Source organism: Henckelia pumila, chromosome 4 (genome assembly GCF_033568475.1).
Source record: "Henckelia pumila isolate YLH828 chromosome 4, ASM3356847v2, whole genome shotgun sequence".
In the NCBI taxonomy this organism is placed as follows: Eukaryota; Viridiplantae; Streptophyta; class Magnoliopsida; order Lamiales; family Gesneriaceae; genus Henckelia; species Henckelia pumila.
In genome coordinates, this window is record NC_133123.1 from 1431466 (window position 1) to 1553361 (window position 121896).

The 121896-nt window shown below is 36.8% G+C and overlaps 14 protein-coding genes and 2 pseudogenes across 17 annotated transcripts; 11 read left to right on the forward strand and 5 right to left on the reverse strand.

Moving 5' to 3' along the window:
- Nucleotides 1-28206: 28206 nt before the first annotated feature.
- On the forward strand, nt 28207-29918 carry LOC140865990 (protein MOTHER of FT and TFL1-like). The gene is made up of 4 exons (XM_073270842.1): nt 28207-28556; nt 28664-28725; nt 28864-28904; nt 29505-29918. Exons 1-4 carry the CDS (start codon nt 28347-28349, stop codon nt 29708-29710), a joined length of 519 nt encoding a protein of 172 aa, XP_073126943.1. The 5' UTR covers nt 28207-28346; the 3' UTR covers nt 29711-29918.
- A 1692-nt stretch (nt 29919-31610) lies between these two features.
- Nucleotides 31611-35375, forward strand: LOC140862971 (uncharacterized). Its single transcript, XM_073266015.1, has 5 exons — nt 31611-31941; nt 32384-33722; nt 33917-34186; nt 34576-34731; nt 34900-35375. The coding sequence occupies exons 1-5, from the start codon at nt 31934-31936 to the stop codon at nt 35017-35019; spliced, it is 1893 nt and encodes a 630-aa protein (XP_073122116.1). The 5' UTR covers nt 31611-31933; the 3' UTR covers nt 35020-35375.
- A 2517-nt stretch (nt 35376-37892) lies between these two features.
- Nucleotides 37893-39514, forward strand: LOC140863630 (uncharacterized). The gene has a single exon (XM_073267193.1). The coding sequence runs from the start codon at nt 38138-38140 to the stop codon at nt 39338-39340; it is 1203 nt and encodes a 400-aa protein (XP_073123294.1). The 5' UTR covers nt 37893-38137; the 3' UTR covers nt 39341-39514.
- Nucleotides 39515-39706: 192 nt separating this feature from the next.
- On the reverse strand, nt 39707-42655 carry LOC140863629 (uncharacterized). 2 transcript variants are annotated; one of them, XM_073267192.1, is made up of 2 exons: nt 42563-42655; nt 39707-42337 (listed from the first exon to the last, which is right to left on the reverse strand). In XM_073267192.1, the coding sequence occupies exon 2, from the start codon at nt 42299-42301 to the stop codon at nt 39962-39964; it is 2340 nt and encodes a 779-aa protein (XP_073123293.1). In that variant the 5' UTR covers nt 42302-42337; nt 42563-42655; the 3' UTR covers nt 39707-39961. The 2 variants fall into 2 exon arrangements, with proteins under 2 accessions (XP_073123293.1, XP_073123292.1); XM_073267191.1 differs by lacking the exon at nt 42563-42655 and adding an exon at nt 42474-42562.
- Nucleotides 42656-47050: 4395 nt separating this feature from the next.
- LOC140865488 (myb family transcription factor EFM-like) lies at nt 47051-49266 on the forward strand. The gene is made up of 4 exons (XM_073270150.1): nt 47051-47282; nt 47618-48199; nt 48439-48515; nt 48666-49266. The coding sequence occupies exons 1-4, from the start codon at nt 47108-47110 to the stop codon at nt 49140-49142; spliced, it is 1311 nt and encodes a 436-aa protein (XP_073126251.1). The 5' UTR covers nt 47051-47107; the 3' UTR covers nt 49143-49266.
- A 3127-nt stretch (nt 49267-52393) lies between these two features.
- LOC140867772 (G-type lectin S-receptor-like serine/threonine-protein kinase At1g11300) lies at nt 52394-62302 on the forward strand. Its single transcript, XM_073272832.1, has 14 exons — nt 52394-53801; nt 53892-53999; nt 54089-54291; nt 54378-54940; nt 55024-55174; nt 55275-55580; nt 59411-59506; nt 59611-60184; nt 60452-60559; nt 60632-60822; nt 60898-61108; nt 61265-61499; nt 61622-61772; nt 61860-62302. The coding sequence occupies exons 1-14, from the start codon at nt 52517-52519 to the stop codon at nt 62175-62177; spliced, it is 4500 nt and encodes a 1499-aa protein (XP_073128933.1). The 5' UTR covers nt 52394-52516; the 3' UTR covers nt 62178-62302.
- A 114-nt stretch (nt 62303-62416) lies between these two features.
- On the reverse strand, nt 62417-65142 carry LOC140865487 (coniferyl alcohol acyltransferase-like). Its single transcript, XM_073270149.1, has 2 exons — nt 64644-65142; nt 62417-63547 (listed from the first exon to the last, which is right to left on the reverse strand). The coding sequence occupies exons 1-2, from the start codon at nt 65055-65057 to the stop codon at nt 62552-62554; spliced, it is 1410 nt and encodes a 469-aa protein (XP_073126250.1). The 5' UTR covers nt 65058-65142; the 3' UTR covers nt 62417-62551.
- Nucleotides 65143-66551: 1409 nt separating this feature from the next.
- Nucleotides 66552-73191, reverse strand: LOC140865489 (scarecrow-like protein 21; annotated as a pseudogene).
- Nucleotides 73192-82378: 9187 nt separating this feature from the next.
- On the forward strand, nt 82379-85860 carry LOC140865486 (G-type lectin S-receptor-like serine/threonine-protein kinase At4g27290). The gene is made up of 7 exons (XM_073270147.1): nt 82379-83895; nt 84005-84148; nt 84249-84367; nt 84458-84668; nt 84763-85000; nt 85079-85229; nt 85343-85860. The coding sequence occupies exons 1-7, from the start codon at nt 82638-82640 to the stop codon at nt 85652-85654; spliced, it is 2433 nt and encodes an 810-aa protein (XP_073126248.1). The 5' UTR covers nt 82379-82637; the 3' UTR covers nt 85655-85860.
- Nucleotides 85861-86772: 912 nt separating this feature from the next.
- Nucleotides 86773-88197, forward strand: LOC140864383 (U-box domain-containing protein 8). The gene has a single exon (XM_073268537.1). The coding sequence runs from the start codon at nt 86918-86920 to the stop codon at nt 88019-88021; it is 1104 nt and encodes a 367-aa protein (XP_073124638.1). The 5' UTR covers nt 86773-86917; the 3' UTR covers nt 88022-88197.
- A 4831-nt stretch (nt 88198-93028) lies between these two features.
- Nucleotides 93029-96000, reverse strand: LOC140865367 (uncharacterized). The gene is made up of 7 exons (XM_073269981.1): nt 95536-96000; nt 94728-95328; nt 94496-94609; nt 94265-94330; nt 94100-94165; nt 93950-94003; nt 93029-93639 (listed from the first exon to the last, which is right to left on the reverse strand). The coding sequence occupies exons 1-7, from the start codon at nt 95814-95816 to the stop codon at nt 93505-93507; spliced, it is 1317 nt and encodes a 438-aa protein (XP_073126082.1). The 5' UTR covers nt 95817-96000; the 3' UTR covers nt 93029-93504.
- Nucleotides 96001-101634: 5634 nt separating this feature from the next.
- Nucleotides 101635-103508, forward strand: LOC140866226 (DAG protein, chloroplastic-like). Of its 3 annotated transcripts, none has more exons than XM_073271164.1 (5): nt 101635-102003; nt 102661-102758; nt 102881-102946; nt 103052-103236; nt 103316-103508. In XM_073271164.1, exons 1-4 carry the CDS (start codon nt 101651-101653, stop codon nt 103207-103209), a joined length of 675 nt encoding a protein of 224 aa, XP_073127265.1. In that variant the 5' UTR covers nt 101635-101650; the 3' UTR covers nt 103210-103236; nt 103316-103508. The 3 variants fall into 3 exon arrangements, with proteins under 3 accessions (XP_073127265.1, XP_073127266.1, XP_073127264.1); XM_073271165.1 differs by having other exon boundaries at nt 103416-103508; XM_073271163.1 differs by having other exon boundaries at nt 103052-103508.
- A 2847-nt stretch (nt 103509-106355) lies between these two features.
- LOC140867040 (uncharacterized) lies at nt 106356-107510 on the forward strand. The gene is made up of 2 exons (XM_073272109.1): nt 106356-107153; nt 107254-107510. Exons 1-2 carry the CDS (start codon nt 106724-106726, stop codon nt 107310-107312), a joined length of 489 nt encoding a protein of 162 aa, XP_073128210.1. The 5' UTR covers nt 106356-106723; the 3' UTR covers nt 107313-107510.
- Nucleotides 107511-108934: 1424 nt separating this feature from the next.
- Nucleotides 108935-111924, reverse strand: LOC140865030 (protein HEAT-STRESS-ASSOCIATED 32). Its single transcript, XM_073269518.1, has 6 exons — nt 111868-111924; nt 111573-111724; nt 110855-111046; nt 110561-110771; nt 109425-109648; nt 108935-109342 (listed from the first exon to the last, which is right to left on the reverse strand). Exons 2-6 carry the CDS (start codon nt 111693-111695, stop codon nt 109232-109234), a joined length of 861 nt encoding a protein of 286 aa, XP_073125619.1. The 5' UTR covers nt 111696-111724; nt 111868-111924; the 3' UTR covers nt 108935-109231.
- Nucleotides 111925-112632: 708 nt separating this feature from the next.
- LOC140867823 (protein DESIGUAL 2-like) lies at nt 112633-113410 on the forward strand. Its single transcript, XM_073272878.1, has 3 exons — nt 112633-112741; nt 112831-113036; nt 113141-113410. Exons 1-3 carry the CDS (start codon nt 112643-112645, stop codon nt 113373-113375), a joined length of 540 nt encoding a protein of 179 aa, XP_073128979.1. The 5' UTR covers nt 112633-112642; the 3' UTR covers nt 113376-113410.
- Nucleotides 113411-119654: 6244 nt separating this feature from the next.
- Nucleotides 119655-120431, forward strand: LOC140867783 (protein DESIGUAL 2-like; annotated as a pseudogene).
- Nucleotides 120432-121896: the final 1465 nt, after the last annotated feature.

A 121896-nucleotide genomic window follows, 5' to 3' on the forward strand; every position in this document is an offset into this window, starting at 1 on the left:
ATCAGAGGTGTTGTCGCAAGATGTTAGCAACATCTAGCTTATGACACCTTAAATCAGAACCAATAGTAGTAACAGTAGACAGTATGTTCCTTACCTCGAAAAATCTCACCATGTTCTGAGCTCCATAGCTCTCAACATTAATGTTATGCTCCTCTAGAAACTCTCGATCAACATAATTCTCTCAGCGATCAGCAATCTCCTTGGTGTAAAAAGCAGATGAATAGGATGAGTTTACCTGGTATTCTTCGCCTAAGGTGTTGTCTAGGGTGTCGGCAACACCTTCCTCAGCACCTTCCTCTTCTTCTTCAGAGTCATCAGAATCTGACTCTTCTTCCAACTCTTTCTCAGCATCTGAATCTTCACTCGAATCAGAGCTGGAATTCTTAGAAGTTTGTGGGCGGTTGTCAACAAATTCTGCGAGCATCTCCTCGTCTGGTTCATCTTCAGATTTTGGGAAGGGAGCAGTAGCAGTGGATGTAGGCTTCTTGTCTTTAGACTTTTTCATTTTAGCCATGAACTGGGCTATTGACATTTCTTCTTCATCGAACAGAACAGGAGGAACAGTAGATGTCTCCTCAACAGTAGGTACAGATGCAGGTGCATCTGTCTCAACAACAGTAGCAGCAACAAGTGGAGTTCCTGATTCAGTAGACTCACTCTCAGAGGAATCACTTGATGATTTACTTTTAGCGGCAAAAGAAATCGGAATAGCTTCTCCAGACGGTTCCTGGGTACTTGAATTCCCCCTTTTTTGGCGTACAAGCTTGAAGTCTTCATCAGAGCTCTCATCCCCAGAGGTGAATTCAGTGTCCACCAGAGATGGTCTTGATGGTTGTCCTTTTCCACAGAATCGTTTGGAGGCAGTGTAATCTGGGTTGTATCCAGCTTGTCTCTTGGATCGGCGAGTTAAGGGTTTCGTGGGAAACACCTTATTCACCACGCTCATGTCTGGTAAATTCTCTACATCGATGGCATTGCCAGGCTCTCCTGGAGCGATGGAGTCCAGAGGCACAGGTTCCTCGGCAACAGGAATGATTGCTTGCTCAACCACAGGGTGTGGTGATGTAGGTGCCGTGACACCTTCTGCAGCATCTTCCGTATATCACATCTCAGAACGAATATCATGTGAATCAAAACCTTTTCCTGCCATTAGAATGTGAAAGAGTGAACAGAGAAAAAATTTTAGACAATGGAAAAACAGGGAGTACAGAGGATACAATGGTGCGAAACAAAGCAAGGAGATAATATCTTTCCTTAAACAGATAAGTACACAAATATATACGGCACCAAATCTTTTCATATTCTAACTCGGATTCTGAATAGGCCCCAACGGTAACAAAATCTCCAACGGTAACTGTAACACCTAGAATTTCTAAAACGTAAATCCGCATGCATAATTAGGAGAAATTAATTTTAAAATAAGGGTTAAATGAATTTATGTGTTATTATGTGATTTATATGCATGATTTAAGTTATTTTAGCATTTAACCCAAAATTAGTGATTTTTGTGATTTATGGAAATTAATTGTTTTGATCGCATAGACGGAACCGTGGACGGACGAGATACCAAAATATTTAGCCAAAAATATTTTATGAGTTTATGAGCCTTAAAAATAATATTTTAAGATATTTTGTCAAGAAAATTTTAGTATTTAATTATATATTTATTTAAGGATTTATTTTTAGCCAAAATAAATCATTTTAATGACTTTTATTAATATTTAAAAATTTCCTAATTTTATATTTCGGGATTTTTGGTTGTGTTATCAGATTATTATTATTTAGTAAGGATTTTAAATATTTAGTTAGATATGATTTTATTTCTAAATTATTAATATCCTATTTTAATTCTAATTATCAAAATTTTAAAAAGAAAACCTAAACCTACCCTACCACAAATTCTTTTAGCCGACAACTCCCTCTTCTTCCACCCTCCTTCACGCCTCCATCTTCATTCTGGAAAAAAAAAAACCCCATAGCGGATTATTCAAGCTTCATTCTTTAAAGGTTTTTGGTCCGTTCGTCGTCCCGGAGCCACGTAAACGCATCAACCTTCGTCTATAAATTGAAAAGGCATGTTTAACTCCTTTCTTTAACACCATATAAGCTATTATGCATGAATGAGATTTTTTGTTTCAGAATTTATTAGCCATGGTTCGAATTTATTGCAAGTATGAATGAATTGTTGCATGTTTTGGTGAATTCATGATCATAACTCGTTTTTGTGCCTTGCATGGTTCGGTCCAGAGGCTAGGGCTCGAGTCAGTGGTGGGCTAGGGTCCTAGGAAGCCAGTCATGGTCGGGATATGGGGCTGGAATGGGCTGTAGCCGTGGCATTCAAGATCTGGTGCACAGATTGCGCAGGTTTAGAGTTCCGGGAAAAAGAGTTCGTTCTCTTCACTCCGGCCACGGTTTGATGTGAGGTTTGTTGTGTTAGAAACCCCTACGTGTTTACTAAGTCTAGGAATTAATTTCACAGTGATTGATGGTCGGAGAAAGCGGCACGATCGAAAACCCCGGCGCTGCTCAGGTCTGCGCGCGAGTCCAGGATAGGCGGACTTGCAGCGGTTCGTTCTCCTTCGTTAGGACTCCGTTTTGGCTGGTTTTTGGCCTTTTGGAAACGTCTTGAAGTTCTCTAGGTGTATATGGTGGAGCTGCGGCCTTTGGGTGGCCGGAGCTGTCCGGCAGTTGGCCACAAAACTTGCTGCTCGCGCGGGTTAGGAAAGGGGAAAGGGGGGATCGGGTTTGGGGTTTGTTGGGTGCTGGGTCGGGTCAGAGGGTCTGGGTCGGGTCAGTAGGGTCTAGGGTCGGGTCAAGTGAGTCCGGGTCTGGGTTAGGTGGACCGGGCTCGGGTATTTTAAATTTTTAATTAATTAAGAGATTAATTGATTTTGGGCTTTTAAAATTAATTAGCCTCCAAATAATTTTCTTTGGGTTTTTAAATTATTTTTAAGTTAACCCAATAATTTTATGGGCTCGTGGGCCCATAGGAATTTTTGGGCCAGTCAGGGAATTTTTGGGCCAGGCTAGAGTTTTATTGGGCTTGTTTAAGTTAATGGGCTTAGATATTTTCTTTAGGCCCATTTAAGTTGAATGAAATATTTGGGCTTAAATGTAAGATTAATGGGCCTAGATGAGTGATCAGCAGTCTGGACCAACCCATGAAAAATAAATAAGTCCGGAATATATATTTAATTATTTTATGCATGAAATTCATATTTTTAGTATGAGTATATTTATTATGAAAAATAAATTAAATATATATTACGGACAAATTTTCAGTGCATGCATCCATGAAATTTATTATGAATATTATTATGTAAATGATGAGCAATAAAATATTTTGTGGAAATTGAAGTATGTGTGACATAGGGGTGGTTTTCCACCATATGATTCGGTAGTTTTACTACCATAGGGGTGGTTATCCACCATATGATTCGGTAGTTTACTACCATAGGAGGTGATTTATCACCGCCATCGTACGTTGGTTTATGAGACTGATCAGTCGACACATGAGCGTCACACTTATGGATAGGACCATCTACAGGTTTTTAAATGTATTGCTCAATTATGTTATATATGATTAAGGAAGTTATGATATATGTAAGATTTATGATTCAGCATTTATGTTATGAAAATATTTCCATGCATGCTCATGTACAGGTATATGTATTAGTATTTATGTGATGCATTATTTTTAACCTTTTTATAAAGGATTAGACATGTTGAGCCCCTAGGCTCACTACGCTTATATGGTGCAGGTGAGCATGATGAATTTGATGTAGCTCCTACCGGTGGTGAGGACGTATGAGATCACGGAGCAGTGGACCCCGTGACCGTCGCAGTTTTAGTTTATGATGATTGAATATTGAAAACATGTTTTATTTTAGTATTATTCCGCATATTATATTTTTCAGTACCATTATTTATGATTTTAAATGATGCATGAAATATTTTTAAGAATTTATTTATTTAATATTTTCTTTAGATTATTTAATATTTAGCATTTTATTTTATATACATATATGTATGGGCATGTATGTATAATAGTATTATTTAAAAAAAAAAAAAAGTTTTTCCGCATTTATTAGTAGTAGGCGTTTCATTTGGTATCAGAGCGCGGTCCTTGGAGGGTGTCCTACTGCTATGTGAAGCTCAGAAATCCTACTATCGGTTTGTAAGTTTTAAATTGTTTTCTTATGATTTATAAGGAGCATATGTAATGATTTAAGATTTTCATGTTAGAAAAGTTTTAGAACCCTTAAGTTATGCATTGCGATTTACGTAAAGAAATATGTGGTGGTGCAGAATGCCTCCGAGACAGATGAATAGGCGAGGGGGACCTCCACCTCCACCTCCACCTCCGCAGAATCCGCTTGCAGCATTGGAGCAGGCCAATGCGAATATGATGGCTGGGATTACTGCTCTGTTGGAGCAGCAGGCGGCACGTCCTAGGCTCACCCATGATGAGGATGTTGCCGAGCGGTTCCAGAAGAAGGGACCTAAGGAGTTTGTCGGCACCACTGATCCACTCATTGCTGAGGGGTGGATTCGATCACTGGAGTCCATATTTGACTACATGGGGATCACTGATGCTGACAGGGTGAAGTGTGCAGTGTATATGATGAGAGGTGATGCAGCCTCTTGGTGGGAAGATGCCGTTCGAGGTGTGAATCTACCTACATTGACTTGGATAGAGTTCAGACGCATGTTCTATGCCAAGTATTTCACTGAGGATGTGCGCAGTCGCATGATCCGGGAGTTTATGAGTCTCCGCCAGGGAGACAAGTCTGTGGTGGATTACATCACCCAATTCGAGAGAGGGTGTCGTTTCGTGCCTCTTATTGCTGACAGTGCGCCGGATAAGTTGAGGCAATTTGTGGATGGTTTGCGGGCTGACATCAAACATGACGTTCGCATGTTGGATGTCACTACTTATGAGGCGGCAGTTAGCAGAGCATTACGTTCTGAGGAAGGGAGGCGAGAGATGCAGCGAGAGCAGCAGAGTAAGAGGCAGTTTCAGCCAGGGTATCAGAGGGCGACTTCGCAGCCTCCTGCGAAGAAGCCGTATACTGGGCCGTCTAAGGGCCCGAATCAGCAGGGGCAGCAGCAGAGGCCTCAGGGGCGTCAGCTACAGCAGCAGCAGAGGGGCGGGGCCTCTAATACTGGAGGAGTTCCGATCTGCCCACAGTGTCAGAAGCCGCACACCGGGAAGTGTCTAGTGGGGTCCAATGTATGCTATGTTTGCAAGGAGCCAGGGCATGTTTCATATAACTGCCCGAAGAGGAAGAACACCACTGGGCGGGTGTTCGTCATGCAGGCTGAGGAGTCAGACCCAGATACCTCCTTAATCATCGGTATTTCTTAAACTTCTTCTTTTAATAAATTTTTTTTTTGGAATTTACTTCATGATTTTAAATTACATGAATTATCTATTTGTTTGGTTAGAGTAGGATGCTCATTTTATTCGTGTTTTATTAAGAGAAATAATTTTGTAACTTGTATTGGGAGAAAAGTAAGTTTAGTATGCGATTATTGGGATTTTCTGCGTCCAGGGAGAATTCTAGTGGGAGGAAATTCCACGTTTGCGTTGCTAGATTCAGGAGCCACGCATTCGTTTATTTCCCTAGGGTATATCAGGCGGGTAGGCATCAAGCCTGAGGTTGCTGTTACAGGTTACGATGTCACTATGCCGTCTGGTCAGATTCTTACTACCACCAGCGTCTGTAGAGATTTGGAGATGGAGTTACAGGGACATACTATCAGAGCAGATTTTGTGGTTTTACCGTTGACTGGATTCGATCTGATTTTGGGTATGGATTGGTTGTCTGTCAACGGAGCAGTGATTGATTTTCGGCAGAGGACAATGGCAGTGAAACCAGTGGTAGGCGACCATTTTGTGTTCTATGCATCTCCGAGCAGTGAGACCTCGCCTGTTATCTTTTTTACACGTGCGAGGAAGTTATTGAGACATGGTTACCAGGGGTTTCTCGCCAGTGTAGTCACTTCATCAGAACCACCTAGCAGATCATTGTCAGATATAGAGGTGGCTTGTGACTTTTCAGATGTCTTTCCGAAGGACGTTTCGGGAGTCCCACCAGCTAGAGAGGTGGAGTTCAGTATTGATCTGTTACCAGGTACTGTGCCTATCTCTAAGGCACCGTATCGACTTGCTCCTACTGAGATGAAAGAGTTGAAGGAGCAGATTCAAGAGTTGTTGGAGAAGGGCTTTATTCGTCCTAGCTTTTCTCCTTGGAGAGCTCCAATGTTGTTTGTGAAGAAAAAGGATGGTAGCATGAGACTTTGTATCGATTACCGAGAGCTCAACAGGGTCACTGTGAAGGACAAGTATCCACTTCCGAGGATTAAGGATTTGTTCGATCAGTTGCAGGGAGCTTCGGTTTTCTCCAAGATCGATTTGCGATCTGGCTATCATCAGTTGATGATTGAGATCTTGACAGAGACTCATCTCCGTATTCCATTCACCCCGGAAGTACGAAGATGTATAGAGATTTGCAGTCATTGTATTGGTGGCCCGGCATGAAGAGAGATATTGGCCGATTTGTATCAGAGTGCTTGACTTGTCAGCAGGTCAAGGCAGAGCATCAGCGTCCTGCAGGGTTACTTAAGCCTCTACCCATTCCGGAGTGGAAGTGGGAGAACATCACGATGGACTTTGTAGTTGGCCTTCCGAGGAGTACTAGAGGATGTATATGAAACGACCCTAACTCTATAATAAATAAATATGCGGAAATTTTTTTTTTTTTTTTTTTTTTATACTTACTAAATAAAATATGTACATATATGCCCATACATATATGCACAGAATAAAAATATTTAAAATGAATAAACAATTAAATACTTAAATAAAAATACATTCTTAAAAATATAATAAATATCTGAGTCAAACATTAATTAAAAATATACTGCATAAGTAAATAAAAGTTTGCATGCACTGAAAATATTAAATAAATATTCTAGACCCTCAATCACTGAAAATAATAAAAATGTATCATGCTGACAAAAATATTAACATGCATAGCGACTCAGAATATTTCACGGTCACGGGGCCACTGCATGCATGCTCATACGTCCTCGCCTCCGGTGGGTACAATGTCATCCTCAGCGTACTCACCTGCACCATACCAGTGTAGTGAGCCTAGAGGCCCAACATGCTAACATAACAAGGGTTTAAAATAATTTAAACCAATTTAATACTAATACATACATATACATGAATGAGCATGCTTAAGAATTACATAACATAACTTACTTAAATAAACATAATACATAACATAATACATAACAATATTGAGCAATTTATTTTCTAACATAGCATGGTTGTATCCGTAGTGTAACCTTAAATCATACATTAAATACTGATCAGCGTGGAAACCTACGTACGTGGCCGGTGACGAATCACCTCTTAAATTGGCAGTAAACTGCCCTTCAATCATATGGGGACGAATCCCCCTTAAATTGTCACACTACTTCAACTTCCAACATAAAATATTTTTATTGCTCAACTTAAACATTAAATCATGCATAAAATATTATTTCATGAATGCATGTACTTGAATAAAATGTGTGTCCATCATATATATTTAATTTAATTTCTTATTAACATATAAATATTAAAATAACTCAAATGCATAAAAATAATTAAATATATAATCAGGACACATGCAAATTTTCTCATGGATGGTCCTGGACTGCTGGCCCTACACACAAGCCCATTAACTTAAAACTGGCCCATTAACATACTTAAGCCCATTAACTTAACTTTAAGCCCAAATAATTATTCTAAGCCCAATTAAATTAATAAAGCCCATTAAAATTACACTAAGCCCAATAACACTTAAACTGGCCCATTGGGCCCAAAAACCCAAAGACTGGCCCATTAACTTTTATGGGCCCAAAAGCCCATAAAATAAATGGACTAACTTAATTAAAATTTTAAAAGTCAAAATAAAATTATTTGGGAGTCCAAATAATTTTATTTCAATTTAATTGGCCCAAAAACCCATTAATTCATAAAATGTTTTAAAAATAAAAAGACTCGAGCCCGGCCCACCAAACCCAGACCCAGACCAACTTAACCCGACCCACTAACCTACTGACCCGACTCGGACCTAGGAACCCGACCCAGACCCAGCCTAAAACCCTAACCCGAACCCCTTACCTCTTCTCGGCTGCGGCCGTGAGCAGCAGCCACTCCATGGCTGCTGCCGGCCTGCTCCGGCCGCCCCTGGCCGGAGCGCCGCCGCCCAGACGTAGCCCACGTCTGGGCGGTCCGAACCTGACCCTAGCCCCGGCCCCATGCAGCCCCTAGCACTGAACCCGAAGGCCCTTCCCCCGAACCCTAATCTGCGCGTCCATGGAGCCCGACTGCAACCTATCGATTTCTAGGCTCTTTTGGCTTGATTCGACCGAGCCAATTGAGCCTAGGTTCACCCTAGACACTCTAGGGACCCTAACCAGCAGTCATCCAAGCCATGGTTAGCCAAAAACGTGAACATGCTTAAGAAATCAAAGAGTAATGCGCATACAACCAACAAACCCATTTTTTTCTGAAAATTCTTTAAAGTTTTGATGCATACACCATACGCACACTATAATAACTGAGATGGTACAAAAATTGAAGAAGGAATCATGCCTTTCACCGATGAAATTGATTTAGCACGCACGTAGGACGTTTCCGGGACGACGGGCGATGACGACAAGCTTTAAACCTTCGAAACGAGCTATGGAGTCACCTTGGATTGAGGAAGAAGATGAAGATGGAGAATGGAGGTGAGGGAGGCGGCTACTAGGGTGAAGGATCGGTTGGTTTGGGGGTAGACTAGGTTAAAGTTTTAAATAAAAATAGGTTTTAGGATTATAATTTAGGTAGATAATATCTTAATAACTAATTAGGAGATAATAGCATAATTAAAAAAATTTCCTAAGTTTTAAAAATTTAGATAACTTAAATAATAATAACACAAATCCCGAAATTATAATTTAAGGGAATTTTAAAAGTGCTAAAAAGTCAATATTTTGGCTAATTTTGAATAAAATGGACTCCTAAAATTAAATAAAATTAAATACTTAAAATTTTGGGATAATAAAACTCAAAATAATATTTTAAGGCTCTAAAAAGGCTCATAAAATAATTTGGGTGAAAAGTTGTCATCTCGTCCGTCCACGGTCTCGTCTACGCGATCAAATAATTAAAATACTAAAAATCATAAAAATCACTAATTATGGGTTAAATGCTTAAAAATAAATTAAACCATGCACAAATAATTCACATAATTATTTAACCCATAAATCATAAATTTAAATAATTAAATATCCTAATTATGCAGGCAGATTTACGTATTTAAAAATACCGGGTGTTACAATTCTCCCCCCCTTAAATTGAATTTCGTCCTCGAAATTAAAGTACTTACCCGAACAACTCCGGGTAGCGAGTCCTCATGTCTGCCTCGGTCTCCCAAGTAGCTTCCTCCTCTGAGTGATTCAGCCACTGGACTCTGACCATCGGTATGACCCGCGTCCTAAGCCTCCGCTCCTCCCTAGCCAGGATCCGTACTGGTCTCTCCTCATACACTAGATCTGGTGGCAACTGTAAGGGCTCGAAATCCAACACATGCGACGGGTTGGAGACATATCTCCGAAGCATGGATACATGGAAAACGTTGTGCACTGCCGCTAGCCCTGGAGGTAGAGCTAAACGATAGGCCAACGTGCCAACTCGCTCCAAGATCTCGAATGGCCCTATATATCTCGGATTAAGCTTGCCTCTCCGCCCAAAACGCGCTACTCCCTTCATAGGTGACACCTTCAAGAATACGTGATCACCTACCGCGAACTCCAAATCGCGTCGTCTGGCATCCGCATAACTCTTCTGCCGACTCTGCGCTGTCCTCATCCTGTCTCGAATCTGCGTCACGATGTCAGCTGTCTGCTGCACAATCTCCGGACCCAACAAAATCCGCTCACCAACCTCATCCCAATGCACCGGAGATCTGCATCTCCTCCCATAAAGTGCTGCATATGGAGCCATACCTATAGACGACTGAAAGCTGTTGTTATAGGTAAACTCCACCAATGGCAGTCTAGTCTCCCAAGAGCCCCGAAAATCAATGACACAAGCTCTCAGAAGATCCTCGAGAACCTGGATCACTCTCTCAGACTGACCATCTGTCTGGGGATGAAATGCTGTACTGAACAGAAGCCTAGTCCCCATAGCCGTGTGCAGACTCTTCCAAAACGCAGATGTGAATCTCGGATCTCTGTCTGACACAATAGACACTGGTATGCCATGCAGTCTAACAATCTCTCTAATGTAAAGCTCTGCATACTGTGTCAAAGTATAGTTAGTCCTCACCGGCAAGAAATGAGCTGACTTGGTGAGTCTATCCACAATCACCCAAATCGCTGTACACCCTCTGGCACTCCTCGGTAAGCCAACTACAAAGTCCATCGTAATATTCTCCCATTTCCATTCCGGAATAGGGAGAGGTCTAAGAAGTCCTGCTGGACGCTGATGCTCTGCTTTGACTTGCTGACAAGTCAAGCACTCTGACACCACTCTCCCGATGTCACTCTTCATACCGGGCCACCAATACAATAACTGTAAGTCTCGGTACATCTTCGTACTTCCGGGGTGAATGGAGTACGGAGATGCATGAGCCTCTGCTAGAATCTCGGCTCTCAACTGATCAACGTTCGGTACCCACATCCTCCCACGGTACTGAACGATGCCATCCTCCACTGTATACAAGAGATTACCTCTGGCCTCATCTCTCTGTCTCCATCGCTGTAGCTCCTCATCAGTGGACTGTCCCTCTCTAATCCGATCTCTCAACACTGGCTGCACCGTCAACACTGACAAACTCGGTGCATGGCCCCTCGGATAGCACTCCAAACCAAATCTCTGAATCTCGGTCTGTAGTGGTAACTGTGCAGTCAAACATGATACCACTGACGACTTTCGACTCAAAGCATCTGCCACTACATTAGCCTTACCCGGATGGTAGCTAATGTCACAGTCGTAGTCCTTAACAAGCTCAAGCCATCTGCGCTGCCTCATGTTCAACTCCTTCTGGGTGAAGAAGTACTTGAGGCTCTTGTGATCGGTGAAAATCTTGCACTTCTCGCCGTAAAGATAGTGCCTCCAGATTTTCAACGCAAAAACCACTGCTGCAAGCTCCAAATCATGCGTCGGATAGTTCTGCTCATGAATCTTCAACTGTCGCGACGCATATGCGATAACTCTGCCACTCTGCATAAGTACTGCGCCCAACCCAAGCTTGGACGCGTCGGTGTACACCACTAACTCCTCATGTGGCACTGTCATAGCTAACACCGGTGCTGTAGTGAGTGCTTCCTTCAGCTGATCGAAGCTCCTCTGACAGTCTGAACTCCAGATAAACTTCGCATTCTTCTTGGTCAAGGAAGTCAAGGGTACTGCAATAGAGGAAAAACCCTTGATGAACTTCCTATAATACCCCGCCAAACCCAAGAAACTGCGAATCTCTGAAGCATTCTTCGGAACACCCCAATTCTGCACTGCCTCCACCTTAGACTGATCGACTGCAACTCCATCTCTCGAAATAATGTGGCCAAGAAATGCCACCTGTTCAAGCCAAAACTCGCACTTGCTGAACTTGGCATACAACCGATGCTCCCTCAAAGTCTGCAATGCGGTCTGAAGGTGCTGTCTATGCTCCTCGATGCTCCTAGAATAGATCAAAATATCATCAATAAAGACTATGATGAACTGATCCAGATATGGCTGAAAGACTCGGTTCATGAGATCCATGAAAACCGCTGGAGCATTGGTCAACCCAAATGGCATCACTAAGAACTCGTAATGCCCATATCGTGTCCGGAAAGCAGTCTTGGACACATCTGCATCCCTAACACGCAACTGATGGTAACCAGATCGCAGATCGATCTTGGAGAACACTGAAGCTCCCTGCAACTGGTCAAACAAGTCCTCTATCCTCGGCAGTGGATACTTGTTCTTCACTGTGACTCTGTTAAGCTCTCGGTAATCGATGCACAGTCTCATACTGCCATCCTTCTTCTTCACAAACAACACCGGAGCTCCCCAAGGAGAAAAGCTAGGTCGAACGAAGCCTTTCTCTAACAACTCCTGTATCTGCTCCTTCAACTCTTTCATCTCGGTAGGAGCAAGCCTGTACGGTGCCTTAGAGATAGGCACGGTGTCTGGCACTAATTCAATACTGAACTCCACCTCTCTCACTGGTGGAATTCCTGTCACATCCTCCGGAAAGACATCCGGAAAGTCACGAACCACCTCTAACTCTGATAATGATCTGCTAGATGGCTCTGAAGTCGTGACAATACTCGCTAGAAACCCCTGGCAACCCCGTCTCAACAACTTCCTCGCCTGAATATAGGATATCACCTGAGGAATATCACTGCTCTGAGATGCATAAAAAGTGAACGGGTCGCCCCCTGTAGGTCTCACTGACACTGATCTCCGACGAAAATCAATCGAAGCTCCATTGACTGTCAACCAGTCCATACCCAAAATAAGATCAAAACCACTCAAAGGCAAGACTACTACATCTGCTCGAATGGAGTGTCCCTGCAGCTCTAACTCCAGTCCTCGAATAACCTTCGAGGTAGACATAATCTGCCCTGACGGCATAGTAACATCATACCCGCTGTCACTACTCTCAGGTGTGATGCCTACCCGCCTGATAAACTCCAGGGAGATAAACGAATGCGTAGCCCCTGAATCTAGCAACGCAAACGTGGAGTTGCCTCCAACTAGAATTCTCCCTGCACGCAGAAAATTCCCAACAGTTTCATACCACTTCTAATTTTTTCCAAACGAGTCACTACAAGTTCTTAATTCTAATCACAAGTAAAACATGCTTCCTATTCTAACATGCAGTTAAATGACCCAAATAACAAGAATTTCAAATTAAATACTAAATCTTTAACCAAAGGAGAATTTATGAAAATACTAGGGATAGGATGTACCGGTGATCAAGGAGGTGTCTGGATCGACTTCCTCAGCCTGCATCACGAACACCCTACCAGCGGTGTTCTTCTTCCTGGGGCAGTTAGCAATCTGATGCCCCGGCTCTCTGCAGTGGAAGCAAACTCCTGCTCCCAATAGGCAAGGTCCCGAATGCATCTTCTGGCACTTCGGGCAAGTGGGATGAGCTATGGCATTAGGGGCCCCGCCCCTCTGCTGCTGCTGCGGCCTCTGCTGCTGTGGCCTCTGCTGCTGATTCGGGCCCTTAGCCGGCCCTGTATACTGCTTCTTCGCAGGTGGCTGCGAAGATGGTCGCTGATATCCTGTCTGTACAAACTGCCTCTTGCCCTGCTGCTCTCTCTGGATCGCTCTCCGACCCTCCTCAGAACGCAAGGCCCTGCTGACTGCAGACTCATATGTAAACACGTCTGCCATGCGCACGTCATGCCTGATCTCAGCCTTCAGGCCCTCAACAAACTGTCGCAGCTTCTCCTGCGGACTATCAGCAATCATGGGCACAAAACGACAGCCCCTCTCAAACTGGCTTATGTACTCCACCACAGATCTGTCCCCCTGACGGAGACTCATGAACTCCCGGATCATGCGACTGCGCACATCCTCAGTGAAATATTTGGCGTAGAAGATACGCCTGAACTCAGCCCATGTCAGAGTCGGTAGATGGACTCCTCTAACTGCACCCTCCCACCATGAGGCTGCATCGCCTCGCATCATGTATGTAGCACAGCTCACCCTGTCGGCGTCTGTGATCCCCATATAGTCAAAGATGGACTCCAAAGATCGAATCCATCCCTCAGCCACCAACGGATCGGTGGTCCCCAAGAACTCCTTAGGCCCCTTCTTCTGGAACCTCTCGGCGACGTCCTCCTCGTGGGATAGTCTGGGACGTGCAGCCTGCTGCTCCAACAGAGCAGTAATCCCCGCCATCATCGTAGCACTGGCCTGCTCCAATGCTGTCATAGGGTTCTGCGGAGGTGGCGGTGGAGGTGGAGGTGGAGGTCCCCCACGTCTATTCACTGGTCTGGGAGGCATTCTGCACCACCACATATTTATTTACGTAAATCGCCATGCATAACTAAGTGTTTTGAAATTTATACTAACTTAAATTCTAGAAATTAAATCATGCTACAAACATTTAAAACTTACAGACCGGTAGCGTGGATTTCTGAGCTCGCATAGCAGTGAGGGCCCCTCCGAGGACCGTGCTCTGATACCAACTGAAACGACCCTAACTCTATAATAAATAAATATGCGGAATTTTTTTTTTTTTTTTTTTTTATACTTACTAAATAAAATATGTACATATATGCCCATACATATATGCACAGAATAAAAATATTTAAAATGAATAAACAATTAAATACTTAAATAAAAATACATTCTTAAAAATATAATAAATATCTGAGTCAAACATTAATTAAAAATATACTGCATAAGTAAATAAAAGTTTGCATGCACTGAAAATATTAAATAAATATTCTAGACCCTCAATCACTGAAAATAATAAAAATGTATCATGCTGACAAAAATATTAACATGCATAGCGACTCAGAATATTTCACGGTCACGGGGCCACTGCATGCATGCTCATACGTCCTCGCCTCCGGTGGGTACAATGTCATCCTCAGCGTACTCACCTGCACCATACCAGTGTAGTGAGCCTAGAGGCCCAACATGCTAACATAACAAGGGTTTAAAATAATTTAAACCAATTTAATACTAATACATACATATACATGAATGAGCATGCTTAAGAATTACATAACATAACTTACTTAAATAAACATAATACATAACATAATACATAACAATATTGAGCAATTTATTTTCTAACATAGCATGGTTGTATCCGTAGTGTAACCTTAAATCATACATTAAATACTGATCAGCGTGGAAACCTACGTACGTGGCCGGTGACGAATCACCTCTTAAATTGGCAGTAAACTGCCCTTCAATCATATGGGGACGAATCCCCCTTAAATTGTCACACTACTTCAACTTCCAACATAAAATATTTTTATTGCTCAACTTAAACATTAAATCATGCATAAAATATTATTTCATGAATGCATGTACTTGAATAAAATGTGTGTCCATATATATTTAATTTAATTTCTTATTAACATATAAATATTAAAATAACTCAAATGCATAAAAATAATTAAATATATAATCAGGACACATGCAAATTTTCTCATGGATGGTCCTGGACTGCTGGCCCTACACACAAGCCCATTAACTTAAAACTGGCCCATTAACATACTTAAGCCCATTAACTTAACTTTAAGCCCAAATAATTATTCTAAGCCCAATTAAATTAATAAAGCCCATTAAAATTACACTAAGCCCAATAACACTTAAACTGGCCCATTGGGCCCAAAAACCCAAAGACTGGCCCATTAACTTTTATGGGCCCAAAAGCCCATAAAATAAATGGACTAACTTAATTAAAATTTTAAAAGTCAAAATAAAATTATTTGGGAGTCCAAATAATTTTATTTCAATTTAATTGGCCCAAAAACCCATTAATTCATAAAATGTTTTAAAAATAAAAAGACTCGAGCCCGGCCCACCAAACCCGGACCCAGACCAACTTAACCCGACCCACTAACCTACTGACCCGACCCGGACCTAGGAACCCGACCCAGACCCAGCCTAAAACCCTAACCCGAACCCCTTACCTCTTCTCGGCTGCGGCCGTGAGCAGCAGCCACTCCATGGCTGCTGCCGGCCTGCTCCGGCCGCCCCTGGCCGGAGCGCCGCCGCCCAGACGTAGCCCACGTCTGGGCGGTCCGAACCTGACCCTAGCCCCGGCCCCATGCAGCCCCTAGCACTGAACCCGAAGGCCCTTCCCCCGAACCCTAATCTGCGCGTCCATGGAGCCCGACTGCAACCTATCGATTTCTAGGCTCTTTTGGCTTGATTCGACCGAGCCAATTGAGCCTAGGTTCACCCTAGACACTCTAGGGACCCTAACCAGCAGTCATCCAAGCCATGGTTAGCCAAAAACGTGAACATGCTTAAGAAATCAAAGAGTAATGCGCATACAACCAACAAACCCATTTTTTTCTGAAAATTCTTTAAAGTTTTGATGCATACACCATACGCACACTATAATAACTGAGATGGTACGAAAATTGAAGAAGGAATCATGCCTTTCACCGATGAAATTGATTTAGCACGCACGTAGGACGTTTCCGGGACGACGGGCGATGACGACAAGCTTTAAACCTTCGAAACGAGCTATGGAGTCACCTTGGATTGAGGAAGAAGATGAAGATGGAGAATGGAGGTGAGGGAGGCGGCTACTAGGGTGAAGGATCGGTTGGTTTGGGGGTAGACTAGGTTAAAGTTTTAAATAAAAATAGGTTTTAGGATTATAATTTAGGTAGATAATATCTTAATAACTAATTAGGAGATAATAGCATAATTAAAAAAATTTCCTAAGTTTTAAAAATTTAGATAACTTAAATAATAATAACACAAATCCCGAAATTATAATTTAAGGGAATTTTAAAAGTGCTAAAAAGTCAATATTTTGGCTAATTTTGAATAAAATGGACTCCTAAAATTAAATAAAATTAAATACTTAAAATTTTGGGATAATAAAACTCAAAATAATATTTTAAGGCTCTAAAAAGGCTCATAAAATAATTTGGGTGAAAAGTTGTCATCTCGTCCGTCCACGGTCTCGTCTACGCGATCAAATAATTAAAATACTAAAAATCATAAAAATCACTAATTATGGGTTAAATGCTTAAAAATAAATTAAACCATGCACAAATAATTCACATAATTATTTAACCCATAAATCATAAATTTAAATAATTAAATATCCTAATTATGCAGGCAGATTTACGTATTTAAAAATACCGGGTGTTACAGTATAGCTATTTGGGTGATCGTGGATAGACTCACCAAGTCAGCTCATTTCTTGCCGGTGAGGACTACTTACTCATTGACGCAGTATGCAGAGCTTTACATTAAGGAGATTGTTAGACTGCATGGCATACCAGTGTCGATTGTATCGGACAGAGATCCGAGATTTACGTCTGCATTCTGGAAGAGTTTGCACACAGCTTTGGAGACTCGGCTATTATTCAGTACAGCGTTCCATCCCCAGACAGATGGTCAGTCGGAGAGGGTGATTCAGATTCTTGAGGATCTACTGAGAGCTTGTGTCATTGATTTTTAGGGCTCTTGGGAGACTAGACTGCCATTAGTGGAGTTTACCTATAACAACAGTTTTCAGTCGTCTATAGGTATGGCTCCTTATGCAGCTCTCTACGGGAGAAGATGTAGATCGCCAGTGCATTGGGATGAGGTTGGCGAGAGGATTTTATTTGGTCCCGAGATTGTACAGCAGACTGCCGATGTTGTGACACAGATACGGGATCGTATGAGAACAGCTCAGAGTCGTCAGAAGAGTTATGCTGATACTCGACGAAGAGATCTTGGGTTTGTAGTAGGTGATCATGTGTTTCTGAAAGTATCACCTATGAAAGGGGTGATGAGATTTGGTCGCAGAGGCAAGTTGAATCCGAGATATATTGGGCCATTTGAGATCTTGGAGAGAGTTGGCACTTTGACATACCGTTTAGCACTACCGCCAGGGCTTGCAGCAGTGCACAACGTTTTCCATGTATCCATGCTTCGGAGATACATCTCTAATCCGACGCATGTGTTGGATCACGAGCCTTTGCAGTTAGCACCAGATCTAGCATTTGAGGAGAGGCCTGTTCGTATCTTAACCAGAGAGGAGCGGAGATTGAGGACGCGGGTCATACCGATGGTCAAAGTCCAGTGGCAGAATCATTCCGAGGAGGAAGCCACTTGGGAGACCGAGGCAGACATGAGGACTCGCTACCCGGAGTTATTCGAGTAAACACTTTAATTTCGAGGACGAAATTCAATTTAAGGGGGGAGAATTGTAACACCTAGAATTTCTAAAACGTAAATCCGCATGCATAATTAGGAGAAATTAATTTTAAAATAAGGGTTAAATGAATTTATGTGTTATTATGTGATTTATATGCATGATTTAAGTTATTTTAGCATTTAACCCAAAATTAGTGATTTTCGTGATTTATGGAAATTAATTGTTTTGATCGCATAGACGGAACCGTGGACGGACGAGATACCAAAATATTTAGCCAAAAATATTTTATGAGTTTATGAGCCTTAAAAATAATATTTTAAGATATTTTGTCAAGAAAATTTTAGTATTTAATTATATATTTATTTAAGGATTTATTTTTAGCCAAAATAAGTCATTTTAATGACTTTTATTAATATTTAAAAATTTCCTAATTTTATATTTCGGGATTTTTGGTTGTGTTATCAGATTATTATTATTTAGTAAGGATTTTAAATATTTATTTAGATATGATTTTATTTCTAAATTATTAATATCCTATTTTAATTCTAATTATCAAAATTTTAAAAAGAAAACCTAAACCTACCCTACCACAAATTCTTTTAGCCGACAACTCCCTCTTCTTCCACCCTCCTTCACGCCTCCATCTTAATTCTGGAAAAAAAAAAAACCCCATAGCGGATTATTCAAGCTTCATTCTTTAAAGGTTTTTGGTCCGTTCGTCGTCCCGGAGCCACGTAAACGCATCAACCTTCGTCTATAAATTGAAAAGGCATGTTTAACTCCTTTCTTTAACACCATATAAGCTATTATGCATGAATGAGATTTTTTGTTTCAGAATTTATTAGCCATGGTTCGAATTTATTGCAAGTATGAATGAATTGTTGCATGTTTTGGTGAATTCATGATCATAACTCGTTTTTGTGCCTTGCATGGTTCGGTCCAGAGGCTAGGGCTCGAGTCAGTGGTGGGCTAGGGTCCTAGGAAGCCAGTCATGGTCGGGATATGGGGCTGGAATGGGCTGTAGCCGTGGCATTCAAGATCTGGTGCACAGATTGCGCAGGTTTAGAGTTCCGGGAAAAAGAGTTCGTTCTCTTCACTCCGGCCACGGTTTGATGTGAGGTTTGTTGTGTTAGAAACCCCTACGTGTTTACTAAGTCTAGGAATTAATTTCACAGTGATTGATGGTCGGAGAAAGCGGCACAATCGAAAACCCCGGCGCTGCTCAGGTCTGCGCGCGAGTCCAGGATAGGCGGACTTGCAGCGGTTCGTTCTCCTTCGTTAGGACTCCGTTTTGGCTGGTTTTTGGCTTTTTGGAAACGTCTTGAAGTTCTCTAGGTGTATATGGTGGAGCTGCGGCCTTTGGGTGGCCGGAGCTGTCCGGCAGTTGGCCACAAAACTTGCTGCTCGCACGGGTTAGGAAAGGGGAAAGGGGGGGATCGGGTTTGGGGTTTGTTGGGTGCTGGGTCGGGTCTGAGGGTCTGGGTCGGGTCAGTAGGGTCTAGGGTCGGGTCAAGTGAGTCCGGGTCTGGGTTAGGTGGACCGGGCTCGGGTATTTTAAATTTTTAATTAATTAAGAGATTAATTGATTTTGGGCTTTTAAAATTAATTAGAAAATTATTTGGGCCTCCAAATAATTTTATTTGGGTTTTTAAATTATTTTTAAGTTAACCCAATAATTTTATGGGCTCGTGGGCCCATAGGAATTTTTGGGCCAGGCTAGAGTTTTATTGGGCTTGTTTAAGTTAATGGGCTTAGATATTTTCTTTAGGTCCATTTAAGTTGAATGAAATATTTGGGCTTAAATGTAAGATTAATGGGCCTAGATGAGTGATCAGCAGTCTGGACCAACCCATGAAAAATAAATAAGTCCGGAATATATATTTAATTATTTTATGCATGAAATTCATATTTTTAGTATGAGTATATTTATTATGAAAAATAAATTAAATATATATTACGGACAAATTTTCAGTGCATGCATCCACGAAATTTATTATGAATATTATTATGTAAATGATGAGCAATAAAATATTTTGTGGAAATTGAAGTATGTGTGACATAGGGGTGGTTTTCCACCATATGATTCGGTAGTTTTACTACCATAGGGGTGGTTATCCACCATATGATTCGGTAGTTTACTACCATAGGAGGTGATTTATCACCGCCATCGTACGTTGGTTTATGAGACTGATCAGTCGACACATGAGCGTCACACTTATGGATAGGACCATCTACAGGTTTTTAAATGTATTGCTCAATTATGTTATATATGATTAAGGAAGTTATGATATATGTAAGATTTATGATTCAGCATTTATGTTATGAAAATATTTCCATGCATGCTCATGTACAGGTATATGTATTAGTATTTATGTGATGCATTATTTTTAACCTTGTTATAAAGGATTAGACATGTTGAGCCCCTAGGCTCACTACGCTTATATGGTGCAGGTGAGCATGATGAATTTGATGTAGCTCCTACCGGTGGTGAGGACGTATGAGATCACGGAGCAGTGGACCCCGTGACCGTCGCAGTTTTAGTTTATGATGATTGAATATTGAAAACATGTTTTATTTTAGTATTATTCCGCATATTATATTTTTCAGTACCATTATTTATGATTTTAAATGATGCATGAAATATTTTTAAGAATTTATTTATTTAATATTTTCTTTAGATTATTTAATATTTAGCATTTTATTTTATATACATATATGTATGGGCATGTATGTATAATAGTATTATTTAAAAAAAAAAAAAGTTTTTCCGCATTTATTAGTAGTAGGCGTTTCAGTAACTATGAGGAGAACGGTAACAAATCCGATTTAATTTGGCAATAAATCTCTTCGATTTTCTCCGATAATTTCGGCCCAAATATTTCACCAAATATTTCCAAATTTAACTCCTTATCAGAATATAACACCACTGAAACAAAATCCAATCACATTCAAATTCAAAAAATTCAGATGATAGGGCAAAAATCACAAATTTTGTTCGATCAGAATTTTTAACCTTTTGGCTTAGTATATTCACAAATATGCATGCCCTAATTATGTCTAAAAACAGAGTGTGACATAAAAAATAAAATGCAATTTTATGCACAAATAAATGTTGACAAGTGAGGTGTTATCCACGATGTTGGCAATATCTCCCAGCATCACTTCAGGATTCAGAAAAATTATTATATCCAAATCATTATTTTTGCAGAAGTGGTAGCCTGCACACTAAAAGAACAATCTTCAAATGGACCCCTTTAAGTAGCTTTTTCCATTTGCTTCTGATTATCAATCAAATTTGATAATTGATTCAATTCAAGCTTCATCATTTTTTTTCTTTTGTTATTCTGAATTTACAAAGTCACTTTTCACTTGGGACAAGATCATGGAATACACGAACGTCCCTTCACTACTTTGTGACTTAGTCAGAACTCTTCTTCAATTTATCCGAATTAAACTGTAAAATATTTTGCAAAGAATCCTGAGTGAAAACTAGTCAATGGTTACAAAGTATCAACCACATCACAAAACAGAATGAATGCATGAATGCAGTATGCCTAAGATCCTAAAAATGCACATGCATGAAAAGGTGTTGTCACAGGGTGTTGGCAACACTCCTGACAACATCTCGATTCTGTCTATAATGCACATATACTGAGAGACTTTCTTAGACTGAAAAATCTCTCGAAATCCAAAGCTTTTGTGAATATATCAGCTAATTGGTTATTAGTTCCAACAAACTCAATTAAGATCATGCTTTTTTCGATCAAATCTCGAATGAAGTGATGTCTAATGTCAATGTGTTTGGTTTGAGAGTGTTGTACTGGATTTTTGGATATATCAATGACACTTGAATTATCACAGTACACAATAGGAGTATCACTTTTAACACCATAATCATTTAGCATTTGATTCATCCAAATGAGTTGTGAACATCAACTACCAATAGCAACATACTCAGACTCAACAGTAGACAGTGAGACACAATTTTTTTTCTTACTATACCAAGATACTAAGTTATTCCCCAAGTAAAAACATCCTCCCGAAGTGCTCTTTCTCTCATCTAAATCCCCAGCCCAATCAGCATCACTAAATCCTACCAAATTAGAATTGGTTTCTTTAGTGTACCACAAACCCAAATTCAAAGTTCCAGCCACATATTTCAGTATACGTTTTACGGCCTTCAAGTGAGTAATTTTTGGGTTAGACTGGTATCTAGTACATAGACAAACACTATACATGATATCAGGTCTAGTAGCACTTAAATATAAAAAAATATCAATCATGCTTCTGTAGAGGGTGTTGTCAACACTTTCGGCAACTTCCTCCCTAGACAGTTTTTCATTAGACCCCATAGGTGTGCGCATGTGTTTAGTGTTGTCATTCAGAAACTTCTTTACAAGATTTTTAGCATATTTGCTTTGACACAAAAATATACCATCATGCATTTGTTTCACTTGCAAGCCCAAGAAATATGTTAACTCACCAACCATGCTCATCTCAAATGTAGACGACATGCACTTCACAAAATCATCAACAAGTTTATCATTTGAAACACAAAAAATTATATCATCCACATAAATTTGGCAAATTAATATATCACCTTGAGACTTTTGCACAAATAAAGTCTTATCAACTTCACCTCTTTTGAAGCCAATATTGAGTAAGTACTCAGTAAGTCTCCCATACCATGTACGTGGTGCTTGCTTCAATCCATACAATGCCTTTTTTAACTTATACACATAGTCAAGATGATTTGGATCCTCAAAACCCTTAGGTTGTTTCACAAAGACTTCTTCATTTAGGATCCCATTCAAAAAGACACTCTTTACATCCATTTGAAACAGTTTCATTCCCATATAACATGAAACAGCAAGCAAAAGTTGGACTGACTCAATGCGGGCTACAAGAGCAAAGGTTTCATCAAAGTCCACCCCTTCAACCTGTGTGTACCCTTGAGCTACCAACCTAGCTTTATTCATAATGATGTTTCCTGACTCATCGGTTTTATTTTTGAAAATCCATTTAGTTCCTATGACATTTCCATGAGCAGGACGCGGTACTAAGTACCAAACATCATTCCTAACAAAATTTTCTAACTCTTCATGCATAGCATTGATCCAAAATTCATCTTTTAAAGCTTTTTCTACCTTTTTGGGTTCAATGTTTGACACGAAACAAGAATCTTACCTGAGAATATGTAGAACTCATGCACAACAAACCTTCCATCTTTCGATAATCCACTTTCTCTTTCCTTCGAGTTTGCAAGTCTCCATGCACATCTCCAATGACCTGTGAGGTTGGGTGATTCTTTTGAATTCTGCTTGGAACGTTCTTTCCAGCTTTATTTACCTCACTGTTCTCATCAATATTCTCATCAGTAGGATTTTCAACTTTTGATTTTGGATTTTATATAGGAGGTGTTGTCAGAGGTGTTGGCAACACTCCTTTGACAGCATCTAAATTTCCAGAATTTTCAAGCAGATCATTAACTTCATCCTCAGCTGTTTTCTTCTTTAGATCTGTAAAGTCATCAAAAACAACATTAATTGACTCAAAAATAGTCTGTGTTCTCAAGTTGTACATCCTATAGGCTCGGCTTTGATGAATTTTCCAAGAACATACACTTATCACTTTTTGCATCAAATTTAGCAAGATGATCCTTATCATTCAAAACGTGACATACACATCCAAAAACATGAAAATATTTAAGGTTTGGCCTCTTTTCCATGAGAATTTCGTAGGATGTCATAGTAGTACCATTCCTCAAATAAACTCTATTTGAAATATGACATGCAGTATTCAAGGCTTCAACCCAAAAACGTTTTGAAATATTTTTCGAACTCAACATCACTCTTGCCATTTCTTGCAAAGTCCTATTTTTCCTTTCAGCAATTCCATTTTGTTGTGGAGTTTTAGGAGCAGAAAATTCATGAGAAATACCTTTCTTATCACACAGACTAGCAAAATAAGAGTTTTCGAACTCCTTACCATGATCAGTGCGAATACGGATTACCTTCAGATTATGTAGATTTGTAATCTTAGTGAGCAGTTTCTTGAAGGCATCAAATGTGTCCGATTTTTCTCTCAGAAAATTTACCCAAGTATATCGTGAGAAATCATCCACACAAACAAAAGAATATTTCTTACCTCCAAAGCTTTCAACATCCATTGGACCCATCAAGTCCATATGTAAAAGCTCAAGACAGCGTGTTGTCACAGATGTTGGCAACACCTCGTGTGACACCCTAGTCTGGTTCCCTTTCTGACATGCTTCACACACAAATGGAATACCAGATTTTAAGTTAGGCATACCTCTGACAACATCTAACTTACTTAAGTTCCTTAAAGTCTTGAAGTTTGCATGACCCAATTTTTTATGTCATAGATCAAACTCATTCAATTTTGTGTGCCTACAAGCCATCTCTTCTCCGAGTTGATAGCAGTTATCCGATGACCTTGTACCTGTCATGACACACAAATTTGAATCATCAAAAACTTTGCATAATTTCTTATCAAATTGCACATGCAAATTATCATCACAAAGTTGGCTTATGCTTATTAGATTTGCGTTTAATCCTTCAACATGAAGCACATTGCGAAGCTTGGGCAGACCAGCAACATCCAGAATTCATTTTCCAACAATGTTTCCCTTTGAACCTCCACCATAGGTTACTTTTCCACTTTTCTGTTCAACATAGTCAGTGAGAAACTTTTTGGAACCTGTCATGTGACGAGAGCTACCGCTATCAAAGTACCATGCACCTGAAATATTAGTTCTCAAAGCAGTATAAATCATATGACATTGAATATCAGCTTTTGGTACCCAAATCTTTCTTACATAAGATCTGTTTCTAGGGATGTTGTGCGGAGGTGTTGGCAACACCTTCGATGCAGATCTATACCTGTAGTCTTCCTGCAGCTTAAAACAGTATGGTTTGATATGACCTGGTCTATGACAGTAATGACAGATGTACTTACGTTTCCTTCTAGATTTTGAAGGGGCAGCAGGCTGTGGCTTTGGTTTTGGAGGATCACTTGGTGAGGCCTTTTTGCTTGAGCTTTTTGCACTGCTACTTTCCTTGACAAACACAGGGTCTTTCGAACTTTAACCAACCTCAAATATGCTGTTTTCAAAACCTAAACCAGCCGTACCATCTCTTCCCATCATGAGTAACGAATCAAGCTTGGAAGTGATTGAATTAAACTTGGCCAATGTAGCATTTACTTTTCCAAATTCTTTCTTCACTTGGCTTAGTTCCATGTTTTTCTTACTCAGCATGGCTTCCAGTCTTGACACATCAGCCTTTAGATCAGAATTTTCCTTCGAAAGAATAGTATTCATCTTATTCCTTTCAACCCAATCAGTATGAAGTTCTTCAAACATCATCCGAGCTTCTTCCATGGACATTGTCTCTTCACCTGTATCATTATCACACATGTTATCAGTAATGGAGGAATTCAAACAAACTGACCTTTGGGAGATGTTGCGGCCAGGTGCGGCAACACCTAAAGGATTGACTTGAAACTTTTTCTTGCTCTTCAGTAGGGCAGATAAGGCAGTATGGCTTTCTTCATCTTCTTGTTCTTCTTCTTCAGACTCTTCATCACTCAAGGACGTGTTCATCCCTTTCCTAAGCGTGTTGGCACACTCATTTGTATAGTGTCCAAAACCTTGACAAGCATGACATTGAACAGTGTCCAACTTCTTTGACACAAACTTCTTCTTCCCCTCCAACATCAGTCGAGGCTTAGGAGTATCAACAGATTTCCTTGGTGATTGTTCTGGTCCAATAATCCTTAAAGGCTTGTTAGAGAACATTGGAGCCTTGAGTTTTTGATCCGTCTTTCTTGACTCTTTCATCTTCTTCAGATAATCATTGAATTTCCTAGTCATAAGAGAGATTGAATCATCTTCCAAGTCAGATTGATGAACTTCTTGATGAAATTGAGCATACTCCTCGTATGAGGGTTTCGAGGCTTGAAAGGCTATTGATTTTCCTTTATCCTTCTCTTGTTCTGAATTGTTCATCTCAAAAACTTTAAGGATGCTAATCAGTTCAGTCATCTTCATCTTTGAAGTGTCTTTAATTTCTTCAAGCGCCCAAATCTTCCCATTAAATCGTTTAGGCAAGGATCGAAGAACCTTGTTCACCATAGTTTCACTAGCAATAGGTCCTCCAAGAGCATGTGCCTCTGTAGCTATCTCCCTAAGTTTCTTATCATAATCAGCAATAGATTCATTCTCATCCATCCTGATATTTTCAAATCTTGCGTTTAACAATCTCAATCTTGTTCTTCTCACGCTATCAGTCCCTTCACAGTGTTCTTGAAGAGCATCCCATGCATCCTTAGCAACAGTGCAATCAGCTATGATTCCATACATCCTCATATCAACAGTTGCAAAAATTGCATTGAGTGCTTTAGCATTGTAGCTTGAACTTTGTGTTTTCTCGGCAGTCCAAGTTTCTTCTTGCTTGATGATGTAGTCTCCATCTTCATCTAGCGTCTTTGGAGGAGTCCAACCAGTCAGAATACTTTGCCAAGAACGAACATCCATAGCCTTAATAGTATATCGCATCATATTCTTCCATAGTGCGTAATTCATGCCATCAAGGACCGGAGGTTTCAGGAACGAGTTCGCAACAGACGATGAGTCCATCTTATTCCCTGTAATAAAATAAACAAACCAAGATCAGTTCTTAGTGTATCAAGTTTATGGCTCTGATGCCACTTTTAAGAGAATAGGGGTTGCACATAAACTGTTTGAGGTGTTGTCACAAGATGTTGACAACACCTACAATAACACCTTGAGTAACTTGCAGCGGAATAAAATTAAAACGTAAATAAAATAAACAAGCAACCAAATAAATAGACTCAATATGATCTAAGCAAGAGTATAAAATACTCTTGCAGCGCCTCAGGGCAAAACTTCACTAGAAAATAAATCAAAGAGTTTTACAAACCCTAACACTAGTGATTATTGTAAAATTCAATTTCTCAAAATAATTGAGAAAATAAACCATAAAAATAACTCCTAAAAATTCTATTCAAAATAGAATAAATAAAATAAAGTAAGGAGTTAAAAATCTTGATGCCAAAAACTTGTATAGTCGAAACACTCTTCAATCAATGATCTTCAAGTGTTCTTCAAGCATCAAGTAACCTTGACCGATTTCAGCTTTCAAAGATCTTCAATCCTTCTGTCAATGTACGTGTATGAAGCTCTTGGGAAATCTCACGGTCTCTCTCTATCTTTTCTTTCTTGTGAACGCCTATCTCAAATAAATAGACCAAGAATCCTTCTTCAATACGTTTCCTTGTAGGCGTAGGATTTTTTTGATTTGATCATATCAAATCTACACAAATAAAAAAAGATAAATATTAGATATGATATGTTAAATATTCTAATCAGCTTATCAATATCGCAAATAGGAAATAAATCACATAAATAAAGATTACTTCATGTTTAAAAAAGACAAAAGATATTTAATAAAATCTTTTTTAAAATAGGATGATTTTAAGTAATAAAATATTTCTTACAAAAGTAGATGGAAAAACTGTCGCATTTCCTTCGCTATATATTGTTGTTTTATTTTGTAATTAATGATATGTGTTTTTGGAATCAAAATCAATCATGTTTTTATTCATCCAAAAAGAAAAATAATCATTTTTAATGTGTTTGGAAACAAGTTATTCGTTGAGGGCCGGCCCAACGAAACATTAGTCAATTTGGTCTGTGACGCTAAAATTAAGGGGCTTTCAGGATTCAAACACCGCCTCTAAATTCATTGTAAACTTACCTTAATTATTGTTTATAAATTAATTTCTAGACCATTTCTATGTTTTTCATCCACGTCTCAATTGAAGGTCGAATATTTTTTAGTGGACTCAACATATACTGATGAATGATTGATAAATTGATCACCTTGAAATGTATTATAAGATAATGTTGTTGTAGGTAGCATTAAATATTAATTCACATGATCAGTCATTCATTCTCTGTTTTAGGAGATTACTCATCTCATGTATATATAATGGTTAAAAAATAGATAATTTGCATTTACCTTTCATATATATATATATATTAATTAGTATTTTTTTTCCTTTTATATATTATAATTTTTACATGATGAATGTCAAAATGTCATAAAATAAAACTTAAGAAAACGTGAATACAAATAACTCGTTAAAAAACGTACGCTTGACCAAGTTTCAGTATGCATTAGCTAGCGATTCCCACGCGTCCATGCATCATCAATGCTTTCCTCTCTACGTGTCTTCTTCTTTGTCCTCATATATATATGCGTGTTTATATGATAACTATCCTCCGATCACTTCATACGGAAACAAAGCTTTGGTAGCTAGTTGGCACTGACATATATATATATATAGATATATTGGAGCACTTCATTTAATATTAATAATCAGTGGGGCATAACCAAAATGGCTCAGATGCCAAGGGCAGCAGTTGATCCCCTGGTGATGGGAAGAGTTATCGGAGACGTGGTGGACATGTTCGTCCCGACGGCGGAACTGGTGGTGCGATACGGCGCCGCAACACAGATAAGCAATGGATGTGAAATCAAGCCATCCATGGGGGCTGAGAGGCCTACTGTTCATATCAACGGATCCTCTGATAATTACTACTCTCTTGTTAGTGATCAAACTAATGACTAATCAAATTTCTAAATTAAATTAATGAATTGATTTTATTTGGGGGTCAATATCATATTCGTGGGTTTTAATTTGTTTTTATTTAGGTGATGGTTGATCCCGATGCTCCAAATCCAAGCGAGCCAACTTTCAGAGAGTGGCTGCATTGGCAAGCGCGTTAATTAATTTTCATATATCATGATTTAATTACTATTTAGATTTTCAATTAATTTATACATGGACACATGGGAAACATGCTTGCATGTATAAACAAATATGTTAAATGATTTTTTTTTTTTGGGTGCAGGCTAGTAACGGATATACCGGGAGGATCAGATGCCAGTGAAGGTACGGATAGTACATTCGGTGTTTGGTTTAATTGATATGATTATTGAATGATTATTAAATGAATGATAAAAGACATGATAAATAAGGATTGGTAAATTGTGTTGAAAATAGTATTGTGTTTGGCTTGATTTTTAGGAATAAGATTAAATAATGGTTTAAATTTTTTTTTTGCCAAAAATATTATTTATGTTTTATTTTTATTGGATGGGTGGTTTTTAGGTTGGTGGAAAAGAGTAATTATGAAATTTATGTGTAAGATAAAAACAAGGATAAATAATATAAAATAATTTTATTCTTTCTAGGTTAGATTAACTTGTTTTAATAAAAATCCTATCAAACAATGAATTAAATAAAAAATCACACATAAACCTACCTAATCCCTTGTACCAAACTTTATTTTTTTTAGGTTAAATTAACTTGTTTTAATAAAAATCCTAACAAACAATAGATTAAATAAAAAATCATACATAAACATACCTAATCCCTGTACCAAACACTGCGTCACATTGAATGATTGATATGCATGTATATATGTCAACGCACAAATGGTTGGCAATTGAAATATTATGGAGTACTTGGCATGCATATATATATATACAGGGAAGGAGGTGATGCCATACATGGGGCCTCAGCCGCCAGTGGGCACCCATCGTTATGTGTTCGCTGCGTTTCAGCAGCATGGGCAGATGGAAGCCGCGGCGGCGAAGCCAGCGGAGCGGCCCCATTTCAGCACGCGTCAGTTTTCAGTTGAGAATGAACTCGGCCTTCCTGCGGCAGCCTTGTATTTCAACTCATCAAAGATGTGAAATCAAAGCATATGCAAAGTGTACACCAAGTAGTGTAGCTAGCTAGCTAGCTTTAATTTTCATGTTGTAATCTTAGTTTGTAATGTAGCGTTGGAGATTGCTCATCTGTGTAATGTTTTTAAGTAATTTTGTTAATGGGGGACATGCAGGCTAGCTATTATATAAACGAGACAGTTCTCTAAATCCAACTAACCAAAAGAGATCGAATAATCATGATGTGAATTATGTCCCTCCTAAACTAATGTATGGAGAATGGTGGAATATAATGTTTTATATTTCACACTTCGGGAAAAAAAAAGGTGTTAATTAACTTTGCACATTATCTAATTAATATGGTACTAAATAAGATTGTTCTTCCTTTTAAAAAAAATAAGATTGTTCTTATGATGTTTTCTCTTATATAATAAAATTTTTATTTGCCTTAAAAAACTCATGTATGATATTTTTTTTATATATGTCCAAACAATTAAAACTTCTATATTTTTATAGAAAGTTTTTCACATTTTTTGTTATTTATATTAAATTTAAGTCAATGCCATTTTTATTTTTATTTTTAATTTTATCATCATGAATTCTTAGACATAAATATATTTTTAAACGACGCTTAAGGGATAAAATATTAAGAACAAATGTACTAAAAATATTTAATCCACTAGAACCAAAGATCATTCATATTTCAAAAAATTATAAACAATAATAAATTAAAAGAAATTAAAAGCAATCATTAGCTTTTAATCTTTATTTTTTGATTTTTTTATATTAATGATATCTAAAAATTTAATTATATTTTTTTGAGTAACTAACATTTTAGATTAACTTGTTTTGAGAATTGATATTATTATTGGACTTGCTACAAATAAATTCAGTCAATTAAATGTTAAAAGAGTATTATGGTCGATTTCTAGTATAAATCTTAAATATGAACTACACTTGAAAAAAATTGGTGTTCAATTAACGCTCCTTGTGATATATACTTAAATTGATATTGTGTTTTGAGTTTCGATGAGACGAATTTATATATTTGAATTACCCATAAAAATATTATTTCTTATTATAAATATGTAATTCTTATATATTTAAAATCGACGTCTTTCACGAATATTTCTAACAAAGAGACCTACTTTTCGTTCAATCATCACTCGCATTCAATTGTACGTATCACGTGTCTTTCACAATTCTCCGGAAGCAAAAAAAAGCCTCTCTTTAAAGTCGCAAATGATTGTAAATGCCAAATGCTTATAAATCAACGGATACACAGTCCTTTTCTATGGCCTGTAGGCCTGCTTAAATTTGGGCTTTTAAAAAAATAATTCTGAGCCCAATTTTGTCAACCTGTTTTTTTTTTTTTTTTTTTTTTGAAAGAAAACCTGCTTATTTTACCATTTAAAAAAGTTCTTGTTGTGATCTACAAAAATATCATGTTAATATTTGAATCGCAACTGAGTTTTAGCAAAACAAAGACAATTAATTATAATCAATTGTTATAATTCTAATTATATCAACATATTTTTATATTATATATATAAATGCCCCCAACCCTTTGTAGTCCATATAAAATTAGGTAGTGTTCAACTTACCGTTTTACCCGAATCATAAATTCAATGTCTTATGATTTGCAACATCAATAATATTCCATTAATTATGCTCATATGTAAAAATATTAACCATCGAATGCATAATTTGTATAATATTCATGGGATAAAATCTCATTAACCGTAAAATTATATGGTTATTAGATGGGTGCTTGTTGTCCCAATTTCGTCCTATGACGTAATTACGTGCATAATCACATCTAATTGTCAAAATGACGACCGAAACTTCCTTCAATTTATAATCAATCTTATTATATATAACAATAATAATATAATTTACGATTTACCTTTAACCAAATGTGATTTGGATAGCAGGTGGTGGTTTCTTTTCAGGCAAGCTATCAAAGACGAAAACGGTAAACAAACGAAGAGTCCAAACGGGAATTGAATCAGCTCTTGCCTCTTCTCACTTTGGATCCGAACCTTTTTCTTCTTGCTCCTCATTCTTTCATGATCTCTTGCTAAATAAGAAGTTGAGTTCAGACGGTGTTATTCATTATGTTCAATCTGTGAAAAGTGATAGATGCTTATGGTTGAATCTTCGTTATTCTTTACAAAATGTTTGTCGGCGACATAGTACGCATTCTACTCACATCAGCTTCTATCCTCTTGTCTCACGCCCAGTTTCATCATGTCAAGGTTTGCTTTCTTTGTTTTCCTTGATTTTACCTAATTAAAAGTAAAAGGGTCTTTTTCGGTTGCTTTTTTTTTTTAAAAAAAATTATTTCTTTCGTATTTGTATTTAGAATCATTTAGATTTTATTGATTAGAGTTGTTCGCATTTTTTGTAATTTATTTGAACTTGTATTTTTCAAGCTGTCGAATCTTTCTTTTTTACTGGGTGGAAATCATGTGTTTGCGGCTATTAATGTGGAGGTGTTTTACTCAGTTAACCAACGCATTGGCATGATCTAGTCTTGCATTATTCTGTTGAGTGCAAAAAATACATGGAAATTGGTCACTTTTAGTTTGTGTAGAGTTGATGCTTTTTGAATACATGAAAGGGCAGGCAGTTTCGTTTGTACAAATGTTGGTTTTTTTATTAGTAGCGGTGGGGTTTTGACCTCCAAAGCTGTTGCAGATTCTTGACTGATAGAAACATCTGGAGAGTGTCACAATCTTCACTGATAAACCGAGTTAGCATCTATTCGGAAAGATCAAAACATGGTTCCTTTGACAGAGCCGGTTTCAACTGTTCTCTCCAATATAGACTCTACCTGCAGTATTCTTTTCCCAGCAGAAGACATGTTTGGAATGTGACACCTGATATTGGAAAAGGTTTCTATAATGGTTATATTCGGCGGTATTCAGTTCTTCCATTGAGTAATACCATAACTCATCATGCTGGAGTTGCTTGGAAGAGGTGGGCACAAGTGTGCGTGCGTAGTGGCTGGAATTTTCTCCCCTTACACAGGACGGCCCAGGCTGTCAGCTTGGCCTTGAGCAATTCTTACATGGTTGTTCCTGGTATATTTGCTCTAGTCTGTGGAACACAGGTGGTATGGGCACAAGCGATTCATGACAATAATGTCTTTCGGCCAAGAAATACTTTATACATACGTGCAGAAGACAGCCATCTCTTCTTGACTAGATTGATCCTATCCATATTCGATGGCTTTTTGTTGTTATTAAGAGCTATATTTTTGGTTGTTCTGTTTACACCAAGCATTGCCATGGCTCCATTTGCGGATAGTTTTGGACCTCAATTCAGGGAATTGTGGCTCCAGGTTATTCATCAAACTCTAGAAAGAGCAGGACCTGCCTTCATAAAATGGGGCCAGTGGGCTGCCACACGACCAGATCTCTTTCGTACAGACTTGTGCAGCGAATTGTCAAAGCTTCAGACAAAAGCCCCGGAACATAGTTTTGCCTACACAAAGAAGGCTATTGAGAAAGCTTTTGGCCGTAAGATTTCTGAAATTTTTGATGACTTTGAGGTAGAACCTGTGGCATCTGGAAGTATTGCTCAAGTACACAGGGCTTCTCTCCGGTCTCGATATCCTGGTCGTCAGATGAAACCATTGCTAGTTGCAGTAAAGGTGAGACATCCAGGAGTTGGCGAATCTATAAAACGGGATTTTGAGATAATTAATATAGTGGCCAAAATCTCAACCTTCATTCCCGCTCTGAATTGGTTGAGATTGGATGAAAGCGTACAGCAGTTCGCAGTTTTTATGATGTCTCAGGTTGATCTTTCTCGAGAAGCTTCTAACTTGAGCCGCTTCATTTATAATTTTCGTAGATGGAAGGATGTTTCCTTCCCAAAACCTGTATATCCTTTAGTACATCCAGCTGTTTTGGTGGAAACTTTTGAGCACGGAGAAAGTGTTTCTTACTTTGTGGATGAGCTTGAAGGGAACGAGCGACTAAAAAGTTCACTTGCCAATATTGGAACACATGCTTTGCTTAAGATGCTTCTGGTAATAATATGTTTTCTTTTCCGTCTTTCCAATATCGTCGTCATGCATTCTATGCTGGTAATTCAAATTGAACAACCATTCCTTTTGTTCCAATTCCCTTCGCTATGAAAACTAATTATGTTCTTATTGTTCGCAATTTATGGTTAGCTACTTATACTTATGTTTTCTGATATTTTTTCTCTTTGCTTTGTCAGGTAGACAACTTTGTTCATGCTGACATGCATCCTGGAAACATCATAGTTCGTGTAGGTAGAAACAAATCTTCCCGGAAAAAGCTGTTCAAAACCAAGCCTCATATCATATTTATTGACGTGGGAATGACTGCGGAACTTTCTAATTATGATCGCTTAAATTTACTCGAGTTCTTTAAAGCTGTTGCTCGTAGAGATGGCCAAACTGCAGCACAGTGCACTCTGAGATTATCAAAGAAACAGAACTGCCCAAACCCTGAGGCCTACATTCAGGTGAATCTTTAATGCTGAATGATATTAGATGCGGAACCTTAGACACATCCTTCAGAGTTTGGGCACCACCCTTACCATCAGTGACTTACCTTTTTGGTACACTAGTTCCAGTTTGGTAGACACTGGAGAAAAGGAGCTAAAAAAACAATGCTGGTAACTAGAGTAATTACAAGTCACAATTGGGTGAGAAAATGTTGAAGATGTGATCCTTCTGTGGCAGTTTGTCCTTGCTAACAAATCACATAAAAAGCATCTTCTCTTTTTTAATTTAATTTTTCTCATGTGGTACCACCGTTTCTCAATAAAGTTTTTTTGTCATATTATTGTGTGTGATTTGTAGAAAATTTTATTTAATCTTGTAAAGCTCTTCAATTAACGTTACTTGGCAGGAAGTGAAGGAATCATTTGATTTTTGGGGTACACCGGAAGGAGATCCGATTCATCCTGCTGACTGCATGCTACAAGTTCTTGAGCAAGTCCGGCGTCATAAAGTCAATGTTGATGGCAATGTTTGCGCTGTGATGGTCACAATTTTGGTCCTTGAGGTACTCTTGCCTAATTTTTCTTTTTGCGTAATTGGGTTGAAGGAAGGAATATTATTCCTAGTCTACGGGCGGATGCAACCTGTGATGTTTATTAACTTTGGTCGAGAATTCTTGGTATCCTTTGGTTACGCTGTTCAATAATAATTGGTAACTCATTCTCATTTACAGGGCTGGCAGCGGAAGCTTGACCCAGAATATGATATGATGCATACATTACAAACACTGCTTCTTAAAGCCGATTGGGCGAAATCACTTTCTTACACAATTGAAGGACTCATGGCCCCGTGAATGGCTTTGAACAATCCCATATCATTTGTTTTGGTTAACTTTGAAGTTAGAACAATTCATTTTGCAGTATGTTCTGCCTCTACATCATGCAAAATTTCAGCCAGTTTGGTTCAAAGTAGTAGGTTTTTCCCTATGTTTAATGGTCTCCTATTTTGGCAGAGAGAAAATGTGAACAATAGCATTAAAAACAACGTAGCAGGTTCTACACAAATGTTCTGATTCTTGTTCACAGCTACGTATTTTGATGGTTATCAGAACATTTTGTACACTGTATTCACAACATTAGTTACAAGTTCCACGAGATTGGAAAATTTGTACAAAATACATGAAAGCTATATAACGGTAGTTTTATTTTAGTCTGTGATATGTTTTCCCAATGGCATCATCCTGGACAATGCCTAGAACCTTGGTTGGGGGTTCATGCCAAATCTGAGGCTTCAACAGTTGATGTCCCATTTTCGCAAATTTGTCAGCAGCCATGTTTCCCTCTCTGAAAACATGAGCGAGAACATAATTCTCGATTTCCCGTAGCATCAATCGTATACAACGGACATGCATCTGCATTTCTTTGCTTTTAGCTTCTCTGTTTCGAGATATTACATCTATTGTACTCTTGGAATCTCCTTCTATGAGCACATAATCCCAGCGATTTTGAAGCACAAGATCAAGGCCTTTCCGCATGGCAACCAATTCGGCAATTGTGCTGTTGGATTGTCCAATGCGTTCTGCATAGCCAAGCAGAAATTCAGCGTTATGGTTTCTGAATATCCCTCCAATGCTGGCTTCCCCTGTCTTGTATATGCATGATCCGTCAAAATTTAGTTTCGTCCAGCCTATTTCGGGCTTTTCCCATCTCACATTTATGGCTTTCTCGTGCAGTTTCCTGGATAAAACATGAAATGGTCTGTAAATTGCTGTCTTACAACAAAATAATCTTGAAATTGCTGGCAACATTTCGAAGGTAATGTGTACAAAATGTGACAGAGAAAGGATGGTGTCGAGGTTGAAATATTAAGATTGGATAATGTAAGAAAACACGCATGGCTTCATGCAATTTGTGAAGGGAACTTGGAGTAGAGGATAAGCAAGGTGGCATGAGAATTTCATGGATACAAGGTAAGACTTGACACTTGGATTCCTTGTTTTCGTTCTCAGGAAATTATCACAAAAAGGATTATGCATGGGGGGAGTGCAAGTGGACTTGATTTCACAGCAGTTTTTTACCATTGTTTTTAAATTTTTAACTGTCAATAACCGTCTTCTTGCTTTGGCACCACGAACCCCGTTGGTTACTGGCCTGTCTTTAAAAAAATGGAGACGTGGTTTTAAGTTTCCTGGCTTCTATAAGTGGGTTTTCTTTATTTTATATATTGCATTTTATATACCGCATAACATAATTATAATTTAATCCATTTATTTTATTTTTTCATTTAAATTTAATGACGGGGATTTGCTTTTAATTTGGTGTGTGGGTTTATAAACAAAATGGAGGGTAATTAAGTACACTCATTCAAATGTTCAAAAGTAGTTTTTTTAGAGTTTCAAATATTAAATATTGCATGTGATTGGCGTATATCTAAAACTGTTATTTTTTCCGCGAATTTAAATCATCATCTATCCTATAAATCTTTTTTCTTTTTTAATTTTGTCGCACATTATTTCAGAAGAAGCCGGGAATGCATCGATTTTACATATTCTCAAGCACATTAATGTTGAAGAATAACATGTATGAAAGTCTAATGAAGAATGTTTAATGAATTAAATAAGATACAAGAAACGAGTTAGTATTGCAGTAATCAGCCTCTTAAGCGGGACATTTCATCCCCTGCAGGAGATTTGGAGACCTTAAGACATGCTGCATACATGATCATGATACCTTATGATTTTTCTCGTGTTTATTTGTCTATTATCTTTTGTTTGACCATGATTTTGAAATATAATTCATTCATCTAATGAGTCTTTCGCTTCGAGCAATATTGCCAAGAATATTGGATGGCCTACGACATTTTGAAGAGAAAAAGAAGCCCAAGGACATCACAAAGAATGCCCCCAACTTGGCCATGTTGAGAAGAATTAGATCGCCTTATAAATTGTCTAGCCCTTTTGTCTGCTTCTCATCGGTATCTCAGGTCTCTTCAGGTCCCATATCTTGTTATTATATACTCAGCAAATGATATGATTCCGGTACACGAGTTGAACTTGTTGCAAAAAATGAGCCTAGTCATCATCTGTCTCATATTTACATACTGGGAAGCACCAACAACAATGTGCAAATAGCTGTTTCTGGTTCCGTGCATACATGCCTTAATTTGTTTACAGAACCTGCAGTTGCTATATTAATACAGAACATAATACATGCCCGCCGCGCATCAATTTGTGTTCCTATATGATGCAGCGAAGCATATGATGCTCCACGGTGCATATGAATTAAAATCGATACCAGTATAAACCGCAATGCATGATGTGTTCTCTTTCACATAAGATGTCATCATTTGAGGAGCTAGCTGGGGGCTCGTACAATGGGGGGGACAAGCTAGCCAGCCCAAATTTGGACGTACGTAGATGCCGCCGGCCAAGGCCTTATTATGGCAATTGGCATTGTTCTGAGCATTTCAAAACGGGGAAAAAAAAAACTCTTGATGAAGCTGAGTTTTCAAAGAAAGTCTCATCAATTTCTTGGAGCGACCAATAGTTCTTGGTTTTACATCAACATACGGTAGTACCACATGATCAACAGCACCTTTACCTTATGATAAATATGTTTGATTGATGGAATGGAATCACGGTGACATGGATCCAACTCACAGATTCTATGAGCAATTGGCACAAATATTGGTCCCAAAACAATCAGTTGCCGAAAAATATGAAAACTTTGGACATATATATTGCTTTTTCGTCAACAGACAGGAGAAAGAATAAAGTAAAACAAATTAATCCACTGGAGAAGGAACAAGTTCGCGAGTTATCATAAAATACTCCATCACAAGTCCACACCACACAAGACATTCTTCACGTGCTTATGCACTAACAATTGCTGTATGCTCCACTACTCATATTCTGAGTGAATAGTACTCCGATATGTGAAACTAGATTAAATGATTTTAAAAGCCAGAAATTAATGGCCTTACACCACCAAATGAACGAGCTGGAATCAGGCTCCGGAGCGTCCACGCCACGCTCCGACCACCACCACCACAACGACGACTGTGCCCCGTCCCAGCAGCCAAGAATCCGCTTCATGTGCAGCTTTGGCGGGAAAATCGTGCCCCGCCCCCACGACAACCAGCTCCGTTACGTCGGCGGCGACACCCGCATCGTTTGTGTTCACCGCCACACCAATTTCTCGTCCCTCCTCTCCAAACTCTCCAAGCTATCGGGCACGATAAACATGAGCATAAAGTACCAGCTACCCAACGAAGACTTAGACGCGCTGATCACGGTCACTTCCGATGAAGACGTCGAAAACATGATGGAAGAGTATAATCGGCTCGCCCACAGCCATAAATCGGCTCGGCTCAGGTTGTTTCTTTTCCCGACAGATATGGCCGCCACCAGCATCAACTCCCTTCTCGACGGCTCAGCTAAGCGGGAGAGCTGGTTCGTCGACACTCTTAATGGTGGGCCGGCAATCCTCGATCGCGGCCGGTCGGAGGTGTCATCGGTTGTTTCCGAGGTACCGGATTACTTATTCGGTTTGGATAATTCCGACGATGCCATGAAAGACGTTAACAAGATGAAAAATAAGATCCTTTTAAAAGAAAGCATACCCATATCCGACCCGGGTTCACCCGCCCCGGTAGTTTCATCACCGTTCGGCTCCACACCACCACCGGCCGCAGCCACAGTGATTCCCGATCTTCCTCATGTCAGAACCAAACCCGTTAACCCGGTTCAAGCAGTGGAACCCACCAAGGAAGCTCAAGTTATCCAAGAAATGGTCAACGAGAAAATGGATCCCCAGCTGACAGAGTATTCGGGCACACCCATATGGCATTACCCAAGTCAAGTAGTGCAGCCTGTACCGACAGTTTATTACGTTCCCGGTGGTCATATTCCGACCGGAAACATCCCGGTTCAACCCGTTCCGATTCCAGGTCAGTTCTTACGGCCCTTCCAAGTAGCTTCAAATCAAGTACCTGCCGGGTTTCCGGTGTACGGTGCTGGCATGACACGGTATGAAATGCCCGTCAGAATTATATCCGATAATTCAAGTCAAGCAATGTATTATTCAGCCAGAAATCCCGGGATAGTTCCGGGTGGAGGAGAAATGCAGGGACCCGGAAAAGATGTAATGTCGGGTCGGGCCGCTCAAGGATCTTGAATTCTTGATATGAACATATCACTGAAAAAACTAGTACATGTATTACTGCCGTGGTATTTTGTATCTATTACATGATTATCCATTCATTTGATTTGGAAAAAATTTTAAAAAAATTTATGTAGGATATTCATGTAATTTTAAATGTCATGTCTAATCCAACGTGTAAGACTCTGTGTACATGTAGCATTACACAATTAAAATTGGAAAAAAAAAAACAGAAAAGGAATACAATATTGAAAATTGGGTAATGCTACATTTACACTAAAGGTTACACGTTGGATTACACATTTCATTTGAAATTACATGATTATCCCTGCACTTTATTTGGAAAAAATCTTTCAAAAATGCATATAGGATAATGATGTAATTTCAAGTATAACGTGTAACATGTAGAATTACCCTTGAAAATTAGCATCAATTTCTCATTGTCTAGGGTAGTTACAATTAGAAATACATTCATACACCGAAAGTACCTCACGTACAATGTATTTATTATTGTTTTATTGAAGAAAAAAAAAACTTGAGGATACATTTGAAAAAAGAAACATAAAAACACAAAAAATACAAGAGAAAATCAATTTATGAATATGACAGAAACCGATTGTTTGTTTCACATTGCAATTACTTGCCCACGATAAGCTTAGCTCTGGCATGGCCCTCATTGATCTGAAACTGATCTCCCAAACCGAAATGGATCATCAAAAACCAAACCATGGTGACCAGCTCACCGCCTTTGCTTAGTTGCTGCGCGTGCGTGTTCGCCCTGCAATTTATTGCAGCATAAGACATCATCTCCACCCAAACTTTGCTCATCATCAACCATTTACTTTTCCCCGAATTCGCTTCCCATTCTTTCAGTTGTTTGGCCAGAATGCATCCATCAAACAGCACTGACTTGCTCCTATCTCCCTTTATCGCCACCGGCATAACTTCTGTGTTAACATCAAGCATTGCGGCGCAGGCTTTTCTTTGATTCTTTTCTTCATTATCCCCGATTTTCAAGAATGGGAACCAGCTCCTGTAATCATCCAAATACTTTTTGGCTTGTGTCTCTGTCTTCTCATATGCTTTCTTCACATCACAGCCATTCGTCACAAGAGATATTATATATGCCCAAGGCAGAACAAAGAGGGCAACTACACGTGCAATGAACATAACAATTGCACTACAAATGGAATTCAAGAAACCAGAACCGATGGTTTCTTTCGTTTTCCAGTCCTCGAATTCACCGGCAAAAAAGCTTTTGGCCTCTGCACATGTGTCTCGGAATCTGATTTGCCCGATGCCTGCGACTTTAGACATCATTTGAGGTTGCATGATGAGTAGATATAACATGTAGTCGGAAAGCAGCTTGGAGAAAACCATGTGCTTCGCTTCTTCTTCGGTCAAATCACAGCGATAAGCTTCATCATTGTAGCAGAGTTCAGTGGCAATATGCCATACCAGAAGGCTCTGGTCATAATCCACCTCAAGAATATAAGGAAGGAACTCAGTGCAGCTCTCGACTCGCAGGGTCCAATCACCTCTTGCAGCACTTATCTCCTTGGCTGTATACAAATCATCCGCCATCTTAGACTTCATATGCAGCTCGTCGAATATGTGCTTTCTCAGATCTTTAGTAAATCGTTTCTGTTTCACATATTTGCGCTTGTCAAGAAATGTGGTTAACATAAAGAGATTGATAATCTTCTCCTTCAAAGGTGGACGAGGATTCAGACAATAAAATATCAAGTTGTAGCACAACACAGACTCGGACCAACGGCGGAGCAGGGGATGCAAAAACCTGCCCAAGTAGCCATTAGAGCTCGCCTCACCACCACCTGCGAACTGCTTCGGATTCGTGAGGTCTACATCTGGCAGCTTTTTTACAGAAACAGTAACCCAATCAGAGGTAACGAGCTTGATGAAAGCTATTACATCTAAAGCAATGGCTCCAATAAGCAAGGTGTAACTAAGGGCGACATCACGAGGATCGTTAAAGTTTGTCTTGTCCACACAATAGAAGAGGCCAAGTGAAGTAACAACTAAAGAAAAGGAAATGAATCGGAAAAAGTATCCTAAAGAAGAGTACACAACAACCACCTTGCTGAAGAGGGATTCGTATATGAAATTAAGTTCCACCTCTATCAACTTAAAAGCATCTTCGTCATTTCTCTCCAGGAAAAAATCTCTACTTTGATTACGTTCGCGAGAGCTGAATATGAGGTCGACGATTAGGCCCTTGAAAGTCACGAAGAAGCGATGTGCGTAAAGCACCACTTCTGTATCAGTCAGCTTCCCTTCTTTCACCCTATCCACAGATTTGACTCCTCGCTCGGGTTCATTAACCATTTCAATGCGTGTCGGTAGGTTGGCGTCTTTCATCGAACCGTACACATCCATGAGCTCGGCATAGTTGGGGCCAGGATCAGGAGCCTTAAGCATGGACTCCTTGAATCTATTGAAGCTGGCAAGATAGAGTGATAATGTCCTTTCCGCGTATTTTATAAGGCCATCGACGAAAATGAATATTGTTGGCATCCATAACATGTTGGTGGGCAGAGACTGAAGAAACACGTATATTGCAGCCACGGATTGGAAAAAGAGGCCTGCTAAATGCCTGAGCCAGAGCTCATTATCCTCTAGAGCAAATGCAGATATTGTATCAGGGCCACCGAGATGTACCAGAAGAAATGGCGCCCAAAATGCTAGAAGATCCGAATCAAAGTCGCCCTTTTTGTTACCGCAGTCTTTTCTGTCGCCTTGGCTGTTGGAGATTATTCCAACGGCGAAATTAGCAGCCCAATCAGCCAGCAAGTATGCAGACCAGAGAATAAGGAATATGAAATCATTCTTGGTTCGCTTCCTCAAAGGGGAAACGAATATTAGAATAACTTGCAGAGAGAGGCTTAAGATGAGGATGGACCGAAGTTCCCATAACTCCCATAGCTTCTTCAAGTTCTTGGGTATAGGAATCTCCATACCATACAGACTCCTCTGTTTTGGCCTTCTTCAAACCTGTGGAAAACATCAAGTTATACACGCAGAGAATGTTAAAACAAGTAAACAGATGATGAAAATAATAAAACAAGAAAATCAAAGAGAATATAATGTGGGAATTGAACATATTAATGAACTGACTGGGAACTCTCACTCAGTGCATGAAATCTGGAGTCTGCGCTTGTGTATGAGAGAATTAATGATCCATATTTATAGCATGCATGCGTTACACGTGAATCTTACACTAAAAATTGGACTTGAAGCAATTCCAAGAATATTGGGGTCTTTGGATATAGGGAGAGGAGAGCCAATGATTTCAGGAGTAGATTTGTTGTTACACTCCAGGAATAAATGACTCCATTAAAGAAAAGCTGCAGCGTCAGTCACTTGTAAGTTTTGATTTAAAAACAGAAAAGTTTTCGTTACTTCAATGTGATGGTTGCATTAAAAATAATCGAAACCAAATGGGGTTCCGATATTTGCTTTCAAGATAATTCGCGCTGTTGAGAAAAACTACATGTATATGTACGACTAGACTAGATTGATTTTCTTAATGTAGAGCTAATTGCTTGGGTCAATATATGAGCAAACTCTGCTACCAAAATTTCACTTTAATTTTCTCTTTGAAAAAGTGATAAGAATAATTAGCATAGTTCAAAAACGTTAATTATTTTGAAGTTCAGCTTACGAAAGGAATATGTTGACATGAATTTGGTTCGTTCTGTCGTTATTCAGCGTTTTAGATTAATGTTTTTATCATAATTTTTTTTTTAAACATAGTTATTTCATTCATAGATAAAATAACAACCGGAAAAAAGGGTTATATATCTTCCAAATATGGACAGACTTTAGTAAATATTATCGTCGATTACTTTCATAATACTTTAAATTAATCTATCATATTATATTTTTAATCGAGAACTTATAAAATTCTAGAGGGTAGAGTTTTTTTAATTTGCGATTACTATGGTTGCTTTCCTAATGTGCCACGATGACTTTAACCAAATATTCGTCGTCCTTAATTACTTCCATAATTATTTTCACGACTTCCTATAATACATTCTTAATAAAGCTTTTTCCCACATTTGTTCGTTATTATAATAGGTTAATAGCTTTTCTTCTGCCTCTTTTTGCATGTTTAATTATAAATCAAATTTTTGTCAACCGTACAAAATCTTGAGATAAAAATATGAATACTATTTTTTTAAAAAAAGGATTTTTTTTGTTATTTTAATTTATATTTTATTTGCATATGAAAAAAATTCGACAAATTTTTAGATATTAATTTGAGTTCTTTTTAAGATAAGTAGCTAGACATTTTATGATGTATATGGAAAGTAATTGCTTTCGATTTTATGTAATATTAATAATAATAAAATAAAATAAAACTTCAATAATAATTTTATGATACAAATTTTCGACGTACGAGACATGCATGCTCTATTAATAAACATACATGAATGATTAATTGCTAATATTTGTACACAATATATAGTAATTAATGTGTTCAAACAACAAAACAATATCCGTGCAATATATTTGTAGTCGATCCGTCTCTAACCATAAATAAACGCATCTCATAGACGATGAACGATCATGATTATTATTCATTGACTATAACAATTGGTATGACGATTTTTTGAATTTTCTTAGTGTTTTTTTTATGATATGAAAACTCACAACTACAATATTTTGTTAATTTTCGATGTACACTGGATAATTCTCTCAACATAACTTTTTTACTTTTTTGGTTTGACATTAATTGATGACAAGAGATTTTATTCAGTCTCTTTGATTTTTCTTGAGCCACTTGGTTTGCAGGGTAAACGACTAAAAGTTCACGCATGATGCATCATATCTAATATCTAATATCTAATATCTATCACTATCACTATCACTATCTTAAAAGCATGAATATGAAACTCAATTATGTATTTACGTATGTATCCTTTATAATGTATATTTGGTCTTTCTTACCTTACCTTACCTTTCCATTCTATATTATATTATTTATAATAATTAGATAGATTCATGCATATATAAATTCAGATTACACATTAATAATTAGCATTAATGATTAATAAATGATATTGACTATGGTTTAATATTTACTGTCTATCTTTTATAATTTCATGATTAGATTATTACTGTCAATGAATTTATTAAAACTCAATCTTCATCTTATTAATGTTGTCGTTATTTGAATTGTTTTAAATTTAAATTTAAAAATATATTTAGTAATTATTCTAATGATATGATTTTGTTTAAATTTCTTAACCGCCTTCAACCGAAATAAAATTAAATGTTGGAATAAGATTGATTTAATTCAAAACGATCAATATAGTAATCAATGGAACAATGTGGCTTCATTCAATTATCATATTACAATAATCAAACATATATTATTTTTATTAAAACCATAAAGGTTCCTCAATGAATTAAAAATATAATAATATTAATATTTATATAAAATAATTTGAAATTTATCCAAAACAAAATAAAGCAAATTATAATTAAATAAACATATGCCAATTCAATATTCCACAAATTTAATATTTTAATTCATTTAAAGCCAAATTTTAATTTATATTACTCAAATTATGTAACAAAAATTTAATCAACCAAAATGGAAATTGAACAACATCAAATACGTATGTTTGTAGGTTTAATTAAGGCAGCACGTACAGATGAAGGAAAGGTGTATTTTCATTTTTTATTTTTATTTTGTGAATTGATGGGTTTGGGCCTATGTTTTAAGTCCAAATTTAGGATCTGTTGGATGTTGGGCCTCCATTCATTTGGGCCGACAATATAGATAATTGATGTCTTAGATTACCATTATTGTTGTGATTTTTTTTTTTTTTCTTTATAGGCCCGGAGAAACAAATGGATATATATTATATACGCTAATACGCATAGCAAGTATATTCTCACATATATGATAGAGGTAGCCGTAGGAGATGGAACAATGTATTTTTTATTTGTTTGATATACGTGTCAAAATTAAAAGGGTATCTTTGGCATCCATTAGAAAGATAAAGAAAATATATAAAAAAAATAAGCTCAAAGAAAGAAAAAGAAAGAGAGAGAGGAATCAATCAACTAATTGAATATTTATTTTAGGGAAAAAAAAATTGAAGAAGAGAGAAAGGTAATTAAAGAGAGAATATGAAGAAAAGGTGTGGATTGGAGTCTTGTACGAGAAGGCTTATTTTAGAAAACGACCAACCTTCTATCATTTGCGAATTCTCACCCTAAGAATTCGATTCCTTTTACTTTTTCATGTAAATTTAATAAACCCCTTTCCTTCTTGCTAAATCCGACCGGGTTTATTTTAGAACCGGCCCTTCAATTCATTTGTTCGAACTAAATTAATTTTTAATTCAAAGAGGCGTATCGGATAGAGTTGTCTCCCTTTTGTTCAAGTTTTCAAATCATGCAAGTTTAGTATCTCATGCAATATATAATTTGAGCATATTTTGACTTAAATGTACACTTAAAAGATAAAAACTTTCAGGTTCCATATTTTTCACGAACCGATGCACATCGAAAATTTAGAGTTTTTAGATATACTTATGAATATTTCAGTCTCAAAAGAAAATTATTTTGAGTAGTGTATACGAAATAGTTGCTATAGCAGATGTAACTGTAGCAAGGTCGAGCTCCGACTGAGTCGGACTTTAGCCAAGGGGCTGGGGTACTTGGTTCAGGCCTTGTGGCTGGCCGTACGTACTTAATAATATTTGGTTAATTCCTTACTGCCCACTTGAGTAAAGGTGGTAGCAAAAGAAGATTCCCATACCTTGATCCGCTCCTTTAATTTGGTATTCTTTTACGAGAACATGTTTTGGTCCTTTAAACTAGATTCGTCATTCTTGGATTTGTGTGCTCTTAATTTAATTAGAATCGTGGAATTTGCGCTAAGATATTCCCTTTATATATTTTATTCTTTCGCACTTGAACAAATATTCCCTTTTTCTCTCTTAATCCACTTTAGTGTAGAGGAATTATGCAACTTTTTAAAGTTGCATAATTTAAAAAAGAAGGTTTGGATTGATGCTTAACTCTATCTTGAATATCTCCTTGCTCATTTACGGATTTATATGAATATTATAATATTTATGGATGAAATGTTTACTTACTTTTTTCTTCTTCTTTTTTTTTCAAAAAACAAAAACAAAACAAAACAAAACAAATTTATAAGATGAATTAACTCCTGTCCAATAAATTAAACTCAGTATTTAAAAATAAATTCTATTCCCTAAAAAGTACTTCAGTAATATTCCTGAATGATATTATGATTTTCTTATATATTATTACTTTACGTACAAAAACAATTTCACAAAAATTAACCACCATATCAAAAGGCTTAATCAATAAAGTAGCAGTGTAATGTAAAGAGTCAAAAAAAATGGAAAAGAAGAAGAAGGAAGAGGGAAAAAGTAGTCTAAGAAGAAGAATAAATGAGGCTTAGTGTTAAAAATGAGGTGCAAAAGCAATGAAACAAGAGAGTTAAGGTTCTTTCCGGACCCCTGAGATTCTCTTAGTCTTTTGCCTTTGCTCTTTGCAACAGGTTTTCTCTTTTATGCTTTTTTTTTTTCTCTTTTTTTTTTTTCCCTAATTTCATTCTGTTGTTTCCAAAACTCTGCTTTATTCTCCCTCCAACTCAAACCCTGTAGTTTTAAAAGCACCATTCCCATTTGCTCTAATATCCTTCTTCACTTCCTTTCTTTCCCATATTCGTTTCTGTTGGATTTTTTCACAACCCAAACATTAATTGCATGTTACATGCATCTAGCACCAGTTATGATGACACCATCTTCTGAACTAAGCTTTGACTGCAAACCCTACATGCAGCCAACTCAAAAACTCGAAGAGTTTTTGGCTCGTCTTGAAGAAGAAAGGCTCAAGATCGATGCTTTTAAGCGCGAGCTTCCTCTTTGCATGCAACTACTCAATAATGGTATATATAAATCTGTGTTCTTTATTTATTTATTTATTTTTTTTGTGACGTGGGAACCCGCAGCCGCTAAAACTCCCGCACTAACGCAATAGCCTGCAAACTACGTTAGCCAGGTAAACCACACTAGGCAAGCCTTGTGTGACAGGCTAGTCCAAGAAGGTGTTTGTAGGGGGAATCGAACTCCTGACCTTTGGTCAAGAGTTCAACTACTCCACCAACTTGGACACCCCCTTAGGATCGTGTTCTTTTTTTATGTATGCATGTATGATATATTCAAGTTGTGTATTTAATTTTCCTTTTTTGGAGTAAAATGAGTTTATATGTATATGATTCAGCTATGGAGGCGTCAAGGCAACAGTTACAGTCGCAGAGATCGATGAACGAAGGGGGAAGACCGGTGTTGGAAGAATTCATTCCACTGAAGAATACAAGTTCGGAGATGATAACTCATGAGCAGAATAATAATAGTTCATCGGATAATAAGGCGAACTGGATGACATCTGCACAGCTTTGGAATCAAGAAAGTACTGAGACCAGGACTCCGTCTCCCAAAGAAAATAACGATCATATGAAGATAGCTTTGAATGGGAAGCAAAGGGTAATCAATGGAGGAGCTTTTGTTCCATTTTCATCCAAGGCCGATAGAAGCTTCATGAGTACTCCATTTCCAGAATTAGCCCTTGCTTCTTCCGTGTCACAGAAAGAAGAGATGGAGTTAGATGTTATAAAGAATTCATCCGAATCGAATTCCAGGAGAGAAAACGGGAATAATTCCGGCGGCGGCGCGGAGAAAGAACAAGTTCATGGGGGCGCAGCAAATACAACGAGCCAAGCTCAGAGAAAGGCTAGGAGATGCTGGTCACCAGACTTACACAGGCGTTTTGTTAATGCTCTTCAGATGTTGGGAGGTTCACAATGTACTGTTAGATTATTTTTCAGCTACTTCAAATGAATTATAGCTTAATTTCTCACTAATTTCAGATGAATAGCAACGAAAATGGAAAAAAGTTTGCATGTCTTAAAATATGTGGAGCATCAAATATTATACAGAAATTAATCATTACACCTCATGTACAATATTGAGCTAATTTAAATCTCTTATATATATTGTCATTATTAATGCACCTTTCTAATGTATCTTCTCTTTTGTTCACAGTGGCTACTCCTAAACAAATAAGAGAACTGATGAAGGTTGATGGTTTGACCAATGATGAAGTTAAAAGCCATTTGCAGGCAAATCTTTGTCCCTTTTAATTTCTTTAATTTCTCTCTCTCACAAAAAAAACAAAAAACATGCAAAAACCCATTTAAGAATTTCTCATGGCATGGAAATAAAGTAACATAACATGTTTAAACTTTTTATTTCCATCTTTTTGAAATCAGAAATATAGACTCCACACAAGAAGACCGAGTCCAAACTCGCAATCCAGCCCGGCGACGCCGCAAGTGGTCGTCCTAGGCGGAATATGGGTCCCACCGGAATACGCTGCGGCGGCGGTAGCACACGGCGGCGCACAAGCCACCGCGCTGTACGGGGCGCACACGAACGCTGCTCATCACATGTCTCCTGTTTTCTGTTCCGCCCCACCGCATGTGGCACACGAAATCTATCCCGCGATAGCGGCGCCCCCTCAGCCGCCTAATCACCACATCCACCACCACCACCAGCTACACGTCTACAACAACAAGCCTCAAGGAAACAACTCTCCGGATTCAGACGCCCAAGGTGGCGGCGCCGGAGACCAATCCGAGAGCATAGAAGATGGGAAGTCGGAGAGCGGCAGCTGGAAGGCCGACAGCGGCGGGGAGAGGAAAAAACCGGAAGGTGAAGAAAGTGTCATCATGAGTCTAAAATTCTGAACATTTTTATTGATGTTGTTACCTAGGATTTAATTAAAACTAGCGTAGGTTTGTTTTTGTATTTGTTGAGGTTCATAAAATTGGAGTACGTGAAAATGTGTCTCTTTGAAACATGCACATGCGTGCAAACCCTGCTTTTAATTCATAAAAAGAATTTGTTTGTCTTACTCTCCAACTCAAAATTGGATTTGGATCATCTCCTGTCCAAACATAACAGCACCCCGTGCAATGAAACGCGCCGTTTTATTGCAATTTTTATTTTATTTTATTTTTTTCAATTGAGATCTTCGTGTGAACATTGCAATCTTTATTTTTTTTCAATTGAGTCTTGGAAGATGTTCACGCGAAAATCTCAATTCAAAAAAAAAAAAAAAAAGACAGCACGGGTGCTGTTATGTTTGGACAGCAGAGGATCCAAATCCCTCAAAATTATTATATATTTCGACTCATCTCCAAAACTATTCAAGTTCATTTCAAATTAATTAAAATTAATTTCATGGTTTGACCAGTGGTTATGGTAATTAATCTCAAATTCTTGAAAGCCCAATTAACGTAGTATATTCCGCTCAAAGAAGTACTTGTGAGGGAGTCCACCTTTTAGCCTATGGAATAATAAGGCCGTTTTTTGACTTCTCAAAGCCCAAACTTTATGCTTTTAGCTGAAATTGCAAGGCCCGTTAGGTATGAATTTTGCAACTGATCAAAAGAACCGTAGATCAAACAACAATAGGATAAGTTGACTTGTGAATAGTGAAACAATCTTCATGGTCTAATAAAATTTGGGACCAAGTGAATTAATAGATCACTTGAAATTGAATTTTATGAGCAAAGAAAGATCACGTGATTCATAGAATCCTTTAATTTTGAACCCCTTGACATGGGTTTCCTCTGTTGCAACCATACAATATTCAATATCTGTTCCCACTCTAGATGCATCAATTTTCCGATTTCAGAAGTGAAAAATATTCAATAATTGAGCATATATATACACACACACTCATACTTATCTATGATAGGTACTTCAAATTTGCACCATCTTGAAGCTGACATATATCACACAAACATATGACGCAATGGAAACTCGACTAATATGAACCCGGTTGTTTTTTGCAACTAGGCCCAAATAATAAAAGAGGCTCTGACTTAAAAGCCCAGTAACTAGCTAAATGGACTTAGATCCCCAAACGGGTTCTATTGGATAGATTGATCAGGTGACATAGGAGGATGCAAAAAGATTAAAGATGAAATAAGTCCTTTTTTCAAAAAAAAAATTATATATTTTTTTTATTAAAAAAAACAAGAGTTTTATACAAACAAATTGTTTTTATTATGTTGAGTTTTCTAACCAAATGGAGTCTAAAATTAGTTTATTTTGTCCAATTATTACATAGAATAATCATATCTCCTTCATACTTAAATTATCTCTTCATTAATTTATTAATATATTTACGCACTATATTTTCTTTTACTCAATTTATATACACAATTCTTGCCATTCATGATGCAGATGCAAGGGATACTATCTACTTTGGAGCCTTCTCACTTATTTCTTTCCCGTAAACATGGTTCTTAATTAATTCAATAAATTAATTAATGATGTGACCACATTGAGACTAAGAAGGCATCCCAACAAATTCAAATTTGTCCATAAATGACTGATAGTCAAAATAAATTTAAAAAAAAAAAAATAAGAAGAAGAACTGAGAGTGGACCTAGACTTGGTTCATCCTACTCCTTATCCTTAGTCTTGCCCATTCTCTCAATTTTTAGGTACAAATCAAGTTATTTTGCGTGTGCGCTAAAATACATATATGGATAGTGCAAAATGACAAATGTAGCTTAAATATTCCTATATATATATATATATATATGTATATATATATATATATTCCATAAATATTATCCTTCCATGGGGGAATAGTTAAAATTGAAATGTATATTACAATATTATGGAACAAAATGATCATATTTATTTTGAGTGAAATATTCATTCAAACTAGCTAGTTTGTCTTTGCGATTACTCGCAGAACTAAGAAATTGAATTCTCTCGTGAATAAAAATGTTAAATTATATGTGCTAATTTGTATTTTAAAAAAATTTGGCGATCCGAGTAGATCTGATCACAGCAACTCGAAGTGAAAATTAATAAATCAATTTGATGTTAAACATAATTTCTATGACATGAAAATTGAAATGTATATTACAATATCATGTTAAACATAAAAATCTTCCAAAAGTCACGATGACCTCAATCCGTGGAAACATAAGTCAAATAATATATATATAGTATAAAAAATAAACAGACACCATAACATTTTCAATTCACACACCTAACCCCAATAAATACGTTGGGGGGAAAAGAGTAACAATAAAAGGCCGTGTGACCATTTTTACACCAAATCAAAAACATATTTAGATATAGCTTGTTTATTCGCTAATATTTTTTGGTTTAAATGCTTTTAAATCACCTGTCATTTTCCCTTTAAATAAATAGTACACGATATTAAATTCCTAGCTACTTACATAAATATAATAGAGTATATAAAGTGCAATAATCTCGGGTCTTCTTTAATATAACAAGACACCGTTCTGTTCACCATATTACTAATATATGCATAGCTCATCCCATCTCATCTCACGTTCTTCTCATCATATTATTTATGTATATATTAATTATTTATTTTACATCAATCAAATCATTAATTATTTATCTCACATCAATCAAATTATTAAATTTAAATTACTATATTGCTCCTTATAATTTATATAAATTTTATTTTATTTATTGTTAAAATGACAAAATAATCATTTAACATTTTTATATAAAATTTAATCAATTAAATCAAATATAATATAATCTATCAATCAAATTCAATACTATTTTAACTATTATTTTTTATTTATTTTTTATTACTGTATATTACTCATCTATATATTATTTATATTATAACTCAAACCAAACGGCGTACAATAGTACAAAATTATGCCATGACTTTCAGTTCTATATCAACAAGGAATATGATTTCATTTTTTGATAATTAATTTATGTAAAAAAAATTAAATTTATTTTGAGTCCACTTGACATCAGATGCGGGGCCCACAATTGGAAAATTCAGCGAATGTGAACTATAATCTTGCAGTGGGGGAGACTTTAAAATGACGCATTTGTATGTATGTAATGGGATGGCTTTCGTTGTTTTCTCGACGACTTTAGTTGACTTACCAGCTTCCCCCACTTTGCCTTGAATACTGGTTTCCCACGAGCTTCCTCCAACATCAATTTAACCAATTTAACTTATAATCATTAATCAATATATATATAGGGGCTGCAGCTTCAGAGCTGACGCGAAATTAAGTTTTTTCTCTGGCCCATAATGAACACCATGGCTTTGAATCTGTTACTTCCATTTGTTTTCTTGATTCTATGCCTTCCTTTCCTTGGATTTTGCTTGGAAACAGATACAATACCAGCTGGTTTATCCATCAAAGATCCTGGTACCATTGTGTCTGCTCGCAAGATCTTCAAATTGGGATTCTTCACCCCTCCCAACTCCAAGAATCGATACCTGGCCGTGTTCTACTCTGTTTCTGAAAAAACCACGGTGTGGATCGCGAACAGAGATAATCCCCTCAAAGATTCTTCTGGGTCTGTGTCCATAGCCAGAGACGGGAATCTGGTACTCACCAATGGCGACAATGAGACAATCTGGTCCACCAACGCTACGACTTCCGCTACGAATACCAGCGCTCAAATTCAGGACACTGGGAATCTTGTTCTCAAGGAAATCCCGACTGGAAAAATAATATGGGAATCGTTTTCGCATCCTTCCGACGTTTTCCTGCCGAAGATGAAGATAATTGACGACACGGTTACTGATAGTAAGGTGTTCGTGTCTTCCTGGAAAAGTGAGTCCGACCCTCAACTGGGGAACTTCACGGCGGGGCTGGAAGCTTTAAACATCCCGCAGATTTTCACCTGGAATAACGGCCGCCCCTTCTGGAGGAGTGGCCCCTGGAACGGGCAAATTCTCATTGGAGTGCAGGATATGTATTCTCCGTACCTCGACGGCTTCACTGTGGTGGATGATCATTCTGGTCTCTTCTACTTCACGGCGCCGGAGGGAAATTTCTTGATGAAAATCGACCTGAATTCTTCTGGGAGTCTGGTTCAGAGACTGTGGGATGATCAGAAGAAGAGCTGGGATATAACATGGTTAGCTCCACAAAGTCAATGTGATATTTATGGAACATGTGGTCCTTTTGGTAGCTGCAACAATCAAAAATTTCCAAATATATGTTCTTGTTTGAGAGGGTTTGAGCCCAAGAACAAGGACGAATGGGCGAGAGGGGACTGGACGAATGGGTGTGTGAGAATCAATCAATTACAGTGCGATCAAAGCAATAATTCCAGTGGCAAGGGAGGAAATGGAGACGGGTTTTGGAAGCTTCAGTTCATGAAGGTGCCAGATTTTGCCGAACAATTTTTCTCGAAGCAGGTGGATGAATGTCGAGTTAGATGCTCGAGTAATTGTTCTTGCATAGCATATGCTCACGATCCGATCATCGGTTGCATGTTTTGGAGTGAGAATTTGGTCGACATTCAGGAGTTTTCTGGTGTTGGTGTTGATCTTTACATTCGGCTAGCGAGTTCAGAATTCGGTATACTCCGGACTAATTTGCCTTACATTTTTCACATCTCTAGTTTCACCAGCATGTTTTGAATTGCTAGTTTCACTTGATTCCCTGCAGATCACAAGAAAAAGAAGAATCTGTTGATAATAATTCCGATAGTCGTGGCAGTAGTAACCATATCGATCCTGATTTTCATCGCTTGGTTCTGTATATTCAAGAAAAAAGGTAACAAAGAACATGTGGATACGTTTTTAAGACTCTGTATGAATATTTTTGTGTCACTTGCATAATGATCATATGTGTAACATAATCAGGAGAGAAGACAAAAGACAAAAAGAAATTTGAAGCTGTGCAAGCATTTCCATCAGATCCTGCGTCAATCGTGCTCAAAGATGAATCAGAAAAAGTCAATATCGAAGAGCTGCCACTTTTCACATTTGAGACACTTGCCAACGCAACAGATCAATTCCAAGAGGACAATGCGCTCGGGAAAGGTGGTTTCGGTACCGTTTACAAGGTAGAATCTTTCTTACTTCGCGCCACCGTTGTTGCTTGCTTGAATTACATCAAGTAATAATCGCCGAAATCGTGGTCTTTTCTCAGGGAAAACTGTCAAATGGGAAAGAAATAGCAGTTAAGAGGCTTTCAGCAGCGTCGGGACAGGGGATGGAAGAATTCATGAATGAAGTAGTCGTGATTTCTAAACTCCAACATAGAAATCTTGTGAGATTGGTGGGATGTTGTGTGGAGAAAGAAGAGAAGATGTTGATATATGAATACATGCCTAATAAAAGCTTGGATGTGTGTCTCTTTGGTCAGTTTCGAGTTCTAAAAGCAAGCTGTTTTTATTTCATTTTCTTTCATTTGCCGGGGAATTTTCATTTTAGCGTAAAGCTTATTTTGATGTCATGTTTTTGTACAGATCCCACGTTTCCATCGCAACAGATTCTTGATTGGAAGAAGCGTTTTGATATCATCGAAGGAATTGGCCGAGGAATCCTGTATCTTCACAGGGACTCTAGATTGAGGATTATCCACCGAGATCTTAAGCCCAGTAACGTGTTGCTTGATGAGGATTGGAACCCGAAAATTTCAGACTTTGGCATGGCAAGAATTTTTGGAGGAAACCAAGATCAAGCCAACACAGCAAGAGTTGTAGGGACATAGTAAGTGAATTTTCGAATCAGCCCGTATAAATTACAATGCGTCTTTAAGAGATACAATGCTATATGACATGATTATTTTGCAGTGGATACATGGCACCTGAGTATGCAATGGAAGGCAGATTTTCGGAGAAATCGGATGTCTATAGCTTTGGTGTGCTGATGTTAGAGATAATAAGCGGAAAAAAGAACACGCACTATTACAATGAAGAGTGGTCTTTGAGCCTTTTGGGATGCGTAAGCCATTTCTCGGTTTATTTACTAAGAAATACGTGTAAAAACACGATTAATCCCACGTTGATTTCTCCATCATAATGTATACTTTCGAACATTTCAGGCCTGGAAATTGTGGAGTGAAGATAATGGTGTGGCATTTGCTGATCACACTATAGTGAGTTCAAATTTCCTGGGAGATATCGTTAGATGCATTCACATCGCTCTGTTATGTGTTCAAGAATTTCCTACAGACAGGCCTACTATTCAAACTGTTCTGTCAATGCTCAGCCGTGAAATCGTGGAACTGCCGGCACCGGAGCAGCCGGTTTTTGCTGAGAAATGGAACCGTTCCCAAGTCGGTACGACTCAACTGACGGGCCAAACCGGATACTCAGGCAACGAGGTCACACTCACAGTTCTGGACGGCCGATGATGAATAACTTGAAAATGTTTTGATAAGTCTTTTATTTTCATGGTTGTGATATACTATGCTTTTTTTCTCATAAATAGTGAGATGTGAATAATGAATCTCACCGAGTGTTGGCGATAATGTACCGAGGCAAATGGTGTAATGATAAGAAGGAAAATTCTTGAGTTTGGAATGGCAAGAATTTCATTATTTTCAATATTATTATTTTTTTTGTTATTTTCTTTTCATTAGTTATAACAAAACACACCATGTAGATAATGAATTAAAAAAGTTTTGATACGTGAACATTTTAGTTGAAATGACACTCGTCTATTGGATATAAATTAGACGAAGTCATTTCAGTTTATGCTCACCGATCAAAATTATATAAAATTTCGTGAGGATGAGATGTAGAAAGTGTTTGATCAAATTTATTAAAAATAACTTATAGAGCTTAAAAACTGTTTTAGAAAATTATAGATGTAATGATTTATTTAAAAAATAAGTTGTTAAAATATTTGAGTAAGCTTATTTTAAACTTAAAAGATGTTCATTTGTTTGATATTAAAAATAATTTTTTATTGTTAAAATTACAAAAAAAAAAAAAAGATATAATGATACGAAAAAAATATAATGAGTTATACATATACGAAATTAGTTTTAAAATAAATTTATATTTAAAAAAATAAAAATATATAAGAATTTTTCATGTTATTTGAAATTTTTTTTAAAAAAATATTTATTAATATTTAATGAATGAAAGATATGAGATAAAATGTTAAAACAATACCATTTTTAAAAAATAAGGTCATCTTCTTTCAAAAAACGACTTATATTATATCAAATAAATTTTAACAATTTATAGGTTCAAAAAATAATTTATATAAGCTGAGAATTACTCTCGTAGCGTGAGTCAAAAAGGGAGTTAAAGGATAGCAAAGTCTTTAGTGCTGGACCCCAAAATTACGACATCCAGTGCGCCAATTAAAATCTTAATTCTTGTACTACGGTCCTTAATTATTAATTAATTCAAAAAGAGTAATCATTTCCGGATGTAATTCAAAATTTGTTATTTTTTTTTTAGAAAAAAATTTGTTATTTTTAAGGACTAAACGACAAGCAACTTTATTTGGGTTTGTGTTATCTGAATTTCACAAAATCTAGACCTCCATTCATTCTCATTTGTTTTGTTTAGGGTTTTAGTTTGTTAATGAAATAGTGTTGAGATTGTATGTATATTATAAATAAAATTATGGTTATTAATATATTTAAGTAGGATATGGAATAGTATTGAATAAATGATAATATATATGCTTGGTTAGGTTGATTAAAGTTGTGATAAGATGGTATAAATGTTCCAATTTTATCGGTTTTTAATAATTGATTAATATAAATAAAAAAGATATATGATTGCATTATATTTACGCTCGACATACGATTTGAAAATTTGTTTAAACTAGATTATATTTATTATAATTAAAATTACAATTATCTTTTTTTCCCCAAGTTTAATTCATCGCACTAATATTTTATTATTTATAATATTATTTCACATTCTACTCAAATATTATTATAATCGTAATATTCTTTGACATAGTTTTGTACATAAGATAGGAGAGTTTTGCTATATTGTCCACCAACCGTGTCAACCTCTGTGCCCACCATGTATAATAGTTGAGTGTTTTATACATGGTGGGTACAGAGATTGACATGATTGGTGGGCAGCATAGCAAAACTCTAAGATATGATAAGTAAATGATATATAATTAAGGATAAGCAAAATGTTAGGATACTATATTAAATGTTTGACATGATTTTAATAAGAGTGATAAATTTATATATTAGATTGTAATGACGAAATCAACATTATCATAATAAATTTTATTTTTCACTGTTATTCAAGATCTTGCACATGCATAAATGTAATAATTAAATTTGACTTTTTGTAGTATTTTTTTGCTTGTATTAAATTTATCACACCAAATTAAAAGGATACATAGTTCACTTGTAGAAACATTTATCACAGTCTCATTGACTTATCATGAGCTTTTTAAAAATGTATCAAACATGAGATGAAAGAGGTGATAATTTATTAAGAAAAAACTCCTATGAGACGGTTTCAATGACCATTTTTTTGAAACGAGTCTTTTATATGAGTTATCCATTAAAAAGTATTACGTTTTATGTCAAAAATATTACTTATTATTATAAATATGAGTAGAGTTAACCCGTCTTATAGATAAGACCGTCTAACAAAAATGTTACTCATTCATTAATCATTCACTTGTCAAGTGTACCAAATTATGCTTTTGTTTACTTGATATCTTGGACCCAAATAGACCAATCCAAAATGTGTACATCAAAATAAATAAATAAATATTATATATATAGAGTAAAATTCATTTTGATACACGAACTATTGATAAAATATCAAATTGGTACATGAACTATTGAAAATGGTTTAATTGGTACATAATCAACTTATAAAGTCAATTTTATTATTTACTTACATTATTTTAAAGTCTAATATTTTTGTAAAATTAAAATAGATACACATTTTATTTTTTAAAATCATTTTATTAATACAATTATAAGCATTAATTTATATTTATTTAAATTTTAGATTATAAACAAGGGATCGTATTTATTGTACGAAATATTGTAAATATTAATTAATATAAACATGCATATACACACACATATATATAATAATTGATAAATTATATATTCAAAAATAATATATATTACAAATATATAATAAAAGATATTGTTTTTGTTTATCTATGTTATAATATTATTATTTATATAAATCAAAATAAAAATGATATATTTTTGTGTCTTTTCGTTTATAATCTACAAATTTTACATTGAATATTTTTTTCGTATACATGATATATAATCTTCTTTTTATAGAATAGTAATTAGTAAATATGAATTTATATTTACAATTATAATTAATATAATAATTTAAAAGACAAAAATATGTATGTAGTTCAATCAATCAATTTAATAACAATATTCAACTTAAAAGAAATTTAAGTAATTGACAAAATTGACTTTTGGGTTTGATCATATACTAATTAAACCATTTTCAATAGTTCATATATCAATTTGACATTTTATCTATAAGTCATGTATCAAAATAATTATATATATATATATTGTTAAAGAACAGTGGATCTTTGGAGTTTTGGAAAGAATAAATTAATACCCCAAATGCCAAGAATTCTCCACATAGTTTACCCCACCAAAAAGCCACTAGAACAAAACAGCATAATCGTTTTAGACTAGGAAGAAGACAGAAATTGAATAAAAACAATGTGGCTTAATTTCAACTGCTTTATTGATTTATTATGATTTCATTTTACTTTTAGATATTAGGAATTTGAGCTTATTCACACAAAATTCAATTTATTTGAAATAAATTTACAATCATATTTTAAATTCCGGATCATAATGAAAACTAACATTTTAAACGTTTCGAGCCATTTTCAACGAAATTTACTATTACATATTATAGTTATAATTCAATAACGTAATCAATATGCACTTTTGCTCAAGATGAACTGTACTCAAATGACAAGTTATAACTTATATGCAATAAAAAATTAATTTAAAGAAAAAACAAGAATTCGTTCAACAACTCAAAGAATATAATAATGCAATTATATTTAAGGGGTGACTTTTCAAAATTTCCATGGAAAGAAATTTTTAGTGTTCTCCATAACCTCAAGTGGCCGAAGCCATCGTTTCCCTTGAAAATGATGCGAGTCCAACCTGTTGGCTGGTGGCTCAAACTCAAAGTTTCTACTTTTATGCATCGTTTGTTCTGATTACCACTTTTCAAGAACTCGTATGCTGTTTTAATCCTTTTATGGGGGAAAAAGAAGAAGAATTCTTTTGGGTTTTCATCTATTTCAATTGAGAAAATTGCTGAAAATGACGTACATTTAATCCAACTACGGCTACTGAAACGAAGGAGCAAAGGTGATTTTGCAAGAAGCTGATTGATCGAGGGGACATTTCCCTACACCCGACAATCTAATTCTCATTGGCAGTAGCCATTTTTCACTCGATTATGGTCTGGGCAGAAAGTTTTAAACATTTTCTTGTATTATGTACGGCTACAGTTCTTTGTTCTCTCTTTCCCAGATCTTGCACTGGACAAGGAAGCAATTCGTCCACCAATAGTTGCTCAAATTTTGGGCGGTGTGGATCGTTTGGGTTCTGTAATTCGCAGAGCTCGCCTATCTGTAGTTGCTTGCAAGGTTTTGTGCCGAGTAATATCCAAGAATGGGATGCTGGGAATTGGACAAATGGGTGCATGAGACGGATCCATTTGAAATGTGAAGAGAATAATGGGACAAGTAATGGGATCAGAGAAGATGGGTTTTTGAAGCTTCAAAGTCTGAAAATTCCGGGATATTCAGACCGATGGGTTGGCCCAGAAAATGAGTGTGGAGGTCGATGCTTGAGCAATTGTTCTTGTATAGCCTATGGGTTTGATGTTGGTATTGGTTGTATGTTCTGGAGAGGAAGCTTGATGGACATCCAGAAGTTCCCAACTGGGTCACCCTCCTCGGCTACGGATCTTTATATCCGCCTGGCAAGTTCAGAACTAGGTAAAAATCATTTTGTGGGTTTCTTTGATGATGTCCTTTTTATATCTTGCGTGTAGTTTATCTGCTAATATGAATGAAAGTATTTTCTTGACGCTTCTATATGTCCTGTGATGCTTCTTGTTCTTTCTCCCTGGTTTCTTACACACAATAAATTTGTTCTTTCTCAACGGGAATGCGTCTTTCTAGACTAAGCTCTTATTTGTACTTTGTTACTAGTTCATTTGCTTATGGCCTATCGCGATTGTGATTTTATGGGTTGCGCTGCAGATCAGAAGAAAGGCAATAAAAAGATCATCATAATTGTCATTGTGGTTGTCTCGATAGTCATGGCCATTTGCGCATACTTTTCTTGGAGATGGATGGCTAGGAAAAAAGGTAATGTTAGGACTACTAACCCGTGAATTAGGCGTTATGTTCCGCTTTCACTTAATATTCCTTGTGAAATAGGCAAGAAAACAAAACCGGGACTTGGGGAATCAAGCACATCGGATACGGTCCAGTCTTCTACTAAAGATACATTGGATAAAGTTAATCTTGAAGAGTTGCCAGTGCTTAAATTTGAGGTGCTTGTAATTGCCACAGACAATTTCTCAGAGGCTAACAAGCTTGGGAAGGGTGGTTTTGGCCCTGTTTACAAGGTAACATTGTAGGCTTATCCATGTCAATTATCACATTTGTTGAATACAGCGTTCTGAAACTTGTTGCAACTCTAGGGAAATTTGAATGATGGACGAGAAATCGCAGTTAAGAGACTTTCAAAAGCATCTGGACAGGGAATGCAAGAATTCATGAATGAAGTAGTCTTGATTTCTAAACTTCAACATAGGAATCTTGTTCGATTGCTGGGATGCTGTGTGGAGAATAAAGAAACCATGCTTGTATATGAATACATGCCTAATAAAAGCTTGGACTTTTTCCTGTTTGGTCAGTTAAATTTCTACCTTGTTTTCTGGTAGAGTTACATTGTCTCTCACATTGTGATCTGATAATAAGAACTGGATTTGTGGAAGTTGAGATTTTAGTTCAAAGGGATGTTTTGAAATTGAAAGTAATTATTTTCTTTGTATTTTATTTGTATAGATCCATCACGCGATATCCTAGATTGGAGAAAACGTTTCAACATAATTGAAGGTATTGGTCGAGGCCTTCTTTATCTTCACAGGGATTCTAGATTGAAAATAATCCATAGAGATCTCAAGCCAAGTAACATATTGCTTGATAATGATTGGAATCCAAAGATTTCAGACTTTGGTATGGCCAGAATATTCGGCACTACACAAGATCATGTCAGCACCGTAAGAGTTGTGGGAACTTAGTGAGTACATATTTATTTGACCCCTCCGCATTTTAAGCATAAGCATCATGTAATTTTCTCTAAAGTTGTCATCTAATGCTACAAAGGACTAAAGATGTCCTACTGACGTCATTTTCTTGCAGTGGCTATATGGCTCCTGAGTATGCATTGGAGGGAAGATTTTCTGAAAAATCTGATGTTTTCAGTTTTGGAGTTCTGATACTAGAGATTGTTACTGGGAAAAGGAACACAGGTTTCTACAATAACGAAGGTTCTTCGAACCTTTTGGGACATGTATGCCTTCTTCAAATTCTCCTATTCTTTTAATTTGCTTGATATGACACTCCAAATGATCATTCTACATATATACCTAATTCCCAGTTATGGAAACAATGGAATGAAGATAACGTAGCAACTGTTATAGATCCAAGAATATCAAACCCAAGCTACCAATCTGAGGTCATGAGATGTGTTCATATCGGATTGTTGTGTGTCCAAGAACTTCCCAAAGATAGGCCATCTGTTTCATCTGTACTCTCATTGCTTAGCAGTGAGACTATCGAGCTTCCTGAGCCAAAGCAAACCGCATTTGCGATAAAGTGGAAGCCTTCTTATCCAGGTACGAGTTCTTCTCAACAAAGTCAAAAGAGTAGTTGCTCCTTGAATAATGTTACTCTTACCATGGTTGATGGTAGATGACAGACCATATCATTATACTGAATGAAACTTGCTCACCAATGTAACACGGTGAATCCAATGTGAAAATTTTTGTTGTAATTTAGTTGTAAAAAGTTATTTGTTTGTGCAAGACCACATATATAGAAGTTATTCCCTAGTTTAGGAGAGTAAAAGAAAGTCATGTCTTGCAGTTGCAATCGAAACAAAAACACTTGACGTGGATGAATTCATATATATTATTTATCATTGAATTTGCTCATTTCAATTGTAATAGAAGGATCGAAATAAGATATATTTATAAAACCAAGCCCAGAATCACTATTATATTTCAAGAAACTTGTACGTTTAATACACGGATATACACACAGAACTAGATACAAAGTATAGAGCCAAGATCAGGAGCAGGAGTAGAAGTAATCAGAGCTGAGGGGGATAAATACATGAGCTGCATTAGTCTCTATCAATTTCAATTGCTCTTCCAACAGATGCACGTAAATAATCCAGTCCCCATTCCCCTTTGGACTCGGCATCGGCATGACATATCCTGATTTCCCTCCCCAAGGGAAATGGTACGAACCGAACACCGGCATTCCCCACCCAAAGTCCATCTTTCTCACCGGAAAATGCAGCCCCGACGAAACCACCACAGCCGGCTCCTCTGCTGTGGCCCTGGCAGCGTATATCCGGGACAATGCTGGCCGGGGGCGGTGCTCCTCCACCCAATCTATCAGCCCCAAGAAATGTTCTTTGCTCAGCGCACTTTGCAGAAAGCTATGCACTTCATTTGCCACCCAGCTCAAAGATTTTTCATTCAACTCTTTAATTTTCTTCTCCCCGTATGGGATGGATAAAACGTTGCCAAAATATGAATCTAAAGATTTTTCTTGACTTTCTTCCCCGTCAATCAATCGTTTCCTCCCGTCCACCACAATCCCGAGCCTGCAGTAACCATCAGTACCAGCAGGAGCTTCACTTGAAACAATCGTTTTCCAGAGAAAGGCGCTGAATCCCTCAAGCTTAGTCCTCCTGTTCCTAATTTTCCCAAAACAGTTATCATCATTTGCCAATGCCTGAATCTCGTCAATCCTATCAGCTTTGACATAGTAGATTCGGCTCAAAGCTGTTTGATTGTCGTCCTCTGGCGCCGGTCCCTGATCCTCCAGCAGCGTTAAAGCTGAAATGGTGGCGTACATGCTGTCAACTGAGAGGTGGTAGGCCGTTGGGCGGCGGGGTAAAAGGATTGATCGGCGGAAGGATGGGGGCTGCAAGATTGGCCTCGACCGCGTCATCTCCGCCCATGAAACGAGAAACATGTTGGCGGAGTAGGCGTCTGCAACCTGGTGCGCGAATGTGCATGACACCACCATTCCTCCACATTTTAGTTGAGTCGCCTGATATCAATTATCAAATTCCAGAATTAAATTTGATGCAAATTTCATGAAAATAATTAAAAAAAAATTGTTATTTTGATATTTATTTATTATTTAAAATATTTTCTCTAAAACAACTTTGTCCTACTTCTAACTTCTAAGTTAGATTTTAACTGTATTTGATCGTTTTGGAAGGGGTAAGTAGTTGAGTGGTTTTTACTTTCTTGTAGATGTGCTTTTCGAGGTCTTGTTTGTGGATCCATGAATCAGGAGTCTCTGAATTTTGGATTTCGCCCATGAGTATCATGCATGAAATTATTTATTTAGAACTTTTTAAAAACTTACTACTGTAGTTCCGTAGAAAGTGCTTTTTTATTTCCCCCCAATAAAAGGAATAAAGTAGCATCCCCTTTAAAAAATTTGAGTTCATGGATGCCCCACACTTCATCCCAAAAAATAATAATAATAAAATAAAAATTTTGCCTTAAATCCCTAAATTCAAACATAATTTTGAATTCCTGCAATCCGTGATCCAAAAAAAATGTTTCTGCACTCGGCCCACATATTTTTCGAACAAAAGTTGATACAAAACATTGAAAATAGAGTAATAATACATGATATTTAAGCATAAATTGTATAAAATTTGGTACTAATATATTATTTCTGGGTACTCAAAGATATATGCAAATATTGATATATAAATGACATATTAAGATTTCTTAGAATGAACATCGGTACAAAACATTGAAAATATGATACTAATACATGAATTTGGTACTAATATATGATTATTGAGTATCATACTATGTGTTGCAAGTTTGTACCCAAAATTTTATCTTTCGTATCATTTCTAAACCAATCAGGACTCAAATATCATATATTAGTATCATATTTTTAATGTTTGTAAAGGATATGTGGGTCCAACTGCACATCTTATGTTGCAAACGAGATGTTCATGTTAAATTTGGGTCTTTAGTTACCTCATTGGGTAATACCCAATGAGATCGGGTCGACAAGTCCGACTGTGCATGATAATGTCGCTTTCACATGCAAATGACAAGCAATATAATATCCGAAAAATCGACAATTAATACCCGAAAGCGTTACCAACAATCACCTGTACTGCAAGAACGCCATGCTTTCTCTCCGGCACCAGCTTCCCTTCAACGGTTTCGTCGGGATTGTACAGATGAAGATCCTTCAATTCAGCGTCCGCAAAAGCTTCCACGAAATCCACGCCACGGTTGTTGCATAGAAGCTCTGGCTCGCCGCTCGTGTTCGTCACGAGCTGGCCGGAAAGAGCATAGTATGACACCAAACACTCTGCCAATGACTTCTTCAGAGCACCCGCCGTTGTTGCGAAAGAGATCAATTCCTCGCTTCTTCGGTAGCAAAAGAAAATTCCGACATCCACCGGCGGCAACAGAAGGTCGAGGTTGGAGAGTTGCAGCCAGTGCTCTTGCATCGGCAGCGCCGCCGCCACAACCTCCCTTCTGCTTACCTTCACCTCAACTTCTCTTTTCAGCGGCATTCTTTTTTTTTAAAAATTAATTTGGTAGTCAAGAGTAGGAGAGTGGGAGGAAGAATTAAGCACGAAATATTCGGTGGAGAAAGTAAGGTAAATTAAAGATGGAATATTGTGGTTTCCTTTCGAAAACGTGACTTTGTTTTATAATGTACTAGCTGTGGTATAGTACGTAGGTCATGAGGGACTTGGAAGTTAGGTTTTAAAATGGGCTAAGTCTGTTGGGTTGGTTCGCCCGTCATATAAAATTTGTGGGTTGGGTTGGCAATTTCTCAACACTCCTAAAAGGTGGGCCGCCCCGCCTAATGGTGGGTTGTGGTGGGTTGTGGGTTGGCCCGCAAAAACCCGTCAATTTATACGTCAGCCTGCCGGATTGACCCGCCCCGCCACCTAAAATGGTGGGTTGGGTTGGTGTATTTTTAACCCGCCTAAAAGGTAGGTCACCCTGCCTAATGGGTGGGTTAATACGGGTTGTGGGTTGATCCGCCCTGTCGGCCCGTTTTGATATCTCTACTTGGGAGGAGATTTTTCAGCTATTAAAGTTACGAAATAATTGAAAATTCATGTGAGACGGTTTATATCACGGGTTAATTGGATGTATGTTGATCCGTTTTTCAGATAAATATCCTTGAGAACGTATCACAAAAGACATAAATACGATAAATAAAAGTCTAATTAGGTATGTCTAATTAGGTATGCCGATTTGATTTTTTTTTTTTAATGTTTATATATATCTATATATAAATATATCTTCTTAATTTCGACATTTTATTTGTGCATAACTTTGTGTTGAAGGTATAATTTCTCGATACGGACGAGTAATATATAATGGCCATAAACAAACTCACTCACTCCCATCCATTTAATTAATTTATTTTAGAAAACTTCGTCATTGAATTAATTAAGATTGTATGTATACCTAATACCACTAGCTCTATTTAAACAGGCATGTCTTGTAGATATAACTGATTTGTGTTTTTGGAAAAATAAAATTAAACAATGTCAAACCTAACATTGCCTAACTTGTGAAAATTCTATTATACTAAATCAAAATACACCAAGTAACTTGTCTAGCAAGAGTTGTGATTTCTCAACATTAGCTAGCTAGGCACGCACAACAAAAAAATAAGTTTATGAGTAAATTTCTAACCAAATTTGATTTATGAGACGATTTAATTAAAAAAACATAATGTTTAAAGTAAAAATTATTATTTTCAATATAAATATAAATTGGGTCGATTCATTTCACGTATACAAATATTTAATTAATATCTCTTTGCAAGAATTGTATGCTTATTTAGTGAGATATTTTAAACATAAATTTTTTTGTCAATTTTAAATTAATAATATGTCCATGTTATTTAATTATTAGGAATGATATATATTGTCTACAAATGTAAAAATATAGATAAGACGATTCAATTTACAAATAAGAATAAAATTAAAGATATGGTTGACTATTATATATCTCCAAGCGTACGTGTAGTTTTAACTTTGACGCGTGCACTATCTACAAGCAGATGATATAGCTAAAGCTCTGTTCTTCCATCCAAGATACACAACACCGTGGCCCGCAGTGGTGGCGTAGTTGGGATTGTATTCTTTCAACATATCGGCAATGGCTTCGTTAACCGATGGATCCAATGGGATTTGACCAAATCCAGCCCTCGTAAGCCGCATTCTCCACTTACCAAAAGGCTCGTGCCTTTCCACCCGTTCGGTGCCCTCACAAGCTAGTACGTTTACCACATCCTTTGCCACGCAGTGTTCCTCCGCGCTGATCCGCTGCCTTTCGTCCTTAGCCCGTCCCGCGTCGATGGACTCGAACATTGCCGAGTAGTAATCTAGAGTTTCGTGAAACCGTTGGAAGAATGTCGATGTGTTTGTGTCGGATTCTTGTTCGACAAGCGTCACAACCTTGGGCGACAGACTCTTGACTAGTTCGAGGAGTCGGTCCCGGTGGTTCGCGTCGCTCACACTCTCGTCCGGCACGTGGTGCAGTACGTAAGGGAAGTTGACGGCCAAGGCTTCTCCTTGTTGAACCGGGAGATGCTCTAGCCCGACCTCATCGCATCCTGATATAGCCACACCTTGGAATTGGAATGGTACTCTGCATGCGTCAACTAGTTTTGCTAACCTCTGGCCGACTAGCTGAAGCCCTCCGCCACGAGCGTGAGCGGATTGGGAATTGTCGACACCGGTGATTCGAATAGACGGTGGGCCACCGGGGCGACGTGAAACAACCTGGATGAAGGACATCCATTGACTACCTTGAGCGATTTGAAAATCGATGATGTGAATTCTATCCTCTGTTTGCATTGCTTCCCCAATTATGGCGTTGGATGAAACGTAAGTGATGCGATTATCATAAAATAGGTCTCCGGGGTGGGTACGACCCCGGGGATAAAATAGCAGCAAGCTTCCTCGCCTCGTCGTGAAGGCTATCTACACACCAGAAACAAGAAGACTCGTCAATGGGGGCGCCGGAGGGGTTCTCCGGCGTCGCCACTCCGATGCTTAAGTTAGATTTAAGATGTATGGAGTGGGCTTATTAGATTTAGAGAAATTGAGTGTGAATGTGAAGATGTATATGAACGTAATAGAACATACCATAGCCAGGATAAGGAACCTGGTATTTATAGGGAACTCTTGAGGAAGAGTAATGATAAATGGAATGGGTCTCCTGACAGCATTAAAGGTGACAAGATGTTTTCCGCAATTTTTGGACAGTGCCCATGCCTTATTATTATTCTCTGTCACTTCCAGATGGTGCCCATGCTGTGGGACCCATGTTATGATTTGACCTGGGAAGGGTCCTCTAGCCTGGATGACGGGGTGCTCAAGGCCAGGGTGCTGTACGCCAGGGTGCTGGGAGGCCAGGGTGCTGTACGCCAGGGTGCTAGATGCCAGGGTGCTGTACGCCAGGGTGCTGGATGCCAGGGTGCTGTACGCCAGGGTGCTGGGAGGCCAGGGTTCTCTGGCAGGCAAGGGAGGGCTCCTCCTGGCAAGGCAAGGGACCTCTTGGCAAGGGAAGGTACCTCTTGGCAAGGGAAGGGAGGACACTTCTTGGCAAGGGAAGGGAAGACTCCTCTTCCCTATTTCGCTAATCTTCTCTCGCCACCAACCTAGAAACCATCTCGCGTCCGAGCTCTCGACAATTACTCGGGTTTGGTGATAACCTGGGATATTTCATCGGGGTATCACCACTCATCCTAAAGATAGTCGGGCTAGGACCTGCTCCGCTGTCCCGACAAAACTAGTCTCCAAACCCGAGTAACATGCTATAACCTCCCTTCTAAACTCTCAAGTAGATGTCCGGGCCTAAAACCTCCGGGGCTTATAAGAGAGGTGCCAGAGCGTAGACTGGCCTGGGCTTTCAAATAGATGCCAGGGGGCTGCCCTGGACTTTAAATGAGTGGGTGCCATGGGGCTGCCATGGGCTTTTAGTACCAGGGTGGTAGATCGCCTGGGTTTAAGTGCCACGGGGTTGCCATGGGCTTGCCGTGGAAGTGCCATGGGATTGCCATGGGCTTTCCTGGACTGCCATGACGGAGATATTGTCATGGGCTTTTAAGTACCAGGGTAGCGGAACGCCTGGGTTTAAGTGCCATGGGGTTGCCATGGGCTTTGAGTACCAGGGTGGTAGATCGCCTGGGTTTAAGTGCCATGGGGTTGCCATGGGCTTTGAGTACCAGGGTGGTAGATCGCCTGGGTTTATGGTGCCAGGGTAGTGGATCACCTGGGCTTTAAGGTGAAGATATCAGGGCCTTACTGCTAGATGACATGCCTGATAAATAACTTCTGGTTGGGCTTACTGCTAAATTGCATGCTCGAGCTCGGTGTTGCTGCAAGAAGTCATGAAACCGAGGCAAAAATAATCCAAGATAATAATATCTCATATTTTGTATGAATAATATAGGATGCCGGATCCTAAAAAATAATCCTGAGTCCATGTATTTCAACTTTTGAATGCAAAATATAATATAATAAATAAAATATTTAATTTTGGGATATTCATCACCATAAAAGATGAAATCGCTCCTCCACGACAATTTCGAAATAAATAATTAACTATGCTCGCACGTGCCCTGTATGCGATAATCCTTTGGCAAATCACTGCCCATTATTCAATTTAATTAGGCTAGTGGAGTAGGATGACAAAACAATAATTAATTAATACATGTCTTGTACAATCCAATTCTAGGAAAGTGTTTTTAAAGAGGGAATGGTGCGTTCCAGCACACACAAATATATATATATATATATATATATATATATATATATATATATATTTTCATGCAATAAAAAATATTTAAGAATACTTATCTGTAGTGCTGCCAATTGCAAATGTAATGCCCAATATCCCGGGCCCAAATATTAAAGGATGTCAGCAACCTATCTCTTCTCCCCTCCATGTTTTCTCTCATCCGGAAATACGAGTCGTGTTCTTATGATTCAAAAAATGAGAGAGTCCGGCTTCCTCCAAATGTCCATCTCTAGCCCGGGGGCCGACTAATTCCAACCAAGATGCTAAGATATTTACATATCATACTTTTATATCTGCAGAACCACTTTCCTTTTCACAATCCATTCGAATATAGATTCAAATTTGTTGATGTGAACGGTGGAGAGTGACTCCTCCAGTAGTCGCCGAAGGGAGGCTCTGACCCGGGTGACTGGTTATATCCCACTTCCCAACCTCACCATGTCCCAGAACCCCGACTCCTCAAAGTTCTCCAAATATTCCAACATCCCTGCGTTACCTCAGAAAGCTCCAAGCATCTCTCCTGCTCCTTGGGCTTGCCGGCTACGAGAAAGCCTTAGAACCCCTACCTCCCGGAGGGGTTATTGCGAAGAGGATGCGCTAGTACATAGAAGCTGGTTCAGGTGATTTGTTGCATAGATCAGGTACCATAAGGCCGGATTACATCTCAGGAGTGTAGTCCCTCGCGCCACCAAGTCCAACTCTCTGCTCATAGACTACACCATGGTCTTGAAGTACAAGCTCCCGAGCCGCAGCAAGACCAGTGGCGCCTGCGCCAATCACAGCCACCACTGCGATCCCCGGCGTGGATGTAGACCGTAGTTCGGAAGGAGGATGCTGATACCTCCAAGCTTCCCGAGTGGAATCATAAGGTGGCTGTCGGGACCTTTGGTTTCGATCCTCACGAAGCATCTCGGGTTTTGCTTGGGACTTGCTCGGCTTGCGAGGTTGCCATACGAATCGGCTAACGGGTTCAATATCTCTGCTAGTGTCTCCCCTGTTCCTCGTCCTTTTGTCTTTCCCTGAGATATGAGCTGGGCTCTCGGGACTTATAAAATACAAGGAAAATGGGCTTCCTCCTTTCGAATGTGTAGAAACAAGTTGAGGCGGGCACGGAGAAAAGCTCCCGAGCCTCAACATGACAGAGTCTTCCCAAGTTTCCGAACATGATAATGTGACAGGAGGCTGTGTACTTGTGATATGAGTTGATGAAGATGGTTGGCAAGGATGATGCACATGGTGAAGCTTTTTTTCCACGGGATCCGGGAAAGACATGACAACGGTACGATGAGAAACTGATTTTGTCTCGGTTGGAGCTTAAGAGAAGACGACTCGATTAGCCTGGGTAGAGATGAATCGGCCCGGGTTGTTGATTATACAATTGGAAGAGCTCGGGTGACTCATCACGAATTCGAAACCTTCAAGCACCTCCAACTTCCACGCATGCTTTGGCCCGATTCCCATTATGTTTAGTGAGTTCTCAAGAAGCCCGACCTCTGCTTTTCTTACGGCCGAGAACTGGTTGCTTTTATAGTTATTCAATAGCTCCCGGGTGTACAGCTTTCGAACGTTCCGCCAATAATCCATGTACAACAGCCGCGAATCACGAACTCGGCTCTGTGCCAATTTGGACTAGGCCCGGGAAGCTATTTCACCCGCATCTCCTGGGGTGTCAAAACATATCGGGGCCTTGGTTTTCAAAATATACCGGGGCCTCATTTTTCCGATATTATATTTCCATTGTCCTGGATGCTCAATGATAGTCCTGTGGGCCCAATATAAACATGGGTCATCTCATTTACCCAACTAATTTGGCCGGTTCCACTGAGAAACATTACTACTCTTCCAGACGACCACCATCCACCAAGATTCTGCCTCAATCTGCCCCCTTATGACTCCAGTACGCTCCACGCCCATCCACAAACACTTTACGATCGATTACAAAGTGCCTCAAAGCATCCGAAATCGAGTAGCCACACACCGACGTCAAATGAACAGCCACATGACACGAGAAAGTAATTCCAACGAGCAATAGAGAATTTGAAGATGATGGGGCTGTTAAACTCGAGATTTAAACAGTAAAATTGTTCTAAAAAGCAACAAACTTGATCCAGGATGCTTGAAAGAAGCAGCCAAAAAACGATGGAAGAAGCTCCAGAAATCTGCCAGTCACGTTTCTTTTCTTTTCTAACGAGAGAAGCAAAGAAACTCTTTCTCCATGGGTGATTTTTGAGCGGTTTTCATATCTACGCCTTAGACTCAATTTCCCACAGACGGCGCCAATGATGCGATTATCATAAAATGGGTCTTCGGGGTGGGTACGACCCCGGGGATAAAATAGCAGCAAGCTTCCTCGCCTCGTCGTGAAGGCTATCTACACACCAGAAACAAGAAGACTCGTCAATGGGGGTGCCGAAGGGGTTCTCCGGCGTCGCCACTCCGATGCTTAAGTTAGATTTAAGATGTATGGAGTGGGCTTATTAGATTTAGAGAAATTGAGTGTGAATGTGAAGATGTATATGAACGTAATAGAACATACCATAGCCAGGCTAAGGAACCTGGTATTTATAGGGAACTCTTGAGGAAGAGTAATGATAAATGGAATGGGTCTCCTGACAGCATTAAAGGTGACAAGATGTTTTCCGCAATTTCTGGACAGTGCCCATGCCTTATTATTATTCTCTGTCACTTCCAGATGGTGCCCATGCTGTGGGACCCGTGTTATGATTTGACCTGGGAAGGGTCCTCTAGCCTGGATGATGGGGTGCTCAAGGCCAGGGTGCTGTACGCCAGGGTGCTGGGAGGCCAGGGTTCTCTGGCAGGCAAGGGAGGACTCCTCCTGGCAAGGCAAGGGACCTCTTGGCAAGGGAAGGTACCTCTTGGCAAGGGAAGGGAGGACACTTCTTGGCAAGGGAAGGGAAGACTCCTCTTCCCTATTTCGCTAATCTTCTCTCGCCACCAACCTAGAAACCATCTCGCGTCCGAGCTCTCGACAATTACTCGGGTTTGGTGATAACCCGGGATATTTCACCGGGGTATCAGTAAGCAAACTTGTAGTATTGGAAGATTTGATAAAGCACGTGCATAGAAGACATGAGTTGGGAACTGGCCGGTTGGCTCCTTGCACTTCAACTTGTTGCATATTCTGCTTTTTGAAGCCAACAATCTTGCCCGAAGCCCTTCCAACATGTACGCGCTTAATCTTTCTAAAGGGTCGCCGGATACCGACACCCTTTTCTCTAATATGTCCATGAGAGCTTCAGCCGCCGAAACCGCAACATTTCGATCTGTAAAAGAGACGGTGTCTACTTCTGAAACTATCTTGCCACAGGCAACAAGCAATTGTTTTGGGTCCATATGTTGTGCCATTTCGAGGATTCTGTTGTACCTGGTGAAAAGAGAAGGCGGTGAGATTAAGACATTAAACGAACCACTGTGGTCGATATCGGATTCGGGCCCAAGCAACTCGTTCCTCAGGACCCACAGAGCGTGCATCAATTTGTTTTCATCGTCAACGGCAGAAGAAGATCCATTAATTGTATTGTAATCAGACGAGAGGTTGGGATCTGTGGCATTTGAATTAGAGAATTGGGGAGAGAGATCAGGACTCATGATAGAAGAAGATGAATCAGAGACAATATTATAATCAAGTGCAGGGGTTGATTCCAGAGTGAAAAATTGTTGGGTACAAGCTTGAAATAAAATTTCAGAGCTTTGGCTTCCGCTTGAATATTCATGCTGACGGTAGAAACCATGAACGCTGGCAGATGTTTGAGATTTCTGGGAGGATTGCATCTCAAGAGTACATGCAATTAATTAGTATCTACTTCGATAGAATCCAACACACTTCAGATTAAACTGATTGATTAATCACCATATCCGTACATCTTTCCAGGACACACACACAAACTAAAACAAATTAAAACTCAAAAACATTTATCTTAAACCAAGAAATACGAGATGAAATCATAGCTTCAACTGGATATATATGTGAATTTGGACACTCAAAAACACAAACAAATTAAGAGGTTAACGTTCTTTAATTAGTCCGGGAATAGTAGATGAGACTCAAGTTGTGTGTGTTCTTTTAATTAAAATTAAAATTAAATTAAATAAATTCAAGTTGTGTTTTATTTATAAATATTAAATAAATAATAGTAGTCGTTGCAGCGGAACGTAAACCCATTAATTATCTTGAAAGATGACCCTTGATTCGTCACACGAAATTATTACCAATGAGGAAATTAATTTCTTTTTGCAGCAGCAAATATGGTGTATCCTTGATGTGAATATATATCTCCTGATTACGAAAGATAAGTTGATGTTGGTTAAAAATTCGCATTAAAGAAAAAGTTTATCTAATAATTTGTATTCCAAGAAAATAACAATCATTAATGAAATAATTTTGAATTTCTCAGATCATTGTTAAATGGGTACGTTTGATTCACAAAAGCTCCTACGAAACCTTTTAACAGATCAAGTTTATGAAAGTCAAATTTATCGATATGACTAATGAAAAAAAGTACTGTTTTTATACAAGAAAACACACGCTGTCCAAGAACGCGACGGTCCGTACAAGCCAGCTACCCCAACTTATCTCCTGTCTTTAATGTTGATTTAAGAAAGTTAAGGATACAATAATAAGCCCAAGTCTGTTTCTGTTGAAAGGTGAATCAAATAATTCAAGCCCAAGTCTATTTCAGTCCAAAGACTCATTTGCCCATAATCGAGAAACATCTAGTGGATAGATTTTATTACGTAAGCAAAGAATATTTGTTTGTTAGTTTGTTATGATTTCTTGGCCACCTGTCGTTGGTTTATTAGTCATAGAAATCCATAAATATAGGAGGTTGTAATTGTTTTACATATACGATGAAAATGAAATCGTTCATTATCTTTTCACATATATCGTCTTTTTTCTAACTTGGTATCAAAGAGCCATGGCGGAAGCCACACCTCCGATGGGAACACCTCCAGTGAGCCCTCTTTCTCCGCCCTTTTTTACCCAATCCTCCTCTCTCACTAATACAACTAACTTAATCATAAACCCAGCAAATCAAATAAACTCAGTCAAGTTGAGCGACGAAAATTTTCTTCTTTGGAATATCCAGATTTTTGCTGGAATTCGTGGATTGGGTTTGGATATCTATCTCCTTGATGATCCGCCTGTTCCTCCAAAGACCTCAAGCAATGACGATGGCGTTGAGACGATTAATCCAGCTTTTCTCTCTTGGTGTCGACAAGACCAACTACTGTTTTCATTTCTTCTAGCCTCTATGACAGAAGCTGTTCAATGCCAAATGATTGGTTGCTTGACATCAACACAACTATGGCAGAGAGTTACTTCTATTTTTGCTACAAGATCAAGAGCCAAGGTAATGCAATACAAGCTTCAGCTTCAAACTCTAAAAAAGGGGGGATCTTAGTATGAAGGATTATCTAGGGAAAATGAAGAACCTTATGGATATTTTGGCCGCATGTGGTCATTCTATTTCAGAAGAAGGTCAGATTCTCTATATCATGGGTGGTGTCGGTCTTGAATATGATTCAGTAGTAGTCCATGTTACCTCCCGAGTCGATTCTGTGACGCCCGGGGCTGAAGAGGCAGGGAGTGATCGCCGGTGCCAAGAGGTTGCACGGACAATGAGCGGCTCCTGGTAGGCTTCTAGGCGGAGGAAGACATGAATGAACCGATCCTGTGCCGGAATGAGAGGGGATTCTGAGACTGTGTAGGTATGGGACTACATAGTTGAGGAGGGCTTAAAAGATTTCATATGTACTGCTCATATCAAGAAGGTGCATCTTCTTTTCAGAAGCTCATCACATAAGAACTCCAAAGTTAAGCGTGCTTGACTTGGGGCAATTATAGGATGGGTGACCCCCCTGGGAAGTTTTCCAGGGTGCGTGTGAGTGAGGACATAAGCACGCTGAAAAGACCCGTCTTGATACAGTGGGTCGTTACAAATGGTATCAAAGCCGACCTCTCTTAGTACGGTATGGTTCGGGGACGAACCAAGCGGAAGCTGGTGGGCATGTTCACCCATCCTATAATTGCCCCAAGTCAAGCACGCTTAACTTTGGAGTTCTTATGTGATGAGCTTCTGAAAAGAAGATGCACCTTCTTAATATGAGTGTACATATCAAATCTTTTGTACCTCTCATTCCGGTGTGGGATCGGTTCATTCATGTCACCCGTCGCCCATTCTTTGGTGGGGTTTCCATCTTTCAGGTATTAACCACCCATATTGCGGACCATGTACCGCCCTAGGACTTTTTTGGCTCCGGGTGTCACATGCCCACCAGCTTCCGCTTGGTTCGTCCCCGAACCACACCGTACTGGGAGAGGCCAGGCTCTGATACCATTTGTAACGCCCCACTGTATCAAGACGTGTCTTTTCAGCGTGCTTATGTCCTCACTCACACGCACCCTGGAAAATTTCCCAGGGGGTCACCCATCCTATAATTTCCCCAAGTCAAGCACGCTTAACTTTGGAGTTCTTATGTGATGAGCTCCCGAAAAGAAGATGCACCTTCTTAATATGAGTGTACATATCAAATCTTTTGTACCTCTCATTCCGGTGTGGGATCGGTTCATTCATGTCACCCGTCGCCCATTCTTTGGTGGGGTTTCCATCTTTCAGGTATTAACCACCCATATTGCGGACCATGTACCGCCCTAGGACTTTTTTGGCTCCGGGTGTCACAGATTCACTCACTGTTTCTGATATAGGTGCTCTTTTGATGGCTCATGAAGGAAGAATAGAGTCGTTCTCACTTAATACTGCTAAACCCACTCCATCGATGAATGCTGCGATTTTTCCTTCTCAGAAGAAATCTGAGTTTTCTTCCAATACTTCTCAATCCTTTCACCGTGGCAGGGGTCGAGCTAGACATTCTCGAGGCAGAGGTCGAGGCTGGCACTACTCCTCGGGTCGACCTGTGTGTCAAATCTGTGGTTACACTGGCATGTTGCTGAAAAATGTCACTATAGGTTTGATAAAGACTTTATGCCATTCCATAGGCAGAATGGAGTCCCTTCCTCACACCAATCTGATGGTTATCATTCAAATGGACAAAATCAGCAACGAACACAGTACCCTGTTGCAGCCTTAGCATCAACAACAAGAGGCTCCTCAGCCGAACATTGGTGGTATCCTGATTCTGGGGCTTCACACCATGTTACAAATGATATTGGTAATCTTTCAATTGGCTCTGAGTATACTGGGCATGGTAAGATTCACATGGGAAATGGTGAAGGTCTGTCTATCTCTCATATTGGTCATTCTAATTTTTTATCTTCCTCGCGATCGTTTTTATTAAAAAATTTGTTGAGAGTTCCAAAAATAACCAAGAATCTTTTAAGTGTCAGCAAGTTTGCCCAAGACAATAAAGTTTTCTTTGAATTTCATCCTACATTTTGTTTTGTGAAGGATCTAGTCACAAATGAAGTTCTTCTCAAAGGGATTTTACATGATGGTTTATACAAATTCAGCTTAGGAAAGCCATCCTCTGTCCCTGACTCTTCAGCAACGTGTCTCCATCTCAGCTCATCTTCAAAAAATTCTTCAACGGATTCAAGCAGTCTCAGTCAGTTTTCTCCTCGAACAAACATGTCTTCTAATCCTCTAAATAGTTGGCATCTTAGATTAGGACATCCTAGCATGGCTGTTTTCAGGCAGATTCTAATGCAATGTAATGTTTTTATTCCAAGAAATGAAAAGTTAGATTTTTGTTCTGCTTGTCCAATGGGAAAAAGTCATGCACTTCCTTTTCCTTCATCTTCAACAATATTTTCAGAACCACTTGAATTAATTTACTCCGATATATGGGGACCATCTCATGAACAATCTCGCAATGAGTTTCGTTATTATGTAAGCTTTGTTGATGCTTATAGTCGATATACATGGATATATTTTCTTAAACTTAAGTCAGAAGTGAGTCAAGTATTTTCTCAGTTCAAGTCTCATGTTGAAACTCAGTTTAACAAAAAAATTCGAACTCTACAAACAGATTTTGGGGGTGAATTTAGATGTCTATCACCCTTTCTTCAAAATCATGGGATAAGTCATCGTTTTTCATGTCCTCATACATCCAAACAAAATGGTGTCGTCGAACGTAAACATCGTCATATTGTCGAAATGGGGCTTACACTTTTATCTCACGCCTCTATGCCCCTACGTTTTTTGGAGGATGCATTTTCCACTGCTACTCATCTCATAAATTTATTGCCCACATCTTCTCTTTATGGGAATATTCCACTCACAAAATTATGTCACAAAAATCCTGATTATAGTTCTTTAAGAGTTTTTGGATGCTTATGTTTTTCTTGCTTGCGTCCATATAATCGTTATAAGCTTGAGTTTAGGTCTACTCCATGTACTTTCTTAGGTTACAACACTCAACATAAAGGGTACAAGTGCATTAGTTCCAGTGGTAGAATCTATGTCTCAAGACATGTTACTTTTAATGAGACTGCATTTCCATTTGCTTCTTTAAATCAAAATCAGTCCCTTTCTTTATCAAATAAATGTCCAGAATCCACTACTTTATTTCTTTCTCAAACTCCTGGTCTGCAAACTTGTTTTTTTTTATCCTTGTCGAACTACTTCTGCTTCTAATCCTTCTTCAACTTCTTCGAGTTCTTTACATATTCCAGATGAATCTCCTGTTTCTCATGAAGAAGATAGATCTCTCCATTCTCCTATGAACACTCACCATATGGTAACTAGGGCCAAGGAAGGGATTTTTAAGCCATGAGTTTTTTGGGCCTCATTTTCTTCACTGCATGAACCGAAAAATGTTAAAGAGGCTCAACAACATTCAGAATGGATTGATGCCATGAAATCTGAGTATGATGCTCTCATTCAAAACAACACATGGTCTTTGGTTCCAGCCCCGACTGATACTTCCATCATTGGGTGTAAATGGGTCTTCAAACTCAAGACAAACCCCGATGGGTCCGTTGCTCGGCACAAAGCCAGATTAGTTGCAAAGGGTTACTCCCAAACTCCAGGCTTAGATAATCAAGAAACATTCAGTCCAGTTGTTAAACCAACAACTATTCGGATTGTGCTAACTCTGGCTGTTTCTTGTGGGTGGTTTATCAAGCAATTAGATGTGAATAATGCCTTTTTAAATGGGACCCTTACTGAAGTAGTATTCATGCAGCAGCCACCTGGTTTCGAAATTCAAAATGGTGATATTCCTCTTGTATGTCGGTTACACAAAGCTATTTATGGCCTCAAACAAGCACCACGTGCTTGGTTTGATAAATTAAAAACTGCTCTTCAGCTTATGGGCTTTATCACATCACGTGCTGACTCTTCCTTGTTTATTAAAATTAGTTCAACTACTGTTGTTTATATTCTTGTTTATGTGGATGACATAGTCATAACAGGGAATGATCAAGCTCATATTCAGCAGATTACTTGTGATTTGGACACTCAGTTTTCTCTAAAAGATCTTGGAGATTTGTCTTTCTTTCTGGGCATTGAGGTAAAGAGGTATTCCGATCCTTCATTGTTTCTTTTTCAATCCAAATATGCTCAAGATCTGCTCTTAAAAACTAAGATGCACCAAGCTAATCCTCTACCGACACCTATGTCCACGGGTGTTAAACTTTCGATAAAAGATGGAGATCCTTTTGAAGATGTAACTCTGTATCGAAGTACTGTTGGTGCATTACAATATTTGTGTATCACGCGTCCAGACATTGCTTACAGCGTAAATAGAGTCTGCCAATTTATGCATAATCTTTTACTCACACATTGGAAGGCTATGAAGCGAATTCTTCGATATATCAAAGGCACGCTGCACTTTGGCATTCATCTCCGTGCTTCTTCTTGCCTTTCACTTTCTGGATATTGTGATGCAGATTGGGGAAATGATCCCGACGATCGACGCTCAACTTCTGGTTTTTGCTGGTTTCTCAGTAATTCCCCAATATCTTGGAGCTCAAAGAAACAGAATGTAGTTTCTCGGTCAAGTACTGAAGCGGAATATCGAAGCTTGGCTAATGCAGCCTCTGAATTATTGTGGATTCAATCTTTGTTACAGGAACTTCACATCTCACAGCAGAAAGTTCCTGTTATCTGGTGTGATAACATGAGCACTATTGCTCTAAGTGCAAATCCAGTTCTTCATTCTAGAACTAAACATCTGGAGTTGGATCTTCATTTTGTTCGAGAAAAGGTTTTGTCGAAGCTCCTTAGTGTTCAATATGTGCCCTCATTTGATCAAATTGGGGATATTCTTACTAAACCATTGACTGCTTCTGCATTTCTAAGATTACGTAACAAGCTAAGTGTTGTTCTTCAACCCTCACTCAGCTTGAGGGGGCAAGTTAAGGATACAATAATAAGCCCAAGTCTGTTTCAGTTGAAAGGTGAATCAAGAAATAATTCAAGCCCAAGTCTATTTCAGTCCAAAGACTCATCTGCCCATAATCGAGAAACATCTAGTGGATAGATTTTATTACGTAAGCAAAGAATATTTGTTTGTTAGTTTGTTTGGATTTCTTGGCCACCAGTCGTTGGTTAATTAGTCATAGAAATCCATAAATATAGGAGGTTGTAATTGTTTTACGTATATGATGAAAATGAAATCGTTCATTATCTTTTCACATATATCGTCTTTTTTCTAACTTTGATCATTTAGCTTTTAAAATTTTGGTTTTGGTGTACTAACATTTAATTTTTGGGTATTTTGATCCAATTGCTTACATACATGATAGCTTAATTCACATGTATCAGTATTTTTCGATGCGACTTCGTCACTTTTTTTCGGTGTCACGTCAGTATTTTATGGGATCACGTTAGCAAAATAGTCGAATATCAAGGTTTAATGTATCCAAACCAAAATTTAAAAAGTTAATGAACCAAAAACTATTTTTTTTAAGAAAAAAACTGTAATACTGCTATAAACGTAAGGTTTTGATGAGGAGCGTTCAAAGTAAGTTTTAACAATAAATATTCTAACCAATGTATAACATTAATAAAAATGTTTAAAAATACCTGGTGATCAAATTAACCGAATAGAAGTAATTAATTAGATAATATTTTCTAACATATAGACAGTAGATGCAATAAATATTCCGGCAAAGCAAGAAAAGAATGTTACCAACTGTAGGGTGAAGCAGGCCCGTTGGATCCTTATCATACATGGGGTAGTGTGAACCCCCGGACGTTATATAAGATAATTTCGCTCGGTGTAACATACAATCTTCTACAAATTAGTTTCAGATCGGACAACTAGATATATGATATGTAGTTTCTACTCTAGAGATTAGAGAATGATATATGGTACAACGCATTCCATAAATTTAGATGAATTTTACATAGTTACTTCTGGAAAAATTAATATTTAATGAAATTGAAAAAAAAAAACCTAATCTGCATTTCTTGAGTTGAATTTATTAGTTGAATATGAGGGAGGAGGAAATAAACACAACTGAGAAGCTTCAAGAGATGGATCGATAACATATATATATATATAAAGCTTCAAGAGGAAATAAACACAACTGAGAAGCATATATGTATATATTTATATCTATAGAGAGAGTGGGAAAGAGGGAAATTTCTGCGTGCATGGGAGGAGCCGAAAGAGAAGGTGTGACACAGTTGATATATGCAGCCCAATTAATTAATATGATGAGACTTACTCATATACTTCCAGGAAGTTGCATGGAAATTTACCCATCAAACTGTGCTGCCCCGGATATTTATTATTGGGATCCAACTATTAATCTCTATCTTCACCAACAAGTCGATTGTTTGAATTTGTATGTATTTTCCTACGTGTTTTAGAAGAATATTTCATCTGTGAAAATTATATATGTTGAACATGCTAGCAAACAATTTGTATGTATTTTCCTACGCGTTTTAGAAGAATATTTCATCTGTGAAAATTATATATGTTGAACATGCTAGCTCATCCATAACTTGATTTTTTTAATTTTATTTTATATAAAAAAAAATATTAATGTTGAAATCTCGTGAATTGAATGTGGTGGAACGTACGTGGACGGTGGATAATTCAAAGCAGCTTGAGATAGCAAATGGTGTTATAGTTTTAAAAGTCACAACACAACGACACGTGTGAAAGTTTTGTTTTGATACAATGAGTTTTTGGTTTCAGCTATTTTGTCTTTTTTTTTTTCTGACGGGAAACGAGAAAGCGAATAATTTTCGATATCATAATGTTATTTTTTTTTATTTATTGTCGCATCATTATTTTTAGATGGTATTAAATCTAAAAAATATAACCCCAAAAGTTATACTTAATATAGGTCAAAACCAATATATAAAAATTTAATGAACCAAAAATATTATTATCCCTTTAAATACACAAGGAAAACGGTGTATAGCATATTTTCCCAAAATATTTATTATATTTGATGACAGCTAATAGAAGAGGTCAAACTCAAACTTTTATTTATTCTTATTAATAATTAATTATAAAAATGCTGCGTGGTATGAATTTCTTTATCATTAAAAACATTTTGATAAAAAAAAAATTTTGAGTAAAAAACATTTTGATATTTGAAATGTTTTAAAATGCTGTTTTTTAGCTTCAAAAAAATGCCTTTTTTTAATTTTTTTTTAAAAAGAAATAAATTGGATGCACACACATACGTACTCATTCATCTATATTATGAAACATGAAACCTTAGGGCTTTAAACTAACCATTTTTCCCTTTTTGATTTATTTTAAAAAATAAGCTAAATCAAATTACTTTAAAACATAATTATTATTTTTTAATGAGAAACATATATATTGATTAGTTTTGGTCGCGGATTACAAGCTTACCCAAAAAAGATGGACAAAAATTTCATCCGATGGCGCTAATGGAATAATCATGTTGATAATGTAAATGGACGAAATTCGATCTCCTTTGCTAGCATTTTTTCAGCTGAACTTGTTACACAGATAATCATGACCAATGCAGTTTACGTGTAAGATTTTTTTTTAGCTTGTACATTTATGAAATACATGCGTACGAAATGTTAACGACGGTGAATTCTACGGGCGTCACTAAAATATGTATGATTGAATTTGGAAAAAATATCTCTCTATAGAGGACTTTATCGGTACCGTTTCTTTTCAAACTACAAAATCAAACGTCTGATGAGGGAAGATCTCTAACTCAATTGCTGCTTAATCTAGAAAAAAAATTCATTTGACTAAAGAGGCACGAGGTGTCACAAGTCAAAATGGAATGGCCAATTGATATTCTGGACTTTTTCAGCAACGTTTACTATCTTCAGAATCGAATGTATGTACGTAGTTTTTCGGAAGCCAAAACCATATGATCTAGCTAACTAATGCCCCGTCAATTATGTGCCTTCCTTCTTCAGCTGTTGATGGTTTTTGCAATTCAGGCCGCCGTAGCAACTGACACCTTATCACCGAACCAGAATCTCAGCGATGGCCAAACGTTGATCTCTGCAAACAACATATTTGAACTGGGATTTTTCCATCTAGGCCATCCCAGAAACACTTATCTCGGAATATGGTATTTCAGGATTCCTCTTACAGTTGTATGGGTGGCCAACAGAAACAAACCGATCAGGGATTCTTCAGGACACCTTTCGATGACAGATAGTGGTGTTTTACTTTTGTTCAACAGTTCCATGGATATTGTCTGGTCCACCAACGGAACAGTCGCCCCGAAAAACCGGCCCGTTTTACAGATTCTAGACTCTGGAAATCTCGTGGTAAGAAATCAAGAAGATGATAAAAACGACTATGCCTGGCAGAGCTTTGATTACATTTCAGACACTTTGTTGCCAGGTATGAGACTTGGTTGGAACCTGAGAACTCAAACAAATATGTTTATGAGATCGTGGAGAAGTGGCGAGGATCCATCGGATGGTGATCATATATACAACTTGGGTCCACCTGAATTACCTCAGTTAACGCTGAGTAATGGTTCCAATAAGGAGTACAGGTGGGGACCCTTTGATGGGTATAAGTTCAGTGGTGGTAGTGAATTGAGGCCTAATACAGTATTCAAACCCATGTACGTTGCCGGCTCAGATGGGATTTATTTCACCTATGAGTTGCTTGACGAAAAGACCTTATCGCGCTTGGTGTTGACACAATCAGGTAACGTGCCGTTTTTCACGTGGAGGAATCATAGTAGAGAATGGGTTATAAGGGTGATTGTCAATAGATATTACTGTGATAGGTATGCTATGTGTGGAACATATGGAAGTTGTTATGCGGATGACCCCTTTTGCCGGTGTTTAAGAGGGTTCACTCCCCGATCACCTCAAGATTGGCAATTGATTGATTGGTCAGGTGGTTGTGGAAGAAAATACGAGCTGAATTGCAGGGATGGAGATGGGTTCGTTAAGTATGATCAGTTAAAGTTTCCAGACAATGCAGTTGTGTGGGAAAGTACTGTTGAGAAATGTGGAGAAGAATGCTTGAAGAAATGTGATTGTATGGCTTATGCTACAGCAAATGTCTACGGGAATGGCAGCCGATGTTTAGTCTGGCTTACTGATTTGGTTGATCTAAGGAATCTTCCAGTGGGTGGTGAGGAGATTTACATACGTATGGCTCGTGCAGAATTAGGTATGATATGATACACACAACTCTTGATCATTAATGGTTTAAACTAGTGGACTTTTCAGCTTGTATAAGGTTAATTCAGTACTCACTTTGATCATATTACAACTGCTAGAATCATTGGCCGCTGCAAAGAGGAAAAGACGTGTAATTCGATGTGTAATCGTCATCACATCATCAGTTCTAGCTATTATTCTCGTTGTTCTGGTACTATGCTATCTGTGGCAACTAAACAGGCAGACTGGAGAAACTAGAACCAGTAAGCAAAGTTCACCCATAATTATTTTCGCGGACAATAGATAGATAGATATATAATATAATTGCCGTGACCTGTTACTTATGCAACGCACGACATGCAGATAACATAGAAGAAGACCAAGAACTACATCTGTTTCCATTTAAATGCATTCTTGCCGCCACAAACAATTTCTCTTTGCATAACAAGATAGGACAGGGAGGCTTTGGACCTGTGTATAAGGTAAGGATGTTGTCAATGTTTCTATTGTCTCGGTTGTTCATATATCCACATTTTGGTGATGCTAGTTAAGCTCCTCCACCTTCATCTTAGGGCGAATTACCAGGCGCACAAGAAATCGCGGTGAAGCGACTTTCACAGGACTCGGGGCAAGGCCTCAGAGAGTTTAAGAACGAGGTCATTTTGATTGCCAAGCTACAACATCGTAACCTTGTAAGGATCTTGGGATGCTGCATTCATGGAGATGAGAAAATGCTTGTCTATGAGTACCTACCAAACAAAAGCTTGGACAGCTTCATATTTGGTTAATGCACATACCTACAAACTCATTTTTTCTGAAGAAAAAATAATTTTTTTTTTTTGTTTTAAGTGATTTGTTTGATATATATAATATACAGATCCGGAAAAAAATAAACTATTGCCATGGAGTAAACGTTTTAGCATCATTCTGGGGATCGCGAGAGGATTGCTTTACCTGCATCAAGATTCAAGATTGAGAATTATCCACCGTGATATGAAAACGAGTAATATACTTCTAGACAATGACATGAATCCCAAAATTTCTGACTTCGGATTAGCCCGGATTTTCGGAGGAGAACAAACTGAGGAGAAGACTAAGAGAGTCATTGGAACATAGTAAGTGATGATCCAAACACTGCTATGTTCTTTAATTATGAATCAACTTTGAAGAATTTATGTATCTTTGAAACACAGTGGTTACATGTCTCCTGAATATGCAATGAGTGGCCATTTCTCCGTTAAATCGGACGTGTTCAGCTACGGTGTTATAGTGCTGGAGACAATCACTGGCACCAAAAACTGGGGATTTTATCACCCTGATCATGACTACAATCTTATAGGACATGTGAGCTAATCATTTCAAAGATTTACTCTCCTATTCTTTCCTTTTTTTGCTTCCCCCAATTAATTGCTTGTTATTTGATTAATTTGATATGTATAATTGGCAAACAATCCCAGACTTGGAAGCTGTGGAATGACAAGAATTATTGTGAACTAGTCGATATCGAAACGGTGTACCCCGAGGACTCTGTTTCAGCGGAAAGATGCATCCAAGTAGCTCTTCTATGTGTGCAGCAGCGGCATGAAGATCGGCCAACCATAAGTTCTGTGGTTTCTATGCTCAACAACCCAAGTGCAGCGGTGCCCCAACCCAAACAACCAGGTTTCTTCGTCGAGATTTCTCAAAATAAACCTGATTTTGGTTCGGGTTCGGGTTCGGTTTCTTATTCAAAGAACGATATGACAATAACTGTGGAAGATGGACGATAAATTGGAGTTGTCAAAAATTCTGATTATTGAAAGAAGATGGTAATTAGCTCAAGAAAAAACAAACAAACATGGAATTAGCTATTGATTTTTTTTTTGCTGTAATGATTTTTCATGTCCCTCCTTGTAATATTTTTAGAATGTGACAAATGGTCGAGTGACATTATTATGTGTCATGAAATTAAGAAAAAAAAGCCAAAAAAATCATAAATAGCATAAAAGATGGTGTGTGGCTGTGTGGTGAATCGAATACTGGTACCAATTATTGGGCAAGATAAGTTCGCTGCAGAAACACGACAAGCTGTTACATCAAAATTTCAAATATATTTTCTTCAAAAAAAAAATTTCAAATATATTTATTACTAAATAAGAAAGATTGACGTTTTAAGCTTGAGTTGTCTGTTCCACTGCCCACCAGTTCCGGACAACGACTTTATATATATTTGAGGCAGATGAATAAACAAATGCCATTGCGTGCTCAAATTTTCTCGTGGATTACGTTCATTTTAATAATATATACAAATATATATATATCCAAAAATTCCATTGCTTTGAGTTGTGCCACGTCATCACGTTTGAATTTTCCCCGGGTGACTGTGAAGAACTCCTCGTCAGTCCTAAGAAATTAGGATTAATATTATAATTTAATAATAACAATTAGGATCTAAACAAAAAAAGATTAAATGGAAAGTTACCATTATAAGATTTGATCTTAATCGTAAATATTTTTTTTGCACAAAACTGAGATTAGCAAAGATGGCAAAACGTGTCAGGTCATTTCGGAAACGAGGATTAAATGCTGTAATTAACATAATCCATGGAATTTCGATTATATTATTAACGATCATTTATTAGAATTTACAATTCCTATCCCATTAATTACAGTCCGTTCGTCCATTGGTAGAAATACATTGCACATTTTTAATGCATTATTATTATTACGGGGCATCGCATTTACATAACTTACCCATAATTTATATTCATAATTATGTATATACATTGTGTAGTATATATATGTATGGTAGAAGACGCGTCAAAGTATAAAATAAGAAAATAAAGGTCAATAATAATAAATAAACAAAAAGATTAAATGAAAAAGAATAAAGGGACAAAATTGTAATTTGAGCGTGCGGAGATGTCCTCCTTCCACCGCACACATTAATCATCGTCCTCCCCACGAGTAACAGACGCCACACTCGAAACTCCATTACCTAAAACATAAACTTCTGCTAAACCCACGCCGCCGTATGTTCTTTCTTGGAGAGTATGGCCACCCTTTTTCCGGACGATTTCAAGTGCCCGATTTCTCTTGAGATTATGTCCGACCCGGTTATACTCTCGTCCGGCCACACCTTCGATCGTGCTTCAATTCAACAGTGGTTGGACGCAGGCCACCGCACCTGTCCGATTTCCAAGCTTCCGCTGCCGGAACCGCCGTCCCTCATCCCCAACCACGCTCTCCGCAGCCTCATTTCCAGCTATTCCAGCGTCACCTTTCCTAAACCGCAAGCCCACCCTCCCAGCCCGCAAACGCTTTCTCAGGTTTTGCTTTCTCCTTCGTCAACGTGGGAGGATAAGCTCCAGTCCCTCGAACGGCTCAGCCGGGTTTCCAAAACCGAGTCGTCGATTCGCCGGAGATTTGCCGAGTCGGGTTTGGTGTCGGCGGTTTTGAGCTGCTTGGACTCGGGGGAGTCGAGGCTCCAGGAGAAGGCTCTTCACGTGTTGCTTAATTTGAGTTTGGATGACGACAGTAAGGTGGGCCTCGTGGCTGAGGGGATTGTGGGAAAGGTTGTGCATGCGCTTCGCGATGGTGCTGGGGACTCGCGGGCGGTGGCGGCTACGGTGTTGACCAGCCTCGCGATGCTTGAAGTCAACAAGGTCACGATCGGGTCTTACCCGGATGCAATTCCGGGTATGGTATCCCTCCTTCAGTATGGGAATTCGAGGGAGAGGAAAGAAGCTGCAACCGCTTTATTCACACTATGTTCTTTCCCCGATAACCGGGTGCGGATAATCCAAAATCGGGCCGTCCCCATACTAATCCAAAATGCTAATTCAGGCCTGGAACGGGCCATCGAGGTTTTGGGCCTTCTGGCAAAATGCAGGGTCGCCCGGGATGAAATGATGAGGTGCACTGAGTTGTTGGATGTTCTGATTGCAGTGTTGAAAAATGGGAGCTCAAGAGGTGTGCAGTATGCACTCTTGACTCTTAGTTGTTTGTGTTGTTACAGTGAGAAGATGGGTTTGGAGGCTTTGAAAGAAGGGCTACCCGACATTTGTGTCGGATTATTGGAGGATGACAATGAGAAAGTGCGACGAAATGCAAAGACTTTGATGCAGGTTTTGCAAGGGAAGACGAAAAGTGTTTGATTTTGTCCATGATGGAAGGTGATTTTGATCGAACTTGTAAGAGACATTCGAGCATTGAACAAAAAGTGTGTCTTTGTTGAGGTGAGTAAAGTCTTATTTGACAAAAAATCTTAGTTTTTGTAATTTATGATGTTCTTGCATATCTTTCTGTACAAAAGAATGTTAACATTCTTGAATTCTTGTTTCTTTCATTGTACATACATTCATATTATACACACAAGTTCCTCTCCTAGCAGATACTGAACTTCTTATGTTTTCTTAATGGACCCCCTGTTTGGTATTTGACTATGAACTCTTGTAAATGAGATTGCCGACAATCTAACCGAAAACAAACAGGTAGACCTTTTGTTTTAGTTTTGTTCCGTTGGCCTCCTTATTTTGATTGCTTGGCCTTATGGATGGATCCCAGCGAGGGGCTGGTGAGACGATCAGCTGGTAGTGAGTATATTCAAAAATAAATATTTTGGCCCCAAATAATCCCTATATATTTACATTTTGTCTCCCCCTGTGGAGATGTTATTTGGCCTGTAACTCATTATCCAACTCCTAAATTGCAGTCACTTGCAACTATTCTATAAGTGGAGTCCCTTGTATTTTACGTCTTAGATTCTCACAAATTGCTTCCCCTTTATATTCTACATGGAACTATTAGTTAAGGTTCTTGATAATTGAATCTGTGATGACAGCAAGAAAAGCCTTGTTTTATTGGTGTTCTTGATTGGGTTGAGCTTTCACATAATGTAAGCACAGAGTACTTAGATATGTTATTGGAGAGGATGTTATCAAAATTGAAAACGAATTTTGTTGTTCAATGGACATATGAAGCTGTATAGATTTTTTTTTGATACTTGGGATTGTACATATAACTGAATAGGATGAGATATGCGTGGTGGTTTGTGTACACTTTTGCTACTTGTTTTGATATTGGAGTTTATGTGTACTTGTACACTTGCCATTGTTAATCTTGAGCATTTTAAATAACCCTCGCTGGCCATGAACACAAACTGAGATTTGTATGAATGGGTGGGAGGAATACAAAATTCTTCACCAAAAAGACTTTTTAATTAATATAGGGACTACTTCTTACGCCGCATTGTTGATCTTAGAACTTAACAATGGTATGCAGGAATGTCTTTGTTTTTCTTCTTTTTAAGGTTGCACATCCCACCGCATCGGTCACATGATTTCTTGTGACATCGATGTGAGGCTCGTATCACATTAAAAAAAAAATGGCTATGATGTTTTCTCTCATCTAAGTTCATCTCCGGGGGCGCACCGAATTACCTAATTCTTAGTTAGCCAGACTGGTTCCTAGTTTTGGGTATGATCGTGTCGTGGCAATGTTGGAGAAATTTCGAGAGTATGGTGAAGAAGAATGTTAGACGAGTTGATTTGATTTATTTGGGACACAAAAGAATATTTCCCAAGGTTGACTTTGGATCCCTGTAGTGTCTTTTAGAATTATTTAAGTTTGACGTAGGCCGGCTATTTGATTTTCAGCTAGCTTCCTTTTTTAAGATTAATGGTTTTTTTCGTGAGTGGAAAATTTCCCGATCGGGTAGCTTCATGGAAACAACCTGAATAAACTTTGCTATTCAATTGGTGGCTTGACTCACTGTATTAACGACTTTTTGTTCTTTCAAATGCTTTGTACCTGATTGACGCGACTAATTGTTAGAAGGGTAATTTTTTCTAAATAAAGTGCAGAGATAATCATGTAATTTCAAGTGTAATGTGTAACCCAAAGTGTAACTATCCGTGTATATGTAGCATTAGTTAGAATTTGTGTTTTAAAGCAAAAAGAGAATTTGAGCTCTCATTACCAATGTTACATGTACACATTCGTTTACACACACAGTTATACGTTGATTTTGAAATTACAAAATTATTTTACGTGCCCAATGAAAACATCTTTTCATTGGGATAGTTTTATAACGACAAATATATTAAACATGAACCCATATCATTTGTCCTCATTTATATAAGTGTCCAAAAGGTTGTAAGAAACCCAATGCAGTGAGACTTGACCGACTGTCTCGGTGTGTGAATGTATTGGGCCTTCTTGTATTTTTTCGGGCCCAAAAATTGAATCTGTGTCCAAAGACTCCAAACTAGGTTCATAATCTCTTTTTCTTTTTTCCTTTTTTTTTTTTTTTGGAGGACTAAGTTATAATCCTGTCTTCATAGTTCATTGCATGGGACTGGACGATTTAAAATAATATTTTCAGTGTTGGTAAAAGCTGTAGAATCAAGTACCTATCGTTTCTTGAAGTACACCAAGAATACAGAGCAAGCGTATATTAAAAGCTTAAACTCTTGATTGAATTATTCTATGCTCTTTAAAGTCGCATAAAGCAAAAGCCCTTTTGATTTTTTACCACTTCACCACAAGCGTGCAAAAAGCCAAAATTGGATCAAGCAGGAGAGAAGACCTTTTGATTTCTTGTTTATGTAACATGAATTATTTGCAATGAATCATGCCCTTGTTTTGTTTGTGTCTTGATTTATTTATTTATTTTAATTTTAATTAAATTAAGTTGCATCCACTTCGAAATTCTTGGCCCATTTTCTGATTATAAAGCCTCTAATGATTTGCACCCCATTAGACTCGAGTACTACTTTTTTATTTTTTTAATGAATTGTCCCCTTGTCCCAACAATTCTTCGCGTTTAAGCTTCATAAAAAATCATTAGGTTTTGTGGTATTGAAAAAAATTCATTAACTTTTGATTTTGGAATTTTGAGAAATGGATTTTAAATTATGATAAAGTTGTGAGACGATCTCGCTTAATCCGTGAGATGCGTGATATGCGTCAACTCTATTCATATTTGTAGTTTAAAAATATAATTTTTCACTACCGTTTCACAAGCGTTTTTGTATTACATTTTTTATTTTGATTAAAATTATTATATATATATATATATAATTATGGTTTGACATCTATTATCTATAGATAAATAATAGATTTACACCCAATTCGTGGGACTCAAACTATCCACATACTAATTTTTATTCAAAAGCTATTTACGACTCCATTACGTTTAAAATGCTAAAGCTATCTACGACTACGAATTACGAAACAACTTGTTAATGGAGCTTTCTCGTAGAAGCCACCATTTATATATACATTTATTTCATTTTTATTTGGGATTATTGGAATTTATTTCTCAATGGGTCTGTGCCCAAAATTGACTAAAAATTTAGGTAGATTTCTTGAGTCGACTAAAAAAGGATTTAGGTCATAAAAATTATCTCTGTCGCGAAATTTATCAAGAACATTACTAATGACAGTGGCGACAATGAACGTTCTTTTATATATATCATGGATTTCGAATTCATTTTCATCGATAAATAATTTTCAACAATGTAACATCAAATCAATCGTCTATTTATTTTACACTCTATTAACAATGTAAAAACATAATATTTTACAAACACTTCCTAATAATAACTATAATGGATCTCAAAATTATTCTAATATTCTAAGAATTTGAAAATCCATTGTCATTAGCTCAATTATAATTTAAATACAATAGGAAAGATGAATTTGAATGTGTTTTGTTATTTGTATAAGTTTTAAACAATGAAAATTTATTTAAATCTTTAGATTTCAAATTTAAAATTTTAAGATTGCAAAGTACTTGGTTAATTTTTTTAAAAAACAAAAAGATTGCAAGTACTTATCTAATTTCGATCATGAAAAGAAATTCGAATTTCTTTTTTTTGAAGAAATTCGAATTTCTTAGTACCAAATAAACTCGAGAAAGTTGCAAAATAATTTGGAGACTTGTAGTGATATTATTATGTCGAAAGACTAAGGCCCTGAGACCACGAGATCTCAGGTTCGATTCCCGTTGACTGCGGGTAGATTTCCTAATTTATTTAGATAGATTTAAGTATTTTCTTTGCTCGAGACAAACACGTCTCGAGTCAATGCTCAAGTCCCGTCGATTGTTCGGGCAAATTTCACTCTTTAGTGTTGTAATATGATGTAATTTTGAAATTCGACGTAATTTGTACTCCAAAAAAAAATAAAATTATGTCGAACATTTAATATTGGGAGATGAATTGTTGCTATATATTATATGGAATGGACAATAAGTGTAAATAGTAGCGTCTTTGGGCAATGTCAATTTAATATTATGATTCTCAGGCTTCGCCAGTTACTTTTTTTATAAAGCATTCAGCATCGTGTTCGTTTGCATTAATTTGGGGTCTGCCAATATACGCTTTTTAATTATTAAATTGCATATGAGAATATAAATTAATTTATATGTTATAAAATATTATGACTACTTAAAAATGTACTTTTGATGAAGTTAGAATAATTTCCGAGTCCGTAATTTATTTATTTTTATGAAGATGGAATAAAAAATTAAATAAAACGACGGATGGAGTAAAATAGGAAATGTTCGTTAAGGATAAGATTCATTCTAAAAAAAAATGGTGGACATAAATTAATTTTCAAAAACTTATCGAGAAACTAATCTAGCTAGATTTTTTTTTTTTGCACTAATCGTCAATTTGGTTTTGATTTTGATATACTAACTTTTAATTTCACTTATTTTGATTCAATTACGAATGTGAAACTAGAAAATATATATATTTTTTATGTGAAACTAAAAAATATTGATGTGAAATCGAAATATGTTACATATGAAATCAAAAAATTTACGACTTGTCGTCTAATATCATGTTAATTAACAATTGAACCAAAATTTTTGAAAATAAAAATGTAGTGTACCAAAAAAAAAATTAATGGACCAAAACTGAAAAATAACAAATTAATAAATTTGAAAATTCAATTAATGCCGAAAACATTCATATATATGATGAAAATTTCTGGCACATATCGCAGGAAATTTTTAATTTTCTTATTTTTCTAATACTTGTTTGGCATCGTCGTATCACGTATGTCTTAAATATTACTGGGAAAAAGGACGCATGCATACATATCAAGAATAAGAAACCCTAAAACAGAAGCATGCATTAAAGAAACGATTTCTAATCAACTTGCAAACTAAAATCCATTATAACATAATCTTATATATATAGAAACAGGAACAATTCTGAAATCTATATAATCTGCTAAATTAAGCTCAAACTGATGATGCGCATCGCATCTAAAGCTGAATTTAGCACTTGTTCCTGTTCCCTCGCTCCATCAATAATTGAAATACATATCATGCAACAAATTTAAGAGAATCATTAAGTTTTATAACATTAATTAATATGTTCCTTAATGATTTGTTATATGGGCCAGCATTATATTGGCTGTCTTTCTTGAAAGGTCACCTCTTTAATTAGTTGCCTTCTCTTTTTCTCTGTCTACCTTTCCTGAATTCTTGCAAGCACAACAACTTGGCTTCCATTTTCGCAATATCTTATCTTTTATCCAACTTAATTTCTTTCGGATAGATAAAATTTAGCTAGTGGTTGTCAGTTGTTTTTTTTATTAGTTAAGCCTAATTGTACTTAATTAGCTACCTGAAGCTTCTTCCAAATGCAGGAGTCCAGAAATCTGAAGTATTCTCGGCAGCAACTGGGAGGGTGCTCGAAATCGGCACGAGGCAAAGACCTCTGCTGCTTAGATCTTTTTTCAGGCCTTGATCTTGTTCCTGCATAAAATATTATATCAATGCATGTTTTAAGTTAATTATTCAGCATGCAAAATTCAAATTCTTAATTTGGTATTTTATATATATATATATATATATGCATTAGGAATCAAACTTCTTGAAATACTATGTTAAAACATATTGTTCCAAAAACTAGCAAATTTTATACATCCACTCCAAAAATGAATAATGGTAGATATTCTCATGCAGTATACTGTTTAGAGCATAAATTATTTTTGTATATCTGAGTGGAAATAGGAGGAAATTAACTAAATATCCTTGTTTAGGTTAATCTACCAGTGACTCCTACCTGTTGGCATTGCAATGGCGGAGACCCATTTTTCAGATATGGAGTACTTAATACCTGAAACCCAAAAAAAAAAAACATATAATGAAACGTTAACAGGAAACTTTGGTTACAAAAGTAATGTAATGTTGTAATAAGTAAGGGCATATATACATTGACTTGATCGTGGAGGAATTTGATGTATTCAATTGCTTCATGCAGAACAGATGCAGTATCAGTCTGAAAGAACAATATATAACATTCTCAGTTAATGCAGATTAAGATCAGTAGTGATTTTCTAAAAACTGTGAGCTAGCTAGGAAAGATCCAAATTTTTACCTTTCCGAAAGGTGAAACCAACTGTTGGAGGGCAGTTATTCGGTCCCCCAGCTTCTCTTTTCGGACCTGGGAAAAATAAATTACAAGAGATGAAAGCTATAAGATTCCGATTTCTTGAAAAAACATGATCTTTACTCACAAAAAAGAAAGGGCCAAACTTCACTTTAAAGTTTTGTCAAAAAGCTGAATTCAGATTAAAATTTAAAACCAAGTACTCTATTTTTAATGTACCTTAAAGGTTGGTAATGGTGATGGAGTTTCTAATCTTGGATGCTTGAGTGCAGGTTCGTTGCTGCTTGATTTCTTTGCCACCGAGGCTAAGTTCTTGGATTCTTCCTTCCTACGCTGAAATTTTTCCATCTTTTTTAATTTATTTATCAAAGTAGTTAAGACAAATCTCAAGAAATTATAGCTAAATGCATAAGCAAAAACATAAAGCATGAATCTTTATATATATAATTACCTTTTGATCAAAACTTGTACCGGGGAAATTATCAAGTCCTGATATAAGATACTGGGAGGGTGTTGATGGGATAAAATCCGGCTCCGTAGTGGCGTTCCAAAAGGGTGTCTTATTGCTGAACTGCAAACGATTAGCTGCAGGCTGTTGCTTTGCTACAGTACTGGGCTTAATTTGCAAGGGAGAAGCTTTAGGAAAACCAGTCATTAGTTCATTAGGAAAATTTGTAGCCGATAAATAATTCATTTCTTGATCATTATCCAACAAAGCTTGGTGGGAATGATCGGAACCGGTGTCGAACAAAGTTCGCAACAAGGTTGAAGTGTAGCCATATGAAGCTGAATTTAATGGGAAGTTGATGGTGGATAGGCCTTGACAAGTTTCAGTGCATTCGGCAATGGAAGCTAACTGCTGTTGCTGTGGAGAAACACTCATGCTTGATCTTTGAAAATCTCCACAGAAATGAATCTTGGAATTCCAGTTGTGATCGATTTCGTTATAGTCGAACCCCCTTGTTTGGTGGCGATAATTCATGCTTGAATTCAGGGCTCCAGATGCTTGTACCATTTGAGAATAATTTTCCTCTGATCTACCAGTATCATGGCTGCAAAATGACAAGAAGAAAAATATAATAAGCATCTTACATAATAGACATACTTTTTCGTATTATTACAACGAAAATAAGACCAAAAAAACCCAGCTTTTTGTGGGGGTATATTACTTTGGTTTGGGACAAAACAAGTTCAATTATCACAAGGAACTCGAGTTGATATATATATATCATATTTATTACAAGAAATAATAAACTTACTGCAAATCCTGATTCCAATTATTATCAGCAGTGGGCTGCTGCTGGATTTTTTCATGTGCATCACCAAGTATCGTAGGACTGCCATCGGAAACCGAACCGGCCGAGTTGTCGCTCGACCTTGTTTTGTTGACGTCCATATTCAGTTCATGGCTACTTTGCCACCCGAAGCTTCCTGTTTCGTTGGTTGCGGATGAACAAGGAGAGGAACTGAAGAGATTTCTTGCCGAATTCCACCAGTTTGATCCGCCACAAACTCCGCCGTGATCAAATTCTTCAGCCATATATATCTCTTGAAAATTCTAGATGAATTTGATGTGTTTAGCTAGCTAGCTAGCTAGTAATAAAGCCAGATATCTGACATTTGGTGAGAAGGGATTCATATTAAAGTGGATTCATTTGGCAAATGTTGTATTTATACTTGGTGTACATGATTGGGGTACGGAACCACTAGAAATAATTTATTACATTTGGAGGATACAAGTAATTTAGATTAGAGACAAATGAAATATTATAATGATCAGGGAGTATATATATATACATGAAAAACCGCAAATTTGGTCTGTATGTTTGTCCTTTTGCGATTTTGGTCGTCTATGTTTTCATATTTCAGTTTTAGTCCTGCATGTTTCGATTTTTGGCAATTTCGGTCTTTTTTATTCGAAAATGCTTACGTGACACTGTACACGTCAGCTCCACATCAGCACTGAATTGGTGACACGTCAGCGCCACATCGAAAAAAAGACTAAAATTGCCAAAAAAAATAAAGATAGCGGACTAAAACTGAAATCTAAAAATATAAAGGACTGAAATCGCAAAATGACTAACATACAGGACCAAAAAAACAATTTTTCATATATATATATATATATATATATATATATATATATATATAACTCAGGACCAGTATATTAAAAGATTGATAGAATTTCTTTATTAGTACTTTTCCAAAGGAAAACTAATCAAACTTCTGGTAGGTGAAAATTGAATCATTGCTATATTTTTTAGCCCTTTGGATATACTCATATACCTGATGTATCAGCTGAAAATTATATTTGTGAACGTTTGCATATATAGCGTCTCACTCTCAATCGGGATAATGCACCCTAAAAATGGATAGATTGCGATAATAAATTTAGGTATTCAACTCAATTCTATTGTCTAAAATTTTGTTATTTTGTCGCTAAAATAGCAACATATATTGGATCATACACACATAACATATATCTTACTTAAAAACGAAAAAAAAGGCATAATTAAAATCAACCTTGAAAAAAAAATATTGATGAATCTCTACTCAAATATTAAATCTCCTTTTTAGCATAGAATCATCCTCTGATCCGCTACTCAATATATAGGATATAAATCCGCGAGATTTGACGTGCTAATGGTGTTTTTTTTTTTTTTTTTTTGATTTTATCAAAAACTGGAACAAACTGGAACAAACTATAATAACTCAACCCGAAAGAGTATCCATAATATATATACACGTGTTATGTCCGAGAAAATTAAACTATCTAAAGTGATTTATTTTTATTTCTATTTTTGAAAATAACTAAGGTGATTTTTTATTTTTTTTGGAGAGGAACTAAAGTGATTTTATTACTTTTAAGTTTTAAGCTTCATCCTCAACTTTAAGCGACGCCGTGTCGAATTTGGTGGGTTTGGTGGGCTGTAGGCGTTCGGGTTGATTCTTAATCAGGACCCGTGTGGTTATAAAACGGGTCAAAAACCTGGCCCCATACAAGGTCATGCGCAGAATTGGGCCCCCACAGTCAAACCCTGGTCGGTTTAATTAATATTTAATAAATTTAAACTTAAATATAAAAGTGATTATGCTTTATAGGAAATATTTATCAAAAGTGATAACAAATTTTGTAAAAAAACTCGCAATCTCCTTCTATTTTTTATTTTTTTTTGTATTTCGAAGTTGACCTTAATTTGTTGAGCCAAAATTTAGATAATTTTTGAATAAAAAAAATCGTAGCTTCCCTAAAACCGAAAATCAAGAAGTTATGATTTTGTTTTTGTACACATATATTCCATATGAATATATGTGTAAAAAAGAAAGACATGGTCAATTTGGATCGATGCGGGCATAGCCATCCACTCCCTGGATTTTCTTTTTGGCCTCTTGTTCTTGTAGAATTTTTTAGTATATATACAATTAAACATACGTACCCTTTTCTTTTTTATTGTCAAATTAACAATAAATGGTTTCTTGAATCTCGACCACGCCTTTCTTCTTAAAGATTTTATTATTATTTTTAAATCCTCAAAATGTTTATACAAAATACATCGTACGTCATTCAATATTTTTATAATGTGATTTAAATTGCATATATTATATGTATGTCAGGATGTGTGTTTGTGTACTAATTTGATAATGACAACATATAATAACATGAATGTACCCCGCAACAAAAGGTTGCATAATTCGTAATATATATGCATAATATTTACTATTGGATGGATACTTTTTATAGAGCCTAGCTAGCGATATATATGATGTCATTGGTTGGTTAGGAGATAAATCATGGTTCGTCGACACTCAAAATTTTATTATATAATTATTTTGGATAATATGATAAGATTAATAAATAAGTGATCATGACTTGGGATATGCTAATTCCATCTCATATTGTGAAATTTCATGACAAAAATTCTACCACGCTCTTTGATGAGGCATATATATATCAGCTTATTTGTTTTATTTAACATCAGAATTAGAAATTATTATGTTATATATGTATATATCATTTATCATCTCATCTAACCATTCACAACGAAATTGTTTTATTAAATATCCCACATCATTTGAATTAAGTTTTTTTGAGTAATATATATATATGAACTAGTGCAAGTTGAGAATTTTAACATATTTGTTACAAGAAATAATTTTGAGTAAAAAAAATACTTGCAATTAAGACATACCAATGATGTATACATAATTGCGCTAGAACTAATAAGTAATAAGAATACATAGATCCCTTCCCAACCAATAAAAAAAAAAAAATCTATTATAAGAGAATCATAATTGAAAAGAATGACATCAAAATGACGTCACGTGAAGGTGTACAAAATATTTAGAGCAAGGGGTACGAGATGTCACGTGGCAGTCACGTGGGTGAATGATTGCAATAGTAAATAATTTGAAAGAAGAAATATGAAAAGGAATGGCCACAGACCGCAGCTGCCCCATCTCCGATATTAGTCCTCAACATTCAAGATATGTTCCCACTCTAAGTAGCGGACCACATTCATATTTTGTTTTAAAATTTCTTCTCAAATATTATATTATTCATTTCACTTCAGTAAAATACAGAGTACACGCCAATCTTAGCAAAATCAACCTAATTGTAGACTATATGATAATTCAATTTTTTTTCTTTCCAAAATTACAACTAAATTTAATGTAAAATGGAGTTTTTCGTGTAATATTGTGTTCCCTCAATACACAGGCTATTGGCCAAATCTCTTTTCATTGACTTCAAGGGCCAGAAAATTTCGTACCACCGAAAAAGAAGTCATATATATATTATATTATAATTATAATATAATATGGAATCATTAGTAGAGGACTTGTTGACGTGTGCAACTTAGTGTTTATACCAATTAAGTTGACCTCGCAAGTTGACTCCAGATATTTTTTTTTAAAAAAAATTCTTTCATTGTAATGAATCGAAAAACTCGAGCACCGTGCCAAAGGATATCATGTGCTGATTTTTTTCGTTGATTCATATATATATATATATATATATTATATAAAATTATGTATGCAGTAATTTTATGTGCACCATGTGATGTTCGCGCGAATATTTTGATTTTTTTTTTAAAAAAATGGTCGTCAGCGTGATGTTCGAGCATGTGCACGACATGATGTTCGCGCGAATATCACGCGGTGTATATGAAATCCCTGCATACTAGTGCGCAGGAGAATATTACTATATATATACTTTTATATCAAATATGTGGTTCATGCGATACATTCAATTCGAATAGATCGCAACAACGAATATGGAAGGGAACAAATGTACAAATTAAAGTTCAATTTGTGATGAAACTAACAAATATGATTGCTAGTATACTTGCTCGGGTGGTCAATTCTTATTCTAATCCCTTTACTGTGTTTTTTAGATTCTTCTTATTTGATCATTTGATTTCCGATCAATTCTTATTCTAGTTCCTCTCCTGTGTTTTTTAGATTCTTCTTATTTGATCATTTGATTTCCGATCATAACAACTCTACTTCGATTTGTTTTTGGGCTAAAAGAAAGGTAATTTGAACTATAATATTTAAGTTTGCAAAATATATGTGGTAAAATAAGAATTGAACTTAAAAGTTGACGAATTTGTTTGAGTGTTGTAGGTTGGAGTGTGGAATGGAGTTGAGAGATGAGTTGGACCTACTCCGTTTTTCTCTTTTCGCGTCCTTTCATCATTGTTAACGGAATATTGTCTTCATTCACAATTTCTATTATGTTTCCATACATTTGGGTTTGAAATTTATATATATATATATATATATATATATATATATATATATTATTTATACATATATATATATATATGCACACATATATATACACATATATTACCTAGGTCCTCGACTCTAATAATTATTGTATAATTAAAAGTTTGAAAAAAGTATCCAATACTCATTACATGACACTTTACTCATATTTTCTGCCTTTTGTCCTAATTTAATCTCATGATACACGCCCTTTAAATTTTATTTTTCTCGTTTATTATATTGATTTTTGAGAAATAAATAAATGAATTCAAATTTATTATTTTCTTAGCGAAACCGTGGATTAGTTTTTTGAAATGAAAAAATGTATTTTTTAAAATAAAAAAAATTTAAACCAGATTATTTTTTTTTTTTATAAGAAACCATCTATTTTTATATAAATGCTGAAAATAAATTCTAACTAAAGGGGCATTCCCTATCCGCAAATACTTGACTTTTTTTTTTGTTTAATAAGGAAAATACTTGTACGTATTAATCAATTAATGCTTTAAGCGTTATTTTATGTGGACAAAGTTCTGTTGAACTACTGATCTTGTATCTAAGTTAACATATGAATTATGGAAAATTATTCATGACTTTTAGAAAGAGTAGTTTACACGGTTGGTGCAAGTCAAATAATAATAATAATATCTCGGGTGTTTATTTTCACCTAATCTCGTGATTTAGCCTAAATTCTTTATTTCATAAGATTTTGTCGATGCATATGACGTATGTAATATTCGAGCTTTGTTTATTTTGGAAAGACGGAGCTAACATCAAATAAAAGAAAATCGACCGCTGATGTTAAAATCTCGAGAATTATAGGAACCAAGTGTTGGTGTGTTAAGTTTGTCCCACATCAGTTCTGCGAGCCCTATATATAGACAATAATAAACTTCTCATCTTGAGTTAGCTTTTGAGGTGAGTTAGGTACAAGTCTTATTTCTTAGCTCTAAGTTCACGGTCCCTGTCCCCAGTGGACCTAACATATGTGTACTTGGTACTTGGTTTATGTCAAACCAGTTTCGTAGTGCCATGCCAAGACATTTATCAACAAGCATCAATTCGCCGAACGAAAACCCTCCAATCCCAAGAAGAGGGAACCAAAAAAAGCAAAGCGCACAAATCCAAGCAGAAGCCACACCGCACGTAGAAGTTTTAATATAGAAGTTTGTGATCCAAGTCTTAAATACGTTCTTAAATACGTTCCACTTTCAAAGTGTTTTTGGATAAATGTTGAAAGTGATTTTATTTTCAAATGTAATAGTAGCAAAACTTCAAAAGCTAAAAATTACAACTTTTTAAAAAACCACTTTTTAAGTGTTTTTTAAAGCAACTTTTTTAATCAAACGCTGCGATGTTTAAGAAAAGTGTGTTTTTTAAGGAAAAAAAATCCACGAGTTATTCATCTAAGATTGATCAATAAAGAATTGGGCTCTAGTATTCAAATCCAATTAATGGGCCTTTAATCTCAAATAACTGGGCCAATTCAAGCCCCCTTCTCAGTAAGCCCAACAATGTTATCCAACCCGATCTGTACGCAGATATTTCCGCTTTATCAGCTTCACCTCCTTCATTACACACTAAATTTCACCAGTCACTGTAGAAATGGCGAGCCTGAACCTCTGCCTCCCTCCCAAAACCCTAGCTCCAAATCCGAGAACCCATGTCCCTTTTCTTTCAATTCCCTCCACTTCCAAACTGTCATTTATTCCGCGCTATTCCCCACACTCGGCACCGATTCAATCGAGAAGTTCGGCTTCTCCGGCGGTGAGAGCCTTGAAGGATGGGGAATACTCTACCAGAAGAAGCAGCAGCGGCGAGGAAAGGGAGACGATAATGTTACCGGGCTGTGACTACAATCACTGGCTTATTGTCATGGAGTTCCCCAAAGACCCCGCCCCCACCAGGGAGCAGATGATTGACACCTATCTCGACACTCTTGCCACCGTCCTTGGCAGGTTTTTCGCTTCTTTATGACTTTGTTTTGTTTGATTTAAGATTTTTAGGTTTTTGTCTTTAATTTTTTCTGTATATCCTATGTTTAGCCGCGGGCTTTAAATCTTCACGCGGTCAATTGGGGCTGAAAATTGAAATCTTGCTAGATTATACATGCTGGTTCAGTGTATCTTTCCACTGTGTAGGTTGTTATTACAATGCACATTGCACAGTTCATTTTGTTACATGCATTACTAATAGATTGCAAGATAAAAAAAATTTCAAGCACTGATTGAAAACGAATGTTTCTACACAATCTGGTGCTTATTTGCTGGTAGTTGTTGCTTTATTTTTTTCAATTCAAAACATTGTTTGTACGTTATGTGCTGATTACTATGTTTTACAGAAGAGATGAGCTTTGAAATAAAAAACATAGATATGATAAGCGATAAGACCCTCATGTAGATAGGTGGCTGCAATCATGATGCTGCTGAATGTTGTCTATGTGCTGATTATTGTAGAAACCTTATGCGAATTAACTGGAATAATATTCTTGGAAAGTCGAGTTATAGTAATGCTTGATATCTGTGTATAGTATAGTATAGTGAGTTTCTTTTCAAAAGACATTGTATAAGAGTTTGATATCTTACATTTCATTTGCTCTCAAATATATGCACCAGCACGGAAGAAGCAAAGAAGAACATGTATGCATTTAGTACCACTACATACACTGGCTTTCAGTGCACTGTATCAGAAGAAACTTCAGAAAAATTTAAGGGTATGTGCTCTCCCTCGAAAGCTTAAACCATTTTTTTACCAATCCTTGGTATATTTCATATGGTTCTGTGGGTTACTTCTCGTGTCACAAGGCTTGATGATTTTTTTCCCTCTTGCTTGCAGGTCTCCCTGGCGTTTTGTGGGTCCTGCCGGATTCATACATAGATGTTAAGAACAAGGATTACGGAGGTGATAGATCATAGTATAAGTTGTGAATCTTGTATTGGAAAGTGGATTTCAATTGTTAAATTCATTTGTTCTTTCTCTCAAGAGTTTTTTTTTGTTTTCTTGCAGGTGATAAGTATAATAACGGAGAAATAATTCCATGTCAGTATCCGACTTATCAACCGAAGCAGTCTAGAACCTCAAAGTACAAGAGCAAAGCATACGTAAGACAGAGAGATGGCCCCCCTACTGAAAGAAGAAAACCAAGACAGGAATCTGACTCCTGAATCCAACTCTTCAAAAACGACTCCTAGGTTTTGAATTTGTTCTACACTCACCTATTTTATTACAAGCTGTCGTCTGATAGTGTCGTGGCACACTTTGATCTTCCAGGTCGCGATTTTTTTGATGCACTTTATGGATTGACTTATGACATTTTTGAAGTCAGAAGGCATATGGAGCTTAGAAATTGTTGTTTGTATATCTCGAGCAGGGTCTGGAGATGAAAAATGTTGAGTTATTAGCTTATGGCCTGGTCCGCTGTTATCGTGGAACAAGAATCAGTGCCACCTACATTCTCTCACAACTTAGCATACTATTATTGAAATTTATTAATCATGCAACGCTGTTTCATTAGCAAACAATCAACATATTGATCGGGACTCGGGAGAAAGTTGTTACCGTTTACTTTGCACAAATGTGCGCCTCTGGGAAGTTTAATGTGGGTCAAATCGAGATAAAAAATTTTCCTTTTGACAAAACTTTGAAAATATTGTCAGAGAGAAATTGAGAAATGTTTATTAGAAGCTCACTCAAACATTAATTAAACGGGTCAAATTGGGAAAAAAACTTGATATTTATTGTATTATATTTTTTTTAAAAAAGAAAGTAAATGGATTTGAGGTGTTAATATTGGCTATGGATTTTATATCAATAGCAAGCTTGATCCAAACTAGGGGTGTAAACGAATCGAGCTATTCGTGAGTGGCTCGGTCAAAATTCGACCCGAGCTCGAGAACATACAATCGAGCTCGAGTTCGAGTTCGAAATATATGTGTTCGAGTTTGACCGATCTCGAGCTCGAGAACATACAATTGAGCTCGAGTTCGAGTTCGAAATATATGTGTTCGAGTAGACATATAAATATAAAATATAATATAAATATAATGTATATAATATTTTATTTATTTATTTATTCATATACTTTTTTATTTATATATAATTATATATAATTTTCGAGCTCGAGCTCGAGTAGCTCGAGATATAGACGAGCTCGAGCTCGAGTATGAAATTAACTACTCGATCGAGCTCGAGTAGTTCTACTCGACTTGACTCAATTACATCTCTGATCCGAACATTTACTTATTACTCATATCTGAAACTCTTTCATCTCTTTGTCTCTCGCTATGAGTTACTAACCCCACTTCCTAGATGCTTTGACTAAGTGGCAGATTAAATTAAAGCACACCATAAATTAACTAATCTAATTTTGTTTTTTAAAAAAAAACTCCGGAAATGAACAGTAAGAGATCAAATATAGAACAGACAAAAAAACATTTACAATCATAGGAATGTACGAAAAAAAAAAAAAACAAAGCTCGAGAAGTCGTAAAGTGAAAGTAGGTATAATTATGCTTATTTAGTATATCTCTTAATCAAAGTGATTTGCTTGCTCATACTTTTTTAATTGGTCTTAAAACGGCATTTTTTTTGTCAGTATGCTCGCAATTTACTTGCCTCTCTGTCTGAATTGTTGATATGCGATTTTTGACATTAAGAATCTCATAAAAAAATGATTTTTGTAGCCAAGGGACAAATCATAATTTTAAATTATGTTTTGTATCGACTTATGTATCGAACTCTTTCGATTAATATGCTGTCCTATAATAATGTATGTGTAGATGTTTAAGAATTTTCAAATTAGAAAGATATAGTTTAATGCAGAGACGGAGCTAGAGGGGGCTGTTAGTTTTTTCAAATTTTTTTGTATATATATATCATTATATAATTAATTAAATAAAAAACAATTAAAAATGGTTTTTTTTATATTTGTGAGATTAATGTATATTTTTCATTAATCCTGCAAGAACAAACTCTGATACAAAAATTCACATAATATGAATCACATTTAATTGCAAAAATTTTGAAACAAATGTATTCGACGATTTAACAAATAAAAAATAATTACCTTTAGATAATTTTTATATTTTTTAATTTGGTTTCTTGTACAACCATCAATTTTTGATTGTATCAAACTACTAAAATTATAATTACTATTCTAAAAAACTGAAAAAATAATATATATGTTAGTGTGTCATAGATATATTAATTAGATTAATTTAACTATTTCAATTTTAATTTCATAAATCATGGAGTTTTAGGTGTTAAATTTGTAATTAAATATGAAAGATTAATATTTTAACATTTATTCGTTGATATTACACTTATGCATATTTTGTTCAAAATTGCATAATAAATTTAATCACTACTTAATTTGAAATTGTATAAAAAAATCGAGTATTGTAATTTATCTAAATATAATATACATGTAAATAAAAAAATTACATATCATTTTAATCTTTAGTCTGCATGTTAAATATTTTCTTTGCAATGATTAACGTTTTAATTTTAGCATTATTGAAAAACTTTGATTTTTTTTTTTAACTTTTACATAATTTAATTTGAAACCACTTGTTTAATTTTTATTTTAAATTTTCTTATAAGAAATTCAGTTTTTTTTTTTCAAAATTTTAATAAACTTTTCTCAATGATATGAATCAATAATTATTTTTTATTTTATTGTGTGTATATATATATATATTAATTTTTTTAATAATAAAAAATTACATATACTAGGTTCGCCCCCCTCATATAAAAATCCTAACTTCGTCCTAGCTCCTTCCCTGGTTTAATGAAACTCTAATGTGAATTATATGAAATCTCTCATCAAGATTCAAGACAATATAAACAAGTAAAAAAGGGGGAAAAAAAAAACTTGATAATAAATGGGAAAAGGATGAAAAGGTAGTTGAACCTCGTATTTTCCGTCGTCGTATTGGATGGAAAGAAATGTGAAGTTTGTTCACATTAATGATTCTTTTCAACCCAACCTTTAGCCTCAAGCCAATTGTCTGCCGTTTAGTTCACTTAAAATATTTTACCAACATTACCCTTTACTCCTCCCTTCTCAATCATGTTTACCGAAGCAATTATTCTCTCTCGTTCAAATACAAATGCCATATTTTCCCATCGCTCTTTAATAATCAAATGTTCAAATCTAATATGATTTTCATCAAATCGCCATCAAACAAAGTAATATGAAAATTTTATTTGTCCAAAAATTTAATAACTACACATACAAGCCGGTATATATTACATGGAAGAGAGTATTAATTTCATTTCTATACACATGATATGTTTATTATATGCTTGAAAATAATTGAAATGGCTGCAAAATAGCCTAGAAAGAACAAGGCGATGGATACAATGGAAGAAACATTCATTAATGAATGGATGGATCAATTTATATTTTTAGTAAGATTAATAAATAATCATTATCTTTTTAAAAATAAAACGCAATTAAATACTGAATGAATCTTAGGTAGATCCCTTCTGGCAAAGATGCCAGCCATCAGCAAAACAAAAATAAAAAAATAATTATAATAATGAGGCTAATTTGGGAAATAAGCATAAAATAATAAAGACGTAGCCCCCACAATTTTCCACCAGAACCCTCCTTTTTAATCCATTCTTCTTCCTCCTCTCCTCTGCCCAATACCAAACAAGCGAGCTTCACTATCAATGGCGGTCGCCTGCAGCTGCAGCGCTATTCTCCTTCATTTCTTGCTGTTTTCTTCTTTAACGTCGGCTTCAAGCACAATCCACGACTTGCTCAGAAGCAAAGGCTTGCCCCCGGGGCTTTTCCCCAAAAACGGCGTCGAATCTTACGAGCTGGGTGAAGACGGGCTTCTGCAAGTGTATTTCGACAGGCCGTGCGTCGCCAAGTTCGAGACCAGGGTTTCTTTCGAGAGTGTCGTGAGAGCTAATCTCAGCTACGGCGGGCTCATCGGGGTGGAGGGTCTCTCTCAAGAAGAGCTCTTCCTGTGGTTGCCCGTGAAGGATATCATCGTTTACGATCCATCTTCTGGGATCATCTTGTTCGACATTGGTGTCGCGCATAAACAGATGTCTCTCTCTCTGTTTGAAGATCCTCCAGTCTGCGATCCTCAAGGTATGTATATATCTATGTGAGAATATTGTATTTTTGTACGTGTTGATGATGCCATGGGAGAAAGATTTTGATTTGAAACTGATTTTGTTTGGCGACGCAGGTGAGTTGGTGGAGAAGATTCCGTTGAAGGAGGAGTTTGGGTTTCGAGTGCAGAAATGAGAAATCTTGGTTTCTAATGCGAAATGGCTCATTTAATGTTGTTTGATTCTCCTAATCTAATGTAGAAGCTGCTTGTAGGAGAGAAGACTAACTATAAAATTTCCATCGGAAAGAGCAAAGAATTTGTTCATAGAATTTGTTGTGTTTTTTTCGTTTGTGATTTTCATATTTCAGCTTCAAGTGTGATCGATTTTTGAACCGTGTGGAATCGTTGGTGGAAAGTCAATCTTGAATTTCACGATTTACGAGAAAAAAAAAAGTTATAATAAACTATGGAATATGTATAATAAATTATACAAAGAGCTATCAATGACTAATTTTAGTAATGTGAACTATGTACTAATCGAACACTAATATGGAAGAAGTTAATATATTTCTAATAAAAAAATTTCAATTCACATAAAAGTACGTGTGGACGACTCAATCCATTTTATGATAACTGATTTAATCTTTATTTTCTTTGAATTTAAGTAAAAATTCAACTAAAAAAGAAGTTTGTTGAGGGTGAGGGAGGGGGATCAATTTACCTTCTCAAATGATTTGTGAAATACCAACTTCTAACACCAATGAAAATGAAAAAGTTTATTATTATTATTATTATTATTATTATTATTATTATTATTATTATTATTATTATTATTATTATTATTATTATTTTAATTTTTTCTTTTGACCACACGAGAATCTTGAAATTTGATGACAAATTTGAGCTTCATTTTGCATGAAAGCAAAGAATATGACAAAAATGTTGATACGAAGGGCGGCAGAATCGTAAGCCAATACTGGTTAAAAAAAACCACGCTGTTTGGAAAGGAAACAGCTATAATGTTTAGGCTGCCAGACTCATACCTATTAGTCCAAGAAAGCATGTCTACATTTATTCTAGAAAGATACCAACTTTGTTTTTAAACAAATATATTAGTTTATTGAAAAAAAAGAAATTAGTGTATCGTGTACACCTATTCGACCCTATGCCATGGGTATTAACCCATGAGATAGGTAGGTGACATGATTTAATTGTTATATGTGAATCCCACATGATTGAATGGATGTCACATAATATGTACCAATAAAATCTTGTCACCTATCCCATGGGGGATAATACCCATGAGGCAGGGTCGAATCAACCACTCGACTGGACATGAATCTTTTGCAATGGGATAAAAACAGTAACACGTGTTCTGTAACAAAACGATACCGTTTTGCATGGATTCTAATACTTATATGTACACACACATAGATATTGTTTTGTACAATTTTCATGTGAACATTTCAATTTAAAATAAAAGAAAAAAGGATGGTACGTGATACTGTTTTTCCTCCACCACAGATCAGTGTCCATACACCACCAAGCTAACTCAGTTCAACATATGCATGTGTTTCTTCTAGTAGAATCAGCAAACACTCCAAGAACAACCAAGAATTATAGCTCCTTTATCACATGCATTTTTCCTTTCCTATTTTTGTTTCTTTTTCTTTTTCCCAACCCGTGTACCCAGTACAATTAAATAATAATTGAGACAATGCACTTGTACATGCATAAGGTAGGTGAAAAGCCACTGATATTTCAATTTTCAAGCATCATCATCACCTATGGACTATGTTCCCAACTCAAGCTGAGATAATGTAACATTTCTGAGTGAATTTATCATCGAGATTCAAGTAGCAAGACTGGAAAATAGTCCAAATATTGCCTAGTCTCTAATACTCAGTAAAAAAGCAACTATCAAGATAAGAAAAATATCATAATCAAAAACATTGATCGTTTCAGTTATACAGATAAGCACACCAGCACAGGGAAGATGTTCCACGACATACATTTGTTGCACGATTCGACATGATCCAAAAGAGACGACGTCTATGCATACTAATCTTTATTCTCCAACTCAGAAGAAGACTTTTCTGAAACACAAAATAGACTAAAATAGAATGTACGAGGAACCAAGTACAGATGTGTGATCTTTACCCAGGTTACGACCACGGAGGCACTCCAGGTCCATTACTTGAGAATGATCAACAAAAAGATTTACCTGGAATCACCATAACAGGAGAGGTTAATTTCTAATAAAAAAATCATAACTAGATGATTTCTGCAGTAAAGAGGAAAAGTACCCTTGGACCATATTGCTTGATGAACCACTCGGTTGTCTTGAAATCTGATGCTTCAAACATTGTCTTCTCAAGCCCTAATCGGCCGATGATTTTTGCTATGATGTCAGCCCTCAATGATTCAGCCTGCCTACAGACATCATCTGCATCGATCATTATCACGTCTGCTCCAGCTTCAAGGCATCTCTCTGCCCTTCTAATCAAAAGATTAACATCCTCAACAAGTTCTGAAGGGCATGAAAACAAAGTTAGCAATAGAAGAGGCGATGTACATTTCTTCTGCATGCTTTTGCCTATGTGTAATGAATACAAGCTACCATTGCTCAAAGTACCTTTACACATACATTTCCAGTTATTCAATTTGTATATTGCCATTTACGTCTTGAGAGTGTTAAAACAAAATAAAGGTATTCTTGTAACTTTAATAATCAGAAAAGCTATTTCTTAAGCAAATAAAATAAATGATCATGTAGAATAACCTTCCAATACTCAACTTAATATGTTAAACTGTAGAAACATACATGTTGTCCAAAACTGTGTTTTAAATTTCGGAGATCTGGCACTCCACTGATTTGCAATCACACCAAGATTTTATGCCATACTGTGGCTTTGAACAGATTTAAAAGGATGCTCGATCAAAGTAGAATGGCCCTTCACTTGGAACGTAGTGGCAGAACATTTGTTGAAACAAGTTTTTATCCGGTGTCACTTGGAATGTAGTGGCAGAACATTCGTTGAAGTGACACCGGATAAAAACTTGTTTCAACTTTTGGCTCCAAAATTATGATGACTAGTTGAAAACAAATTTTAAGTGCAAAAGATGATGACAAGACTTCTTTCTCATCAGTGTTGACATGAGCATGAAAAGAATTGGTGTATTCCTCAAAAAGGTAGAATATAAATTCCTTCCTTCAAGCTTTAAGAAGCTAAACATCCAATATTTTTTCCAATCTTCCCGTCTAGAAAGGTCATTTCCGCAAACTATATGTACGAATTCAGATAAACATGCATGGAACTATAGGGGATACACAGCAACAAAACTCAAAAGCATAGCCTAAGAACTCAACAAAGATAAGCTCCTGTGCCTTTCCGGAATTGAAGGGTAAGTAATTAAAAGCCCGGTTGAATTAAATTCCTACCTGATGTTCGAGGTGCTGGGGTCACATAACAACCAAATGCTCTACCAGTGTCCCTCGGTATATCAGACTTGTTAAACTTCACAGAAAACAGAGGCTTAGCTCTAAGTCCACCGCTCTTAACCAACCTCACATATCTCAAGAGAGTCTCTTCAGGTACTCCAAGTGATCCAGCATCAATCTCAATGGTATCAAAACCCAATTGCTTGCATTCCTACAAAAATGTCAAGAATAATAAATTACATACTCCTAAGTGCAGAGTTTCAGATTTTTAAAAAAATCAATCACTTTGCTTACATCAATGTATTCTTTAAAAGCAGATGGACCTTTCCGCTGAAGGTGTTCTGCCCAGTCACCAGTGCTTACATATACGTTGTGTTTACGTGCTATGCTGGTGACGTCTTTAATGTAACTTCTTGACATCAGACTATGAGATCCTCCAGAAAACTTCAAACCATCAACAAATTGTCCAGAAGCCTCGAAAATATCCTGCAAACGAAAATTGGGTGTTACCAGAATTCATATAAGAATGCTCCCAGAAATCCAATTGGCGGCACCGTCAAGATATTATGCGCGATCATCAAAACAAATTTGGGAGCCGCTGTTATATATGTCATATGTGCCGCATGCCATTTAACCACACGACTTACGATCGCATCATGAGGAACAACAAATCAAGCAACCAAATGAGGCTGAGAAGTGAGAACAAAAACAGAGTACATCCAAACAAGCTACGGATTCAAAATTTCGATATTCTCGATACTGCCCATCAGCTTAATGACAAATTCCACGAACTCTATTTATTAGGTAACGTTAAACGAACTCCATACAATTTTCATCCGTAATTTCCTCCTATGAAGTCTCAAAATAAACAAGGTTGAAATTTTCTTTATCCTTGAAGGGCAATCTTGTTACACTTCCACATCAAAATTTACTCGATTCAAAAGCATTGTTGATTGAACGATTACGAAAAACAATACCACGATCAACAACATGCGGATCGGAGAAACAGTACCTGGAGCAGGTTTTGGGAAAGAAGGGAGAAATGGGGCCCCCTCATTTCGGTGACACCATATCTCCTTGGCTTCTCCGGACGGTCCTCCTCTTCAAAGAAGGTCTTCCACCGGTACCCCGCCATTTCTTTCCTTTCTTCTTCGCACGCAGAGACTGAAGAATGATAAGAGAAATTACATCAGTAATTGTATCAGATCAATTTCAGATGAGCAAAGGCAGCTGAATTAATGCTATTAATATTTTTTGATCATATAAATCGAAATCTCAAGCGGGCTGGGAAGATCTTGTGATTGTACACGGTGCGGAGAAGTTTGGAGCTGTTTCTAGAATTCCACAGTGTTCTGGACAAATAACTACACAAATAAATTCGCATTTGAAAATATAAGATAAGATGTGATGTACTAAAAAAAAAATTAAGAAAAGATTTGAAATTTCGCTTTTAAAAAATATATATATATATCCATATTTTATATTTATATATATATATATGATTATATCATAAGACTTTTTTTGATATATATTATGATTTAATAGAAATAAAAATATATTAGTATGAAAATATGAGTCAAGAAATTCATTTCGGTCATTCTCTAACTCTATCTTTTCAAAAACCAAAAACATTTGTGCTTTAATAATTAATAGCATATTCCAACAACAATAAAAAGAGACACTATTTCTGCTTTTTTGACTCGAATTAATGAGCATTAAAATCTAAACATGCGATGCGTTCTCCCCTGACGTGAGATGCGAGGTGGATCTCAAAAAAAGAGTAACATGGCATGCATGTAGTTTTCTTGTCCGCCATGAAAGGAATCTGGTTGTGTGAGCACCAAAAAAATGCAGGCTAAAGAGATATCTGGAGACGAAAGAAACCTCTTTTTTTTCCTCGAATCTAGCCCGTGCATATGGGTTTAATCCACTTTATTCGGATTCTCGATCATGCAGCTGGAAGAATTGATTGCTTGGTTTGGTCATTAATGTGCGTGTGCATAAGAAGTGAGTGGGAAGAAGAGTCCTGTTCTAACTATTTGTACAGTGAACAACCATCTGCTTCTGTTCAAATATATCAATATGGCAAGAAACATGGACTTTCTAGTTTGTATTCTTATCATGGTTATGGATATAGTAGCTGGAATTCTTGGAATCGAGGCTGATATTGCACAGAACAAGGTTATTTTGTCTGCTTGCTTTTCGTTGGACACTTTCGAGTTTCTTTGTTTCGGGAATTGAATGTTCGATTATATGTGTTTCTGGGACAGGTAAAACATTTGAGAGTGTGGATTTTCGAATGCCGAGACCCCAGTTACCAGGCTTTCAAACTTGGTTTGGCTGCAATTGTGCTCTTGTCCGTTGCTCACATTATAACCAATTTGCTGGCTGGTTGCATCCTCATCACATCTAAAGAAGAAATGGATGCAGCTTCTCCCAACAAGCAGCTTGCCTTTTCTTCCCATGTTCTAGCATGGTACTAGCTAGCTAGATAATAATTAATTGGTTTCGAGTCGATTGTGTTTCCATATAGTTTAATTTGTCTGTGTGTTTTCACATAATTGATGACCGCTGTTCCAGGATCATGTTAGGCATTGCATTCATACTCCTCATCTCTGGAACATCAGCAAATTCGAAATCGAGAAAAGATTGTGGAATAGTGCACCATCGGGTATTGTCCATTGGAGGGGTTTTGTGTTTCATACATGGACTATTCGCGGTGGCCTATTATGTATCGGCTGCTGCTGTCATGAGAGAAGAAAGGGAACTGCATCAACAAGAAAACAAACCAAATCTACAATCTGCCCAAGCGTAACATCAAATCTTTCTTCCGTACTTATGGCTAGCTAGACCTTATGCCACCAGCTTCACATGTTATCTATCAAACTTTACTTCATGATTTTCTTGACTTTCTTGTTTTTGGGTTTGGGTTCATTTCCTATTTTCATTTATCTCCCTTTCAAACCCAAGGTTTATAAAGAGATACAAAATAATCAGCTTGAATCCGATCATGCAAAACAATGGCTAACCTAGGATTAATAGAGCGTGGTTTACTTTATTAACGTGATTTGCAAATTATGCATTAGCTCAGGTCGCTTTATCTCGTCGTTGGAAAAATACCAATAAAACTGTATTCACCTCAACTCCGTTTCTTCACTTGAACAAATAATTTATGAGATCTCAAGATAGTTCAAATTTATGAGATCTCGAGACATGATTATCTGTAAAGTGATTCAGTTTGTTGTTTTACCACTATTTCAATAAATTAATCACAAAAAACCGAAACATGTTGCGAGTAGGGATGACAATAAGTCGGGTCTAAACCCGGCCTCGCATTGAACCCGGCCCGACGGATCTAGACCCGGTCAAGCGGGTCCACATGCGGGTCCGGGGCGAGTCCTGGTTTGGTCGGACCCGCCCCGCAAAAAATATATATTAATATATAAATATAAAATATATATCTATATATATTAATAATATATAATTATATTTTTATATTAATAATACTTTATCCGTAATTTGAGTTTATAATATTTTTGGATTGAAATAATATTAATATATTATGATATTTTTAATATTAAAAATATATTATTATAATCTTTCATTTGCTATTAATTATTAATTAAATAAAAAATGATAAATTTTAACTTGTGAAAATATTTTTTGTCCTAAATATTATTAATAAAAATTTTAAAAATAAATTTAATGATGATTTGTTAATTTTTAAACTTATTTAAATTTTTTATTTAATAAAATTTAAATTATATTTAATTTGACGGGTCCAATCAGGATTGGACCGTCGGGTTCACGGGGAAGGGTGGGGCGGGTCCTGGGTTTGCCCAAACCCACCCCGAACCCGCTGCTTTGCCATCGCTAATTGCGAGACATTTTGTGAATAATAAAAATACTATTAGAATAAAACTAGCCCTAGCGAGATCGTTGAAACCATATTAAAGTGCTTGTCTCTTCACATGGGGATTGGTGTACCGATATTTGGAACATGACAGAGATCATTGAAATTATTTTTCAAACATATTTACCTTCAGTAACCCCACGACCGAAGACAGAAACCAGATTTTGGATCAAGTCTGCCCTATGATTGATGATTGTTTGAACTCTGTCTTATGTGCCCTTTTCACAGTAGATGAAGTCAAAAATACTTCGTTTCATATGCATCCAGATAAAGCTCCGGGGCCGGATGATATGTCAGTGTTCTTAAACACACGGTGAATGAGTTCCAAAGTGCTTTCATCTTAGGGAGACTGATTTCTGACAACATTATCTTGAGTTTTGAAACACTGAACTGGATTAGAAGCAGAAAATAAGGTCAAAGAGGTTATGCTGATTTTAAATTTGATATTAGTAAAGCATATGACAAAGTTAAGTGGTCCTTTCTTGAAAGAATGATGGTCCGACTGGGTTTTTCACCTTGTTGGGTGTAGAAGATTATGCGATATGTCCGAACAGCCAGTTATTCATTTTCTTTGAATGTTGATCTGGTTGGGAATGTTTTTCCAAGCAGAGGGCTGAGACAGGACGACCTTTTTTTCTCTTTAGTTATTCATATTATGTGCTCATGGATTATCTTCTGCTCTTCTCTCCCTTGAAAGAGGCCGCCTCTTGACAAGAGTTCGGATAGCCTGATTGTGCCCAGCTATTACTCATCTGTTCTTTGCAGATGACAGTCTTATGTTTTTCAAATATTATTTGTGCTCCAATCTATCCCTACCTATTCGATCAAATATGTGCTACAATCTATCCCTACATATGCCACGTCATATTTCCGTATTCCTAAATCGGTATGTGAGGAAATAGAGTGAGCATGCTCAAAATTTTAGTGGGGAGTTGACGAAGGCAAAAAGAAGATGCATTGAAAATCCTAGAAATCTCTATATAAGCAAATGTGTATGGGCGTCTTGGGTTTTCGACAGCTGGTATTTTCGCCATCAGGATAATACGGAATCCGATCTGGGCATTAAACCGTCCTTCATTTGGCGGTCGTTGTTGTGGATCCGGGTATTACTTGCAGAAGGATTGTGTTGGAAAGTGGGTGATGGTACTCGAATTAACACGTATGAGGATATTTGGATACCGGGCATAAGAAGCTGACTTTCACTGACTCCAGAGAATGATTTTTATATTAAAGAGAAGTCTTTCATGGAGCATGGCAGATGGAACGAGACTTTTCTCCAGCAGCTTGTCCCTCCCCACATTGCTCAGAAAATCAAATCTATCTCCATTTTATCGACACAAAGAGAGGATGTTAGATTCTGGAAATTTGATCCTAAGGGCAAATATACTATAAGGGATGGGTACAAGGCAACCTTGGGCTTCTATGAGCAGCCCGCGTCTAGCTCGAACCCACACTCGAAGATCTGGTGGTAGTTCTTTTGGTCGTTATCGATCCCTCCTAAAGTCCGGATTTTTTGATGGAGAGCACTAATTGATATTATTCCCATGGAACAAAACATACTTGCTCATCATGTGTCGGTTACTGGGAAGTGCCCAATGTGTCAGTCTAAATGGGATACGATGAGCCACACCCTCTACTTCAGCCTTGCCGTGAAATCATGTTGGAAAAAGAGCTGGATCTGGCCGACTCTCAAATAGTTGCAACATCTGGATGTATTTGATATTTTCTTAGGGACGAAGGAGAAGTTGAGTAAACCATATTTTTAAGGATTTGTTATGCGCAACTGTGCCACGTGGAATGAGAGGCTTCGCTACCTGCACAACTCGAACGGCAAGGCTCGAGACTTGGATGCAGATTGGTGTGAAAATATATTGGTAGAATTCCTAGCCGGTCGTGCAAAAGTAGCAAAAGTTCCTGAACCAAATATGACCAGCTTGCCAGAGTCCCGGAGACATAAACTGTCCCGATAGTAAGCCAATTCCGATTAGATGTTGATGTGGCTTATAGGAGAGCTCCAAAAGTTGCGCAGTTGGAAGTGTGATTCGTAACCATGAGGGATAGTCGGTGTTGGATTTCAGAAAAATGTTATATAAGCCCCAATCTGTTATATGGCTGAGATCCTTACCATCCAGGAAGGCATCAGTACCGCTCGACATCACAACATCCAGATTCATCAAATCGAATCGAAATTTCTTCTCGCAGTGCAAGCAGTCACAAGACTAGAAGAGGATCTTAGTTACGTGGGATCAATTGCATCAGATATTAGTAGGTTTCTGGAGTCTCACAAATTTATTCACCTCAGTCACGTTCGAAGGTCGGCTAATCGATGGCTCATGCGATCACTGCTTTTGCCTTTTCATCATCTTCTCATTTTGTATGGGATTCTTTCTTTTGTGGTTGATTAAAATTGTAATAAAGGACCTATCTTTATCTTAATAAATTAAAAGATTTCAACTGTCAAAAGTGCAATTGCTAAAAAAAAATCCTCTTCCCAATTATTTCCTTGAGTTTGCAATATTTCATTCCCTCCTGGAGTACTAAATAAAATCATCTAAGTTTTATCAAAAATCGTCAAAAAATATTTTTTTCAAAGTTTGCTTCTTTCTCCTATTACTCGAGTTATTTTTTTTTTCCTTTAGGCGACCGTCGTGTCACGAACTGGTACCTTCATGCGCATTTCGGATATTTCTAAAGGATGATGCGCATTGTAGAGATTGTATAAATTCTATAACATTCTAGATTATAGCTCGCTAGAATTCACTTGTATATATAGAACTTGTATATAATCATGTAGATAGAAACATTTAGACTTTTGTAGATGCAAGAAGCTTCCGGAGAGTTAATCTATATCGTCGAATCAAAGTGATCTTATTCATTCATTGTAGAAGCCACTGCTATAAAAGGGGGAAGCCATCATTTGTAAATCACTAAGTTGAAAATAATACAAAACATTATCAAAGCTCTCTTGTGTTCTCACTTAAACACTCGCGCACACACTTGTGCTACAAAAACTGTTTTGTTAGCAAAGGACGAAGTTATGGAGCAAAGGTCGCACGTGACCTTAGAAGAGCTAAGTCCGTTACAGCTGACTTGTTGAAATTATTGAACTTATGGGTTTCATCACATTCATCGACATAAAACTTTAAAAAAATCATGGTTACGAATATAATTATGAACTCATATAATTTAAAACATTAAAATTGTCCTAATCCTAACTCAAACAAAAAAATTGTCCTAATCCCAATAATTAATCAATGCAAATAAATATATTTAAAATATAATCTTATCATATACCCAATTTAGTGGACTAAAACTAAATTTTAACTATTTAAGAGACTAAAAGCAAAAGCAATCAAATTATATGACTATTTTGCAAATTTTCCCAATCGCTAATGGTGAAAAAAGGGCGAGATGTGACACCCATGGATCATACATTCCTAAATATATATGTCATGAGACATTGTCATAAACAAAATGAAGTTTATTATGCTTTAATTTGTAAAATTTAACAAAATTCCAGTGTACCCTTGCAAAGTGTTTATTTGTACAGTTAAAATGATTAGTAAAACATGACAATATTCGTTATTTTCAAATTAACGAACTTTAATACTAATTTTTATTAGAATTAATATAGTCATATAATCTAAAAATTTAAAAGTATATATATGTTTAAAAAATATTTTTAATGATTTAAAATATTTGAAAAAGTTTTATGAGAAGGATCCGTGAGACCGACATGTTAATTATGTTTATATTTACAATCAAAAGTATTTTTTTATATAAATAATAAAATGTGTTTTTTATGAGTGACACGGATAGGAATTTTGTCTTACAAAATTGATCAATGCTCCGTGAAACTATCTCAAAACCTATTTTATTGATTGTAATTGGTAATCTCACGTTTTCTTGGAAAACTAGATATGTTTCCCTAAATAGATACAATATTGATTTACTTATTAATAATATGTTATCCTAAGTAAATACCAAAACTCAAAAAAAAAAAATTAAATATCATATTAATTAGTAATCTGCTAGTGTATATACTAATGTCTTGCATATTATATACTAAAAGAAATTTGTGTTCAATATTTTTTTTTAATTCAAGAGATTATTTTAAAATATTTTTTATATTAATTTTTGGAGTAATGCTATATGTACAACGAAATTTATACAACATTTTTTACGTCATAAAAAACCAATACAAAAAATTAATTTATCAAATGTATACATTAAATGCAAAATCCCACAATATAATATCAAATATCACGAGATAATAGCAAAATATCACGACATAATTGTTGTAAATAATCGATGTACAATATATTGGTTGTACCTTTAATATTATTCTTAATTTTTATGTGATATATTACATGTTTATTTAACTTAAAAGTTGCATAAAGATATAAAAAGATTTTATTAAAATATAGTAGATAAAGATAAAAGATGCTAATTTACTAAAATAAGTTTATTTATATTTTTATCAAATAACCATTAAATTTTCTTAAATTTGGAAGGCAAAACACTTGCATCTATATGTAGACGCAAGCCAGAGATCACGAAGGTGCGGATAAACATGCAAACATGGTTACATTTTTTTTCTTTTTCTTTTTATGAGTAGAGTCACGATTGTTATATTTTGATTCAAAGGTTAAATTTTCGGGCTAGCGCAAAGGGCTGCTGCAAGAATCACCAATTTGTTCTTGGTTAAAATTCTCTAGTTTTATATCTTAAGTAAATGTAATTAAACCAAATTAGTGGGAAATGTGTTGATTCAATGACGTAATCAAAGTACCAAACTTATCATATCACGTTAGTAATATGGTTTGCTTCTTTCGGCCCAGTAGTTGTTGCGACTACGTTAATAAATTTAATCGCACTATCTAGTATAGAAGACGGAAGAATCAAACTCCTAACCAAAACCATCCTTCTCCCGAGAAGTACTAGAACATCTATTCGAAGAAGTTTTCATATGTAAATTTTGTGTCCACTTGGAAGGTGTATATGTAAGCTAAATTTTGTTGCAATAATTACTGAGGCTAACTGTGTAGTCATTGGATTTGGTGTTCGCCTCGTACGCTAAAATCGAACTATGTTGTCTTGTAAAAAATTATCGAAAGGGTTACTTCAGTCCTACGTTTTTGTTTTGATGTCAATTTTGACTTGATGGTGTACAAATCTATCATGGCAAGAAACATGGAATTTCTCGTTTGTATTCTTATCATGGTTATGGCTGGAATTCTTGGAATCAGGCAAATATTGCACAGAACAAGGTTTTTTGTCTGTTTTTTTTCTTTTTTTGGGAGACACTTTCAAGTTTCTTTGTTAATGTTCAATTATATGTGTTTCTGAGACAGGTAAACATTTGAGAGTGTGGATTTTTGAATGCCGAAACCCCAGTTGCTAGACTTTCAAACTTGTTTTGGTTGCAATTGTGCTTTTGTCCGTTGCTCACATTATAACCAATTTGATGGCTGGTTGCATCCTCATTATATCCAAAGAAGAAATGAATGCATCTTCTCCCAACATGTAACTTGCCTTTTCTTCCCAAGTTCTAGCATGGTACTAGCTAATAATTAATTTGTTTCGAGTTGATCTATAGTGTCTCCATATGGTTAAATTTGTCTTTGTGTTTTTTCACATAATTGATGACTGGTGTTCCAGAATCATGTTATGCATTGCATTCAAACTTCTCATCTCTGGAATATCAGCAAATTCAAAATCGAGAAAAGATTGTGAAATTAATAGTGGACCATCAAGTACATCCATTGGAGGGGCCGGGTTTTGTGTTTCATACATGGGCTATTTGCGCTGGCCTATTATGTATCGGCTGCAACTGTCATAAGAGAAGTTAATGGAAACTGCATCAACAAGAAGCACAAACCAAATCAACAACATGCCCAAGCATATCAAATCTTTCTGCAGTTGTTATGGCTAGCAAGAGCTTATGCCACCAGCTAAGCTTTACATGTTATATATTAAACTTTACTTCATGATTTTTCATGTTTTTCTTCGTTGAAAAATACCAATAAAATTGTTTCACGGTCTCAAATTTTTGTTTTTTCAGACATGATTTTATGTAAAGTGATTTAGTTTGTTTTTTAACCATTATTTCAATAAATTAATCACAAAAATCGAAACATGTTGCGAAACGTTTTGTAACGTCCCAATTTCTCAATCGAAACGTTACTCAAACATACTTACTTAAAGATTTGATAAAAATAAAAACTTTGCGGAAGCATCATCTTATTTATTAAAAGAGCGTATAAAATGTGCACAAAATAAAATAGCATCTAAAAATATTTGTCAAAACATGACCATCAACTAAAAAAAAAATTTAAACTTTTTTGTCTCTCATCAAATAAAAGGTTTAAAACGTCTTCCAATCTAAAGCATTCACACTCATGCATTGCCCGTTGGACCGACCCCTGCCTCTTCTTCATGTCCGCCCACATAATCATCAATAAAAGCATCCACATCATCATTACCTGCACCATTCAAGTATAGTGAGTCGAAAGACTCAGCAAGAGCATGCAGAAAAGGATTTTCTAACTTTAAAAGGAAAACATTAACTTAAACTCCCATGCAATAAACATAACTTTAATATAGCCATATCATAAAAATATTTGGGGAGATGAAGTATGAGTAGTGTGGTAACCGTCATAACGAGTCATTCATAGTTTCCTGTTGATCAGACAAGCATATGGCATTAAGCCCGCAAACTTTCATTCTTTGGATAGCCGCTTCGAAGCTCAACCCGAAGTGCATACCCCGTATAACCATCCCGTGAGCCATGTTTGGATAGCCGCTCCGGAGCTCATCCCAAAGTGCATACCCCATATAATCACCACAAGACGCATAAATCATCAAAATATTTTCCATGCATCATATCATTCATCTTATCATGTCATTTTCATAAATCTCGTACATGCTCATAAAGTTTCTCGTGATGCTACATGCTTAAAATCCGTCAAAACATTTCATGAGAAGTTATTTTTCATGAGAAAATCACATAATCATACAATACATAACTTGACTGATCCACGCGAGGCATTCCATCCGTTTCGGACCTTGAAAACTTTAAAATTCTTCATGAACATTCTTAAAAATAATTAAAATACATTAAAGTATAAAAATCATGATTTTTAGTACTCAAAAACTCATAAAATCGGATGGGAATTTCGAACTTGCGGTGCGGCCGCGTGCTCAACCAGCGCGGGCGCGCCGTCCGCTCGCAAAGTGGGCGCGGGCGCGCTGCTTAACAGCGCGGGCGTGCCTCCTGCTCGCAGATTTACGCGACACAGGCGCGGGCGCGCTGCATGGCAGCGTGGGCGCGCCGTCGCGTCTTCTTTTTCGAAAACTGATCTTTTCTGCATTTTTTTTCAAAACCCACAATGCTTTGGGACGATTTTTCCATCAAAATATC

What these genes read in the sequence shown, in the direction of transcription:
- LOC140865990 (XM_073270842.1), top strand. Translation starts at nt 28,347, where the DNA reads ATGGCTCAGATGCCAAGGGCAGCAGTTGATCCCCTGGTGATGGGAAGA. An exon ending in CTGATAATTACTACTCTCTT is followed by an intron (nt 28,557 to 28,663) that starts GTTAGTGATCAA and finishes GTTTTTATTTAG; the next exon opens with GTGATGGTTGATCCCGATGC. An exon ending in TTCAGAGAGTGGCTGCATTG is followed by an intron (nt 28,726 to 28,863) that starts GCAAGCGCGTTA and finishes TTTTGGGTGCAG; the next exon opens with GCTAGTAACGGATATACCGG.
- LOC140862971 (XM_073266015.1), top strand. An exon ending in ACCCTGAGGCCTACATTCAG is followed by an intron (nt 34,187 to 34,575) that starts GTGAATCTTTAA and finishes GTTACTTGGCAG; the next exon opens with GAAGTGAAGGAATCATTTGA. An exon ending in TCACAATTTTGGTCCTTGAG is followed by an intron (nt 34,732 to 34,899) that starts GTACTCTTGCCT and finishes TCTCATTTACAG; the next exon opens with GGCTGGCAGCGGAAGCTTGA.
- LOC140863630 (XM_073267193.1), top strand. Translation starts at nt 38,138, where the DNA reads ATGGCCTTACACCACCAAATGAACGAGCTGGAATCAGGCTCCGGAGCG.
- LOC140863629 (XM_073267192.1), bottom strand. Translation starts at nt 42,301, where the DNA reads ATGGAGATTCCTATACCCAAGAACTTGAAGAAGCTATGGGAGTTATGG.
- LOC140865488 (XM_073270150.1), top strand. Translation starts at nt 47,108, where the DNA reads ATGCATCTAGCACCAGTTATGATGACACCATCTTCTGAACTAAGCTTT. An exon ending in CATGCAACTACTCAATAATG is followed by an intron (nt 47,283 to 47,617) that starts GTATATATAAAT and finishes TATATGATTCAG; the next exon opens with CTATGGAGGCGTCAAGGCAA. An exon ending in AAGTTAAAAGCCATTTGCAG is followed by an intron (nt 48,516 to 48,665) that starts GCAAATCTTTGT and finishes TTTTGAAATCAG; the next exon opens with AAATATAGACTCCACACAAG.
- LOC140867772 (XM_073272832.1), top strand. Translation starts at nt 52,517, where the DNA reads ATGAACACCATGGCTTTGAATCTGTTACTTCCATTTGTTTTCTTGATT. An exon ending in AGAAAATTGCTGAAAATGAC is followed by an intron (nt 59,507 to 59,610) that starts GTACATTTAATC and finishes ACAATCTAATTC; the next exon opens with TCATTGGCAGTAGCCATTTT. An exon ending in CTTCGAACCTTTTGGGACAT is followed by an intron (nt 61,773 to 61,859) that starts GTATGCCTTCTT and finishes CCTAATTCCCAG; the next exon opens with TTATGGAAACAATGGAATGA.
- LOC140865487 (XM_073270149.1), bottom strand. Translation starts at nt 65,057, where the DNA reads ATGCCGCTGAAAAGAGAAGTTGAGGTGAAGGTAAGCAGAAGGGAGGTT. An exon ending in ATGGCGTTCTTGCAGTACAG is followed by an intron (nt 63,548 to 64,643) that starts GTGATTGTTGGT and finishes AATTGATATCAG; the next exon opens with GCGACTCAACTAAAATGTGG.
- LOC140865486 (XM_073270147.1), top strand. Translation starts at nt 82,638, where the DNA reads ATGCCCCGTCAATTATGTGCCTTCCTTCTTCAGCTGTTGATGGTTTTT. An exon ending in GCTTTGGACCTGTGTATAAG is followed by an intron (nt 84,368 to 84,457) that starts GTAAGGATGTTG and finishes CCTTCATCTTAG; the next exon opens with GGCGAATTACCAGGCGCACA. An exon ending in CTTGGACAGCTTCATATTTG is followed by an intron (nt 84,669 to 84,762) that starts GTTAATGCACAT and finishes TATAATATACAG; the next exon opens with ATCCGGAAAAAAATAAACTA.
- LOC140864383 (XM_073268537.1), top strand. Translation starts at nt 86,918, where the DNA reads ATGGCCACCCTTTTTCCGGACGATTTCAAGTGCCCGATTTCTCTTGAG.
- LOC140865367 (XM_073269981.1), bottom strand. Translation starts at nt 95,816, where the DNA reads ATGGCTGAAGAATTTGATCACGGCGGAGTTTGTGGCGGATCAAACTGG. An exon ending in AATTGGAATCAGGATTTGCA is followed by an intron (nt 95,329 to 95,535) that starts GTAAGTTTATTA and finishes GTCATTTTGCAG; the next exon opens with CCATGATACTGGTAGATCAG. An exon ending in GTACAAGTTTTGATCAAAAG is followed by an intron (nt 94,610 to 94,727) that starts GTAATTATATAT and finishes GAAAAATTTCAG; the next exon opens with CGTAGGAAGGAAGAATCCAA.
- LOC140866226 (XM_073271163.1), top strand. Translation starts at nt 101,651, where the DNA reads ATGGCGAGCCTGAACCTCTGCCTCCCTCCCAAAACCCTAGCTCCAAAT. An exon ending in AACTTCAGAAAAATTTAAGG is followed by an intron (nt 102,759 to 102,880) that starts GTATGTGCTCTC and finishes TCTTGCTTGCAG; the next exon opens with GTCTCCCTGGCGTTTTGTGG. An exon ending in TAAGAACAAGGATTACGGAG is followed by an intron (nt 102,947 to 103,051) that starts GTGATAGATCAT and finishes GTTTTCTTGCAG; the next exon opens with GTGATAAGTATAATAACGGA.
- LOC140867040 (XM_073272109.1), top strand. Translation starts at nt 106,724, where the DNA reads ATGGCGGTCGCCTGCAGCTGCAGCGCTATTCTCCTTCATTTCTTGCTG. An exon ending in TCCAGTCTGCGATCCTCAAG is followed by an intron (nt 107,154 to 107,253) that starts GTATGTATATAT and finishes TTGGCGACGCAG; the next exon opens with GTGAGTTGGTGGAGAAGATT.
- LOC140865030 (XM_073269518.1), bottom strand. Translation starts at nt 111,695, where the DNA reads ATGGCGGGGTACCGGTGGAAGACCTTCTTTGAAGAGGAGGACCGTCCG. An exon ending in TTTCCCAAAACCTGCTCCAG is followed by an intron (nt 111,047 to 111,572) that starts GTACTGTTTCTC and finishes TTTCGTTTGCAG; the next exon opens with GATATTTTCGAGGCTTCTGG. An exon ending in CCCAGCACCTCGAACATCAG is followed by an intron (nt 109,649 to 110,560) that starts GTAGGAATTTAA and finishes CATGCCCTTCAG; the next exon opens with AACTTGTTGAGGATGTTAAT.
- LOC140867823 (XM_073272878.1), top strand. Translation starts at nt 112,643, where the DNA reads ATGGCAAGAAACATGGACTTTCTAGTTTGTATTCTTATCATGGTTATG. An exon ending in CTGATATTGCACAGAACAAG is followed by an intron (nt 112,742 to 112,830) that starts GTTATTTTGTCT and finishes TTTCTGGGACAG; the next exon opens with GTAAAACATTTGAGAGTGTG. An exon ending in TCTTCCCATGTTCTAGCATG is followed by an intron (nt 113,037 to 113,140) that starts GTACTAGCTAGC and finishes CCGCTGTTCCAG; the next exon opens with GATCATGTTAGGCATTGCAT.